This window comes from Micromys minutus, assembly GCF_963924665.1.
Source record: "Micromys minutus genome assembly, chromosome: 10".
In the NCBI taxonomy this organism is placed as follows: domain Eukaryota; kingdom Metazoa; phylum Chordata; class Mammalia; order Rodentia; family Muridae; genus Micromys; species Micromys minutus.
In genome coordinates, this window is record NC_137979.1 from 20988690 (window position 1) to 21120460 (window position 131771).

At 48.0% G+C, this 131771-nt stretch overlaps 6 protein-coding genes across 12 annotated transcripts in view; 3 read left to right on the plus strand and 3 right to left on the minus strand.

Annotated features, from left to right (window-relative positions):
- GUCY2D (guanylate cyclase 2D, retinal) overlaps positions 1-8299 on the minus strand; it is a gene marked incomplete at both ends in the record, with an annotated part of 13181 nt that extends 4882 nt beyond the window's left edge. The window contains 9 exons of the mRNA XM_080924318.1: positions 178-334; positions 457-663; positions 1975-2055; positions 3358-3459; positions 3789-3891; positions 4100-4184; positions 4469-4820; positions 7176-7480; positions 7573-8299. Coding sequence (XP_080780444.1) covers positions 178-334; positions 457-663; positions 1975-2055; positions 3358-3459; positions 3789-3891; positions 4100-4184; positions 4469-4820; positions 7176-7480; positions 7573-8299 — 2119 coding nt within the window. The remainder of the gene's footprint in view (positions 1-177; positions 335-456; positions 664-1974; positions 2056-3357; positions 3460-3788; positions 3892-4099; positions 4185-4468; positions 4821-7175; positions 7481-7572) is intronic.
- Positions 8300-56079: 47780 nt separating this feature from the next.
- Positions 56080-75856, minus strand: CNTROB (centrobin, centriole duplication and spindle assembly protein; the record flags this gene model as incomplete). 4 transcript variants are annotated; one of them, XM_080923666.1, is made up of 19 exons in its annotated part: positions 56080-56382; positions 56621-56693; positions 57444-57570; positions 57678-57848; positions 58652-58715; positions 59851-60005; positions 62110-62368; positions 63699-63861; positions 64304-64429; positions 65936-66069; positions 68848-68994; positions 69290-69526; positions 72287-72385; positions 72692-72808; positions 73101-73217; positions 74059-74215; positions 74520-74583; positions 74805-74889; positions 75584-75856. In XM_080923666.1, the coding sequence occupies 19 exons, from the start codon at positions 75854-75856 to the stop codon at positions 56263-56265; spliced, it is 2688 nt and encodes an 895-aa protein (XP_080779792.1). In that variant the 3' UTR covers positions 56080-56262. The 4 variants fall into 4 exon arrangements, with proteins under 4 accessions (XP_080779792.1, XP_080779791.1, XP_080779789.1 ...); XM_080923665.1 differs by having other exon boundaries at positions 57444-57576; XM_080923663.1 differs by having other exon boundaries at positions 57444-57576; positions 74520-74601.
- A 1017-nt stretch (positions 75857-76873) lies between these two features.
- Positions 76874-78533, plus strand: TRAPPC1 (trafficking protein particle complex subunit 1). Its single transcript, XM_080922830.1, has 5 exons — positions 76874-76959; positions 77051-77149; positions 77274-77344; positions 77696-77834; positions 78197-78533. The coding sequence occupies exons 2-5, from the start codon at positions 77051-77053 to the stop codon at positions 78323-78325; spliced, it is 438 nt and encodes a 145-aa protein (XP_080778956.1). The 5' UTR covers positions 76874-76959; the 3' UTR covers positions 78326-78533.
- An 881-nt stretch (positions 78534-79414) lies between these two features.
- Positions 79415-84725, plus strand: KCNAB3 (potassium voltage-gated channel subfamily A regulatory beta subunit 3; the record flags this gene model as incomplete). Its single annotated transcript, XM_080923668.1, has 14 exons — positions 79415-79656; positions 80868-80911; positions 80998-81035; positions 81253-81332; positions 82522-82566; positions 82657-82701; positions 82854-82897; positions 83068-83154; positions 83413-83498; positions 83653-83773; positions 83854-83948; positions 84052-84172; positions 84320-84408; positions 84648-84725. The coding sequence occupies 14 exons, from the start codon at positions 79415-79417 to the stop codon at positions 84723-84725; spliced, it is 1215 nt and encodes a 404-aa protein (XP_080779794.1).
- Positions 84726-92174: 7449 nt separating this feature from the next.
- Positions 92175-94104, plus strand: RNF227 (ring finger protein 227; the record flags this gene model as incomplete). Its single annotated transcript, XM_080923891.1, has 2 exons — positions 92175-92688; positions 92789-94104. 2 exons carry the CDS (start codon positions 92175-92177, stop codon positions 92842-92844), a joined length of 570 nt encoding a protein of 189 aa, XP_080780017.1. The 3' UTR covers positions 92845-94104.
- Positions 94105-94963: 859 nt separating this feature from the next.
- CHD3 (chromodomain helicase DNA binding protein 3) lies at positions 94964-120659 on the minus strand (the record flags this gene model as incomplete). Of its 4 annotated transcripts, none has more annotated exons than XM_080923945.1 (40): positions 94964-96089; positions 96714-96840; positions 97008-97171; positions 98103-98344; positions 98593-98725; positions 99289-99397; positions 99968-100096; positions 100277-100375; positions 100486-100621; positions 100734-100855; positions 101162-101324; positions 101484-101628; positions 102180-102313; positions 102464-102549; positions 103599-103664; positions 104061-104238; positions 104688-104854; positions 105154-105385; positions 105538-105662; positions 105834-105951; positions 106736-106867; positions 106996-107137; positions 107412-107585; positions 107718-107839; positions 108119-108256; positions 108567-108767; positions 108911-109102; positions 109447-109546; positions 110480-110611; positions 111211-111422; positions 111579-111782; positions 111961-112191; positions 112433-112608; positions 112788-112938; positions 113048-113175; positions 113405-113691; positions 114958-115082; positions 115344-115514; positions 116050-116162; positions 120401-120659. In XM_080923945.1, 40 exons carry the CDS (start codon positions 120657-120659, stop codon positions 95843-95845), a joined length of 6312 nt encoding a protein of 2103 aa, XP_080780071.1. In that variant the 3' UTR covers positions 94964-95842. The 4 variants fall into 4 exon arrangements, with proteins under 4 accessions (XP_080780071.1, XP_080780070.1, XP_080780073.1 ...); XM_080923944.1 differs by having other exon boundaries at positions 112433-112626; XM_080923947.1 differs by having other exon boundaries at positions 95824-96089; positions 98149-98344.
- Between the last annotated feature and the right edge of the window lie 11112 nt (positions 120660-131771).

Below are 131771 nucleotides of genomic sequence, written 5' to 3' on the forward strand. Positions count from 1 at the left end.
ACCCAGAGTTCAGACACTCCCCAGCAGACCCCCGCGACCCAGCCAATCACAGACCTTTTCTGTGGCCATAGATCTGGACTGGGAAGAGTGCGAGGAAGGGGCGGAAGAAAAAGCACTTGCAACTTTGCGGGTGCTAGGGGTTGCTCCAGTGCCTGAGGTGCAGTTGGGGACTCCTACCCTCTGCACTGGGAGGTTCCGCTAACACCTTTTGTGCCTCCAGCAGTCGCCCGTGGCCATGATCTGTCACCTTGAGCACGAACCTCCCGTCCACCACGCAATTCCGTGACTTAAGCCTCCCATGGGCCACACCGCGATGGTGCAAATATCTCATTCCCTAGGAAAGAGTGGAAGGACAGGCAACGTCAGTTCTTCTGACCTCTCCTTCACCAGCATATCTGTATCTCCTACAAACACACACACACACACACACACACACACACACACACACACACACACCTTGATGAGGTCCAGCAGGAGGGAAGACTTGAACATCCAGTCCAGTTTTATGTCTCTCTGGGCCAGGAGGTCATGGAGGGAGCCCCGAGCACAGTGCTCTGAGACCACGGCCAAGATGCCCTCCCCAGGAGTGGCAGGCCTGTCTGCTGTGCCCGCCAGGTAGAGTCCCAGGTAGAGAGCCACATTCTCATGCCGCAGCTCCCGCAGCTGAAAGGCAGAAAGGGACAGGCGGGTTTTTTGCCCTGGGAGCAATGCTGAGAGCACCAATTATCACCCCCGACACTCCCCGCCCCACTTAGTGTCTGTTTGGGGCATCCAAAGTGGGAATGTGGGATTGAATGGGTAGGTGAAGTGGGAGAGGGGCTTTCTTCTTTATGTAGTTCTGTCTTTGACAGTACAGTGTGGTGAGAGGGCCTTGTTCAGTATATGTCGGACTATGAAAGACGAAGCTTACACTGGGGGCTCGGACCCGTTCAGGCTCTGCTTTGTTGAATGACGCTGAAGGTCTGAATTAACTACAAGGCTAAGTGAAGTCATGAGGTGTGATGTAAAGACACCCTGTCGCCACCTGCTTTTTTATTACAGCAATCTTTGATGAAGGGCCAGACAGAACAGTGGTTGCCTTTCTAGCTCTCCCTGGGGCCACACGCTCGGCTAAGGGGCTGCGCTTCCGCTTCCGTTTAAACACCCGGTGCCTAATGGTGGATTTGTCAGTTCCCAAGCCTAGTCACCCGAGTTTGCCCCCAAAGACCCACATTAGCGGAAGGTGAGAACTGACCCCTGCAAGTTGCCCTCTGACCTCCACATGGATACATGCCACGTGCATACACATATGCAGACATGCACACACATATAATTAAATAATCAATAACATTTTTTTTTAATTAAGTGAGTTTCCCCTTCTCTTAGGACGCTTGTGTGGCATGGCCCCGGCTGTGCCGACACTGAATCAGGCAGGAAGTTGGCGGAGACAGTAGACTAGCTTATTCTTCAGCTTTCAACTTGAATGTCCCTCTTCTTCCAGCACCAAGTGTGCTTGGTTTTAGCCTCTTTCCAGGTGGCTAGTGATCACAGCTGTGGGTGACTTAAGTGGGTTCTAGGGAACAAATTCGGGTGACTAGGCTTGTCAGTGGGCACCTTTGTCCACTGGGCCATCTCTGCTAATATTCTTCTTTTTATCATCTCACTGAGCACAAATCTACCAGCCTCCGATACCCCAGACACTGTGCTGGGTGCTGGGAATGTGGCAGTACCTTTCTCTTAACTTTCAGTCCGTGATGGAGGCGGATAAGACACAAGCCAGACAAGTGCGCACACGACTTATACGATAAGTCAACATGTCACTTATCACATAAAAGTGTGATTAAGAACATCAAAGGAAAAAGCTAATATCACGAGAGAGGATGAGGAGGAGTCAGGCCTCTCTAGAGTGGAAGGGAACCTGGGAACTACCTCTGTTACCTGCTGCAAATAGAAGCCAAGAATGGTCAAATGAGTAGCTATGGGTCCAGCTCTCACCTTGGAGAAGGCTGTTTTGGTTGCTGGCCTGATAGTCATATGACGTTCCCCTGGGAATTTCTTCAGCCACACCCAATCCCCCTGCGACAGAAGGTAAAGGAATTCAGTCTTTGAAGCCCCAAGATGCAAGATGCCCCTGGACTCCCACGTTTCTACTACTCTAGTGACCCAGAATCCATCTGTCATGAGACAGAACACAAATGCAAGCAACTCAATGTATGCCCATACATTTCACAGGTATCTGGGTCAGAGCCAGCTGAAGATTCGAACCCTTGATATACCAATCAGCAGTCATGCAAATGAGCTGTCGTCTACACAGCCTTCATCACTGCCCCTTGTCATGAGAGAGCCCTGTAACTAAGGAGTTATCTGGTGTCACTGTGAACTAGCTATGAAAGGAGGCATAATCCTTCTGGGTCCTGGCCTTATTGTCCCCAGAAGCTGCAGGGTCAGTTCATGCTAGATCACGGTGTAGCCACTTGGTTCAGTAATCTGCTGCCATCAAGTAGATGAACAAGGAGCCCTTTGTTCTTACTTTGCCCTGAGCTTTGCAAATCAGGTTAGTAATCCCGCCTGTTACTAAGAGATGCGAACTGGAAGAGAGTCGTGGAGATTTGGTACTGACTCTTAATAAGCATCCGGAAGTAAGTCTGGAGATATTCTTAGTGGTCATTAAAAACCCGAGGGTTGCATTTAGTGCAAGGCCAGAGAGAAGACATAGCGTAGGCAGTGTGTGCGGTCCCATGCAACAAAGAACAACACGCTTAAAATAACAAGCTGTCTCTGAGAACCAGTCGTGATGGTCTCAGGGGACATGGTTAGAACTTTTGCATTTTCTACAAGACCTTGAGTTTGGACACTCCCCCCCCCCCTCTTCACACACACACTGCTCTTGACTAGTTGAGTTCTCTAAACCTCACAATTCTCGGGACCTCTCACTCACTCTGCCACATTCCCACATCCTGGCCCAGTGGTTAGTGCCCTTCTCTGACCTTCCTTTTCTGATGTAGGGCTTGTGTTCCTGGGTCTGGTCAGAACTGAATGACAATGTTGAGGGGGTTGGGTCAGGGACTCATAGTAGAGAAGGGATTGGTCTCACTGGCTATTCCAGACTGCGTGCTGATCTCAGCATACTCCACAACACCTCCAGCCTCCAGCAGAAAGGTTTGCCAGACTGGAGAATCAGGTTAAGATTGCTAAATTCATGATTTTCTCCCCAGATTCTGCCCAGTGTATTCTCTCTGCATGGGGTCTGTGGGATTTGACTTGGCTGTGTGTATCTCTCCCTCACACTCGTGTTTTTTCTCTGGGCTCTGGTCTGAGCATCCTTCCTCTTCTTCCCATCCCGGGATGCATGTCAGCCTAACTGGAGATTAGGCTTACCTCATAGAGGCCAATGTTGGTGCTCTCTTGGGGCTGGCTGGGGACACTTCGAATGTCTGATGTGCTCCTGGTAGCCAGACTGGATCTACTTCCCTGGACCACCTGAAGACAGAGGCCAATGCAAAGAATCAGATTATATTCTGCAGCTGAGGCTGAGTTCTATGGGTGAAAGAAAAGAGGAAAGGGGATCTGCAGGGCACTTAGAAATGGTACCATACTGTACAGTTTATAAAACAAACATTCCGTTTCTAGCTGGACTTTCACACCATCACCCCTATTCCATAGAGGTCCCAGATTCTCAAGGACAAAGCTAGGGAAGATGCTAAATTTCTCACATGGGAACTGCAAGAGGTGAGGCTTTGGGGGGGGCAGTGAGCAGCAGGCTCAGGGAAGGAACCAAACATACAAGGGAAAGTTAGGTGGCTCCTGACCTTTCGAGAGCTGCCTCCGTGGGGGTGGAGGAAAGTAACGTCTTCCACAGTCAGGATGATCTTATTGGGGCCGGAGACCATTTGCATGTGTAGCAGCCTGTCCCTGGTGGGAGGAGGTGGTCATCCCAGAAATTCCACAAGTGGCCAGCAGAGGAGAGAGCAGAGGGATGACATTAGCTCAGGGACATTCACTGGAATATAGCTCCCCCCCCAAACATGCCCGGGGACTGTCAGCCCCTCTCCAAGATGACTTTCCCTTGAGTGAACCTCACCTGCTATCTTTGTGGCCCAGTTTCACTTCCCCTACTCACCTCAAGTAATGAGCCAGGAAGGCTCCAGTCAGTCCTAACCCTATGACCAGGAGGAAGCCAACAAAGACCAGGCCTGGCTCTACCCCTGAAGGAACAAAGAGAGGGACACTCTTGGTCCTGCCATGAAAAGGACCCCTTGAGGTGTTCAAACAGTCATGCCAAATCTAAAGAAATGGGCTCGGTTACAGATTCCTCAAAGGGAAGTCTGGAGATGCTACAAGGGTCCTTAAGGGCCTTGGAAATCTTCAAGAGGGGTCCAGAGCAAGCCATGGACTGAAGGAAGACCTGGAGGAATAACAGGAGTCCCCTCCCTCTCTCGCACAACTTTGTGGATGATGGAGCTGACTGTCCTGCCGGCGCTCCCCTCACCTCCGTTGCAGATCACATCTGGATCGAACCAGCAGGAAGGATCAGGTCCCGGAGCAGGTCCACCTCTAGGGAAGTGCACAGGGGTCCCAGCGGAATGCAGGGAGCCTAAGATAGGATCCAGCAGGTGTGTTTCGAACAGCCTTTCTCCTGCCGCATCTGTGTCCAGCAGCACAAAGGAGGGTTCCTCGGCTCTTCCCAGGACCCCGCAAAAGCCAGAGACTTGTGCTTCCTGGACTTGGCGGGCCACAGATGCACCGGACACCCAGCCGCCACCCACCGCTGCTCTTGCCCTTGTCACGCCCCCAGCCAACAGGAAGACAGCATCATAGATGGTGCCAAAGAGTGGAGAGACCTGTAGAAGAGTAAGGACTCAGAGCCCATAAGCAGGTGAGAATGCACTGGCCTGCCTGTTCCTTCATTGCACCAGGCTAGCTCTAAGGGTTCCTATCTCTAGGTGGGGGCTCCCAGGCTCCCCATCGACTGTTGCTCATAACTCCAGAGTGAATTTCTTCTCGGACTCTCTGTCACCTCGACTCTTTCTCCTTCATCCAGTTTTGTTTTGTTTTTTTTTTTTAATTAGCTTATTTTTTAAATCTTACCAGCTACCACCCATCTAATGGCTTTCCCCATCATCCTTTGGTCCTGTTTCTCTGTTGCTTAATTTACTGAGTCATGGTCTTCCAAAATTGCTAAGGTTGATGAGCTGACCTCAGACTCATTCTGTAGCCTAGGCAGACGTTGGCCTTCCTTCCTTCTTCCTTCTCAGTCTTTTCCACCCTCTCTTTCTGTCTCTTACACACACACACACACACACACACACACACCACTTTCTTTCTCTGGGTCATATAGCCCAGACAGGCTTGGGACTATGACCTTGAACTTCTGATCCTCCTGTTTCTAGTTGGAAACTCTGAAGACAGAGGTCCATCCCCAGCCAGATGCTGTATGTTTGGTTCTTCTGCTTTGTCCATTTAAGTAGCTGGGATTATCAGGTCGAGCTTAATCATCAGTGTTCCCTTTATTCCCATCCCAAACATCCACTAACTACCATTAGCGTCTCTCCTCTCTACCTCAGCTCCCATTCTCTGGGTGACAGACACCAGGGAACACCAGTGACACAGAGGTGTCCGGGACAGCCCGTGTCAGTGAACAAACCTTAGTGCAGAAAGGGCAAGAATGTAAAAGGAGTGTGCTCAGTGAAGGCAGAGGGAATCGAGGGAGCTTTAGATATGAGGAGAGAGAAGAGGTAGAAGGTTCTAGAAGGCGTGATCGTCACCCAGGTCATGAATCAGAATTATCTAAGGGAACGTGGGGTAGGAGAGAGGAAAGAGGGCACGCTTAGGAGTCTGAAGTTCATGGAAGACGTTAAGAGAAAGGGAGACTCAAGTCTTATTAGCCCATGTGGAGAGACCTCCATTTCTACAGAGCAGTGACTGTTCCCACGTCATCCAGAAGACTGAACCAGGCGTATAAACTGTAGAGCATGCCCCATTTCCGAAGCCTGGTGTAGTTTTGATGGAATGGAGCCTGAGTCCGGTGTCAGGGCAGCGTCAGTGAGGAATGAGAGTATGGGTGGATTCTAACCACCAGGAAGTCAAAGTTAATAGGGCTTCATGCCTGGGTTTGTGGGGCACAAGGAGGGGACTCCAGTCTCCAGCATGGTCAGCTGGTTGTGCCCCTCACGACAGCTAATGAAAGCCCCTCTGCTCTGTCCCCTCCTTCTCCCTGACTGACAGGTCCCCCATCCCAACTCACCCTTACTTTATCGATTGTCCCCAAGCTTTCTTCCCCTCTACTCCAAGTATGTTTTTGGAGAAGGCTAGAGGCATTGGTGGGGAACAGTATAGCATGTCTCTATACCCTACCCTACACCCCATCTTAACTACGGCCTTGCCCAACTCTGGCCAAGTACCCTGTCAGTGTGTTATATAAAACCATCTTTTGATTTCTTTTTTTTTTTTTTTTTTTGAGACAAGCCCCTGTTGACCAGAGTTTACTCTGTAGCTCAGGAAGGACCTGAGCTTTCTGTCCTCCTGCCTCAGCCTGTTGTCTGTGGGGGAATTACAAGCCCGCATCACTAGGCCTGGCAAGAGTATGACTTTTGATTGCTAGTTTTCTTCCGGCTGAAATCTAGCTTCCCTTCGACCTCAGTAGCTTCTAGACGCCCTTTGTGGCTGGGATGGGGGATTGGATAGCCTGGATTTGAATCCTGGAAACTCGAGGGATTCTGATTACTACTTGCATGTTGGGAATTATCTTTGGAGCCCCCGTCTCCACCTGGGGATCTTTCTTTCACATCAAGGCCCTCACAAAGATAAGAACACCTCTGGGACCCGTGATCAAAGTCGAGGCCCCAAGGTAATGTCTCTGAGCTAGGAGTGAAGGTCGAAACTGTGCAGTCTGCTTTGAAACGTACTGAAAATGACGTGGCAATTTAGGAGCTAGGTTTAAGAGGTCTAGTTGCTGCCGGGGTCGGGGCGGGGGAGGGGGGCGTAAACGTAATAATGAGAATGTCCTAAACCAAACCAGAGCTTCTACAGCACCCAGGAAACTCTAGATCAGCCGCCTCTATGGTTTACCCCCTATTGGCTCTACCATCTCCTTTCCCATTGGCTTCATCTTCCTCTTCCCGCAGGTTCCATCCTTCTCTGTTCTCCGCTCACTTCCCTGGCTCCCCTCCCTCTTCTCTTTTCTGCAGTCTATCTACCTGCTTCAGGTTGAGGTCAAGAGGCAGCTCTTGGTGTTCTTGGGCCCTGCGCAGGCTGTCCTGCACGCTGCCTCCAGGAGGACAGCGGCGCGTGAGTGTGAGCACCGCGTCGTGAGCCCTGCGGAGCTGGGAGCTGTTGACCAATGCAGCCAGAGCCTCGGGGCCTGGAGACAACGCGTAGTGAAGCGTGTCGAAGGGCAGGAAGACCAGGGAGCCATCAGTCAGACCCAGTTCTTCTGCAGCTTCCAATAGGTAGCGCTGCTCCTGGCCGCCCAGCAGTACCGAGTGCATAACCATGATCACTACTGTGGACACAGAGGCTGGTTCACTGCGCTGCCCGCAGCACCCGCCCACCTCCCCCCTACCCCCCCCCCCCGCACTCTACTGGGGAGCTTACCTCTAACTCTAGGCCCGTCTCGGATCCTCCTAAGGGCCTCCCGGGCTCCAGACAGGTCCGAAGGCACCATGGAGGTCACCAGGGCAACTGGCAAGCCCCGGGCCCTGAGCGCTGTGGACAGGGAGCGTCCTGCCTCCACCCACAGGTCCTGGGGTGCGGTGATTAGGGCCACACGCGCCCAGCGGAATGCTCTAAGGAGGACATAGAGAGCATCTGCAGCGGGGGTCACCGCCGGGGCTGTAGTGCCCGCCGCCCGTGTGCCAGGGCAGCCCCAGGGCACCAGGGCTACTCCGGCTTCTTGGGCCAATAGCTCGGCTGGCCGGCATGCTGCGGGGTTCACCGGACCCACCAGGCCAGAGACTCGAGTTAGCGCGGAGGACACAGCCCCTAGCGAGCCCGGGGTCAGGCAGGGCTCTGGGAGCAGCGCAACCTCGAACCGGGGGCCGCCGTCTAAGGCAAGGTCACGATTCAGGCGGTCGGCGGCCAGACGCGCAGCCAGATCCGGTCGGGCCCGTGCAAAGATGGGGTCGCAAGCCCAGGGGCCCAGCACCCCCACTTTGAACACAGCGGAGAAGGCAGGAGATGGGAGCAGCAGCAGGAGCAGGAGTCCCGGTAGCCCAGGCCCTGGCCAGCACAGGACCCACGAGAGGCTGGGCGGGGACTGCCACGCAGGGACACAGAACCTGGCGCCGGGAAGCCCTCCGGCTGGCAGGAGCCACGCGCTCATTGCCGTCTTCTGTGAACACAGAGCGAACAAGATCAGAGTTAAGACCCTCAGCACTCAAGGGTTAAACTCAAGCCTGAGTCTCAAACTCCACCCAACCCCTAGGGTGTCTTGGCTTCCAGGACCCTAGATGGCGGCCCAGCGCATCGCTCCAAGGTCTCTTTGGCCTAGTCCGCTTGTCCTCAGATTGTTTATTCTCCCTTCCTTATCAGCAGCCTTGGGGGTTCAGTGGGGAATACTCTCACCGTTGCACAGGACAGAAGTTCCTATGTGGCCCATTCATTACTTACCGGAAAGTCCCGGGCTAGGGCTTGGATAAGGGGTCACAGGGTCGATGTCCCTTCGGTCTCCCCTGGCAGCCCAGCCCAGGGCGGGGGTGGGGGTGTGGGAACAGCCCGCTGCAGCCCCTAATCTCTCCAAGCCGATTAGGATCTTTCAATCAAGCAGAAAGGGGAGGGCTGATAGAGGATGGGAACCCGACTGCTCCTCTCTAGAGTGGGTGTGCTCTGCGTTTTAGACAGCCACGGTTGCTTTAAGTAATCATACAGGGAGAGAACTTAATAAAATCTGGTCTGTACCTCACGCTGGGCACGAGTTAAATGTCAGACTTACATGTGAAAATAAAATATGTATCTTTTTCATCTGTCTCTGCCAAAAAAAAAAAAAAATCAGTTAAGAATCATCTGTGAGGGGTTGGGGAGATGGCTAAGTGGTTAGAAGCACTGTCTGCTTTTCCAGAGGTCCTGAGTTCAAATCCCAGTAACCGCATGATGATTCACAACCATCTCTAACTTCAATCCCTGGGGAGCAGACTGGTGGTGCACAGATGTACAGAAATGAGACAGAGTTAATTTTAAAAGACATTCGTGGACGCTAAAGCTAGGGAGGAATTTTGAAGACCATCAGGAGGTTTCCAGTTATAAACTGTTACTACATCTATTGTTTATAGGTTGATAGACAGCAAACATATAGTCGCTGCACTTTCAATTGAAAAAAATATTTATATCAGTGTGTGATGATCTTTATTGCCAGCATAAGGGAAGCAGAGGCAGGTGGATCTCTGTGAATTTGAAGTCAGCTAAGTGTACCTAGAGAACTCCAGAACAACCAGGGACACACACAGGCCCTGCCTCAAAAATAATTTTTTTCCTGCATGTATATGGGTGCCTGAGAATACGTGTATGTATGTGTGCACCACATGTGTGCAGTGGCCAGTGACGGTAAGAAGAGGCCTCAGAACACTGGGGTTATGCACAGTTGCGAGCCACACGTGGATGCTGGGAGCCAGCCAATAAACTGTTGAGTTGTCTCTCCGAGCTTGGAACTGCTGCAGCCCCTCCCCCACACCCTTTGCACCACGGCATTCTGTTTACAGGCACAGGACATTCATTTGCCCCTTCCATGGTTAGTTTTGATTAATTTGTCACATTCTATCTCTTGAGTAATTTCTCTACCCCCTCTCCCCCTCCTTCCTTTCAACTCATATGCAACCCTTGGGGGTGGGGGAACTTTAAACGAATAGAGTTATAAGAATTCTACAAGAATAACAGATGTCAGGCATAGTGGGGGCCTGCTGCCTCAGAACTCAGGAGGTGGAGGTAAGAGGGGTGACTTTGAGGCCAGTCTGGCTACACAGTGAAGTCACATTTTGGAACAAACAAAAGAACACTTTCGAGATGGCTCTTGAAGAATGGCGTGTGGGGTGGGCTTGCTGGCTTCCACGTGCACGTGCGCGCACAGGAACACACACAGAGAGAAAGAGAAAGAGGACAAGATTGCAATGTGAGTAGGCAATGTGATAAGTTATCACTGTAAACTTATGAAATTAATAACTGTACTACGGTTATACCAAGGAACCCCCTCCCCGCCCGTGTGGTGGTGCATGTCTTTAATCCTAGCATTTTAATTCCAGGAAAAGGCAGGTGGATATCTGTGAGTTCAAGGCTAGCCTGGTATTCATGGTGAGTCGCTGGCCAGTCAAGCTACAGAGTGAGAACTGTCTCAAAAAAGGAAAGAAACAAACAAAACAAAAACAAAAGTCCCAAGTGATAAGAAATATACATGAAAAGTTTTAGTGACAAAGCACTATTATGTAACTTTCCTCAATATTACACGATAAATGACGTAATGATATGTAAGTATGCTGCATATATTAGATATTTCAAATAATAAAGAAACTGCGGACGGTGAGTAAATCTGGGGGTTAGGGAGACGGCTCAGTGGATAGAAAGGCAGACAGGCGTGGCATCATGCTTCTATAGTCCAGTGCCGGGCGAGCAGACAGGCAGGCTCTGGGCTCCGGCCGGCCCACCGGAACAGTGAGCTCCAGGTTTCCTGGGAGACTGGCAGTGGGTTAAGGTGTTTTCAACCAAACCTGACTGAATGTGATTCATGATTCCTGGGACCCATATGCTAGAAGGAGAGAATTAACTCCAGAAAGTTACCTTCTGATACATCACACCACACACACACACACACACACAAACACACATATACATACACATGCACACATACACACATATATGCACATATACACACATACATACCCATATTCACACACATACACATATATACACACTCACACACAAACACACATACACACATACATACACACACATATACACATATATACACATATACACACACATGAATACATATATACACAACCACATATACACCCACAAACACACACATTTGTTGTAGTAAATATTAAAAAATAAAGAATCAGTTTATCTCTTTACTGGCCTTGAGGTCTCACTCCTCAGGCCCAACCCTGATATGGAGCCACACGCACCTCTGGAGCCCAGTCTGAGCCGCCACCACGGTCCAACTTGTCCGAGAAACTCCCTTCCCTGGCAGTTTTCTACCGCCTGTTCTCTGCCTCCGTCCCGGGGTGTTTATCTACCCCCAAATCCCACATAAATACAACTCTATAGCCCAATAGCTTTTCATACAAGTTTATATGTTCAGCTTAATTCACAACTCTGCACAACAAGATTACATCAAATAGACAAAGATACAAACTGCCCTTCTATATGAGATACTAGACCTATAAAATCCTTAATGTTCATAGCTATTTAACACCAATTAATATCACCTGGGTCCAGCTGGTCCTTGGGAAACTCCATGTTGCCACAACCTTCATCCTCCGTCCTCTGACCTCTTCAGACCTCTCAGGCCTCACCCCGCCCAGTCACTGGCTTTCCTTTATTTTACTAATTAAAATGGGAAGGTTCAATTGGAGTCATATGACTAGGCACCCCTTCTTGGGGAAGTGGAATTAACATTAAAATACAAACAGCTTCAGGACAATCTACACACACTCACACACATACACACCCATATAGACACACATATACATATATACACTCACACACACACATATACACACATATATACACATATACATATACACACAAATATACACATGTACACACATATACACACATGTACACACACATATATACACATACACACATTCACACACAAACACATACATATATACACACCCATATTCACATATATACACACTCACACATATATTTACACACACAAACACATATACATACACACACATATACACATGCACATGCACATATACACATACTCACACACACATACACGTACTCACATACATTGTGGTATACTTACACTCACAATATTAATACATAAATGTTATAAAATATAAATATCATGGAGTTAGAAAGAGGCTCAGACACCGCCTTCCAGAGGACCCTGGTTTGGTTCCCAGTACCCACATGACAGCTCACAACTTTTTGTAACTTCAGTTCTAGGGTATCCAGTGCCCTCTTCTGGCTTTCTCAGGCAAGTGCACAGACATACATGCAGGCAAAACATCCCTACATATAAAAATATAAAATTTAACAGGCTAGAGAAATGGCTTAGTGCTTAAGAGCACTTGACTGCTCTTTCTAGAGTTCAATTCCCAGCAACCACATGGTGGCTCACAACCATCTGTAATGGGATCTGATGCCCTCTTCTGGTGTGTCAACAGCAGGTTGCTCATATACATTAAATAAATAAATCTTTTCAAAAAATTTAACAATAGCACGGTGGTGCAGCTTATGACTAAAATTGGAATGACACAGAGAGAATCATCATGGCCTCTTTGCAAGGATGACACACATCCATGACACTTCTATTTAACTCTTATACATGTCAGAGAGGCTATATCCATTAGGTCTCAGCAACACGCCTGCCCAGACAAAGTCTGAACAATGAGACTAATGGGCATTCTAACACGGAAGGGGTGAAGCTCAAGGGTCTCATCCCTGCACAAAGAATTATAGGGAATGGGGAATGCTAAGAGCAGGAGAAATGGTCTTCCCCAGAAACCAGCCCACCAACTGACTATCCAATGCAATTTCAAGTGGTCATCCCGGAGGTCACATACATGCAGTTAACATCGTATGGACTGAGAAGGTTGTATTTGTGTATTTAGGAATTTATATGTGTGAACACACACACACACACACACACACACACACACACATATATATATATATATATATATTTTTTTTTTTTTAAAGAAAAAGAGGCCATGAATTTGAGAAAGAAGCAAGTAGAGTTCATGGGAGAGATTGCAGGAAGAAAAGGGGAAATGATGTAATTGTGTTATAATTTCAAAAAATAAAACAATAGATGAAGAGAGATAGAGGAATACACTGATACCAGTGTCAGTCTCTGGGCACATAGACCAGTGTGCCCAAGTACACACTTGTGCACACACATATAAACCAGTGTGTCCAAGTACACACTTGTGTACACACACACATAAACCAGTGTGTCCAAATACACACTTGTGCACACACATATAAACCAGTGTACCCAAGTACACACACGCACACAAACACACATAGACCAGTGTGCCCAAGTATACACTTGCACACACACACATAGACCACTGTACCCAAGTACACACTTGCACACACACACATAGACCAGTGTGCCCAAGTACACACCTACACATACACACATAGACCACAAACACACACACACACACATACACACACACTCTTTGAAAAACGTAAGTGTATCAGGGTAGAAAACATGAATAATTTTTTGTTATATTTTATAATATTTCATAACTTTGAAGTTATTTCAGAATAAAAGGTTGATAGAAGGCACTAAAAAAGAGTGTGTCTTTATCAGCTCAGGATAAAGAGTGTGGGTTTTTTGTTTGTTTGTTTGTTTGTTTGTTTGTTTTTTTAGTGACATAAAATCCAGAAAGATTAATACTTTTTAAAATGCCCAACTCCAAGGAGAAGCATGCAACAAAGAAATATGAGCCACTGACAAGAAAATCTTTTTTAAAAAACACAAGCAAATGTCTAGAGTTGCAGCGCAGGTCACATGGAGCTTGTCCGGTGTGCACATAGCCCTGTGCTCAGTCCCCAGCTATACATAAAGGACATGCCAGCACTTGGGAGAGGCAAGAGTCAGAAGTTTAAGTCATCCTCAATCTCAAAGTGAGTTCAAGGCCAGCCTGGGATTCGATTTGGGAGACACTGAAACAAACAAACAAGAAAGAGTGAAACAACCACAGAAGTTGGTATTTATGTATCTCTTCTTATCAACACTCATTCAAATCTCTATCTGATCTCTGTACCTCTCTTTGTCAGGGTTTCCATCTGGGTGAACAGACACTATGATCAAAACAGCTCTTATAAAGGACAACATTTAACTGGGGCCTGCTTACTGATTCAGAGGTTCAGTCCATTATCAGCATGGCCGGAAGCGCGGCAGCGTCCAGGCAGACATGGGGCTGGAGGAGCCAAAAGTTCTCCATTTTGACCCAGAGGCAGACAGGAGAAGATTGTATCCCATGTGGCTAGAAGAAGGGTCTCTAAGTCCATACCCACGGTGACACACTTCCTCCAACAAGGCCATATCTACTCCAAGTAAACCACACCTCCTAATAGTGCCACTCCTTGGGCCAAGCATATTCAAACCACCCCAATACCCATATAAAAAATAAACATCCAAGCATTAAAATGGACAAAAATATGAGTAGGTTCACCAGTGGAAAAGCTTCAGGGAAAATACTCCACCTCTCTAACAACCAAGATGATGAGAAACAAAAGAAGCAGTGCCGAGCCACGCATACGCATTAGATTGGCAAAAATGGGAATGTGACAATAAGGAACTGTTGACACACAGGCTGGTGACAGTTTTACAAGGGCAGTTTGACTGTGACAGGTGTGGCAGACACTGCAGATTGTGTGTGTGTGTGTGTGTGTGTGTGTGTGTGTGTCCTGTTTTCAAACTTTCCTTGTTAATTGGATGGGATTATGTAGAAACACACCTCGGAGTGGAGCTATGAGGAAGTTTCTGGAACAATTTAAGTGATGCAGGAGGGGCCTGCTCTGCTGTGGGAGGCAGCATCAATCAATCCCTGAGCTAGATTCCTTGTACTGAGTGAAAAGACAGGGGGGCTGGGCACTGGGTCCATATCTCTACCTCCCAACCAGCTGCTTATGCTCCTTCCACACAGCAGACACTGGCCAGAGAAAAGCTTTGCTCCTCCCCTGAGCCTGACTCAGAGAAGGCTTTGCCACCCCCACAGGTCTGAGGCACTCTGGTCCTAAGATTAAACAAACCCTTGTCAACAATCCATGTTCATGTAGGACTTCATACTCCTTACACTTCAGCCAGGGCTTCCTCGGCTCCCACGCTTAGTTAGAGATTATCCTGGAGGTCTGAAGTGTTACTAAAACTCCCTCTTCATTGTTGTTGGTTTTTATTGTCATTATTCTCTATGTTCATGACGTGTGTTGTAGGGGGCAGGGCGCACATGTGACATGGAGCATTCGTAGAGGTAAGAGAACAATCTTGGGGCATCCGATCTGTCTCTCTCATGGTGACTGAACTTGGGTTTTGTAGTAGTGCTGATCAGTATTACTCATTTTTTTTTATTCCTACTTTAAAGCCTTTGCATTACTTTGTTAATTTGCGTGTATGTTTGTGGGTGCAGAGGCAGAGACAGTATACTTGTGGAGAACAAAGGAAACCATGTACATGTTGGTTCTTTCTTTCTATCATGTAGGGCCAGGAACTCAGGTTGTCAGGTTTAGTGGAGAAAGTGTGTCACTCTGGGGGTGGGCTTGGAGATACTCCTTCTAGCTGCCTGAAGATGCTCAGTCTGTTCCTGGCTTCATTTGGATGAGGATGTAGAACTCTCAGTTCCTCCTGCACCATGCCTGCCTGGATGCTGCCATGCTCTTGTCTTGATGATAATGGACTGAACCTCTGAACCTGTAAGCCAGCCCCAGTTAAATGTTGTTATTTATAAGACTTGCCTTGGTCATGGTGTCTCTTTACAACAGTAAAACCCTAATTAAGATACCTATTCATCCATCTCAACAATATTTTTTAAATTTAATTTAGAATTGACTTACTTAGAAAGCCCAGTACTTCTTGCCTTCTGCAAAGGTAGTCAGTTTAAGTCTGTCTTGTTGGACACAGCCCCTCTCAGAGTCATGGAAATCCCACCCAGTTCTTCCATACCTCAGATGATTATAGGGTATGATTTGGAATAATTATATGAGACTGATTTGGAATCACTGATAACTTCCCAATTATCCTTTATTAAACAAGTTTGTGCATGGTGTAGTAAAGATTTTTTAAAAATTCTTTTGTAGCAAAGTGTATTGAACAAAAAAATGTCTATCTTAGCCATTCTAAGTGTGCAGTGAGTGGCATTAAGAACATTCAGTAGTGCAGTTGCTGCCACAATCCATCTCCAGAGCTTCTCTCCCTCAGCGGAAATGTGGACCCGTTAAACAGGAGCTTCCCAATTCCCCGGCTTCTTGTCATGGTCAATGCCATTCTCTTTTTCATCCCTGTGAACTGGGTCATATGAGTAAAGTCATACAATGTTTGTCCTTTTAAAACATGTGGTGTGTGTGTGTGTGTGTGTGTGTGTGTGTGTGTGTCACACAAGAGTGTGACAGGTTATATGACAGGTAGTGGTCTGAGGACAACTCATTAGAACCAGTTCCCACCTTCTACTTTGTGGGATCCACGGATCCAACTCAGATCTCTCTGCTTGGGAGGAAGAGTCTTTACCTGCTGAGCCATCTCACTGAACCTGTCCTTTTCTCTCTTGGTGTCACAAGGCTGTCCTACAGTGTAGTAAGGATCACAGTTTCATTTTTTTAAAAATTGTTATTGTTGTTGTTTTGTTTTTCAAGACAGGGTCTCTCTATGGAATAGCCCTGGCTGTCCTGGATCTTGCCTTGTAGACCAGGCTGGCCTTGAACTCACAGAGATCCCCCTGCCCTCTGCCTCCAGATTGAGATTTAAAGAATGTGACACCCAGGCCCAGCCCTTAAAATATTTTTGAGAAATTTGTACATACATTCAAATTATTTTGATTATATTCCATTTTCATTCCTCCCCTACCTGATCCATTCCCACCCCATCTTCCCTCCCAGATTTTACACTTTTCTTTCCCCTCCCCCCAGCCTAATGTGTGCTGCTCTGTTCCTCTTGGGTGTGGCTCCCTCCTCTGGAGTGTAGTGGGACCTAGCAGAGCCATATCCTTTGGAGAAAACCCTGTCCACCCAGAAGCCAACAACTGTCAGTAGCTCCTCAGCTACTCCTCAGACAGGGGCTTCATTTCACTTTAAAGCTGACTAACATTCCGCTGTACAAACACCACACTTCAATCTGTTCATTTCTCCATCCACCCTTGAGTTACTTTCACTTTGTTGCTGTAGAGAGTAAAGCCACTATAAACATAACAAAGAATTTATTCTTTGGAGCTTATAGCTAAGAGTGAAATGTATGGATCAAACAGTGAATTGAGAAGCTGACATGCTGGGTTTTTATTTATTTTGTTTTATTTACAGTTGCTGCATTATTTTACACTCAAGGGACAGAATGTTTTAAATCCTGGTTTTCATTCCAAGATGACATAGCCCACTGTACAGCCACCACACGGACCCCCTTTTGTTTATGTTCCTGATCTGCTAATGTGCACTCAATCTGTAATACACAGAAACAGAGCTGGTCCTCTTATAGGAAGGGTGGGGCCAAGGCTTAAAGCTAAGTTACCAGAGGGCAGAATTATAATTAAATCCAAAGACTATAAATAGCCTCCACCACCCAGGGAAGCACATAAGAAGGTCTGGGTTTCTCTTTCTATGGAAGGAAAGGGAAACGGCCTTTCTTCCTGCTCTCAGCCCCTCTCCTGGGTCCCTCAAAGTCACGGAAGAATTCAGAGAAGGAATTTGTTTCTATTTTCGGAATCACTGTTGCATCAGATAAGAAAAAAAAGCAGTCTTTAAAAGAGTCAAAACAATGGTGTGTGTGTGTGTGTGTGTGTGTGTGTGTGTGTGTGTGTGTGTGTGTGTGTGTGTGAGATTAAGCCCAGGGCTTTACATGCAAGCACTCTGGGACTGAGCTATAACCCCCCAAGCCCCAAACAACTTTTGAAACAAAGAAACTTGGCTTGAGACTGATCTGAAAATCTAAGTGAATGATTCAGTTGGAGTAAGAAAACAAAAACCAAGCAAACAAACAGACACAACACTGAAGCTAAAGCAGAGGAGGGTAGAAACCAGGAGCTTCCACTACACTACCGTTTATGGTGGTTACAGCCCTGTGAGGAAGTGGCATAGAAATATTCATGTGTCCATTTCAATGAACACACAGAGGCGTGGAACAGATCCTAATAGTAGAAAACAAACCCGAGGCCCTGGCTTCTACCATCTCCTCCACTGCCCAGTTCTAGAAACCTAACCTGGACAATGACAGACACTCTTACAGAGAAGCTGGGATGGAGGACACCGTCTACAAAACATCCTGAGTGAGTTTATTGTATACAACACAGGGAAGAGTTAGCTGGTCTCCATTGGGGGTCCCTGTGGAGGGACAGTGACAGACTTCAAACATCCAGGAGGAGGAAACTGCAGTGACTGCTTCCTGTCCACTCTGCTAACTTTCCAACATGGACCAGCGGAAGCATCTGCCAGTTCCCTGAGCCTGAGCTGGGAAATGGCTTTGTCAGTTCCCATGAGCCTGGCACTGGGACCTGGTCAATCGGACAGTCAGGGCTTCCTCTGTTTCCTGCAAGGTTAAAACCTCAGTGTCAATCAACCAACCAATCAGTAAGTAACTTAAAACTATCTCCATGTTTTCTGACTACAAAAGCAATGTATATTCCTCATATAAATCAAAGCATACAAAAACATGACTAAAGCCAAAAGGGCTTCCCAGATGACTACAGTTCACAGCTCACATATGTGCTGATGTGTGTGTATGTGCGGGAAGCCGGAAGCCAGTCTCATGCGTTATCCCTCAGGTAGGGTCCATCTCTTTTAAAAACCTTTGCTTTACTGAGGTTTGCATGAGTTGTATTTCTGTGATGGTCAGCCTTCTCCTCCACCTCTTCCTGGATTCACCACCCAACTTTGTGTCCTCCTTCATCCTCTATTAGTTTGGAGTCCAAACTGATGCTGCCTATATGGTCAAGTGTGTGGTCATCCATTGGAAGGTGCTAGACCAAGCAAGGGTCAGACTCTTAAGGAAAACCTATCTCTTCCTTGCTCGGCATCTACTTTTCCCAAAAGCTCCTCAGCATGGGATGGGACACTGTGGTCACTTCCTCCATTCATGCTGGCATCTTGTACAGCCTGAACTTGTGCAGATCTCCCACATGGCTGCCACCGTTTCGATGGGTTCGTACATGCAACTGCCCTGCAGTGCCTGGAAAACAGTCTTCTTGTTATCCATAGTCTCTGGCTTTTACATTTTTTCTACCCTTCCTTCCACAAGAATCCTTGAACCTTCAGAGAAGGGAATGTGTGTTGGCTAGTCTTGGTTGTCAACTTGATTATATCTGAAATGACCTAAACTCCAAGCAACCGGACAGACCTGTGAGGGATTTTTCTTGACTAGATCATTTGCGGTGGGAAGACTCATCCTTGGGATCCCAGTGTATGCTGAAGACCAGCTGAGATATCCTGCCTTGTGGATGGAACAATGAACTATTGGATTCTTGGGCTCTTAGGCTTGTTGTACTAGCTGGACCATAGTATAGTGATAAGTATTTTTAAAAAAAGATCCACCAACCCTCACCATCGCTGGCACTGTAGAGCCTTATGACATCTTCGGGGTATTTTCATCTCAGCAGCGGCTGCCCTCTGCGAACTCTGCTCACATTCCCAGCATCTGTCCCCTGTGGTTACTGTCACAATTCCCACTAGCCTGACAAAATCAAAACTCTAGAAACTTGTAATTTAACAATCAGATTTATATCAGTAAATTCTCACTCCACAAAACGTCCACACAATAAACTCAGAGCCAATTGGCATGATACAATCTGCCCACCTAGACAAGACAGATTACCCCATAATAATCCATCCCTATTAAGACATTTATAGCTACCTGTGGCTATCCAAAGCCACACAGAGATGGTTCATCCTTCTCCTCCTCCATCTTGGCTTCTGCCCCTCTCTTGGCTTCTCTCCCCTTTCCAAAACTCTATCCCTGCCTTACTTTTTCACTGCCCAATCACAGGCCTTGTCTTATCTTGTGCCTGCCCTCACCTGCATATCAACCACACCACAGCCTGTAAGCCACTGTAATATCTCCTTCATGTTATCAGTTCTGACGCTCTGGGGGACCCCGACCAACACAGGGTATGATATAGATGTCCCGTTTAGGAGTAGACGCTCAGCAGTCACTCAGCTAAGTCCCCAGCACTCCGAATAGTTATTCAAATTGATACACAAGGAAACAGATAACTTTTATGTTCTGCCTCTGTATGGGATGCAGATGCTGGGAATTAAAACCAGGCCTAGAATATGGCTCAGCTTCATAACTCTTGTGCATATATAAAGCTTAGAGTTCGATGACACCATATGTAAGGAAAAGCTTAAACATTTTATCTGCTCGTTTGTTTGTGCCCATGTCTCTGTGAACATATGGGCACATGTGAGCAGGCACACACGTCTCTATGCACAGAGGACAGAAGAGATGTGAGATCACCATTTTCTACCCGGCTATCTACCTTGTCACATGGTGCTGTGATCTAAACTGTGCTCCTCAGAGCTCCCCTCTGGAACTGCTGGAAGCCACTCTCACTTTGTAGCCCAGACTGAATGAACTAAGTCTCCCTCTGGTTTCCACCCTTGCTTCTCTCTCTAGTCAGCCTACAGGAGATGGTGACTTCGCCTGGCTTGTTGGGACTCCACAGCCAGTATTTTGACCCTAAGAACTGGGATAACAATGTGATTTAGGAAAAACAATCAGTTTATATGCTTTCTGTTTGCTTTACATGTGTGCTTGTCTTTGTTAACCACAGTGCAGTCTGTTTGGGGGAGGGTGCATTTTCAAAACAGGGTCTCACTATGTAGTCCTGGCTCTGTAGACCAAGCTGACTTCAGGATCACCTGCCTTTGTCTCCCAAGTACTGGAATTAAAGGTATGCACCTCTATGCCTAACATTAGATGCAGTCTTTTAGCTTTCTTATTTAAGAATGTTAAATAAGATCTTCTGAATTCTAAAGCATTATCAGAGAAGCTGATGTTACAAGCAAATTCTCCAGTGTTTCCTTAATGAACTTACACTTTCACCTTTACATTCAAATAATTTTTTTTTGGTCCTTCATTTATTTTTATTTACTTAAATAATAATATTTATAAATAAAATAATAATAAATTAATAATATAGCAAACAATACAGTGCACAATAGTTATATGATATACAATATAATATTAATAATTGAAATTATAATTAATAATTGTGCGACATCATTATTATATGGTTAATATTATAATTAATAATGCATAAATAATAATGATAATAATTGTTATTATTGGTTTGGTTTGGTTTTTTGAGACAGGGTCTCTCTATAGCTCTGGCTGTCCTGGAACTCTCTTTGTAGACTAGGCTGGCCTTGAACTCCTGGAGATTCACGGCCTCCTGAGAGCACCACCACCGCACTTTATCTGGAGTGAGGCATCGGGTGAATTGCCAGCTTTGTTTTCTTCTGTCTGACGTCTGATCATCCTGTTGAATAATTCACTTCCCCCTCATTTTCATCATAAAAATATCCCTGAATGCAGCTGCATGTATTTCTGGAGGTTTTTTTTTTTTTTTTTGTTTTTGTTTTTTTCTGTTTCATTAGTTATTCCGTCTGATAAAAGCCAGTAACACTGTTTCATTGCTAAAGTATAAAGAATGCTTTTAGTAAGTGTTTTAGAGTTTCTATTCCTGCACAAACATCATGACCAAAAAGCAGGTTGGGGAGGAGGAAAGGGTTCATTCAGCTTACACTTCCACATTGCTGTTCATCACCAAAGGAAGTCAGGACTGGAACTCAAGCAGGTCAGGAAGCAGGAGCTGATGCAGAGGCCATGGAGGGATGTCACTTACTGGCTTGCTTCCCCTGGCTTGCTCAGCCTGCTTTCTTATAGAACCCAGGTCTACCAGCCCAGGGATGGCACCACCCACAATGGGCTGGGCCCTCCCCCCTTGATCACTAGTTGAGAAAATGCCTTCCAGCTGGATCTCATGGAGGCATTTCCTCAACTGAGGCTCCTTTCTCTGTGATAACTCCAGCTTGTGTCAAGTTGACACAAAACCAGCCAGTACAGTAAGCTAATACAATTACCCTCTCCCTCTGTCTCATATGTCTTTCCTTAAAGGGTCCTTTTTGAAAATATTAAATTAATACTTAAAAATTAAATATTAAAATATTCAGTTTTAATTAATCATTTTATTTATTGACAGCTCTATACTTGTTCACCGTGTATCTTAATCATTTCCCTTCCCCCACCCTGAACATATTCCCCTCCCACCTCATGTCTGTTTGTTTTTTTTTTTAAATAACTCACTGAGTCCATTTAGGACATGGATGTGGACCCTCCGATAGGAGCCACACCCCCACAGAAAATTAAATCTCCCTTCTTCAGCTGCTACCAACTGCCAATAGCTCCTCAGCTAGGGACAGGACCTTGAGAGCCCCCCCCACACACACACACATTCCTCCCTCCCACCCACCTCCATGCTGGAGTTTCAGCATTTCAGCTGACTTGATTTTGTTCAGGAAACCACACAATGGCTGTCATGTCTAGAAAGGGAACATTACAAAGCACTCCCCCACATCCTCTGGCCCTCGAATTCTTTCTGTTTCTTCACTTAAGGTGTTCCCTGACCCTTGGGGGTGGGAGTTGACACAGATGTCCCCTTTAGGGTGAGCACCACAGTTGTCAGTTCTCAGCCCTCTGCCTTGCCTGCTCTCCTTTGCAAAAGAAGATTCTGTGGCCAAGGTTAAGATCCTCACAGATCTATGGTTTAAACACAAACATTTGTAGGACAGATTGACAACATGACCAGTAAAATCCCCTTCTCCCCTCCCCCCCCCTTGACATTCTCGGTCTTGGGCTTTTGAGCACTCGAGTTCAGTGCCAAATCTGAATTCCTGCCCTTGGGGCAGGCCTCAAATCCAACCGCACGCATATGGAGCGCCTGAAAAAGGAAACTCAATTGAATAATTATCTTCATTTGGTTTATTTTCATTTTTCTTATTAAAGATTTGTTTGCTTTGTGCAAGCATACTGTACACACCAGAAGAGGGCATCAGATCCCATTACAGATGGTTGTGAGCCACCATGTGGTTGCTGGGATTTGAACTCAGGACCTTTAGGAAGAGCAATCAGTGCTCTTAACCACTGAGCCATCTCTCCAGCCCCTATTTTCATTTTTTTGACACAGGGTTTTTCTGTGTAGTTTTGTCTGTTGTGAAACTCACTCTGTAGACTCTAGGCTGGCCTGGAACCCAGAGACCTGGCTGCCTCTGTCTCCAGAGTGCTGGGATTAAAGGTGTGTGCCAACACTTCTGCCGCTGCCACAACCTGGTAAGTAACTGTCTCTATCAGATTCGTCTGTGGGTGTGTTTGTGAGAGATTATCTTGATTTCTTGGTTGTCTTAATTAATGTAGGGGCGTCCAGCCCACTATGGAAACCACTTTCTGGGTAGGTGGTCCTGGGTTGTATAAGATGACTAACCATGGTTCAGAGAGCGAGCCAGAGGTCCTGTCAACCAGCACAACCATCTATAATGAGATCTGGCGCCCTCTTCTGGCCTCCAGGCATATGTGTGAGCAAACACTGTGTACATAAATAATAAAAATGGAAGTTGAATGAAGCCTGAAGCGGGAGGCTCCACCTTCGGGTATATCCAAGTCCTGGAAACAGCCAGACGTTAAAATTTTATGCCAACAGGTGCTGCATCTCAGTTTCCCATCCCCATGTTGTCTCAGGAATGCAGAAGTTACTCCAGGAATGTTGGCAGGCTGTAAGGATGTTACTGGAATTTTAGAGTGAGCTCTTGAACACCCCACAGGTTGGGCAGATCTCACTTTAAAAAAATGATTTTATTGCATTCCTTTATTTATCTGAGAGGAGGTAACAAGGCATTCACGGAAGTCAGAGGTTGTCTCTTTGGTGATCAGAGTTGCTGTCTACTAGCTTTTTACCTACTGATTCATCTTGCAGCCCTAGATCTCATTTTTCATTGAGAACAGGCACTCATGTGTGAAACCTCACCCTCATCTGGGCCTGATTTGGACTCCCAAGTGATGGTGGGATAAGACTTGTACTTTTATGTGGGAAGAATGTGAGCTGTTGTGGCCAGAGGGTGAGCTGTAGACAGCTGGGTTTTCTAATGATGGTCACAGCACCATTCCCTGTGTCCCACAATGTGGTTTTGGCACTTCCCCTTGAGTATCTGTGTCCCCTACTTTGGAGTCTAGGTAGGCTTGTGGTAATGGCAGGAATGGTGTTACATGGCTTCACCAGGCTACAGCATAAATCTCAACATAAAGTGGATAACACGGGCTACCGTGCTGAGAGGGAGCCTCAGGCAGCAGCTCGTGCACAGAGTTGACCGACTGATGGAGAAAAGGGGTCAGGGGAGAGAGCACACACTACAAGATTTTCCTTTTCAAAAATTATTAAGGTATCATTTATAAGCCATAAATACTCCCGGGTTAGTGAAAGTCTCGGTGGTAGTCTTTCCAGCCAGAATATCTTGTTTTATTCTTTTAAATAGTTGTTTTAGCCTCTAAATTTTGAGACCAAGTCTCACACTGCAGCCCCGGATGGACTAAATTCATCATATATCTCAGGCTATTCTCAAACTTGCAATTCTCCTGCCTCAGCTGCCCAAGTGTTGAGGATGGTAGACATAAGATACCACAACCTAGATAGCTCCAGGATTTTAGAAAGATCTATTTTTATGTTCCCTTCTGTGTATGTCTGTGGTTGCATGCAGTGGATGTCAGAGGACAACTTGCAGGAGCCATTTCTCTCCTCCCACCATGTGTGGGTCTTGGGGATTGAACTCACGTCCTCAGATTTGGCAGCAAGTGCTTTAACACTCTGAACCATCATGCTGGCCCCAGAGCTCCAGAGATCAAATAATCTCTCTTATTCGTTGCATTAAGTTTTTAAACGCGCAACAGCAGCAGGTAAGACTCAGCCACATGACTTCTGGCTGCCTTCCCATCATTGTCCCTCACCCCACCATCCACTGTATCCTTCCTTCTGATTTGTGTTTCTGGAGCCGGGTTATAGATGTACATGCACACCAGGTGTCCCTGATGTGTAAACTCTTTTATTCCTGTGACTGATCTCCATTTCCCCTCTTCCCATTGGCAGGGGGAGAAAAGACAGCCTGAGAGTTATTGGGGGCCCCGTCTCCTCCAGAGGAGATGTTGTCTTTGGAGTAAGCATGCCCTCATTTTAAAGTTCATCTTCTCCACAGGACCTCCCTTTATCTTCCCATTGCTTTTCTCTATAGGGATGGAGCCAGTGCCTGTACTAACCTCATTTGGTCCCTGACCCGAGGTGGCAGGCCTGGCCTGTCCCCTGTCCCTGTTCTTGTCCTAATCCCTGTTGGATGCAGCTCCCTGAAACATTCTGGTTGGAAGTCTCCGTTTGCTCTTCTCCACAAGTGCACTGATATTCACATCTGGATCCACACTCATCCAGCCTCAGCTTCCCAAATTATGGAATTATAGTCATGAGACACCATACCCAGCAAGAGCATGACTTGTGTGTGTGTGTGTGTGTGTGTGTGTGCAATAAAGGGGTTTAATAAAGATGTTTAATATACATGTTGCTAAAGTTCCTTCCAAGAAGGAGCCAGAAACAATATCTACAACTCCCCTGAAAGGTCCCCAGACGGCATGACTACCAAAGTTTACCCCGTGCAATCAGTGAATCTTTTGTGCTTCTTTGCAGAGCACAGGTAAGGAGTGACTTAGAGGGGTGGCTGCTCCTCCTCCAATGCTCTGCACCCCAGAAGCCTTTCCTACATGGATGAGGACTTCCCCATAGCTGACAGGTGGAGTCAGGCCCCTTCCTGAGGCCATGGGCACACAGCAGGTGGTAGGGAGCTACTGGCTGATCAGTTGAAGGTCGAATGACCCTCCTGTCCCAGTCCCAAGTCCAGCTGGGAAGGGGGCACAGCTGAAGCACTAAGACCAGTAGTTCCCTGGCTCTGAGCCCAAAGGGATCCGTCCTCTTCTGGCCCCCATGAGCAACCGCACTCACCCCTTTGTCCCCTGCTTGCCTCCACCTCGAGGAGTGATGTAAAAGATGTTTTATTATATTCTTAATGTGTTCTTACAACAGCGTGTGTGTGCTCACACATGTGGAGGTCAGAGGACAACTTTGTGGAGTGAGTTTTCTCCTGCCTTTCTGAGCATTCTTGGGATCAAACTCAGATGGACAGGCTTGTGTGACAAGTGCTGTTACCTACTGAACCATCTCAACAGCCCAAGGACTTTTTCTTTTTAACCTTGTGGAATAAATACTGTACTTTTGAGTTTGTGCCTGATTTTTTTTCCCTTTTCTCCTTCTTCTTCTTCTTCTTCTTCTTCTTCTTCTTCTTCTTCTTCTTCTTCTTCTTCTTCTTCTTCTTCTTCTTCTTCTTCTTCTTCTTCTTCTTCTTCTTCTTCTTCTTCTTCTTCTTCTTCTTCTTTTTAGATTGAGACCACAGAATTGTTTGGAAATATGACTGACTAAACATGGAAATAATTATGAATCTAAATAGAGTCCTCGGGGCTTTTTTGTTTCTAAGCAAGTTCCTTGGCTGCCTTTCTGAGTCGTGCTGATTTTAAAGGAGCCCTTCCCATGATTCCCCGCAAATGGTTGTGTGTGTGTGTGTGTGTGTGTGTGTGTGTGTGTGTGTGTGTGTGTGTGTGTATGAGAGAGAGAGAGAGAGAGAGAGAGAGAGAGAGACTGAGGGAATGCTTTACTGTTTGTAAATGTACAATGGCAGTTAGGCAAGTGACATTTTTGTGTGATCACCGTCACTGTAGATAACCTCTCCAGGAAAAGTCGGGCCTAGTCAACAGAGGCTACTTCCCCCTACTGTTGTAGCCGACTGCTCTCTTTTCTAGGAGTTTGCCTGTTCCGGGTAACTGTGGCTATTCCACCAGCATTCTCTGTGTTGTTACAACGCTGAGTCCTATTTCCGTTCCCACCGATGCTCCACTGTGTGGATGCACATTTCGGACTACAAGCTGTTTCCCCAGTTAGTGGTAGGGGGAGGGGCGAATCACTTCGCACACTTCTTATGGCTGGGACGGTTGGTTCTCCGGGGACTGTTTTGCCTTCTCCACCGTTTGCAGGACGGATGGTTCTGAAGGGCTGAGGCTCTGGAGATGGTGTGGATTCCCTGAACATGTCCACAGATCATCTCTAGCTTCCTGCCGTGGCTGCCTTCTCCCCTCAGTACAGAAGAGCACCCAGACTAAAAGCGCAGGAGCCCATTCGCTCCCAGATCAGGCACCAGGACTGGATAAGCCACTGAGGGCATCCCCGGGGCTTGAGCGGTCTGTAGAGACCATGTGTACCCAGGTCCCTTTGCCCATGGTTCTATGGAAGCCATGGTAAGGCAGTACCGCTCTCCGGGGCTCAGCTCCCCTAGCGGGAGCAGATGTCACAGTGGTGCGTCGCAGCAGGAGCACAGCAGATGCAGCCACTGGGTTGGAGTGGAGTGGCTGGGATTTGCTGAGGGTTGCATCTGCCTCTTCGGGCTTTTCGGCAAGCTTCCTTCTCTGGCTTAGCAAAACAGGGACAGACCATAAATAATAATAAATCTGCCTCCTAGGATCCTAAGCTCGGAAACTCTGCTGCCCGGGACCCTTAGGCTCCCAGGAGCCTTCCTTGAGGCCAGCCTAGGACAGTTTGGCTCTCAACAGAAAAATAAACCTTCCTCCTTTTTTCTCCTGATGCATTTCTCCAGTTTTGGGTTTGCTCATTTGCGTGTGATATGGTTCAGAGAAAAGAGGCAAGCGAGAGCTACGAAACCTGACGTCGGGCAGTTACTGCGCTGTAATATTCGACTGCCTTACATTTTCAGTGTCCTTTCTATTCCGGCGTCTTTTATTCTTTTTGGATAGTTAGGACAATTGAATCCTGACATTCTAGCCCATTCTCAATTAACTGTACAACATGTTTTCTTTGGAATTGTACTTTCGAACCACAAAGTATTGTGGGAATGTGATGTGATCCAGGCTATAAATAGCAGCAATTATATGCTTTTGAATCAAGAAAGATGTTTTGAATTAACCTAGATGTACGGTATGCCTCAGGGTGGAGTGAAATAAAGGCCTGGTATCCAGACTCTGAAAAAAACAGTATTTCCACCAGGGGGAGCTATAGACCATGTTTGAAGTTTTGTTTGTTTATTTATTTATATTTTTGTTTTGTTTTTGGGTTGGGTTAGTTTTTGTCTTGATTTTTTTTTTTTTGAGAGAATCGTTTCTTTATGTCTTTCTTAAGCCACCTTAGAACATGATTCTCCGGACAGCGGGGTTAGTGAAATCCAAAGGACATCCTGGGTAGGTCAGGAAGCCAGAGCTGTAGGTCTGGTTCCAGGTAGACAACTCTGGGGTTATTGGGTATGACTCTTCCCCTATAACTGGTTCTGTTGACCACGAGGCTTACCTTTATTTTCTTTTAAAAAATGTATTTGTTGACAATTTCACACATGTATATAATACCTTCTGGTCACACGTATCCACTCTCTCTTAGCTCCCTCCGACCCCAGGCCTCCCCACAAGTCCCCCTTCCATCACTGTTTTAGCTTTGTTCTGTGACCCAGAATGTTTAACCAGGACCACCTGCGTACTTACACATATCTCACTCATGGTTTCATCGCGCAGCTGCCAATAGGGGGCGCCCCTTCCCCATCCATGGACGAATGCTGGTCCAGTCTTGTGCTCTGGCTATGGGTTCATGGATTCGCTGGGATGCTATGGATGTCCTGTTGACAACCAAGCACTCAAAAAAACAAAAACAAAAACAAAAACAAAAAAACCAGTCACTCTAGGCACTTTGGCCAGGCATGAATCTGCAGTAAGCACCGTTCACTGAGAAAAGAGTGACTTTGACAATTTATCCATTTAGCAGACAGTTGTGTATCAGGACCTAGGACCTCTCCAGCTACGGACTCTGAACCAGGTCCACAGTACCAAGTGTGAATGCCCTCTGTGGGACAGATCTCAGGTCCTCTCAGGACACAGGTGGTTAACCCCATGACAATCGTGGCACTATTGCATCCATGGGTACATCCTGCTTAGCAGGTTGGCATGGAATCCTGCAAAGGAGTCTCCCTTTATAGTGACAGACGTGACTGCAAAGTCACATCCCATCTCAGCCTCCCAGACTTAAATTAAAATAGCCCTACTTGCCTGGAGGCTTCAACAAAAGCCTAAAATTCACCTTTTGATGCAGAACGCAACCCTAGAAATCTCTGTAACCTTTCCTCAACTTCCCACACATGCACAGGAATTGCACACACAAGCCTCTACCATACAAATTGGTCTATCTTGGTCAAGTATCAACCCTGGAATCTGACTCTGTCGCCAGGCAATGCGATGGGTTAGCCTGAGTTACATAAGGCTGACGGTGGAGCCAGTGTGACCCAGGTGACAAGAATGGAGAAGGTGGACAAGACCCAAGACACATAAAGGGATTTATGAGACCAACACAGGTCTCAGGATGAGTTTCACACCCACGGAGACTCCTTCCTCACACGGTGATGAATGGGCTGTCTGCAGTGGTGACTTCAGAGTTGTGGCTCAGAGGAGGTGACACAATTAGGGTTTGGCCTGTGGCCCAGGGGGTGCTGGCATGACTGCTGAAGGTGGAGGAGAAAGTTAGACAAGCAAAAAGGCCAAACAGTGGCTGGGGTGGGGGTGGGGATGCCGTTGTTGTCGTTGTTGTTGCAAGAATGAAAAGCTCAAACAATGGATTTTCTCATTGCTCTGGAATGGTGGCAGACTTCAGGGAGGGGGGCTGATGGGAGAGATAAGCCCCTCCCTCAAAGAGCAAGGAGACTGAGCTCGGACTCCAGCGTCTAGGATGAGAGTGTTCAGCGAAAAGGCTAAGAACACAGTTCACTTAGGTGGAGTAGTGCAAGCCTGTAATCCCAGCACTTGGGAGGCAGAAGCAAGAGGGTCTCCATGAGTTCAAGGCTATCCTGATTAGCTAAAGCTACACGGTGAGACCTTGTTGTGGGTATGGGGAGCAGGGATGTTAGAGAGAGAGAGAGAGAGAGAGAGAGAGAGAGAGAGAGAGAGAGGAAACTTGAAAGTAAACAAGTGGGGTAACCAGATGAAGTTGTCTCTCAGGTTACAACAAAAGGATTTTTAAAGGCGTAAACCAAGAGCCGGATGACTCAGTGGTTAAGAACACCGAATGCTGCTCTCCCGGAGACTCTGGGGTTGACTCATAGGACCCACATGGCAGCTCACAACTGTCTCTGACTCCAGTCCCTGGGAACCTAATACCCTCTTCTGGTCTCTGCAGCACTAGGAACATATGTGGTACACATATATACATGCAGACAAAACACCCATACATATAGAAATAAGTGAATAAGAAAGGAAGGAAGGAAGGAAGGAAGGAAGGAAGGAAGGAAGGAAGGAAGGACAAAGTTTTAGAAGGCATAAACCCTTAGGGTCAAGAACAGAAGTTAGAAACACAAGAGAGATGAGCATTCTGGACGTTGGGGGAGTGAGTGAGGAATGACTGGCCTCGCAGGGCACAGAAACCCAAACACTGGCAGAGTCAGGGGGTGAACAGTGATCCCTGAAGGGTCCCAGGAGCAGCAAGAACTGAAAATGCCAGGAATTTGTCTACTTGCTAAGAAATAGAAAACTCTGCTATTTGGTGGCTTAAAGCGTTAACCGCTTGCTATCTAGTGATTCTGCAAATGAACTGGGCTAACCTGGGCAGCTCCATTCATGCCCTGCTAGTTAGGCATCTAAGGAAGCTCAAAGCCATGGGTGATGGTCAACAACTGTGTGTTCTGATTGCCAGCAGCAAGGACCTCTGTCCTTCTGTGGAGTCACCCCAAATAGAAACGAGCTAATTCTAGTTTGTTCCCCTGGCCTGTCCTTTTCCTAAATTATGTGACCACCAGCATGAGGCCTGCTTCTGTGAGATACTGAACGTTAGAGCCATGGCCGATGCTAGCACTGTGCTGAAGTATGGAAGGAGACAGGATCCAGAAAATCATTCCCAAGCAAGAGTTCTCTGCCCGAAGCACCAAGAAGCAACGGTTTAGCCCCCGATTTTGCAGGATGGAGGACATTCGATGTAGGCTGACTGCCAAGGAGACAGGGGTCACACTTAAGTCACCCTCCCTGTTGGTGGGATAGTCAGTAGAAAGGAGCTGTAGTGACCCCAGAGAGCAGGGCATCTGACTACCAGAGAGTGTAGGTGGGATTGCCTGTGCCCAGCTGCTGTGACAAGTGACACTTGCACAGAGACCTGATCCACTGTGCAGCAGATCTCCTTGCCACCCTGGGCCCATGAGAACTTGTTCTCGTTTCTCGAGTTCTGTTATGGAGACACGTGGTGCCCCTCGCTTCCCGAGGTCTCCGAGGCTGTAACCTGACGAGTAGTTTAGACAGCTTTTAGCAGAGGGAAGTTGCTGGCTTATGGCTTGGTTTCAAAATCATTGTCAACAACAAATGGTATATCGATTGAATCCTACTCAGTCGCTAACAATGAGTCCGTCCATCTGGGCCGATCATAGCTCATGACCAGATGTCTTACAGAGCAGTGCCTCTCAAATTTGAGAACTTCTCTTTGGCTTTTTGTCAGATTCCATACGCAGTAGCGGCCGGGAGTGCTGTTCGGTTGATAGCACACGTGTTGCCTTAGGTTTGATTCTCAGCGCCATATAAACCAGGCATGGTGTGCTCACCTACAACCCAACACTTGGAAGGTGGAGGCAGGAGAATGGTGAACTGGAGGGAGGCTGGGATATATATATGACCCTGAATTAACGGATCTCCCAACCCCCCAAAAGCAGGCGTGATCTCAGTACTATTTAGTTTCATCCTCAGACATGTAGAGATGGCTCAGTGGTTAAAAGCACTTGCTGCTCTTCTGGGACCAGGGTTTGGTTCCTGGCACCAAGATGGTGGGTTGCAATTGTCCAGTTCCAAGGGATCTGACACTTCATCTGGTCTCAAGTACCAGGCACGGATGTGGTGGGCAGACATACATCCAGGCAAAATACCCAAACATTAACTTTTATTTTTAAAATTATTTATAGGACATGCTCTGGTCATTCGAACTCTAGACCAGACTGGCCTTGAACTCACACAGTCTTCACCTGCCTCTCCCTCCTCCCAAGTGCCAGGATTAAAGGATGTACCGTCATGCCTGATCCACTCCCCAACATTTAATAATAATAGCAACCACAAGTTATTGTCCCTTCCTCTGAGTCCTCAGTGGAATAGTTGAGGGCCGTCGTGTGTCCTTCCTTTCTGTGACCCCCATCTCTCCTATTCTTGTTTGCACATCCAGGCTCTTCCATCGTTGTCTCAAAAATGTAGAGTTTCTGTCCCAAAATCCCAGTGGCCATTTCAGAAGGTGCTTTTGCCACGACTGGAGCCTGTCCTCTACACAGAGGCTGTCTAAGCCAGCAGCACCTTTCCAACGCAGCATTAACCGAAGGGCTAGTGCCTGGTAGAGGGAAAGTCCTTCAAAAGCAAACATGTTGAACATGTTTTCTAGGGAGCACCTTGAAGCTGGTAGAGCAACAAGGATTCCCATTGGTCTTCCTGACTCTAAAGCATGCTTCGTTAAGAACATTATGGGGACCGTGGCGATGGCTCAGCATGTAAAGGTACCTGCTGTCAGGCCCGATGGGTTAGAGCCAACTCTCACGAGCTGTCCTCTAACCTATCACACACACACACACACACACACACACACACACACACACACACACACACACACACACCATGCACACATACACCATGCACGCACACACAATGTGGTATACACAGAAAACTAAAATTTAATAATAAAACTTTATGATCCCATCAACACTTGTCATTTGAGGGGGTGGCTGTTGTTGAAACAGTCGTTAGATCTAATCAAGGCTGGCCTGGAACTCATTATGTAGCCTAGGCTAGTCTCAAATTTATGATCCTCCTGCACCAGCCTACAGAGTCCTGGAATTAAAGGCAAGTGTCCTATGTCTGGCCTATTTCCCAATGACCGAGTAATGAGTCTTTGATACACACACCCCACACACTTTCTCTTTTCCCATTCTTTTACAAATCTGTCTAATTTTCTTTGATAACTGGATTCAGACACACTGACTACGCTCTATGGTACTTTCAGATCAGGAGCTGTAACTCAGACTGGCCCAAATACAGCTAGCTGTCTTAGTTAGGGTTTTACTAACTAAGTGAGCAGACACCATGACCAAGGCAACTCCTATAAAGGACAACACTTAATTGGGACTGGCTTACAGGTTCAGAGTACAGTCCAATATCATTAAGGTGGGAACATGGCAGAATCTAGGCAGGAGGAGCTGAGAGTTTTACATCTTCCTCTGAAGGAAGCCAGGAACAGACTAGGCATCCCCGGGCAGCTATGAGGAGGGTCTACAAGCCTACCTCCACAGTGACATACTTCCTCCAATAAGCCACATCTTCTAATTGTGCCACTCCCTGGGCCCAGCATGTGTAAACCATCACAACAGCCTTGGAACAGTAAGGTTCACCACAGCACTCTATTACAGGAAACAACTACCTAGGTTAGTACGTATGGAAATGCAAAGCAAAAGAAACAAGATAATTATAGAATGATAACGTACCCGAAGAACTAGCTACCAGGGAGTCTGAGCCATCATTTCTAAACGGCTTTAGAATCTGTCACCTTTGCCTTGGGTTTCGGGTCACAGTGTAGATGTGTGGATCATTTCTTGGTTCACTCTGTAATGTACTTTGACAATCACTGTACCCAAAGGCAACTTGGGAAGGAAAGGGTTTCTTTCATCTTACAGGTGTAGTCCACCATGCAGGGGAGTCAGGCAAAAACCGGGAGGCAGGAACTAAAGCAGAGGCCAAGAAGGAACTCTGTAAACTGGCTTGCTCAGCCTGCTTTCTTATGGCACACAGGATCACTTGCCCAGGGATGGTACTGCCCAGTGAGCTGAGCCCTCCCACATTCCTACAGACTTGCCTATGAGCCATCTGATGAGGGCATTTTCCAAGCTGAGGTTCTTCTTACCAGATGACTCTAGCTTGTGTCAAATTGGTAAAATTAGCCAGACCAGGAGACTGAGTCATGGCATATCTTCTGTTCCATCTTCCATCTTTCCCAAGCCACACGTTTGCATGAATTAGCGTGACTTGCCTAACTATAGAACTAATTTTAAAAATCTGTATGGTTTGGATATGAAAGTTTTGGAACCTCACTTACCTGTTGGTGGTGATGTTTTGAAGGCTATAGATCAACTTTAAGAGGTAGGACCCAGCTGACAGATGTAGGTCACTGAAGATGTGGTGTTTTTTTTTTTTTTTTTTATGGGGGAGGGTTGGGGGATTAAGATAGGATCTTTCTTCACAGCCCTGGCTGTCCTAGAACTCATTCTATAGACCAGGCTGGCTTCAAATTCCCAGAGATCCACCCACTTGTCTCTGCCTGCCAAGTGCTGGGATTAAAATCCTACACCACCCATGTTTGTTAAGGGTGGGCTTTTGGAACAAACATCAGCAACCCCTCAAAAACTGGTCTAAGTTACATAAAATGCAGAATTTTCTACCATGCAGCCAGTCTGTCCCTCTTGCCTTCTGCCCTATACCTAAGTAGATGAACTGTCCCTCTTGGCTCCATGAACCTTCCGAGTCTGACTAGGAAACAGGAGAATCTCTCCTGTGCTCCGTCACCATGGTGTACAGTCATTTAATAAAGGCCACTCTCTGGCAAAACTGCTACTGAAGATGGTGGAGCTAAATCTAGTGCAGAACAGACCATTTGTAGCTGCAGGATGATTGGCTGTCTAGAGAAGCTGCAGCTCCGGAAAGAGCTCAGTTTTCGCCTCCTGACAAAGCTCAGGCCTGACTCCTGGCGTTACCCTCACACGGGTCCTCGTGTAAGTGAGTTTGTGCATCTTCTACTTGAGTCTTACTCTCTGGGACTGTGTGAAAAATAAACAATCTTAATAACCGCAGAACTGGGCCGGCTCAGTGGTTAAGAGCTGGCCGTTCTTCCAGAGAACCAGGGTTCTATTCCTAGCACCCATGTGGTGGATCACAACCATCTGTAACTCCAGTTCCAGGGAATCTGACATCTTCTTCTGGTCTCCCTAGGCACCAAGCACATGTGTGATACACAGATATACATATAGGAAAAGAACACATACATCGTTTTGGGCTGCGGTTGTCTGTGGTAGAGCATTGCCTAGCACCACCCTAGGCTCCATCCTAGACCCGACAAGACAAACAGAAACAGTTATCTGATTGCTAGGGTCACTTCCCTAATACTGCTAAGTTCTGTGCCTCCAGCGACAGGGGTTTCCAGAAATGTTCTCTGTCTTGTAATTCCTTAATGTTTCCCCACTTCCCAAAGGGCAAGCTCCACTCCACTACCCTGCAGACCATCTCTCTGTCTTGGGAAATTTTAAAAATAAAGAATAGCTGTATGTCTTTAAGAATCGTCTTTAAGAATTGGAGCAACAATTCCTCCTGTCTTCTCTGTCTTCTCCCAGTGAAGGAGGCACTACCCCCAAGTGTGCTCTCCGCCTCCTTCCATCCTCTTCTTCAGCATCTGCATCTCTGAGTGATGGCTGACTAGGAGCTCAAATCAGTACCGAGAATCCTGCCTCCTCCCCCACCCCCACACTTTGTATTATATTAGTTCACCATGTGACTTACACTCAGGCAGTCTCCCAGGCTCAGGCACTTGGGTTACTTTAACAGTGGCTGTGAGCGTCTCAGTAAAGGTTTTCTGTCTTTCTGCATGGGTATGCACGTATTTTACAGTGTGTCCTTGTTCTGTCAAGGGGGAAATGCAAGGTTATCCGGTTCTCTCAAATTACCATCGGGAGTTTGTCGTCCAACCTTGGATCTGGGGACCCTTGCCAGTCTATTACATAGGGAAAAAAACGGCTTTAGTATTTTTTCTTACATTTCTCTGAGTTTGTATTTCATTTCTGTTCATGTGTTTGTACTGGTTGTTTTTGTGTGTCAACTTGACACAAGCTGGAGTTACCACAGAAAAAGGAGCCTCCCTGAGGAAAAGCCTTCGTGAGATCAAGAGCTGTAAGGCATTTTCTCAACTAGTGATCAAGGTGGGGTGTGCCCAGCCCATTGTGGGTGGTGCCATCCCTGGCCCAGCCCATTGTGGGTGGTGCCATCCCTGGCCCAGCCCATTGTGGGTGGTGCCATCCCTGGCCCAGCCCACTGTGGGTGGAGCCATCCCTGGGCTGGTGGCCCTGGGTTCTGTAAGAAAGCAGGCTGAGCAAGCCAGGGGGAGCAAGCCAGTAAGTAACATCCCTCCATGGCCTCTGCATCAGCTCCTGCTTCCTGACCTGCTTGGGTTCCAGTCCTGACTGCCTTTGGTGATAAACAGTGATATGGAAGTGTAAGCTGAATAAACCTCTTCCTCCCCAATTTGCTTCTTGGTCTTGATGTTTGTGCAGGAATAGAGACCCTGACTGAGACACGTATTTAAAAAGCTCTTTAGTATATGCGTGTCTGTATATGTGAATGTGTTTCTGTGTGTCTGTCTGTCTTTGTCTGTGTGTGTGTGCATGCTTCTGTGTGTCTGTCTGTATGAGTGTGTGTGTCTGTGTGTGTCTGTGTGTGTGCATGTGTCTGTGTGTCTGTTTGTCTGTGTGTCTGTCTGTGTCTAGATCAGAGGGAAACTTTAAAGCATTGCTCTCCTTTTCCCTAGTGTGGGTTCTAGGGTTTCAATTCAGGTCATCAGGCATGTTCTTACCCACTGAGTCATCTCCCTGACTATTATTATTATTATTATCATCATCATCATCATCATCATCATCATCATCATCATCATCATCATCAACAAGGTTTCTCTATGTTGCCCAAGCTGGCCTCAAACTCAGAAAGTTCCTCCTGCCTCTGAATGCTGGGTTAAAGGTGTGCACTATCGTGCCCAGACAAAGCCTTTTTAAATGTACTCTATTTGGTCATTTTATTTAGTTTCTGGGGTTTTTGTTCGTTTGTTTGGTTGGTTGGGTTTTCTGCTTTGTTTTGCTTTGTTTTGTTTTGAGCTTAAAAACATGCCTTTGTAAAAATCTGTGTGACCACTAGAGGGGGATGACTCCAAGTTTAACAGAGAAAGCGCCTCCCAACCGCACCCTCTCTCTTACTGTTAAGACTTTTCTTCCAGCCCCACTGTCTGTAACTGTAACTGAGGTTTCTGCTCATACAGACTGCACACACGTGCTGCAGCTCCCTCCTGGGTCCTGATGGTCCCTCCCTCGAGTCCATCATAACCGGTAACTGAGGTCAGTGTGGTCCTCAGATCTGTACTTCGCTTAGACCCTGGGTGGTCAGCTCACGCCTTAGCTCCTGCCTCTCACTGCGACTGGGGGACTCTGAAGTCCAGCTCGTCCCCGGGCAGCTATCGACCGCCTGTCATGTCTGCTGCTTAAGCCACCGTTAGCCTGCTTCCTACACTTGACCTCTAATTGAATTTCCTTGGAAACTCAGTGACAAGATTGATTCCACCTAATTGAGTCAAAGATGGACTCTGGATGCCATTCATACTGTCCTTGTTTGCCTGGGGCTCTCAGGGCTGAGGCCCCCAGACTTTCTTATCTCAAACTTTACTTTAAAAAGGGGGGGGGGGGCAGGGATAGGGAGACAGACCTTAGCGAGCAGAGGGCAGGAAATGCTTGTTTTTAAATTTACTTTGCATTCTTGTTCAGGTGCAATTCTGAGGAAAAAAAAAAAAAAAAAAAAAAACTAGAACAAAACAAAAGTCCAGGCTTGTTCAAAAGCAAGTTTAGAGATGAGTACGGTATTGTCTGGCTTCTAGAAAGTCAGCAACTTAAGCTTTTCTTTTTCTTCAGTGTTCCTAATATGACTCAGTAATGCGAAGACAAGTGAGGAAGACGCGGAGGCTGCTGATCGCTCAGTGCTAAGTTCCAGACAGACAACAGAGAGACGTTCTGGGTGCTGTTGTGTGGCAGGGGGGTCATGGACATTAGCTACATATTCCGAAAAGCTAGAGAAAGGAGCATGGGTAACAACAGAGATAAAGAGCCCCTCCCCCTCCCTGCGGTTATTGGGCTAAAGGTTAAAGACTGTCAGGAAAATAAAATAATGAAAAATAAAAAGTTAAATCCTTAACGGTGGGTCAAATCTTTGTCACAGGCACCCCACATACATTGTTTTTGTTTTGTTTTTTTTTTCCTTTCACAAGATGAAATCTATCTGGTGGGGTAAGAGGGAAGCTTGATTGACAATACCTTGCTGAAGCAACAGTTGCCAAAGACAAAGCCAAGCTCCTATCCCAGGACCCACAGAGAGGAAGGCTGGATCAGGAACCGAGGTTGACATCTCCACAGGTCTTGGGTCCACTGGTACTGTGAGCGGTGTGGCCATTTCCACAGGGGCAGTGGGAGCTGTCAATCAAGCCGCCTTACTTGTCCAGCCATGGTCAAGGCAATCAATTTTAAGAGCCCTGTAGCCACACGAGAGAGATTCAAATCCTGCCGAATTGGCACTAGGAGGAGACTTCAGACATCCCAAAGAAACTTCCTTTTGGTTGAAGGGTGCTAACACAGCTGTCTTTCCTGCTGCCCTAAGACCAGAGACTTTGGGGAGCAGAGGCTTTGAAGAGCTATGAAGAACCTCTGGGATTTCAGCAAAGGGGAGAGACATCAGACTTCAAAAGATGAAAGACTCTAAAGACCAAAGACAGGAGACTCCCAAAGACCAGAGGTAAGTCTGGAAGCACTCATGGGTCCTGACAGCCACTAAGGTGTTATCCAAAGCTGCAACACCAGTGGCTGAGAGCCAGCTGACCTAACAGCTAGAGTTACAGCACGGGCAAGCCCAGCGCTGTGGCTCTACAAGCAAAGGCCTTCTTAAACCCTCAGCTTATAGATGCTGGCAGAGCGTTCCACAGGTGTGGAAGCAATCCTCTCCAAAGACTGACCATCCCACACGGTAAAGGAAAACACTTCAGACGCCGAGAACGCCAGGGGATGTACACCAGGCGTTGGTTTTCTTTACCTAATCAATCAGTCCTTCCACGGGCCAGTGGCCTCTAAATCAGCCCAGTTTTTCCTGCAGGTGGCATCAGATCCTGCAGGCTAAGCATCAGATCCGTGGGATTGAGCCACTGCACAGCATAGTGATTCTTCAGATTCACTGATTGTAAATCCCCAAGGAGAAACACACACACACACACACACACACACACACACACACACCACAGAATCAAAAGCAATGAGGGTATCATGTGGTTTAAGCCATAATATTTTGGGCAGTTTCTGATAAAGCGAAGTCTAACTACAGCATGCTGGTCACCAGAAATCAGAGGTAGAATCAGCTAAAGCTCCTGTGTCCAAATAATAATAACTGATTTAAATATCACAGCTGGTTTAGGACACCATCAAAGAAAACAAAGAAACTGGATATGACAGTACATGCCTGGAGCTCTAACGCTGGAGACGGTCACACGGGCTTTACAAATTCCAGGGCAGCCTGCATTTCCTGAGGAGATCCTGTCAAAGAAAGAAGCAGAGGAGGAGGAGACCAAAAAAAAAAAAAAAAATCCTGCCTTTCTTACACAGGCCTTTAATGCCGCGTCCACGTGACATCTCTATCCCTCCATAGTTACTGACAATAAAGAACACTGCTGCTCATTAATGTTTGAAAACACGTGTAAAGAAGCTCAGACTCTGTGTTAAACATCAGTAAGAAATGTATGGGCAACAGGGGAAGAAGACGATCCCCCAACAACACACCACACGCTAGCAAGGAAATTCCTCATTACCAGGAGGAACGCTCGCCTGTCTTCGACTTGTTGGCTCATGGGATCCCACAGACCCCCAAGAATCACAAACTATTGCCAATTCTCTCATTTGTGTCCCCAAAACATGACAGCAAGACCCTACAGGTCAAACGCATTGGATGAAGTCTTTTTAAAAAGAGAACGTGTGAGTTGGAGAGATGGCTCAGTAGTTAAGAGCACTTGCTGCTCCTTACGTACGACCTGTGTTCAATTCACAGCACGCACATGGTGTCTCACAACTAACCAGCTGTAACTCCAGTTCCGGGGGATCTGACGCCCTCTTCAGGTGTCAGATCTTCCTCCACAGGGGCACACACGGTGCTCATACCTATAAGCACTCATGCACTTAAGAAGGTATGTATAGGACTTAGCAGTAAAATCATGGTGTTGTCCTAGAGGAGAACCGGGAAAGGGATAAAGAAGACAGAGACTGTTCGTGTCTGCTGTACCTTGGTTCTCTCGGAGCATCAGCTTTCACTTGAAAAACCCGATGGTTTGCTTTCTCCCTTTTCTTTTGTTGTACCATTCTTCCTCCAACCCGGAAGCTTTGTTAGAATCTTTAGAGCCAAGTTAAACAGGGGTGATTGTCCTCATTCCTTTTAAAGAGGAATAATTCATGGTTCCCCATTAAGGGTAATTTTGACTTTTGGTTTTAAATAGTCTTTTTGTCATGTTAAAGAGACAACCTTTTATTGCTCCTAGGGAGGATTTCACTGAAGAATCCCCTTTGGGTATTCGTGGAATTAACTGTATGTATTTTTACAATATTTTCCAGGAGTATTATTGGTTATGCTCACATTTGAGCTTTTAGGAGTGAAGAAATAGAGATGTTAAGAAGTGTGTTCCTTTTAAAATTATGTTAAAGGGGGGTGAGATAGAAGACGGTGGTATAAAGGGTTAAAGGGGAATAATGGACCGGGAAGGGTTAAACGGGGCGGAGGCAGAAGGGCAGGGTAGAGAAGGGAACTGGGAAGGGCCAAGTAACACCACAGGCTTTTTGAAAAGTCATATGGAAGCCTGTTACATAGACATATAGAAAAGATTTGAAATGGAGTCACCTATAAAGAAGTGGTAACACCCCTACTAGACACCATAGGCTAACAAAACCCCAGCACCGGGAGTGGGTTTCTGCTTTTGGAGTTGCTGCCGAGGGAGGTCCCAAGAATTACAAGCTGGTGTTGTTCAATTCTTTCAGTTACTTGACAATAAGACCCTCTTACTAAAAACACCATGTATTTGAGTCACAGAATACAGAGAGATCACGCTGGTACTCATCTAGAAACTTCTTCGCTTCTAGTTAGCTTCCATAGTACTAGAAAATCCAAACTGCCAGAGGTGAGCCGTAATCACCAGCTGGGAACCTCGACTATGACAATGGGTGGCCCTGCAGGACAAGCCGGCTGGTGGGATAGTAACACGGGTACCATGGGAGAATTCAATCACTTTCTGATTCGCGCACGAGAATGTAACATCCCTTATTGCAGTGTTATCGAGGATTCTTCCAAACCAGATATAACTCGAGTGCCTGCTAAAGGAGATCCGGTCGTTTTGTAGACACGGAACATGGGTAATTAGCGAGTAGTGTGAAAGACTCTCACAGACTCTGTGTTGTGATAAAGACGCCAGACAGGAGATTACATACTGCCGATGCTATTTATGTGTTTAGTAACCGGCAAACAGATTGGCTGGGTAGGAAGGTGCTTGCATGATGATTCTCACAACCTGAACTCAATCCCCAGGAGACACGGTGGGAAAGCTGACTCCTGAGAGTTGTCCTCTGGACCTGCCCATGCAAGACACAGTGAGCTCGTGAGTGTGCACATGTGTGCGCGCATGAGCACACACATACATCACATTTATGGGTGATGGTCATAGCGATTGTCTGAAGAGTGTGTGAGGGCTGGAGAGGTGGCTCAGTGGTTAGAGCACTGACTGCTCTTCCAGAGGTCCTGAGTTCAAATCCCAACAGTCACATGGTGGCTCACAACTGTCCGTAATGGGATCTGATGCCGTCTTCTGGTGTAGCTGAAGACAGCTACAGTGTACTTACATATAATAAATAAATCTTTTAAAAAAGAGTGTTAACCAATAGGGGGCGCTAGTGAGTTTTCTAGCTGCTAGAAATGGAAGTAACCTTTGGACAGCAGCTACTTGCAAATAGAAACTTTCATCAAGATTAAGGCTTGTGCACTTGAGCTGGGTGCATGACTCAGTGGCCCGGCGCTCGTTTAGCATGCACAAGGTTTAATCACCAGCATTTGAAAAAACAACGGAAACAAAACTAAAAATAAGGACTGAAGCCAGATGTGGCCCCAGCCCTGAGAGGGGAAGTTGACACCGGGTCCCACCCTAACCAAGAAGCTTTCAGCAACTGATACCTGCCGATAAAGGGGAAATCCATGTTCTCAAATGGAATGTCACTGGGCACATCAACCGTTCTCCGAGGCCAGCCCATGCCCAGGAGTGTGGCCCACACAAAAACAAACCCTCTGATTAGTGTGTGGGGGAGGCATTTTGTTTCATTTTGGCCTTTTGTTTTGTTTTATTGATTTTTTTTTGTTTGTGTTGATTTTTGTGCTGTGTTTTAAAAGGAAAAGAACATAAATTTGGGCGAGTGGAGAGGATGGGAAGGAACTAGGAGGAGTCAGAAGAGGGAAAAACATGACCAAAATATGCTTTATTTAAAAAACAAGTAAAAACAAGCAAGTAAGCAAATAAATGAAAACCCACTGGCAAACATGGAAATTGTACTGCAAACTGGAGAGAGGGTCTCGAAGTTTATAATGTGGTCTGTTCCTTCAGAGGACACTTCTGGTTCTCAGGACCTGCAGCGGGCAGCTCACGCTGCCCGTGATCCTAGCTCCTGGGGTTCAGCACCTCATCTGGTCCCTTTGGGCATCTGCACCTATGTATTCTTATTCATGTAGACACGAAATTAAAAAGAAAAGCTTTATAGGCTGGAGAGACGGCTCAGTGGTTAAAAGCACTATTGCTCTGGCAGAGGACCTGGGTTCAAATCCCATCACCTACTTGGTGATTGATGGTGGCCCACAACCATCTCCAGTCCGAGGAATTCCAAAGTCCTCTCTGGGCACCGTATGCAAGTGGTGCACAGACACACACACAGACAAAACACCTATGCACATTAAATAAATAATAACATAAAGCCTTTAGTGACTAGGCCAGGAAGACCCGCCCTACTGAGGGCATCAGGTAGCATGAATCTCTTTGGCCCCTCCCCACTCACCAGTCCCTGAATAAAATGGCCTGATCCACCCCCCAAGAAAATTAAAAATAAAATATTAAAAAAACATTTATGGGCTTGAGGAGGTGGCTCGGTCAGTAAAATGCTTGCTATGCATTCATGAGCACCTGGTCCCCAGCGCCATGCAGAAGGGCTGAGCAGAGACACGCAGAATTTCTGGAGCTCATTGCCAGCCAGTCTAGTTCACTGAGCTCCAGGTTCGGTGAGAGACCTTTGTCTCAAAAGAAAAAAGGAGTGGGGGAGGGGGAGAAAAAAAAATAATCTGAGCTGTTGGATCTTTGTAACTTGGAGGCCAGTCTGGTCTACAAGGTGAGTTTCAGAACAGCTAGGGCTACACAGAGAAGCCTTGTCTTAAAAACTAAGTAATAACAATAGTAGTAGTAATAATAAATACGAATATAATAATCATTAGATGTAGTGCAGTGGAGGAAAGCACCCGGTATCAGCCACTCATAGTAGGTAAGTACATGCCTGCACATAAGACACACATTCAAAGATAAACTTTTAAGAAGCTAAATGTAAAAGACTTATGTCCTTCATGGAACTTGTCTGCAATAAAATTAAATTTTTAAATGTTACGTGTGAATATCCTTTTATTGCGTAATTCTGCCTTTAGGAAATCATGCTGAAGAAATAATCCTAGCTGGAAGAATTCTGTCCAGAGATGTTTAATTTAACAGTAGAACATTCTTTTTTAAAAAGATTTATTATATATATATGTGTGTGTGTGTGTGTGTGTGTGTGTGTGTGTGTGTGTGTGTGTATGCTGTTTTCATGCATACCAGAAGAGGGCATCAGATCCCATTTCAGATGGTTGTGAGCCACCATGTGGTTGCTGGGAATTGAACTCAGGACCTCTAAAAGAGCAGTCAGTGCTCTTAACCGCGGAGCCACCTCTCCAGCCCAGAACATTCTTGTAAAGTATTAAAGGACACACAAAACTTGCCTGGATAAAAAATGTGTCAACATCAGCTGTTCCCATGATAAACGCGCACAACATATCTCTTATCTATTGCAGCCTACGATGTAGGCTAAGGATATATATATATATATATATATATATATATATATATATATATATATATATATATATATATATATATATATATATATATATATATATATATATAAAGCCCAGTGATAGTGCATTTGCCTGGCACAGGCAAAGCTCTGGGTGTGGACCCCAGTACCTTTAAAACAAACAATATTTAATATACAGGGTAAGTTAAGGTTTAAGTTGCAAACCATGTGGGCATTTGTCAGTCCAATTGTGTAGAAAACAAAAAGGTATGAGGCTAGGAAGAATAAATTCGGAAAGGGAGATGGAAGGAATACTGCTGTGTTGTTGGCCTGGAAGACACAAAGCGTTCACACAAAGGTTCTGCACGTCTGTCCTTCCCAGGCATTAGAGGTGAGAGCGTCCTGGAGCTGTGCCAGTAGTCTCTGAGACCCCAGGCTTCTTTGTGTCTCCTCTTTCTTACTCAGACCAGCAAGCTTATGAATGAGGAGGGTAGTAGAAATTGCCTGACTTCCATGGGTTAGAATTAGGATCTCCCGGATGAAACGGGATCCTTAAACATCAAGAAGACTCAAACTAGTGTCTGCAAGGAACTAATTCTCTTCACAACCCTTGCTCGATTTTGCAGGGGGAGGAGCTGTGAATGAAGCTGACAAAAAATAAATAAATAAATAAATAAAATAAAAGATTATTGAGAGAGAGAGAGAGAAAGAGAGAGAGAGAGAGAGAGAGAGAGAGAGAGAGAGAGAAAGCTATTCACTTACATGTGTGGGAACTCACACGGAAAGTGGCTCAGCTCATTCAGTGCAGGTGGGGCCTCGGAGTCCTGACTTCCGCAGATAGAGAAGAGGCTCAGCTGGTATGAACAATGGCTGCTGGAGCAGAGGTCCTGTGTTTGGTTCCCAGCACCCACAAGGCAGCTCACAACTTCTTTAACCCCAGTTCCAGGCAATTTTGTCAGCACTCTTTTGCTTACATAGATAATATTCTGAAGTATTATCAACTCATATTCCTCCTACCCCCTGTTTCCTGTTAGATGTCTCTTCACTCATGCTGGTTTGGGGTGGGGGGTTGTTTAATTTTTTTTTTTTTAAGACAGTATCTCATGTAACCCAGGCTGCCTCAAAGTCACTGTGTAGTTGAAGGTGATCTTGGACTTCTGATCCTCCTGCCTCCACTTCCCAAGTACTGCGATGGCAGGTATGAGTCACACTTCTCTCCGGGGAGAAGGGGACAGATCCGCCTGCCCAGAAAAGAATGGAAAGAGATGGTTCAACAGCTTTTCAGCTTCCAAAACTTAGGCCCTGTTGGAAGTAACCTAGCTAATAAGATATGACAATATGGCTCTTTGGTCCCTAGACAGAAGCCAGGAGCTGATGAAGAGAGGAAACTGTACCATGGGCTGAGTACACTTAGAGTCAACACTCAAGGTCAGGGACAGAGTCAGAAATCCCAGAAAAGTTTTCAGATGGTTAGGGGGAAGTTCAAGATGGAAAAAAAAAAAAAAAAAAAGATCGCAGCCCAGGAATAGCTAGGTGATATGCTCAGATCTGGGACTCCGAGGCTGACCCCACAGATGTGCTGTCGTCCAGCTGCAACAGAGTGCCAAAGGTCTAGGGAACCCCACAGCATCACCTGCGGCAGTCTGGAATCCCAGAGGACATGGTGGTTTCCAGGGGCATCAGTGGCTCTGAGACCCCTAGGGGAGGAGAAAGTCAGGGCTCCAGCAAAGAGACGCTCAGGTGCTTGGAACTTGATGCGGTGGGAGGGGGTTCTGTGAAAGTAGGGCCACTATAGGTTTAGCAAGTCCTATTGTGCAGAATGATGAGAGAGCAAGGTCAGAAGGCCCAGGCAGCCCAGACAACCCAAAGAGGCCTCTAAAGGTGACTGTTATGTGTCCCACAGGGTTTAGGGTGCTGGAATGCAGCTTGAGAGAGGGGATGGAGGACACCAGGAGAACAAGGCCCTCTAAAGGAACATGAGCAGAGAACTCATGGGAAACGGAACTCACAGAAATGGAAGCAGCATACTCTGTGTAAGCATCATGGCTTCCAGTTTGACGTTTTTATAGATTCCCGAGTGTGCTAATGAGGGGCCTCTGATTCTTGTGCCTTCTCTTGGGCTGTTTTCCATCTGGTGGTTTGTTTTGTCTGACTTCAATGCAATAGTTCTTGTTTTATCTTAATCTTATTTTGTTATATGTTTTAAGTGGATGAATGAAAACCTAGCTAGCCACCAGGATAAAGACTAACATCTGAACTGTCACAGCTGCTGGGAGACAAAATCAGCTCTCTCCAAGTGACACGGGGTAAGTCAACCACTCTAGGACAGACCTCATGTAGTCAGCCAGCATATAATGAACTCCACCGGTTTTGTGTGTGTGTGTGTGTGTGTGTGTGTGTGTGTGTGTGCATGAACGCACATGCTTTTATTTGGTTACTGTGTAAAGTTTTGTTTTGCTTTTTCTTTTTTGATATGTTTTAATTATGCTTTCTTGGTTTGGAGAAGTTCTGTTGTTGTGATGGGCTTTTGTTTGTTTTTTGAGGAAATATCAACCTTGGGTGGATAGAGAGGGAAAGGGGATCTGGAAGGACTTGAGAAAGGAGATCAGTATGATCAAAATACATTTAAATTAGAGTTTGTTTTAAATAACAGTAGACATTTAAAAAAGTAATGACTTTATCCAGGTCCTGTGGCATAGGTGTGAAATCCTAGCACTTAGGAGGTAGACTCAGGAAGATCAGGAGTTCAAGGCCACCTCAGCTACACAGCAAGTTTGAAGGCAGTCTGGGAAACAAGACCCTGTCTCAAAATGAAACAAAACTATATTTTCCCTTTTTTGCAGTGCTGGGGACCCACTACTTGCTGAACTCCGAACTCTTTTATGCAGCAAGTAACATCACAATTGTTCCTAGTGACGAAATCTGAGACTCAACCGATATGAAGATGAGAAGTTTCTAGGAGTGAAAATGTGGTGCTTTATGAGTTATATTGTATGTATTATATATCTTTATTGTATAATACTTTATTGTGTGCACTCAGCACTGTCCATAGAAGACACAGGAATGAGGAGAAATTAATTCTGTCTGTCTGTTTGACATTTTGCTCCTAGGATATTATAATGTTTTTGCTTTATTGTGACAGTAAATTGTTGAAGAGAAAGGATTTGGCTTTTGAGATGGTTTCATGGAGCCCAGGGTGGCCTTAAACTCACTACAAAACTGAAGATGAACTTGAACCTCTGATCCTCAAAAAAAAAAAAAAAAAAAAAAAAAACCCTACCTGTCTGACTTAGACTGGTTTTTGTGTGGCTTGTGGAGTAGCTCCTGGACCCCAGCACTCCATGTGACTGAATTTTAGTTAATTTCTTTTTACATATTTATAATTTTGTTCTTTTTTTTCCTAAAACTCTGATGGCAGGCAAGCTTTATAGGGGAAGTAAAATTTAAACCTCCTGTCAATACATATCAGTTGAGTCAGGCAGAAAGCTTCAAGCCTGGTCTCAAAGCCAAAGACGTTAATGTCTAGTTAGAACAACTACAGAGCTCAGTGGGGTAGGTCTCTAGAGGCTCCTAACCTGCACTAACCAGCAGACCACAAGGGAAGCAAAAGCAGAAAGATCTCAAGGACAAGGTCAGCCTGGGCTGTAAGGCTATAGAAGATGATCCTGTGGTTAAAGTAGACATTAAGAAATTAAACAGAGGAGATGGCTCAGGGCTTAAGAGCACTGGCTGTTCTTCCAGAGAGGTCCTGAGTTCAGTTCCCAGGAGCCATGATGGCTCACAACCATCTGTGATGGGATCTGACGCCCTCTTCTGGCGTGCAAGTGTACATGCAGATAGAGCACTCATGCATGTTAAATAATTGAATCTTTTTTAAAAATGTTTTTCTAAAAAGACATTAAATGAGGACTAGAGATGGTCCAGTGCAGGTGGCCGAGGAGGTCAGAAGAGGGCATCAGATCTCTCGGTGTGAAGTTACAGGCGGAGAGCCGTGATTTCAGAAACCCATTTCCAATTTTGTGGAAGACCAGCAGGCATCCTTACCTGCTGAGCTGTCTCTCCACCCTTACTTCTTGCCTTCCCTTATCAACAACTTAATAAACTTTAGCTCCCAAATGTGTCTGACCAACAGACGTTGTTAGCCTTTCTAAGTTTTATAAATATGTATGTATACACATAGTTACATGTTCAACATAGTTTGATTTTCTAATATAAATCCAATAATAATACATGTATTTTTTTCATCTTTACTGTGAATACTTGACACATGAGAATAAGTAGGTATATGATACATACATAAATTATAAGGCACAATAACAAGGGTACAATATTGCTGCACACTACACCCTGAGGCAAGGCCACCCTCATCAGAGACCCTCTTCCCCAGCCAGGCGCTCTCATGGTCCTGGTCTTGGGTATATATTATTGGGTCCTGGTCTTGGGTATATATTGGTCCCTGGTCTTGGGTATATGTTGGTCCCTGGTCTTGGGTATATGTTGGTCCCTGGTCTTGAGTATATGTTGGTCCCTGGTCTTGGGTATATATTATTGGTTCCTGGTCTTAGGTATATATTGGTTTCTGGTATTGGGTATATATTGGTCCCTGGTCTTAGGTATATGTTGGTCCCTGGTCTTAGGTATATGTTGGTCCCTGGTCTTGAGTATATATGTTGGTCCCTGGTCTTGAGTATATGTTGGTCCCTGGTCTTGGGTATATATTATTGGTTCCTGGTCTTAGGTATATATTGGTTTCTGGTATTGGGTATATGTTGGTTTCTGACTTTTGTTTTTATCGTTCCATGAAGTTTAGGTATTCCTAAACAGAATTAAGTTTGTTCTTACCTCTGTTAGTTCTCTCTTCCAGAGAAGTCTTATGTTTTGCTTTGGTATTTGGGGGATAGAATCTCACTGGGCTGTTCAGACTGCCCTCAGAATTGTACAACCACAGCACATCCATTGGAGAGTTTTGGGCAAACATTTTACACATGAGCTAAAGCAGTGCTCTCAGGAGATGGGGAACTTTTAGTGCCTTCAGTGAGGAATCGCATGAAAAGGGCAGGGCATGAACAGAAAACAGTGTCTTGTTAGTAAAACCTCCCCACATTCACTGTAGAGTTTACTAAATGGAGTTTAAAGGCAGGCCCAGGTTCCCAAGTGCTGGGCTGAAGGCTTAGAGTGCTTTTTGTCGACTTTGTTTTCTTCTGACAGTGGGGACTGAGCTCAGGGGTCAAGAGCACCAGCTTCTCCTGCAGAGGACTCAAGTTCAGTTCCCAGCATCCACACCAGGTGTATCACCACAAAATCTTAAATGGCAGATCCAGGGGAGACCAGGGTCTTCTGACCTGTTCAGGCTGTTACTATACAGAAGTGGACATACCTGCCCTCCCCAACACACATGCATACACAGAATTGAAATAAAAAAGATCAGTCTCAGGATTTGGGGATATGACTCAGTGAAAGCACGTATGAATCCCTGGGTTCAATCTCCAGCACCAACAAAATAAAAAATAAAAAGATTAGGCAGGTGGTGGTAGCACTCACCTTTAATCTCAGTGCTTTGGAGGCAGAGGCAGGCAGATCTCTGAGTTCAAGGCCAGCCTGCTCTACAGAGTGAGTTCCAGCCATGGCGACATAGAGAAACCCTGTTTTGACACCCTCCCCAATTAAAAGAGGATTAGTTCAGTGCACCATGAATCTACCACTTGGGAGGTGAAGTCAAGATCAGGAGTCAAGGCCAGTTTAAGGTACACAGAGAATTTGGGGACACTGTTTCAAAACATCTGTACATGCGTGCAGAGAGATAAACACATGTAGCTGTGGAGAGAGACATTTTGAGCTGTCAAAGCACAACTGTAGTGATACACCCATCAAAAAAGCAGGAAGCTGACACCAGTCCCGCTGTAGTCTAACCCTCAGAGCTGACTCAGCCTTCTCTCATCCTGCTGGGTCTCATCTCATGATTTCTCCATGAGAAAATATCCTAGTCATGGTCACGTTACAGCTAGTCTCTTCAAAAAGGTTGAAATTATATTTACTTTATTTGTGTGTGTGTGGTGGGTGTTCATATACCACACTGCAGGGTGGGAGCAGGACAACTTATGGGATCAGTTCTTTTCTTCCAACAGGTAGTCCCTGGAATCGAACTCATGTCATTCAGTACGTCTACCCACTGAACCATCTCCCCAGACCCCGCTACAACAACGTTTATGTTGCTCAGAAACAAGTTGAATAAGAACATCTAAAGACGAACTGGAGATATAACTCACTAGTAGATCCCCCCCACACCCTGCAATTTCAATGTATTTACCCTGCTTGTGGTGACAAGAGGTGACACAGTACGTTTGTGAGGTGACAAGAGTGACGTTTGTGAAGTTGGCAGTACATCATGCATAACTACATGACAAATTCTTGCACTGCACGCCTGCATGACACACTCTCATATTCCGAGCCTGCATGAACTGCTTGAAGCTGAGCACATCAGTGTGGGCTCGTGGTCCCAGCCTGGGACCACACCGAGGCACATTCGTAAATGACAAAGACTACAGAGTGCTCACACTGCTTATTGCTGGAGTCTTTGTATCTCCAGACTGCAGCGGACTGTGGACAGCCCATTACAGAAAGCCAACCCGCTTATAATGGGGCTACTGTATTTAGAATTGTTTTAAAGCTCTCAAGTTAAATTGAAGCCATAATGGATTAGGTTGGATCCTAAATCCAATAAATATGATGTCCTTATTAAAAAGGCCACGGAGGGCACAGGGATTCTGGGAGAATGTTGTGCTGCGTGCCAAGGGACTTCAGGGGCTGTTGGCAGCCACTGATGGAAGCCAAGAAAACGAAGGTCCTCCCCACTGTCCTCAGGGAGCACGGTCCTGCCCCAACCTTGATTTCAGACCTTCAGACTCCAGAATAGTAAGAGAGTAGATGTCTGTCACTTGTGACTGTCCAGTCTGGGGGAAGTAGTGGTCTTGCTCGGAAACGCACCACAGACACGCACAGGGCTTGCACTCACGTGCGCCTCCATCTTTATCTCTCTGTTTCCTCTGTGATACAGCCAACCTGATGCAGTAGCAGAGTTGGCTCATTTTCCCTTCTCCATGTCCGTCCGTCCGTCCACTCCCTCTAACACCCCACCCCCACCGGCAGTCGATTCCACCATATGCTCCCTCACACAGCCGCTCTGCCTCACTCTGCCCTGTCTCTCACTCCCTTGGCATTTCAGACAGACACACGCTTCACCTCCAGCACCCGGAGCCGGGTGAGCCCCTGAACTGTGGGGCTCCTTCTCACCCGGATCTGCCTCTAGTCACACACTGGACTGGGCTAGCCTGCACTGGTTTTAGCGTTATGTAAGCAGCACGCGTTGCCCATTTCCTCCTGCCCTTCTCACTCAGCACCGTGTTTAGGATGTTCACCCAGACAGACAGACAGATGCCTGTAAGTACAGTCCGTCTGTCTGACCCGCTGCGGGTACTTCCTGATGTGAGACTGCTGCGGTAAAAGGACATTTGACTGCCTGCATTTTTTTTTTTTTTCCGGTGACATCTATGGACTTCTCTCCTGGTGCAGAGCAGTTTTTCTAGGGCATGTCCCCAGGGATGGCTTTGCTGCATCATGGGATGTGCATTGTCACATCAGGCACTGCCAAAATGTTTCCCAAAATGATCCGCCTGTCCCCTCCTGCTTCTCTTACCCGCAGCTGCTGTTGTCACATATCCTCAGTGACTATACATTCAGACCTGTAAACCGTTGCCCATCTGGTGGGGTGAAAGAATAGCTGACTCTGACTTTATTTGTAGTACCCACCCAGTGCTCAGTGAGGCTGAGCGTCCCTCTCGGTGTGACTGGCTTGTTGGGTTTGCTTTTTTTTTTTTTCAAGAAATGCCTGGTGATGTCTCTCTTTTAATTTTTTAAAAATTATTTTGTGTATGGGTTTTGTCTGCATGTATGTCTATGTGCTATCCTCTCGTCTGGTGCCTGTGGATGTCAGAAGAGGGTGTGGGACCCCAGGAACTGGAGTCATGCAGAGTTGTGAGCCACCATGTGGGTGCTGGAAATTGAACCCCAGCCCTCTGGAAAAGCAGCCATTGCTCTTGACTGTTAAGCCATCTCTCCAGCCCCTACTTAAAAAAAAAAAAAAAAATCTATTCAGCTAAGCCCTTTACATTGAAAATTTTAAAATGAAACAATTTACTATAAATCTTACTGTGCTGTTTAACACAGCATTAACACCTGAAATCTATGTGTCAATCTGGTGTCAGTGGGAGTGTATCATGTATTTTAAGTATATCACCTGATACTCATTTAAACTAATATGTCGTAGAGATGATTGCCTAATCTGTAAATACTGGTTTTCTCTTGTCCCATCCTGGCACACAAGGATAGCCTTCCAGTGCTAACAGAGGCAGAAAGGAAGAGTAAGTAGCCTTACTCCGGGAGGATGCTTTATTACCCCTTAAAAGATTGATGTGTCTTTTTGCTCGCTGAGTGTGTATGTACACTACATGCATGCTTGATTCCCCAGGAGGCCAGAGAAGGGCGTCAGTCTCCTTGGAACAGGACTTAGAGTTGTGGACCATCACACAGGTGCTGGGAACTGAACCCAGGTCCTCAAATGCTCTTACTGCTGATTGCCTGTCCGGCCTGTAAAGATGATGTTTTAAAGAGAATGTTTCTAACATTCCCTACTAAGAATAGTGTTTGTAGAGCTGGGGAGAGGCCACAGTGCTGATAAAGCACTTGTCCTACTTATAAGAACAGGAGCTCAGATTCCCAGACACCATGTTTTTGTCTTCATGGTCATAAGTGGTCACGTGAATGCATGATGCTTGCAGCTCTGAATTTCTAATACTAAACTTCTCTCCTACTCCTGAGATAAATACAATACATATACGGGCATGTGTTTTCCCTCTCCCCCTCTCCATTTCTCCCCAGCTCTGTGGGATCCAAATCTATAGTTAACAGAACCTAATTCCCACTCTGTGCTCCTGCCTTAATTTGAAGCTTTTTTTTTTTTTTTTTTGGCAATTCATTAACATTTATGGTATTGTTGGAGACATGGTGTCAGGGTCTCCCTCTGTAGCCTAGACAGGCCTTGAACTCACAGCAACTTTCCTGTCTCTACTTCTTAATTCTAGGCAGTAGCCACCATTTCTGGCACTTTTTTCTCTCTTTTGAACATGAGAGATTTCCAAAAAATTTTATTCTAAAGGACATATGATTTTCAATAAAGTCCATTCTTGTGTGTGTGTGTGTCATTTATTTTTAACAGAGGGTCTCTCTATGTATCATTGGGTGTCCTAGAACTCACTATGTAGCCCAGGCTGGCTTTGAACTCTGATCTGCCTGGCTCTGCCTCCCAAATGCTAGAATTAAAGAGACAGGCTACTACACCCAGCTGTAAGTATATTTGGTGTGTGTGTGTGTGTGTGTGTGTGTGTGTGTGTGCATGGTCTTCTGCAAGAACAGTAAGTGTTCTTAAGCATGGAGCCAGCTCTCCAGCCCCGAGTTCATCCCTTCACCACTTGCTTGTATGACTGCTTCTCTGTAACACCACCCTTCTCTCCTCAAAGAGATCACTGCTTAAATAAGTCCTTTCCAACATTGGTACTTGAAAGAGACTAGCTCAGCCCTGCTCTGGTCTGTGTGACTGATGTGTTTTTCCCAGCGTCTCACAGTTGGTCCCCACTAAATATGGGCATGGGTCATCTTCCCAGTGGATAGTTTCAATTTCCTTTAAAATCTTTATTTTTTGGTTTTTCAAGACAGGGTCTCACCATGTCTCCCTGGGTGTCCTTACAATGTAAGCCAGGCTGGCCTCTCAAACTCCTAAGAGATCTTGCCTGCCTCTACCTCCCAGCTATAGGAAGCATAGGCATGTGCTACCACCAGTGGTTAGTTTTTAGTTTCTTTAAGGGAGGGCCTAATGCTCTATTAGGCAGATTGCTAGACTATCTGTCAAGGTCTACTCTATCCTTCCCATGTTGTTACACACAGTACCAGCTGCACATCTGGCAGCCCAGTCAGACACATTTCTGAGATGTTTGTAGCTGATGTAACCAAATGCTGACCACTTTGCCAATGTTAGAGTAGCAAAGCCAGTGCATTCCAGCAATGTGGAGTAAGACACTGGACCCTTAAAGCCTTTCCTCTCTTTCCAGCCTGAAGTCCTGATGATCTCACTTCACCGGTGAGAATGACAGCTCAGGAAGAACAGCAAGATGGTGGGCACCGGGCCCCAAGTGAGCAGTGACGTCAGACTTCCCTGCTGTTCTAGGCCATCGCAGAAGAAACAAACTGTCTGGAAGGCTGGGGTTTGTTAAAGCAGTTTAGCTTCCCCCCAGTGGACCCCACCTCCAGAGCCCCCTAAGCTCTTCTCACACATGCCCCTGAATCTTCTCAGGAGATGAAAATCCTATTATCTGCACCAGGCAGCTGAGAATGTAGGCTTTCTGGAAATTCTCTAGTTTTTTTGTTTTTTTTTTTTTGGTCTGTTCCCCTTCTCAGCATTTTCCCAAGATAACCAGAAGGTGTTGGGTGGGAGATGGCCCTGATTTCTGCATCCCTAACTTCCCTCAGTGACTAAGTAGACTTAAAAATCAAAGCTGTCCTGCTAGAATCACTTCCCAAAGTGGTTAAGTCAGCACTGTGCCCTTTTCTCACCGAGAGCTGTTTTAGGGACACATACTTCCTGCCTGTGTCTCAATAAAAATGTAGGGCATGTTGGCTGATGGTGGCAGGCTGGAATCTGGAGATGAGCCATGAGCTGAAGGTTCATTTACCCAGTACCTTTTAAAGGTGTAAAACTGACTCTTAGCAATGCTGACAGTGCAGCACAGATCAGTTTGGTCACCGATGGTGTTTAAAACAAAAATGCAGACATTCCTGAAGGCAGGGCTCACGAAAGCCCTCCCACAAGCCTGCTGCCATCTCTGTAGCTACTCGCCTTTTGTTTCTTTGTGTACACGTCAGAGAAAGTCCCAAGCCGAGCTGAAGACCTCCTGTCCTGGATGGTGATGAGGACCACAGGACTGGCTTGTCATCTACTTCCATCCCTGCCCCCAGAGGAAGGCCAGGTTGCAGGGAAGTGTGCTGCTGTTTGCTGTGTATGAGGGCCTGGTCTCCTCAGGAGCCAGCACTGTTCAAGCACCTGGTGTGCCCTCCCCATCACCCTGTCTGCAGCCCTGGCTTCCTTTCAGTGTGCCCGAAACAATGTTCTTCATCCTCTCAGGTTAACTGGGGCCTAAACTAAGAAGCTTCATCCCGACTGTTTTTGAGATGAGTCTCATTCTATAGTCCAGGCTGGCCTAGAACTTGTGGCAATCGTCCTGCCTAAACCTCCTGAGTATAGTTGTGATTAGAGGCATGAGACACTGTGAGCAGCTATCATTTCTGCCCCTAATAACACTTCTGTGTTTATTCTGATAAACATCAAGATAGAAAGTTCTAGACACAGCTGTTACTTTCCCTCCCTTCCTTCCTTCCCTCCTCCCTTCCTTTTTTTCTTTAACACAGGGTTTTACTGTGTAGCCCTGGCTATCCTGGAACTTGCTTTGAGGACCAGGCTGGCCTCCTCAGAGATCCACCTGCCTCTGCCTCCCTCATGCTGGGACTAAAGAGTGTGCTGTCAGGCCTGGCTTATTTACATGTTTTAAAGCTTTAAGTTTATAGTTCAAATACACCTATTGGCTAGACAGAACCTGCCAACCTGACTCCCCAGGGCCACCCAAAAGAGTCATCTGTTCTTAGAAAGCAGAAATACCAGGCGTGTTGGCACAGGCATGCAACCCAACACATATGCAGCTGGAAGGGAAGGCCTATGTTTGCAGGTAGCCGGAGCTGCAGAGAGGGGCCTGGTCTCAAAGGGGGGAGGGGGATTGAATAATCTAATATGTTTTAAAAGACAAAATTTTAAAATTTTAAAAAAGAAAAGCATAAAAAGCTTTTCTCAAATATTTTATACAATAATTTACTCTTTTATTAAAAGTTTAGGAGCTTGTGATCACTAAAGTAATACTTATTTCAGAAAATATACAAAATACAAAATATACAAAAAGAAGTCACTCATAATTCTACTACCGAGCAGCTAACACTGCGAGCATACACTGAGCGTGAGGCCACTCAGACATCTAGTCACATGCCCGCCTTAAAGACTCCGTATGCTTTCTCATAGCAAACAAATATACTTTAAAATACTGAAGCAGTATTTATAAAGCGTTCTTTACAAAGTAGCTTCCTAGAAAACCTCTACTTTCCAGATTCCTCTGACACAGATAAACTACAGGCCACTAATTAAAATGAATGGCGAAAGAGGACAAAGGGTGGGCCTCATCTCCAGATGCCTCCCCGATTCCGCATGCTAGGGCCAGGATGCCCACTTTTCTTCCGAGCAGGCTTTTCAGTTTTAGGGGCTGAAGCAAGGCGTCGAGGGACAGCCTGGGATGGGACCTGAGAATTGGGAGAAAAGAAGAAAAGGCCATCACCACATACATACGCTCTCATTTTCTCTGCCCCATGGAGAAAGGACACGGTGTACTGAGAGGCCCCAAGCAGTGAGCATGGTGTGTGTGTGTGTGTGTGTGTGTGTGTGTGTGTGTGTGTAAACGCTACCAAGTTCAGACCTTGAGTGGTGGGGCTAGCCTGGGCGTGTGGGATTGGAAAGACTGCTTTCCCCTGCTCCCCTTACCTCTTTCCGGGTGATCTCACCCAGACGGGAGTCTGTGTTTCTTCTGGGGACAAGCTCCCCTTGGCCATCAGTCCTACCACACAAATCAAGGGACAAGGTGGGGGTGGGGGAGTAATTCCCCAATTCCCTCTTAGGAAAATGAGATAGATGCCTTGAATCCCAGTTTGAGCCCAGCCTGGTCTACACAGCAAGCTCTAGGACAGCCATAGAGACACAGAGAAATCATGTCTCAAAAAAACAAAAACAGAGAGAGAGAGAGAGAGAGAGAGAGAGAGAGAGAGAGCGAGAGACAGACAGACAGACAGAGACAGACTGAGAGTCTGGGGATATGCTCAGGGAGGAGAGCATTTCTAGTTACCCCCAAAACAAACAAACAAAACTGGGAGCACCGTGGAGCTGGAGCCCATGTGGAGGAGACTTTGTGGGATCCAATGAGTTGCTCTGGATTGGATCCAAGTGTCTTAAACTGTGGTATGGCACCACAAAATAGAGATTTTAAAAAAGAACACAGAAAAGGTTTCTGAATATGGCACAATCAGAACTTAATTCAAAATCAAGCCCAAATGAGTCCAAATGCTGCAGTTCTAGATGGTGCTGCTGTGAGGCTTTACTGCAGCCCTGGGCACACAGGTCGGGGTTTAAGAAGAAAAGTCAGTAATAATGGAAACAAAGAGATGGAGAAATTGTGACTACATTTCATCCTTCACTCCACCCTGGCCCCCTAAAAAGGACAAAAGACTGCATTTGGGATATGCTGGGCCTGATCCTCTCCTAATCCCAATCCCAGGCGTGGAGCCCTTCCTCTTCTCCCCTAGGCTCATACCCGCCATGTTCCAGTCTCTTCAGGTGCAGCAGCAGGTCCTCAGCAGGCAGAGCACCCCAACCCCGAGCCTGGTACAGGCGTAACAGCTCAGACACTTCCATCAGCTGCCGTGGGAGGCTGAGCCCGTCTGTACCTGAGACACAAGTTGGCGCCGTTACCCGAGGCCCCTCTCCCAAGAACCCAGATGGCCTCCAGCATTTCCTTTTCTTCCCTGGTACACCCTAGACTCCTTACTTCTCTCTGGGGAGCCGGTGCTGAGACCACTGCCTTGCAAATTGGATGAGGGAAGCTCATGGACCCTAAAAAGACTAGACGCCATGGCTAAGGGAACTTTAGTTTTGTGGACAGGAGGTGGAAGTCGAGGCACTTGAGGGGCTTCCTCCCAAGATGAGACAGTCCGGGAACCTGGCATTGGAAGAGAGCAACAATAAACACCAGATAAGCAAAACCCAAACAGGCTGCTCAGGTTCTGCTCAGAGGCCCTGGGTTCAACCCCCAGCACAAATAAAACTGGGCATCAGGACACACGCCTGTACACAAAACACTTGGTGAACAAAGGCAGGATGATCAGAGTCCAAGGTCACCTTTGACTATGTGAGATATGTCTCAGCAACAAAAATGACAACTCTCTCTCCCAATAAAATTTTCTATGTATGATGTAGTCAAAGAATAGTTAGTTATGATATTTCAATGATCACAATGTACTTCAGCAAAATTGACTGGTCATTTAAATGAGAACTTTTAAATTTTAGGTGTTAACAATACATTGAAAAGTATCAGAAGTAATTGTTTCTAACACTACAAGATTTACTGATAAATTAATTTAGAAATGGAACCCAAATTCAAGCCAGGCACTGTGAGTCACTCCAATAAACCCAGTATTTGGGGGACTAGAGCAGACTAGATCTGAGTTCAAGACCAACCCCCATTTACATAGCAAGTTTGAGGCCAGTCTAGCCTACAGAATGACATCCTGTCACAAAAGACAGAAAACAACAGAAGAAGTGGAATCCAAATTCAAATAAATACATAGAATCCCTCTACAGAAAGCTACCGTGACCTTGGTTTTAATTCAGGTTTGTTTTACATGTTAAGATAGGCAGTTAATGGAACAGAGCCAAATCCTACCTCCAAGCTCCTACTTCTTCCTAGATCACCAATTCCCACCCCTTCTAGGCCCATCCTGACCTTCATGAGTCGGGACTCACCAGACTTAGGGGGCAACAGGTCAACAGATGGGTTTTCATTGTTCTGAGGTGTTGTCTCCAGCAGCTGGGGAAAGAAGACAGATGTTCCTCTAGAAAACTGGTAGAAAGAAACCTAGGCTCTGAGGGGACCAGAGATGTGTGAGGCTAGGGTCAGTGGCCTTGTTCCAGAGGAGAATTATGGACTAAGAAGGAGGCAGAGTAATCAATAAGACAAACAACTGGTCCTCAAACGGCAAGGGAGGGGCTGGGAGATGTTCAGTGACACTGAGCAAGCATGGGGATCTGAGTTTAATCCCCAACATCTAATAAGCTAGGCACAGCTGTGACGGGATGTGTAGCCTTTAGCCCCAGCACTGGGAGGACAGCAGATCCCTGTGAGTTTGGGGCCAGCCTAGTTTACACAGGCCAGCCAGGGTTACAGAGTGAGGCCTTCTCGTTTAAAAACAAAACAAAACAAAAAACCTGCCATGCATGGTGGAGGGTGGAGCCATTTCTAACTTCAGCACTTTGGAGGAGGGAAGAGACAGGGTACTTGCTGCTGCCACTCTAGCCAATTAGTAAACTCTAGGTTCAGACAGAGACATTGTCTCATTAAAAATATAAACAAACAAACAAACAAATGGCTACCAGTTGTGGTGGTGCATGCTAGTAGGATTTGCTGAAAGAGGCAGAGGTGTGAGGATCACTAGTGTGAGGCCTGGGCTACACATTTGGGATTAAACCATTAGCCAAAGAGCACACATGGAGGGACCCATGGCTCCAGCTGCTTATGTAGCAGAGGCATCATATGTGGGGCATCAATGGGAAGGGAAGCTTGAAGCCCCAGTGTAGGGAATGCTAGGGCAGGAAGGTGGGAGGGGGTGGGGTAGGGGGTGAGGGAGGGAATAGGAGGTTTAACTGGGAAGGGGCATAACATTTAACATGTCAATAACTAAAATAACCAATAAAAAGATTTAAAAACAGCATTGAAAAAAATAACTTAGCTGTAGAAGAAAATGGCCGACACCAGCTTTGAGTTCATGCACTTCATGAGCATGTGCACACACACAAAGACAAGGAAGTCTCTCAGGTACAGTACAAGCCTGTAATCCCAGCACTTGGGAGTCTGAGGCAGTAGGAACAAGAGTTTGGATTGAATTCTAACCCAGAGAAAGTGCGTCCGTAAAGACTAATGGAGGTCTTGGTGCACTCTTTCTTACCTGCTGCAAAAAGTTCTTGAGGCCTTCAAGCTGAGAAGCAGGTGGCAGCCTTGCTTTTAGGGGCCCATCACCATCAGATCCAGGGTCTTCCTCAGGAAATGGGTGTTCTGCTCTATGATCAGCAGTGAAAGCCTCCAATGCAGAGAAGGGCCCAGCTGTAAGATGAGACGGGTACTTTGGTATCCATGTGTGTGTGCATGGAAGAATAATGACCTTCCAAATGCTCCCAAAGAAAAGGCACTGCTGAATGGAAGAGTGGGCCCTGGAGAGGTGGCTCAGTGGCTAAGAGCATTAACTGCTCTTCCAGAGGCCCTGTGAGTTCAAATCCCAGCACATGGCAGCTCACCACTGACAGGGAACTCAGTGCCCTCTTCTAACTTCCACAGGCACATAGACATAAATGCAGTCAAAACACCCATAAATTAAAAATACAAACCTGTAAAACAAATAAATACATGTAAGAGGGACACCACACCCACACCAGAGTAGGAAAAAACTATGGGGGGGGGGTAAAGGTGCCAGTCTGGGGACTGGGATGCAGCTCACCCGAGAGCGCTTGCCTAGCAAACAGAAAGCCCCAGGGTTGACCCAGCACCATAGCACACTGGGTGTGGCGTGTGCTCTTGTAATCCCAGCATTAAAAATCAGAGTTCAAGACCATGCTTGGCAATCATAGTGAATCTGAGGCAAACCCCACCTTCTTTTTTTGATGGGCCTGTAAGATGGCTCAGCCAATAAAGGCAGTTGGCGACCAAGACTGAGTTTGACCACATTAATAAATATCATGGTATGCATGTACCTATACATACACAAATACAAAGTAAATAATGTAAAAAAATAGTGTTTACACATTCAAGTGCACAAAGTAGCCAGAAAAGGATGCTGGTCTGCTTTACTCCCTTGGGACAGAATCTTTCACTGAACCTGGAGCTAGGCCTACACGCCCCAATGATCCCAATCTCTTCAACTCTGGTGGTTTGAATCAAAATGGCCCCCACAGGTCCATAGGGAAGGGCACTATTAGGAGGTGTGGCCATGTTGGATTGGTCTGGCTTTTGTTGAAGGAGGTGTGTCACTAAAGGGTGGTTTTGAGATCTCAGATGCTCAAGCCAGGGCATTCTCTTCCTACCTCAAAGGTCAGGACTAGAAGCGGATTCACCCACTTCAACCAAGTAGAAGGTCTCTCACAGGTGGGCCCTCCATTTCTGGATTGTAGTTCACTCCAGATGTAGTCAGGCTAATAACTAAGAACAGCTCTGAGGTTATCAGTGAAGGTCACCCACTGGCTTCTACATGGATGCTAAGGTCTGAGCTCAGCCCCGCTGCTTGTGTTCCTACTCCCCAAGCCTTCTCTCCAGCCAGGCCAACACTTCCCTCTTTCGGTGTACGGGGGATTGTACCCAGCACCTCGAGTGGGAATGGCAAGCATTCTGCCACTGAGTTATAGATCCAGGCACAGCCTTGAACTCTCCTCCTGCCGCCACCTTCCAAGTGCTGGGTGACAGGCTCTACTCTTTCTTCTGTTTTCGGAGGGGTTTATGACTCCATCCCAGGCTGGTCTCAAACTCACTACGGAGGTGCTAGAGAGGGGCACATATCTAAATGCAGGCAAAACACTAACATATAAAACAATAATTTAAAAACCACCTCACGATGTAGTGGAGGATGACCTTTAACTTCTGACCTTTCTGTTTCAACTCACCTATTCTGGTGTAAGCCACCAGATTGTTTCTGCAATGCTGGGTGTTCACACATCCTAGGCAAGAGTTGTATAACTAAGCTACAACCCTCAGCACACTCTTTATTCTTAAGTCACACTATATCAACGTGTTTGAACTACAAAAAACCCACTCATCCAAGTCAAAGTCGGCTCACCCAGTGATAAGTACCATCAAAGAGCCTGGGCTAGATTCAGTGTCAGGGTGGGTCAAGTCCACACATAAGCCAAGGTTATAAGGAGAACCACGGGTGGAGAGTGGGAGAGTCGTAGACTTGTGCAGAAAGAAGCAGGGGTGTAGAGTAAGGAGGATTCCACCCAGAGAGAAGTGCCACCACCGTTCTGACAGCACCCCTGCCTCCAGCTCCCAGCACATCCATGTTCTTCCGAGTACTCCTCCCTTTACTCAATGAGTTTCTGTTCCTTGCAATTCATGATTGGTAAGACATCTAGAACCAATGCTCACGTTCCTATCAGAGGGAACTTGGTAAGGAAGCCATTCATGCATAAGGAGAATGCCAGTGACCTCTGCCCTTATTCACCTGTGGGTGGAGCCACATCAGGCTTGGGTTCCAAGGGCTGAAAGGAGCTCTGGTTCTGGAAAGAGGGCCCCAGCAGGAGGCTCAGATCTGGTGAGGTGCTACAGAGAACAGATGAACCTCCAGGAAGATCACCCCTCACTTCTCGGCTTTGCTGCAACACAGGTTTCAGGGCCACAGCCATGGGAGGCATGGCCCAGATCCTCCTTTCCCCCTTCTCTGGCTCCAGAGGACCAGGGCTGGAGGGCTCAGCAAGAGGAGCCTGGCCAGGAGAGAAAGAGAAAGAAAGTTCACAGCCTGGTGGATTCCGAGAGACAAGTCTTAGTACAGACATTTGAATACAGCTATAAACTCCCTGGACTCCTTTCAAAGGAAAATGGGTAGTGTCCAATTTCCACCAAATTTTAAACTGATTAATTTTTACATCACAATTCTATTTCCACAAATTGTATAGATAACTTATACAATAATGTGTGCTTTAATATTTATTGTAACATTATAGATACAAGACCCAGAAAATCATTCCTGTATCAAGAAATATGTACTTGGTCACATTCAATGTTATGTAGTAGTAGGTAGAGGGTGGCATCTGTGTGTGGAGCTGAGGGGAGGAGGGGAGATGTTCAAGTCAGAGCCCTTGGCGACCTCTGGGGAAGGGCTGGAGATAAGAGGGCAGGGTCCTGGGACAGGGCAGAGGCTACTTTTTACTGTAAACCTTTTAACAGTTTAGATGTTTGTGCCACATGTACATAACTAACTCTAAAGCATTTTAGCCAATAATCATATAAATTAAAAATATGAAATACCAACACAAAAAAAGACTAGAAGTAAGGGTCCCTATTTTAGTCTATGGCAGGATCAGCAACAACTTGACTCTGTGTGTGTGTGTGTGTGTGTGTGTGTGTGTGTGTGTATGTCTTGTTTTTTTGTTACTGTTTGTTTTCCTTTCCTTCCTTTGGGACCTTATGTAGCCCAGGTTTATCTTGAACTCACTATAAAGCTGAGGATAACTTTGAGCCTTTGACCTTCGGTCTCCTCCTCTCCACAGCAGTTGTGCCCAGCAGTTTTTCTCCTGGGTTTTAGGGGATGAAGTCAGGTCTTCATGTAAGTAAAGCAGCACTTCACTGACAGTCATCTCCCAAGCCTTAGCAACAACTTACTGTCTGCTGCTGTAAATACTAAAAAGAATGGCTCATCTCGTTACTGGGCCTTAGAGTCATGTTTGTGCGGGGCAGTGGGGTAAAGAAACACGCTGGGCAGAAACAGCAGGGCCCGCAGAGTGAGCTGCCTGGAAAGGGAATCTCGTGGAGAGTATAGTGTCCGTGTGCTCGGCTCCATACTAGAGCGGTGTCCATGGAGTGAGACCTCAGGGGCCAATGAAGAGACAAGCCTTCCCATTTTTAATAATTACTGTAACAACTGTCCTAATTGATTTAGCCAATATTCCACCAAACTGGTACCACATTAATTTAGGTGTACTAGAACCACAGAACTATAACTATGCCCAGTGGAACAGGACACATTTGGTGGAGCTATGGCCATGGAAAAAGGGTTGTTTGGGCAGGACAGCTGTTCTCTGGGGCAATGGCTACCTGAGGGTTGGGAGGCAGAAGCGTGGTACTGAGCAGCTGGTTGGCCTCATCCCAGTGGGCCTGCAGCATGGCTTGGAGCCGCTCTATCAGCTCCACCCGCTGCTCCTCCAGCTGCTGGTTGCTACTCTTCAGGTCACGCACTCGAGCTTGCTCCCTTGCCAGTCTGAGGAAAAGAAGAGGGGCCAGCGAGATCGCCCAGTTGGTAACCTGTCTGCTGCAAAAGCCTGAGGGCCTGAGTTAGGATTCCTGGTAAGGGCACGGTGTGGCCGAGCACATATGGTTATCCAGTCTAGCTAAACTGGTGAGCTCTAAGTTCAGTGTCTTAAAAAATAAGGTGGAGGAGACACAAGATATAGCCTTCTGCTCTACACGTCCCCCACAGGAACATATACATACTTCCCCAATGCATACAAATAGAGAGGTGACTTGGAGATTTTAAGAAAACTGGTTTAGGACAGGAGGCCAAGAAGTGGAGTATAGTGTCAGACCTCTGAAACAATTATGGATTTGGATACATCAGAGGAGGCGGACCTTCTGAAAGGTTTCTCTTTGCTTTGTTTAAAACCTCTGGGCTTTACCCATGGAAAGAACTCCAAGGCCAGTACCTGAGTTCATAGTCCTGAGCCACCTGCTGCTGGCGCTCCTCTCGCTCAGCCGTCTCTACCTTGAACTGAGCCAGCTGAGCGGCCAGTTCCTGTTGGTGCTGTCCGCTGAGTTCCTGTAGCTGCCTCCTAGAAAGGCCCAGGTGAGGAAGAGACTTAGAGTAGAGGTGGAAGCTACCATGGGGGGCAGGAGAGGTAGCTCAGGGGTTAAGTGTGTGCTGTGTACTGCTCCTGCAGAGGACCTTAGTCCCCAGCACCCACACTGAGTAGCTAATGACCATTTGAAGCTCCAGGAGTCCAGCTCCTTATCTGGCCCCCACAGACAGACACAGATACATGTGCATACACGTAATTACAAACAAAGACATTCTTAGGCCAAAAGACGGTATCGGTGAGAAAAGGACAGAGTGTGTGTAGGTAAGGGGAGATGTAAGGAGCCAGTCCAACCCCAGACTTTCTCAGAGGCCTAATAGAAGGGCAAAGGGACCGTTAGTTCAGTGTCCTTGTTCAGGAGTGAGCTTGACAAAGCTGGTCTAGGGCAGGAATGAGTGTCTCCTAAAAGAGTCATGTTGCAGTGTCTGGGGACCCTACTCTTCTCCTGCACTGTGGTTGTCAGCTGTGTCTGCGGTACCCTGTGTTCTCTTTGCAAACATTGTTGGACTTAGCTCTCAGTTGTCTTTGGCTGTTGAGCCCTCCTGCTCCTTGCAGTATATATGATACTGCTCTTCTGAATAAACTTGCTTGGCATAAGTCAGCAGCTTATACAAGACCTGCTGGTCCCATTTCTTATCCCTGGTCCTTCCACTCAGCACCTCACCATTAGGGACCCTTATTCCTGTGGGTTCGGGTCAGGGGGACAGATAGCTGCAATCACTGGGCCCAGCCACAGCACAGCCATAGTAAGAACAAAGCTGAGGCCACAGGAAGAACTCCCCAGAAGCAAAGACTGGTGTGAGGGTTTATGGGAAAGCAACAGACTAGCTAATAGGTTTGGTTTGGTTGAGACAGAATCTTACTACATATCCCAGGCTCATCTCAAACTTGCAATCCTCCTGCCTTAGCCACTCAGCTGGTGTTACAGGACTATAATCCATGTCCACTTAAAAATGACATAATAGAAAGTATTTCCACCAGGCATGGTGTCACACGCCTTTAGTCCCAGCACTCAGGAGAAAGCAAAGACAAGACAGACTTCTGTGAATCCAAGGCCAGTCTGGCCTCATAGTGAGACCCTATCTTCAAAGAACAACAAACCTTCCCATCCCCCAAAACAAACAAACAAACAAACTAGAAGCATTTCCAGGAACCATGGTGAAGGAGGGTGAGAGAAGGCTGGGGTAGAAAGGAGAGCCACCCCTGGAGCAGCTGTGAACAACACACTTCAGCGTTGTTCCAAAAAGGAGCTGGAAACATCATTTATTGCTTCAGGCCAGCTATACCCACAGGAGGAAAATCTCTAGGCTGTGTGCCTGTCCATAAAGCACTTCATGGCAACTCTCCTGAGAAAGCCCAAGACCATAACAGATGGGCCTGAGAGTGCGCTGGGAGTCACGCAGGAGAAGCTGAGAGGCTCTGAGCACATGGGCAGGAAGCTAAGAACACTAGCTGCTGCCAGAGAAACACTATCCCGAGTACCTGTGATGGTCCCTGAGGGAGGCGGCCTGCCGCAGGCTGTTCTCTTGAGCCTCTGCCAGCCGCTCGGTCACCCGCTGCTCCAGCTGTATAGCCAGCTCTGACTCCATCTGGATCCGCTGGCTCTCATATCTGGCCTGGAGTAAAGGAAGGTGGAATGACTGTCAGCTCAATTATGTCTGAGATCAGTCTTCTAAGTGTGGGGAATGTAACAAGAGCAGTACCAACAACCCTCATCTGCCTTAGGGATGAACAACAGGGAATTTGCCTTGGAGAGTGACTCCTTTTTTTAATTGAACCATGAGACATATCATATATGCACACAAAAGTGAAAATGTTTTTAGACAAAAGAAATAGATGTATTAACCCAGGGAAATGTCTGAGCTGATGCACTTATGACCTCTATCTGAAACCAGGATGCACCCCCACCCCCACCCATACTCCTTTCCCAGCTCTCTGGAATCTGATTCCTATTTCACATGCAAAGAGCTCAGTTCTAATCCCACAATGGCTGTTTCTCCATTTCAGTCTCTTATGGGGTCACTGCAGCTCCTGAGCCCTGGCCACACCTCTTGTCTAGGTGATTTTCCTCTGTAGGACCTCTCTCTAGTCTCATTCTGAGTCTTGGCTGACTGCTCCGCCTGCAACTGCTCTTTAGCCCTGCCCTTCCTCCTACTCCTGTCCTTCCTAGCTGCTGACATTTGGGCCAGATAATTCTAGAGTGTGCATAATATGCCTCTAGGCATAACTTTTACTACATTCCTTAGTTCCCAAATCTTTCATTTTACCCTGATCTTTTTTCCATCCCAGCTGGGGACGGTGGCACGAGCCTGATGCAGTAGGATAAGGCCAGTCAACTTCCACATATCGAGACCTTGTCTAAAACATAAACAAATAAGGGCTGGAGAGGAGGCTCAGCAGTTAAGACCACTTGACGCCAGGGCCAGAGGACCTGAGTTCAATTCCCAGTACCCACTTGGCAGCTCACAACTGGTTGCAACTCCAGTTCCAGGGGATCTAACACTTTCATACCAATACACATGCAGATAAAACACCAACGCATATAAAATAAAAATTATTATTTTAAAACCAAATAGCAACAAACAAATAAACAAAACAAAACCCCATATACCCCAAAACGTCATAGCTGTTTTCTGTGTAGACCGGGGACAGAGACGTACCCTCTAGATCCCCTGCTGAAACCCAGAGGTGTCACTGACTCGTCCTATTTGCTCACTCCCTTCACGGGTCATCTAATTCTACTTCTTCGCCTGCTCCTGGTAACTCATGCACGCACTGGCCCTTAGCAATTCTACACATAAAACAGAGGCCCACGATGTCAGAACTAAGTCCTGGCAGGTCAGGGCTACCCATGTCATGTTTCTCCAGGACTGAAACATGGCTCTCTTCGAGCAGTTCCGCCATTCCAGGGAGCAGCAACTACACCTCAATTACTTCCCCAAATGCCTGCTTTTCGTGATGAAGTCTGACCAGGATAGAGATACCCACTTCCTTACAGACTCCACAGCTGCCGTGTGTTGTGGCAGTACATTAGCTACAACTGAGAGCACACCACCCAGTGTCAGAACATTTCCTCTCTGCTCCTCTGCAGAAAGTCTGTCAACCCCTCTTCAGTAGACAACCAGGAGCTAACTAATGTAAGTTTAAGAGTCAATGTACTAGTTACACTGAAACTGTTGTTTTTTAATGTGGATTTTATCTGCAGGTCAAATGTGAATTTAGTTCTGACTATTAGATTAATTCTGACCACTGTGGGCCTCTGTTTTTATGTGTAAAATGTTTACTTAGGGCCAATCGATGAGTTTCTGAGAGCAAGTTAAGAAGTGCAATGCCTGGTCCACGCAGAGACCAAAAATGGGGTGTCAGGTCTCCTAGAACTGGAACTACAGATGGCTGCCACTGCTATGTGGGTGCTGGGAATTGAACCTGGGTCCCTTGGAAAAGCAGCCAGTGCTCTTAACTACCAAGCCATCTCTCCAGCACTAGAAAGGGTGTTGTTGTTGTTTCATAACGAGTACTGAGATTGAACTTGGCAGCTCACACACGCTGAGTGTGTCCTCCACCAATGAGCCATATCCTAGTCTACACTTTTGGACACAGGCTTTCACTAAGTTAGGCTATCCTTGAATTCACATTCACACTGTAACCTAGGCTAGGCTATATCTTGAGATCCTCCTGCCTCAGCCTTCCAGAGTAGCTAAAATTATAGACTTGTGCTACCAGGCCTAGCTAAAATGAGTTTTTTAATCTAATTGTATCTGACAATTTTTGGTACTATTTTAAGCCAGGTTATGAACCATTACAGGAATTTCCCAAGTAAATAAAGTAAAAACATTGTCCTCCTCGATGGTATTAGTAGCAGTTACTAAAGTAATAACAGATGGCTTAGCAGATAAGAATGTTTAGCATACACTTCTAATAACCTGAGTTCAATTCCTCATGTGAAAGGAAAAAGTTGTTCTCTGACCTCTACACACGTGTCATGGTACAATTCACCCACACACAGACATACAATCATACCACATATACAATGATAAATAAAATAATAACAAATACAGAGCAGAACATTACCAATTGGAGTCAGGTCAGGCAAAAACTTTCAACTGCTCAATGAGTGCATCCAGTAAGTGTGGCACTGTCTCTTTAAGAACAGTATATGGTATCTCAGATTTGAACCAGCACAGTCTAAATGTAACAGTGAGTTACATTATGGGAAACTGTCCTTCAGGGAGGAAATAGTGGAGCTTAAAACAGAATATTACCAAATTAACCAAACCAATAATAAGTCTCAAATATCTGAGACGGGCAAGTCTTTCATGACTTCCAAATCTCCGTATGTACTCAAACCTGCTTTCTCAACTACAGAGCACCCCTAAGAACCTTCTGGGGCTCACCTGGACCAAGCTCATCTCCAGCTGCAGTGCGTCTCTCTCTCTCCGGACTGTGTCCAGGTCCCCTTCCAGCCGCCGCACCTCAGACTGCAGGAGCGCAAACTGCTGCTGGGCCTCCCGGGCTGCCTGGGCCTCCCTCTGGCTGTTCCCCTAAAAAGGAAAATGCAGTATCAATGCATGCCTCCTTTCCTCATTCCTGGTTACTGATTCCAAGTCGCTCTCCATCCTTCCCTCCTCCCATTCATCCCGCTTCTCCATCTCTGGCCTCTCATGTACCTGTTACCCCCAGACCTTCACACTAGTCCTCAACCCCAACCTTCCCTTCCACGTAGAACTCTTTATCCTCCATCCTGTTCCCTGTTAACCTCCATATTCTGGCACCTCATCTTAGTCTGTAATTTTTCCCAACACGCTCCATCCCCAGCTCTTCCTTTGCCACTTCCACCTTCTCTCTCTCCAGCTGAGCCTGGCCTTCTTCCTGCAGTGCCTGAAGGCGTTCCTTCAGCTGGTGTTCCTGCTTGATCCAGGCCTGCCTTTCCTCCTGCAGAGCAACTTGAAGGGCCTCCAGCTTCCGGTGCTCACTGAGCTGCCCAGCCCTCGCCTCATCCCGCTCTTCCTGGAGGGCCTGGCACTGTTGCTGTTCCACCTCCAACCTCAGAGTCAGGGCTTGCCTTTCTTCCTCCTAAAGTCCCAGGAGAAAGCCAACTTCTGGTACCATTCAAGAGACTAGCAACCTTGCAACTCCATACAGTGTGGAGTGGAGGAGCATGATCACTAACATGACGGCTGACTAGCTCACTGGGTTACATACAGTGGGTAACATCGCCATCCCATAGGAGGGCGTACACCTGCTACAGTGATCTTGAGGGATATAGGACTGGGGGACCTACTACTTTGTCTTGCTAAATAAACATGATGTCAAAATGCTTCCTAAATATTCATGTGTAAGGGCTGCAGATATGGCTTAGGGGTTAGGGTCAACTGTTCTTCCAGAATGTCCAAGTTTGATTACCAGGACCTACATGGTGGCTCACACATATCTTTAACTCCAATTCCAGGGGATCTGAAGTCTTCTCCTGGTCTCTGTATCAAGCATGCACATGGTGCACAGACATATATGCAGGCAAAACAACCATACACATAAAGTAAAACAAAATTTTAAATTCATATTTAAACACAGATTTGTGTTGTCTTCAACTTTGGCAATAAAAGGTTCATTCTGCTGTGGGCAACAGCTAATTTGGAAACTCAGAACTGGGTGGCAGTATTGCAAATAAGTAACTAAATGAGGGTTCTCCTTCTATACCAACACTCCCTCCCAAGGCTCAGGAATGTCATGAGCAGTGTAGGAAGGAATGCTGGGAAATGTCCTCACCAGCAGGGCGGCGGCTGTGCTTATGACAGAAGAGCAGCATGCGATCAACTCCATTTAAAAAGCAGACCCACTGTGCCTTCTCAGCAGTGAAGGTGCAGCAAGAAGTCAGCTGTGTGCAAGCCAGAAACCCACCCACCCAGCACCTTGGTCCTAGACTTGGAGCTGGCAGAGCTCCAGAGAAAAATTAGCCCTTCAGCCGCTGGCTTTTTTCCTACTGAGAGGCTGAGTATACTAACGCAGGCCGCGTGTGGAGAAGAGCAGGAAAACCTCATGACACTTTTAAAAGAAATACTAGGCCAAGAGAAGACTTACTATACTGTGGGCTGTGAGTGTGTGATACAAACTCCGCCTCTTATGAAATTTTCAGTAAAATAATTGTTGTTGTTTTTTTTTTTTTTTTTTTTGAGACAGATCTTACTGTGTAGCTCTGGCTATCTTAGAACTCACTCTGTAAACCAGGCTGGCCTTGAACTCAGGCACCTACCTCTGCTTCCCAAGTGCTGGGATTAAAAGTGTGTACCATTATGCCTGATTAATAACTAACTTTAAAAAAATACTTATTTATTATGTATACAGCATACTATTTACATGTACACTTGCAGGCCAGAAGAGGACACCAGATCCCATGACAGATGGTTGTGAGCCACCCACCATGTGGTCGCTGGGAACTGAACTCAGGACCTCTGGAAGAGCAGACAATGTTCTTAACCTCTGAGCCAACTCTCCAGCCCAACTGATAACTTTTTAAAATAAAAGCAATAAATACATAAAAGAACTCTGTGCAGAGTTTTAAATCTCAACATAAATCCTCCTCCTCACATCTGTTATCACATGTTCTGTTTTTTAGTCAGTCTAGCTATGTAGCCCAGGCTGAATTTGAATTTGATCCTCTTGCCTTGACCTCCCAAATGGTGTGATTACAGGTGTATGCCACCATGCCCAGTGTACTGTGTGTTCTTAGGCATATATCATTATCTGTAAAAAGAAGATAATATACTGTTTGCTTTGTGAGTAAAAAGTATGAATAAATCATTTAGCAGTACCGGGCACCTAGCAAGTTCTTAACACACAACAGCTGCCACCATCATCAAATACAAAACTCAACCTACAGTCAGGAGTTGGTCAAGGGGCCCCAGTATCAGTAATATCAGATGTAGTTGTTAAGACCACAAGCATCAGTTTGCATACAGCAAGGGTGTGTCATGAAAACAGTAACTTCCAAGCCTGGCTGCTAACTTCAAAGGTGTTCACATGCCCACTTCAGCTCTAAACATCCTGAGAAAGTCTCACCCACTAGTTTTAGGCTGTATAACCTAGACCAGAGCTCCCACACCACACTGAACAAGGTCACCTAGGAAATTTCTGAAACCCACTATATATCTATTAACACAAAATCTCTGGGGGGTGAGAGACTGAGGGTGTAGCTCAGAAACAGAGCTCTTGTCTAGCATGTGTGAGGATCTTCTGGCTTTTAGAAGTGGGGTTCTAGAAAAAGGTGAGTGTGTGTGTGTATGTGTGTATGTACACACACGCGCATGTGAGCACGTGCATTTGGATGTAAGGTCTCACTATGTAGTTAGTGCAGGCTGGCCTCAGACTCACAGAGATCTACCTGCCTCTGCCTACCTCAAGAGTGCTGAGAGTAAAGGCCTAAGACACCACACCTAGTTCCTCAGATGGGCTTAATCTTTTATTTTTTAGATTTATTTATTTAATTTATGTATGTGAGCACACCAGAAGAGGAAAGGGGATCTCATTAGAGATGATTGTGAGCCACTGTCAGGTTGCTGGGGAACTGAACTCGGGATCAGTGGTTAAGAGTGGTCAGTGCTCTTAACCACTGAGCCATTTCCAGCTCGGTTTAATGTTTTAATAAGAATAAAATTTGCAGTGTCTCAAATTTGCCTGGCAGCAGGGCTGTTTTCAGATTAGCAGAACTAATGTTCTGAGGATGCACCTGAGCAGCAGGGCCCTAGTGTCACTCCAATCATAAACCATGTGATCTAGACCATCACAGCCCATAGTCTCTAGAGGAGACTGACTACCCTGCCCAGCCCACCTTCTCACCAGTGCCTCTCTTTCCCTCTGCTGTAGCCTCGTACCCTCCTGCTCACGATTCAGGGCTTCCATGGCCTCAGAAAGGCTCTGTTCCAGGCGGGCTACTGTCTTTCAGGAGAGAAAAACACACAACAGTGAAAATGAGGAAAACACCTTTACTTCAGAAATAATTAGCAATGTACACTTGAAACCAGCGTTTACTAAATGATCTGGGGCACCAAAGACAAGACTGTGGGGGGAGGGGAACCTGGGACGCCATGAGTAATAAAAGTCTACCAGAAGTCTCAACACTGGCAGAGGAAAGAGGGTGTAAGGACTGCAACCACAAGCCAGAGGCCAGGCTGTTGGGAACCCTAACACCAAAACGATTTCTTCCTACCCAGACTCTAATGCCACATGGTCCAGGTCACCCACCTCCTGCTGCTTGCTTCTGGTGAGTTCCGCTGCCTGGCGTTCCTCTTGAAGTCCCCGCAGCACCTCTGTCCGCTCAGCCTCATGCCGATTCCAACCTTCCACCACTCGAGCCAGAGTCTCAAGAAAGGCAAATAAAATGGAATTTTAAAAGCCATTTTTTTGCCCCCTTTTACAAGTCATTAGCCACCTCCCTCTCCCAAGTCAGAAAACCTGACCTTTCGCCCTGCTGTTAGCGCGCACATACACTGGTTAAACAGGGTATGATGGTTCATTCCTGCAATCCCAGCACTCCAGAGGCTGAGGCAGGATGGTCATTAAAAGCTCAAAGGAAGGAAGACCATATGAGACCCTGCCACCCCTTCAGTGACACTGCAACACTGGAGAGACCCCCGACACTTGCTCCTGTCACCTTGTCTAGCTGTTCAATCATGAGATCTTTCTTGTGGTCAGCAGCCACAGCCACGGCTAGCTGCTGCTGCAACTCCAGCACTCGAGTCTGTAGGCTCTGAATGTGGCGTTCACAATGCTGGAAAGAAACATGAGGCATGTGGGTGCTGCTCATTCTTAGTCTGACCATGGCACTGACATTTCAGCATCCTAAGGGAGAAATGGGCTGGACACAGAAAGCTTAGGTCCTCAAAGCAGAATTGGTTTCAAGGAAGAATCAAGAATTCTGGAGCAGGAGCCCTGAGACCCAAAACCTCCAAGACTTTCTTCTTCTAGCTCAGAACGTCGTTGTTAGCTTCCAAGCTTTTCTTTTTCCAGGATTTTCCATAAACTGTTTGGCAGAGGTGTAGCAGCAGCCCACACTGTAAAGTGTGGGAAGTTACTCCTGCTCTAAGAAGCTCGTTGAACACAAAGGGGACCTTTCATTTATGGCCCTTAAAATAATGGGGAAAGTTCCAGTTGACAACCAATGACTGCCTTTTCCACATCTCTTTCCTCCCTGTCCCTTCAGACATAAGCGGTCTTATGGAGGAAAAGGTCACCATATCACCAATAGCTCTGAAGCTCTGTGCACACCAACAAAGTTCTTATCCATTCAAAAAACACAAAGGAAGGGTGTTTGTGTGTTGCATGAGAGCCAGTACTGAAAAGGACATAGCACGGAGCTTGGGGGAAGCTCAGATTTTAGAGGGAGAACAAACAAGACGTTATCAGTGACGAGCTGTACGAAGGGACTCAGGAATCTCATAACGCTATGTGGGGGTGGCACACTTTACACAGTCGGTCACTGAGGGCCTCTCTGAAGATACCTAGAGCACAGCCCCATTCCTGGCTTAAGGCTTATCAATCAGACCTGCTTTTCCACCCAAGGCCCCTGATTTCTAACCTTGCCGTTTCAGAAGAAAACCTGTGCCTCTCACCTTTCGGCGTGTGAGCTCCGAGTCCAGCGCATCCCTCAGCCCCTGAAAATCTGGGGGGTTGGTGGGGGGCCCTGGCCGAAGGCTGGTATAGCGGGGAAACAGCTCCTCCAGTGCCTGGGCTGAGCTCGATGGAGACAGGTCTTGCAGAGGCCGGGTGCTGAGCAAGCCAGATCGAGAAGGTCAAGACTGGGCAAGCCTCTGAGACCCACTGATCCTCCTGTGGTACTCTACATATCACAGAACCAGAGCAGAGCCACCAACAGCACAAAGCATCCTCTGTGAGGTCCCGTCCTCCAATCACCCCCTCACTGAGGCCTAATAATAGCACATAGAAGCTTATTCTCTTAGAAGATGGGCTGAGGATACAGACAGCCAGCTACTGGCCAGGTTTCCGAAGGAAGAGAAAAAGAAGATGGAGGCGCTGGGAAGTGGGGGTGAAAGGAAAGCGAGTGGGCACTCACTTGAGCAAGGTAGCTGTGCTGTCACTGTCGAAGGAGTCCTCTTCCCGTCTCTCTGAGCCAGTTCCTGGAATGAGGGGATCCACTGCTTGTAGCCAAGAGACCCCAAAGTAAGGATGAAGTAGGAACAGTGGCCATTTGAGGGGGAAAAAAAGGCCTTTCCCCGCTCTCCACTACCCAAACCTTTTCCCAGAGAATGGGCGCCTTTTCCTCTCATCTCTTCTTAGAGTTCCTGTCTCCTGCCCCTACACCTCAGCCTTCCGTGAGAGCTCTACTGGGCTGACTTACGATAGGCAGCGTCACGTGAGGTTTGGAGCATGGTCTGGAGCTGACCCCGAACACTTTCCATCTCAAAGATATGCTTAGACCCATCCTAGGGGGAGGAAAAAGGAAGCCCACAGAAGTCACATTTTAACCTGGATAATCTACATTCTACAAACTGCCAGGGCAGAATTTTCAAATGTGCCTTAGAAAGCCGAGGAAAGCAGTCCAACCCAACAAGGGAGGGGGTGAGGGTTCATCTTATTCTTGAACCCAAACCCCAAATGCTTACAGAAGCCAGAGGGGAGTAAGTGAACCAAGCAGCAGGTTTAAAATAGGGCTACAGGGAGACTGCTGTCACCTGAGGAGCAAACATCCTGTCTGTAACTGCTGGATTCCACACTCTGGAAGACCTAACCAGTCTGCACATCAGTGGTATCTTTTCCATTGGTACAACTATCTTCCCTGCACACCCATGTGTAATGACTTGTATGCCACAGTCTTGACAGGACCTGTATGTGTGTTGCTGCTGTTCTTAAGTCTCCAGTTCTCACTTGGGTCCAAGAAACTTAATCCCCACTTCTAGGACACGGAGCTACTCTACAGGGACAGGTGTCTTTCCAAACAAAGACATGCAAAAACAAAGTAAAAATCTAGGGACCGTCACAACTTCCCAAGTTATAGTTTCATGCCATTCCCTCAACTACTTGGAGGAGATAATAATGTAAATCTAATACTAGATTCAAGCCACAGCAAAGCTAACTTTCTAATACCCGAGAGATCTCTAAAACAGGCCTCTCCCTCACCTTTTTCTTCAAGTCGTTTTCCAATCCAACTGACAAGCTGCGACTCAGTTCTTGAGCCAAGCTGTCTAAGCCCTCATTAGGAGATGAGGAGGTGGAAGCTAAAAACAGCTGAGCTCGGGCGGTGGCCTCTGCTTGCCGGCTGAGATGCAAAGAAGTATACAGCTTCGAGGTCACCTCCGAGGACACCTGGTTCAACCCAGGGGGCTCTGATGAATCGCTAAGGAGGTCCTCTGGCCGGAGAGGGGAACTGGGGCCGGGGGCTGCTGTAGCCATGTGCAGTTTAGAGACAACTGGACTTAGCGGGAAACTTGGGAACTCCTGGCTCGGTTTGGAGAGGGTCCAAACTTGTGGATAAGTTCACCGAGAAGGACGATTTGGAAGGGAGGAAGACACTCTGGGTCCTCAACAAATGAGGGTATTAGGGCTTTCTGGTTAGAGGCATATCCACTGACTCCAGAGGCCATGGAGAGAGCAAATACATTCCTTCTCCCAAGTCCTGGGAACGGCGAAAAGCGGATGTGCAAGGCAGAAAGTCAAGGTAATGGACAAAAGACCTGCAGAGCCGCTGCAGCTTCTTCCTCCTAACTAGGGTCCTGGAAATTGCACATCAGTTTCGGCACGGATTAACCATGGTTACCTTTCTTTTCCCCCCCACACTCAAAACGTGCATACTGGAACAGACCTCAAACCAAAGCTGGCCCAATGTCTGTCCCTCAATTGGTTTTAAGTGAAGAGGCAAGACCCCCCCCCCTTCCGCCCCTACATCACCTGTCCCACCCAGAGTCGACGACTTCCATGTATTTCCCCTCTAATCCTTACTGATAGGAAAGCCACAGCAAAGGTCTGTAGAATTCCTACCTACCCCACCCTAAGAAATCTCTATAAAAGGGGCGCGCGCTCACACAGACGCGTGTACACACACACACACCCGGCAACCGGCCGCCTGGGACTCTCTACCGCGACCACTTGGTTCCGACTATTCTCAGCATGTCGGCCCTGGGTTGCCAAGATGAGGAGAACTGTCTCCCTACCCCATAACCTCCACAGAGAAAGACCAAAGGCCACCCCTTCCTAGCGCGACACTAGCTCTCAAAACCGTTGGCAGCCTCCCGCCCACCGCCTGCAATCCCGCCTCCAACCGAATTACGTCACCCGCCCGCGAGACCAAGCTCTCAGCTCCTCACTGGGCTTCAGAGGACCGGGGGGCATGGGCGCGCATGCGCGCGGCACCGGCGACCACGGATTGGCTCCAGGAGAGAGGCGGAGTCTAGTAAGACTATCGGGGCGGAGTTAAGGGTCTTGAGGGTGCAGCTTGCGACCCAGCTGAGGCTTTAGAAACCGGAAGTAGCTTGTCACCCTCCTTCAGAGCAATTCCGGTGAGTCCGGGGGTGGGGTTACCACCTGGCTGTAGAACCAGGTTCTAGAGAGTTGGGTGCAAGCCACTGAGCGAGACTCTTTATTTTGCAGATGACTGTCCACAATCTGTACCTTTTTGACCGGAATGGAGTATGTCTACATTACAGCGAGTGGCACCGCAAGAAGCAAGCAGGGATCCCTAAGGAAGAGGTGATCGGAGGGTCCCAGAGTATTCATCCCCAAACGCACATAGTCCCAGTCCAGTTCCCCCTTCTCTAAATCCCAGGACCTTCCTATTATAACCGAGATCTAATTCTACCGCCTCTCCCTCCAGGAGTACAAGCTGATGTATGGGATGCTTTTCTCCATTCGTTCGTTTGTCAGCAAGATGTCCCCGCTAGACATGTACGGTCGTTTTTAGAGGGGTGTTGAAGGGAGGGCTACCTAGCCTTGGGAATAGAAGCTATTGTTTTGGAATGGAAGTGGCATGTAACCCCAAAGAAGGGAGGGTGTGTTTTAGAGGCTGAATCTGGAACAAGAGTCTTGAAGCTGGCAGGAGGGGCTGCAGGGATGGTCTGAAAGTAGGGAAAGAGTAAAGGCAGCCGCAATTAAGTCGAGGGGTGGGGATGATGGGAGGTGTTTTTACTCAACGAGTCTGCTAAAAACTATCTATATAAATAGGAAGCTGACCTTGAGGACATTACAAATATTTCTTTGGGAGTGACTCCACTCCTGTCTTAATACTCATTTCTGCAGGAAGGATGGCTTTCTGTCTTTCCAAACTAGCCGTTACAAACTTCATTACTACGAGACACCCACTGGAATCAAGGTTGTCATGAACACTGACTTGGGCGTGGGCCCTATCCGAGATGTTCTACACCACATCTACAGTGCGGTCAGTGTCAGCTGGGGCTGGGGGGGCCCTTCTACCCCCAGAGCCCTCAGAGTCCCTAATCCTTCTGTAGTATATCCCTGTTGAACTCAGTTTTCTCCAGAGCCTTTAGCTCCTCAAACAGTAATAGCTTCTCTAAGGGAGTGTGTGTGTGTGTGTTTAACGACTTCTTGTTTTAACTATATGTATTGTGTAGAGGGTATCTGTGGACACAGGTGCAGAAAAGGGTGATAGATCCTCTGGAAAGTTACAGGCAGTTGTTGAGCTGACCAACGTGGGGTGCTGGGTACTGACTATCCTCTGCAAAAAAAAAAAAAAAAAAAAAAAGTGTCACAGATGAGGCTCACACACCCTCCTTTTCACAGCTGTATGTGGAGTTTGTTGTGAAGAATCCTCTGTGCCCGCTGGGACAAACTGTGCTAAGTGAGCTCTTTCGATCCCGGCTAGACTCCTATGTCCGATCTTTGCCCTTCTTCTCTGCCCGAGCTGGCTGAAACACCTACCTCAACCCTCAGAAGACCCTGTGACTGCACGAGCCATCTCACTTGTTGCAGTGTAAGCCCTTCCACCTACCTGTCTCCCAGAGCTGCATCCCGAAGGCCTACCACCCACTGCCTTCAAGTCATAAGAATGAAGCTCACAGGAGTCTCCACTTTTATCCCCTGCTTGACTGTGAGAAACACAATAAACTTTTTGTCATCCTCTGCTGCCTGGGTGTGAGTTCCTGTGGCCCCTCTCAGTATGACTCACACCAAGATGAGATCTAGGGTAGCCAGACATCCCTGAAGCCTATAAAGAGGTTTTCCCTGCAGATTTCTCCTGAGCTGGATAGTTCTTTGTTTCGTGTTAGAATTTCAGCAGCAACCTTTGCTACCACTTGATAGATGTAGTACACACATCCTGTCTTACAATCTCCAAATCTAGTTTTCTAGGGGAACAAAAACGCCCTCTCGAGCGTTTCATTCCACCACTGACCGAAATGAAAGCTGACAGGCTCCAAGTACCGAAAGTGAGAACCGTGTTCCTAAAACTGGATCTTCTGGTCAAGGCACACTTGATTATTTAAGTCCGGGAGCCTGCCGCAGGCGGAGCTTATGTAGATGAGCAGCCTGTTCGGCTCAGAGGCAGGCGGTTCCATGCAGATGAAGGGGCGGGGCCTGCATGTTAATGAGCTGGGCTCTCTGCGGACGCGGCTGGGAGCACAGCGGTCCCGCAGCGGTTCCAGCTGAAGTGGCACCCGTCTTTCGCTACCCCTTGTTCCCGGGTAGCTATCCTTGAAGACCGTCCTCGACTTTTCTTTATCCTTACCTGTTTGTCCTCCTACTCCCTTCATCACAGCCCCCAGAACCTAAATACCCACCACTCCGGGCGACCCCACGGTTTTCCTTTCCCGCCGCAAAACCCGCGACCTCCAGCAGCCCGCCCCCGCGGGCCCGATCCCGTCTGGTGGCTCTAGCTGCAGCCTCCTCAGCCTTCCCGCTCTCCCAAGGATCGCGCTACTACCCCATCGGTGTCTGCCCTCGACTTCCCTGCTCCCTCCTCCCGCTCCCTCGGAACCCCCTCCTCCGCCCTGGCCATCCGGCATGCAGGTGTCTATCGCGTGTACCGAGCAGAACCTTCGCAGCCGGAGCAGTGAGGACCGTCTCTGTGGACCCCGGCCAGGTCCTGGGGGCGGCAATGGGGGGCCAGTGGGTGGAGGGCATGGGAACCCTCCGGGGGGTGGAGGATCGGGCTCCAAGTCACGAGCTGCAGTGGTACCCCGACCCCCAGCACCTGCTGGGGCCCTTCGAGAGAGCACCGGCCGAAGCACTGGCATGAAATACAGGTATGGGGTGGTTGGGCATCCTATCCATTCGCTCCTCTTTTGGGACCCTGAGGCTTTCTGGGTTAGCCACCTAGACCCCTTCAAACTTAGCTTAAAGGTCTAGTTCAGTCCCCCTCTTCACTCTCACGGATACTCGCTTTCTTAGTGCCAGTTAGTCCCCCAACTTTGCAAGCAAGTTTACCAAGGTTGACAGAGTTCTGTCAGACCTAAACGATGCCCCTGAGTTGTCCTCCTTACTCATAAAAAAGCGGGGAACGCCTGGATCTCCAGGCTGCTTTCCCCCACCCCCCTCCAATGGAGTGTCCTTGGGTTGGCGTCCTGGGGAGAGGAGGGAGGGAAACAGCATCACACTCTGGCCGGTTGGGGCGCCTGACCCAGATATGGCCCCCACCAGCCCCGAGGCCAGTCTCCCTCAACCTTTCCAGGGTAAGATCAAGTCAGGAGAGAGGGAAGGGACATTTGGAAGGATGGACCACATCTTTCACCCTCACGCAGTAAGACAAGAGTTGGCGGGAAGGGTTGTGGGAATTTTACTTTAACTCAGAGGGCTGTTGGCCAGCGAGACTCTGAGAAGGAGCACAGGGAGCCCTTTTGCTTGGGAATGAGTCATTAATGTGACCCACCTTTGTCCTCTGAAGTATCCAACCCTCTCCCCATAGCAGCCTTGATTAGGAAGCAGGGCTGTTTAACCTGTGCCTCGGAAGGAGGAGGATTTCTTAGTTCAGTCTCAAAAGTCAGTGAAGAGAGGAAGAGAGAGCTGGACTTTCCTGTCAAAGCCTCCCCATCCCCACATCTGCCTCCACTGAGGCTTCACCCGCGTGCCTGAGTTGGTGTTTATTTCACTATCATAGTGTGGCATTCCTTAACTGTTCTCAAACTCACAAGCAGCCAGTTTACAAATCCCACTGTTCCATACATACCAGAGACGGCTCAGACACAGGCAGGACCTCGCCCAGAAGAAAGACAACCCAGAAGGCCGAGATGATAGGAGGGGATAGAGGCACTAAACAGATTACCTCTTTGTTTACTTGTTCTTTCAACAACATTCCTAGGGCCTCTGCTATGGGATAGCACTGTCCGTCCCATCAGCCCATTGGGTCTGGTTTCTTTGGACTGAGACCCTTGGGGACTTGGAAGGACAGGAGCTGGGGACTGATAATCCAAGTCCCCAGTGGAGGCTTCATCTTTCCTGCTGCTTCTGTATCCTGCAGGAACCTAGGAAAGTCTGGACTCCGAGTGTCCTGTCTTGGCCTTGGTGAGTTAGAAGCTCAGGGAAAAGGGCATTCATTATTTTATGGCCCATCTCCCACAATTCTCAGGGCTCTGAATTCTCTCTTGCAGGTACCTGGGTCACATTTGGCTCTCAGACCTCAGATGAGGTATACATGATGGGACCTAGAAACAGGGTCCAGGTGGTTGTGAGGGAGTAAGAAGTGGGTTTGGAAGAACATGGGGACGGAGGAAAGGGTCTGAAACTAGAGGATGGGTAACGGAGAGAGCGTGTGGGGACCAGGGCTGAAGTGCTGTGGGTTAAGATGCAGGCAGTGAAGTAACTAAGAGCAGCCATTCATCTTCAACTTTTTCTCACCTCCCTAGACAGCAGAAGATCTCCTGACAGTAGCCTATGATCACGGTGTAAACCTGTTTGACACTGCTGAAGTGTACGCAGCAGGAAAGTAAGAACTGGGGTGAACGAGTAAAGTTATATTTGGAAGGCAGGTTGCGAGAACATCAGGGATTCTTGTTTCCCTCTTTAAAAAAAAAAAAAAAAAAAAGACCTGGGAATTCTGGGAACAATAAAGTTCCAACTTTTCAGGCTAGTAGCCACCCTGTGCATTATGGGAGTTGTAGTTCCCACAACTTGTATCCTGAAGATTACAAAGCCGTATTTTCAAACACAATGCATCACATCACATGCCTATGGCTTTACATTGGAAGAAGCCATAGTCTGCATGTCCTTCTCTGCCTCTTTATTTGATATACACTCTTCTTCAAGACTTAGCTCAGTGTCAGCTCCTCCTCCAAGAAGCCTTTACCCAACTGTCCAGAATTGGCCATAACCAGTGAGCACCTATGACACTCTATATGACCTTCTGACATTAAGTAAATGTCTACTTCATACACATATTTGCTGCTCAACCCAGAGCTCTCCCACCTCCGTGGACCCTGTCTTCTCAAGACCCTTCATAGAGGCCAGCAAAACGTATGCACGGTTTCAGGGAAGAGGGCTACATAAGCTTGTAAAATATGGAGTCTAAGTGGTTATACAAACAAGGGACATATGAAAGGTCCAGCAATATACAGTGTTTCAATAATTTCAGGCTTGTCATAGCCCGTAATTGTGTGCTAACAGAACTATATAGGCTGGGCATGCCGGCACACCTATAGTTCTAGTATTGGAAGGATAAGGGAGGAGGGTTGAGGATTTGAGGCCAACCTGGGCTACAAAGTGAGATCTTGTTTCTAAAAGTGGGAGGCAAGAAGAGAGGAGACTTGTGTGAGCAATCTTATGACGAGAGGCCCCCCCACAGACTGGCAGAGCTAGGCTTAGGAGGATGGCTGGAATTTTACAGAGGCAGAGGAAAGAGAGAACAAACCAGTCTGTTTCTCTTGCCTCCTTTTATTCTACCCCTTAAAGCACTTACAATAGGGCTTGGCACATAGTTGATATACAACATAAGTGAATGAATAAAAATTATACACTCCTAGTTCTAGGTGCCCCTCCTCACCTTTGTCCAAAATAAAGCTGAGACTCCAAAGTGGCTCCTGTTCCCCCACTCTTCTCTCTACTAGAGAAGACAGTCTGGGAGGAAGAAATTGATCTATCTTGGGAAGATGAGTGTCCTTACATTGTCTTTATTTCAGGGCTGAAAGAACCCTAGGCAGTATCCTCAAGAGCAAAGGTTGGAGGTGAGACTGTTTGAGAGGGTTTACTGGAAACATAGTCAACCAAATAGCATTTTTTTTTCCTGCTGGAAATAATCGTTTTACTTTTTCCAGGAGATCAAGCTATGTCATCACCACCAAGATTTTTTGGGGAGGACAGTAAGTAACTGGGGTGATAACTTACAAAGGATATGTGGTATATGGGATAAGAGTGGGGTGTTGCTGCTCTACACCTGCAGGTAAGGACTCACAACACCCCAGTTTTTCATAGCTCCAGATAACCCCCTCCTTGACGTCGCCTTTTCCTACAGGGCAGAAACTGAGCGTGGCTTGAGTCGCAAACACATCATTGAAGGTGAGAGTCAGTGCCTGGACACCTGAGGTGGGTAGCCATGGAGACCAGAGGAATTGGGAATGTTCCTGATGTCCTGAGGTGAAGGATTAAGTTGACCATGTCAAGGGGGTATGGTCTGATATTTTTATTGAAGGTGGTATTTACCTTTCTTCCTCCCCATCCCCCCTCAGGTTTGCAAGGATCCCTGGACCGCCTCCAACTGGAATACGTTGACATTGTATTTGCCAATCGTTCAGACCCTAACAGCCCTATGGAGGGTAAGAACCAGCACCCCAAATCTGGCAGCTCTTCAATACCGGGCACTTTCTCAAACTTGCAGCTGGAAGCCAGCCTTCCCCCACTCACATATCCCCCAATCTCAGTGGCAGAGGATCAGATCCTAGGGTGAAGAATAGATACTCTGCAGGGTGTGCCTGGGCTCGTGTGGCGGTGGATAGATAGTCTCGGTGCAGTGGATCTGGAGTCTAGGAATCCATGCATCAAACATCAAGGCCTTTTCTCTCTTGTGCACTTAGAGATTGTAAGAGCCATGACCTATGTCATCAACCAGGGCCTGGCCCTATACTGGGGGACATCCAGATGGAGTGCTACAGAAATCATGGTATGTGACACACACATACAGACACACAAACACACACAAACACACACTCCATATCTGGTTCCCTTTCCTCATGACTAGTCCATACCTCACTGGACTGAGAAAGAAGAAAACAAAGGATTGCTCTGACCCTTGTCTCCTTTGCACACCAACCCAGGAGGCCTACTCCATGGCCAGACAGTTCAATCTGATCCCTCCTGTGTGTGAGCAAGCGGAGAACCACTTCTTTCAGAGGGAGAAGGTGGAGATGCAGCTGCCTGAGCTCTACCACAAAATTGGTGTGCAGACCCTCGTCCCCCCTTTCCCGTTTGACCCATGACATTTGTCCCCGTTCCACACCGAATCCTCTTGCTCTTAGGTGTTGGCTCAGTCACTTGGTCTCCCCTGGCGTGCGGCCTCATTACTAGCAAGTATGATGGGCGAGTTCTGGATACTTGCAAGGCCCCTGTCAAGGTCAGACTTGGTGGCCCTGGGAGGCAAGGCTGGACTACCTAGGCTGATTTATGGTCAAAGAGGGGGTAGGTAGGACATTTTGCTGATTCTTCTTGGCTTCCAGGGCTACCAGTGGCTCAAAGAACAAGCACAGAGTGAGGATGGCAAGAAGCAACAAGCCAGAGTGATGGACCTTCTCCCCATTGCTCACCAGCTAGGCTGCACCGTGGCCCAACTTGCTATAGGTGAGACCCTGCAGGGGCCCTGCCTCTGAGACTTCCTAAACCTCTCTCTAGACTAGTTTGTTCTTGGAGAGGACCCTCTTCAGACACCTCTGGAGTCTTGAGTGCCCACATGTGATCTATCTGGTCTTTCCTCTCCTCTGGTCTCAGCCTGGTGTCTCCGAAGCGAGGGTGTCAGCTCAGTTTTACTGGGTGTGTCCAGTGCAGAGCAGCTGATGGAACATCTGGGCTCCCTACAGGTGAGTTGGAAATTCAGGGACAGAATTCCTTTCTCTCCCCCTTTTCATGCTGTCCAACCCTGAATGGACGGAATGACCGACCTTCTTGTAGAGCTGGCATTTGCAAAGGGAAGTCCAGGGAGACAGTGCCAAGCTGTCAGACAGCTGAGGCTCTTTCTCAGTGGGTCCCACTTAGGCTTTCATCATGTCCTTACTTAGTGACCCAGCAAAACCTGCCCTCTCAATTACCCATTCTCAAGGTGCTGAGTCAGCTGACGCCACAAACAGTGATGGAAATAGATGCGCTCTTGGGAAACAAATCGCATTCCAAGAAATAGTCCGTTGGGGGCGAGGGGACCCAACGCGGAGTGATTGCACCCTTTGGAAAACTACTTTCCTGCATCCTGCATTCAGCTCCGGATCCCCCCCAACCAAACCCGGCTCCCACGCAGCGCTGCCGCGGCAGAATCAGGGTAGCCCCGCCCACCAACGAGTCCCGGCATGAACAAAAAGCCATATCCTTTCACCATGGGGCACCAGGCAGGAGAGAGAAAGTAGATCTCCCGCCCACCCTCTACACCCCTGCAGTTTCCTAGGGCTAGACCTTCTCGCTAATTCAGGGCATGAGCCTTCTTCTCCTCTTTGCCATTTGGTCTCGCACCGCTCCGCTCATTTCTTCCCCCTATTGCTGAAACCCAGAAAACATGGAGCAGCTAAAAGAAACATCGAGAGCATCTCAAAAATGGGCCTTGAAATGTCATCAAGGGGGCATGAACCTACACCGGGAATGGGACTTTGTAATACTTGTTCAATAGAAGCCAGGCTGGCCCTGGCAGAAAGTAAATTATAAACTTTGGAAAGCAGACCCCTGCCTCCTGCCTGGAGTCTAGAACGAGGCTCACACTTTGTGCTTACAAAGAGGGGATAACATTGGGGAAGAGAAATGTTGACAAAGGCAGAAAGAAATGTAATGACTGTATCACAGAAATGGCAAGGTGGCCCTTAGAAAACAGTGCTTTGGAGGATTTAGTGACACCCTTTGGGCCACCGGCAAAGACTGGGTTGTAAAAGGTCTGGGGAAAAACTTGGGCTTGAACTGGAGTTAGTACTGAGCAGCAGAGGACTTCAGTCTTCTTCCTGGCAATAAACCTAAAGCAATAAAGATGGTCCCTCTGCTGTAAGACTTCCCAGGGAACTGTAAATAAAATCTCAGCTTGATCCTCAGGACACCGTCTGAAATTTCGGGGGTGGGGGTGGGGACCTCAGGGGTGCTGGCACACTTAACAGTTCCTCTTACTCCTTTGTTAGAAAGCTCTCAGCCCTAGTTTTCTCTCCATTCATGTGAGTGGTTCAGGCATCCCACCCTGGGTTATGGTTCTCTTGAAAGGTCTTCCAGGCACCCTGGTACAAACCGTAATCCTTTCTTTTCAAACTAGTGATGCACCTTAGTTTCACTGACCCTAATCTTACCTTCCTAATGAAAGAGGCAGCTAACACTCTCCACCTTTTGGGCATTACATTCTAAATTTTCATTTTGTGTGTGTGTGTGGGCGCACATGCTGCAGTGCTCTTTGGAGGTCAGAAAACGTCGTTTGGTTCTCTCCATTCCACTAGGTGGGTTCTAGGGATCAAACTCAGGTTGTCATGGTTGGCAGCAATCACCATTACCCTTTTAGCCACTTGACTTTTTAGGAGGGTGTTTTGCTTGAACGTTTGGTTTATGTACCACTTGTAGCCTAATGGTCACAGGGGCCAGAAGAGGGCATTGGATTCCCCAGGGACTGGAGTTGCAAACAATTGCAAGCTGTTCTGTGGATGCTGGGAATTTCAAGAGCAGCAACTGAGCCACCTCTCTACCACCCACCCCGCCTCCCCCTTTTGTCTTTTAAGGTTTTATGTGTATGAGCTTTTTGTCTGCATGTATGTCTGTGCATCACAGGTGTACCTGTGCCTACAGGAGAGAGGATGTCAGATCCCCTGGAACTTGGGTTAGAGATGATTGTGAGGCACCATGCACATGCTGGGAAACAAACTCGGGTCCTTCACAAAAGCAGCCGGTACTCTTAACTGCTCCCACAAGCATGAACAAACAAACACGCCCATGCATGTGTGCATGCACGAGCTTGCACACACACTTCGTTTTTAAAGTTTTATCTTCTTGTAGGTCTCCTTGAAAGAGTTCTGTTGTGGCTAGATAGGAAAGGTCACTGGGGTTGTGGTTTTGTGATGTGATAGTGTGGTACCGTGAGACCTGTTTGTGTGGAGAGGATACACAGAGGGGGAAACCAGCAAAAGGCCGGGTAGGGAGGCAGCAGGGAAGTCCAATGGCTCTTCAGGTCCCGCCACTATTTACAGGCTCTGTTTCTTGGAGGAAAGGAAGCGGGGTGGGAAGGTACGACCTGCAGTGGTCACGAGGCAAACGAGAAGTCTGCCACCCTGAAATGTATCCTCGGCAGCACCCTCCTACCCTTCTCATCCTTCCTTGATCCTGACATCTGAGTGCAGACTCTGCACAACAGATTTCCAAGAGAGCTGCGGAGCAGCCTGCCGTTCACTGACTGGATTAGCAACCAGCAGCAGCAGCTAATGGGTGTTCACATCTACCCCTCTAACCTCCCACTCACTCTGGAAGACCGTGGAGGATTCAAAGAAGCAAGATGTATGACTAAGCTATGATTAGTTCTTCTGTGACAAACATACAGGGATTTATCAATTCGAAATAGTATTCTCCTTAAATAGTTCTCTTGGAGCGCAAGGCGCCGCTTCTCCTGCCACCTCCCCCAGAGCTCAACACATTTTTGTTTGTTTGTTTTTTTTTTTTTCCTGCTTCTGTTCAACACCCTTTAAAACCTCTTAGGATTACCTCCAGAGGTCGTTTGGGAGTCCCTTGTAAAGAAAACCTTCCTTTGTTGTCACACCTCCTTTGTGTATAGACATTTGCCATTATTTCTCACCCACCTTATTATGAGCATCTGGGCATCGAGTCACCCTATGGTGTGGTATGGGGACACAGAATGGCCTTCGTGTAGTTTGCTGCTGGGAGACAACCACATGGTCGCTGTTCTAGTACAAACTTCTGTTGCCCAGTGTCCAGAGGGAAGCACATGCTGTTAACAGCATCTAGAGTGAGTTCAGGCCATGGCGAGGCTACCCTGAAAACAGGTGGAGTAGGAGTTTAAAAGCAAGAGTGTGAGGAGAGCAATGGGTGCAAGGGCCCGGCAGCAGAAAGGAACGTGCAAGTAGTATCAGACAGCTTTCTGTTGCTGAGACAAAATGTCCGAGGTAAACAAGAGAAAAAGTTTCTTCTGGTTCACGAATTTCTAGGTTTCAGCACCTGGTTGGCCCATTTGCTTTTGAGCCTGTGGCACACCATCAGAGTGGAATAAACTGCTCACTGTGGCTGCTGAGAAGCAGAGAGGAAGGGGCTGAGTTCTCAATACAGCCTTCACACAGCCCTTAACGTAAATCCTAATAGTTCTATTCCCTCTCCAAAGTACCATCACTTGGGAACGAAGCTATCAACGCATGGCTTTAGAGGACATTTAAGATGCAAACCATAATAGAATCCCAAAGTTTCCAAAGCCAGAGTGTCCAAGAGCAAAAAGAACCTGACACAGAGGTCAGAGCCCACAAGACCTTCTGAACATTTCAGAATATTATCCTGATCCTAAAGATAACAGGACAGTGTCTATTTTGGTTAAAAATAAAATTGAGGTGAGGGGAGGAGGGCTGAAGAGGTGACTGATCAGTGAAGGTGCATGTTGTGCTTGCAGGGGACACCATTCCCTTCCAAGGGTCCTCAGGCAGCTCACACCCCCAAAACTCCACCCCTGGGGTAGCATCTGACACCCTCTTTTTGCTTCAGCAGGCACTTCTATGCACATACACACACACACACACACACACACACGACAAAGAGACAGAGATACACACAGAGACATAATTTAAAATAAGATCATTTAAAACCAAATGCATCACTTAAACATTTTTTTTTTTATCCTCCTGTGGGTTGGCTGGAGTCACTGCCCTTTCACTTGGGCTCCATGTGTCCGTATTCACTTAGCAGGTTAGCTGAGCAGGAATATTCCAGATCTCTTCACTGGGATGTCAGGCAATCAGCACTCACCTGCAGTTGTTGGGTCTAACTAGCCCTACTTCCTTCTACAGTGGTCCCAGGGTAGCCTTCCAGCTCCACCCCTCCACGCACCGCTGTGGAGGACCAGGCTCCAGAACACAGTCTCTGCCTCTTGCTGTTATTGGTGAAGGCTGGTCACAAAGCCATCCACTGCTGAGATAGGGAAGTCGATTCTATTTGTGTGACTGGAAACAGAGTTTATGTTAGTCCAGGGTGTCCTCAAACTCAATCATTCTGTCTCAGCCTCCTAAGTGTTGGGATTGCACTCTGTGCCAACAAGCCTAGTGTAGTAGGTTGAAAGATGCTGAGAGACGGAATAAAGGATCTGGGCACCGTTCTGCACTCGCTACATTAAAAGATTTTAAACAGGAGTGTAAGTGGTGACAGAATGTGACTGGTTTGAGGTTTGGAGAGCTCTCTGTGAATAACGTGGAGGGGGAAAGCCTATAGACCAGTGTGTTTGTGAATGGACTGGGAGTTTGTGAATGACTGGGAGGCAAGAGATGATGACAACAGCTTGGACCAGGATCTCAAGAAAGGCAGAGATAAGTAGGTAGATTGGTTATTCAAGGGACAAAATGGCCTAGGCTTGGGGATGGGTCAATAAAGGAAGGGGAGGGGAGGGAAAGAGAGGGAATACAGCCACATGAAGGTGGGGAGAAGGGAGGTACCACCCAGGGGTAAGGAGTTAGCAAAGGAAGGGAAAGAGGGAAAAAATGGAAGGAATTCTGGTTTGGAAAGGGAGATCATCAGTTTGAGTCTGTGGCCATAAAGGCTGTAGAACACATGACAGGAAGGTATAAATGAGCTTAGAGGGCCCATTGGCTGCGGGACACCTTGTGCTCACTTCATTGTTTTAGTCCGCCTTTGATGAATAAGATTTGGGTTGGGGAATGATGCCTCACTGGTCAAGCGCTTGAATGTAAGTGTGAACCCATAGACCTCACATGAGCTGATGTAACAATACATGTGTCTGTAATCACAGATTCCTACAGCAGGTAGAAGGTGGATACAGGGGAATCCTTGGAATCCCAGAAGCCTTTGGGCTAGCTATCATGGCATACAGGTCTTCGGAACCCTGTCCTAAGCAAGGTGGGATGTGAGGCTGGGCGTGATGGTGCATGCTTTTAACCCTATCACTGAGGTAGAGGCAAGCAGATCTCTGAGTTTGAGGCCAGTAAGGGGTACATAATAAGGCTCTGCCTCACAAACAATAAACACCCACTAGCAACAACGGGAAAAGCCAAACAAGGAGAAAGTGAGGACTCCTGAGGTTATCCACTGATTTTCACACATGTGCCATAGCATGAACCACACACAAGAATCCACATGCATGCACATGCATATAGAAACAAACATGAAGACTTACCATCAGTTGAAGATTGTTTTGTGTGTATGTGTGTCTATGCATGTATTATGGCAGGTGTGTACAGGTGCCCATGAAGTCTAGAAAAGATTCAGATCCAAAGCTGGAGGTACAGGCAACCATGAGCTGGCCAATATAAGTGCTGGGAACTGATCTCAGGTCCTCTGGAAGAGCAGCAGGCCTTAAGCACAGAGCCGTATTTCCAGCCCCCTGAAGATATCTTTAAAATGTGAGGCACACTTTTCCAAAGGAAAAATAAATTCCCCAGAAGGTGTGAATTATGAGAGTGTCCCTGGAATAAGTGGCTAAGTTCTCCCAAGTGACCACAAAAGCCACCGAGCTCCTTGCTTAAAAATAATGGTAAACTGAAGCAGGAAGGCACACACACACCTGTAGTCCCAGCACTTGGGAGGCAGAACATGAAAGATCAGAAGTCAAAGATCACTGGGGACATACAGAGTTCCAAGGAAGCCTGCGTGACGTGTGCTCTTATAGAGGATGCAGCTTTGTTGCCAGAAGCCACACTGGGCAGTTCACAATCACATGCAACTCCAGCTTCAGAAGATGGGACAGCTATTTGGACTCTGGGGGTTCCTGTACAAATGTGCACACACCCACACAGACCCACAAACATACATCACTAAAAACAAAATAAACCTTAGGTAAATCTCACCAAAAAATATTACTTTCCAGAAGCCAAAATCCCAGTGTCCTAGAAGCTGAGGCAGGAGGACTGCAGGAGCGGAGATCAGCCTAGGCCACATATCGAGTTCCGAATTAGACTGGGCAAAAGATTACTGTTGTTAGGCATGGCAACAAATGCCTTTAATCCCAGCACTCAGGAGGCAGAGCAGGCAGATTTCCTGTGAGCTTGAAGTCATCCAGAACTACACACAGTTTCAGACCAACCAGGGCTACATAGTGAGACTCTGTCCCCAAAAGAAAACAAAGATTACCCTCTAAGTGTTAAAAACTCTAATGTTAAAACCAGCTCTATCTTACCTGTGATGAGCCGGTAAATGCTCTACATGTAGGGAAATCCATCTTGTCTTAACCAGGAGATGGTCTATGGGGAATACTGGGTACAGGGAAGTTAAAGTGAACACAAAGCCGGCTTGGAGCCAGGGATGATAAGGATAATAATAACCTTTGCTTATCTGATGTTTACTGTGTACCAGGCAGCGTTTAAAGCACCTTCCAAACACAGGCTCTTTCGATCCTTACTATCATCCACACCTTGTAGATGAGGAAATCAAGGCCCAGAGAAATTAAGTAACTTGCCTGTGGTGTCACAACTAGGGTTTGCACCGGAACCAGCTGCGTCAAGCCCGTGTTTATTATCCTCCGGGAATGAACCCGGGTAAGAGAGGATGAGGAGGCAGCCTGGGTGTGGGTGCTACACCATGAGAGAATGTGGGTTGTGAGTTCCACGTCCTGTTTACCTGCGGGAGAAGTCAGACCCCTGAGTCAGAAGTCATGCAGGGCTGCTTCGTTTCAACCATCATATCGTGTGGGTGTCCAAGCCTGGATACTCCGGAAGGAAAAGATTCCCAGCATTCCTGAGGCCATGCTCTCGGAATCTAAGTTCCTCTTTGGGCCGAGATGTTAGCTGGACTCAAACTCTCAGAGTCGCGGTAGGAATTTGGGGAAGCCAGCCTTCCAAAGAACCCAAGAGGTCATGTATTAAAAAAGGAGAGATGAGGGCAGAGTGAATTATGGCTGGGCACGATCCAAACATCCAGGAGCTCAAATAAAATTGGGCAGAACCAACAGTAAACATGTTTGTGTGTGTGTGTGTGTGTGTGTGTGTGTGTGTGTGTGGCGGGGGGGGGGTTGTGAAAGAGCACGAACATGTGACAAATAGGCCTTGGAGGGCCTTGAAGACTTGACTTGGGTCAGTGACTGTGCAAGAGGAGACCTGGGCATCTGCACCAGGTAGGTTTAAGTGACAGCGCTGGTGCTTTTGCTGGGGGTAAGAAGTCTGCCATGGAGGCAGTGGGTGGAGCGTGTCCCCCGTCTTCCCTCAGGCAATTCTGGCATTGTCTTGGGCATTCACTCCGCTGCACCCCCACTCGCATGCCCAGCCTCGCGCCTCCGCCGCCCCAACGCGTGCCTCGGAAGGGAGCGGCAGATCTGTGCATGACGCCTCGAGGGCGGGGCCTCACTATTAAAAGGGGACGGAGGCGGCGGCGCGGGCCCCAGGCCCCAGCCCTGGCCCTAGAAGGGCTCGTTCGTTCTGTGTCCTAGCCGCCGCGGGATCGAAGTCCTCGGGACCCGGCGACCACGATGCAGCTCCTGATGAGAGTGCCCTCTCTTCCCGAGCGGGGTGAGCTGGACTGCAACATCTGCTTCCGACCCTACAACCTCGGGGCCCGCGCGCCCCGCCGCCTGCCTGGCACGGCGCGCGCCCGCTGCGGCCACACGCTGTGCACCGCCTGCCTGCGCGAGCTGGCGGCGCGGGGCGACGGCAGCCGCACGGCCGCGCGCGTGGTGCGCCTGCGCCGCGCTGTCACGTGCCCGTTCTGCCGCGCGCCTTCCCCGCTCCCGCGCGGCGGCGTCACGGAGATCGCGCTCGACCCCGACTTGTGGTCGCGGCTGGAAGAAAAAGCCCGGGCTGAGCGTGAAGGAGACCCGATGGGGAGCCCGGCCAAGGAAAGCGGAGAGGATGGAGAGGACGACGGGGAAGAGGAGAGCGAGAAGGGGGCGGGATCTCCAAGTGCGGGTTGGCGCGCGGTTCGCCGAATATTGGACAGGGTCCTGGCGCCGGCGCGCCGCTTGCGGCGTCCGTTGCCTAGCAATGGTGAGGGGCCGTGTAGGGAGGACACTGGGTACCTCGCGCCGAAGAATGCTGGGTCAGGTTGTATCCTCCTGTTGCCACTAACCCTTCTTCTTTCCTCCAGTGCTCTACTGTCCAGAGGTCAAGGACATTGCCCACATGACCCGTTGTACGCTGTGACGGAAGAACTGTGGACCGGGAGCTATGGCAGAAAGCAGGTGGGAGCAGCATCCTCGGGCGTGCTCTGATACAAAAGGTTGATGTCAAGACTATCTACTGATGCTGGAATTTGTTTGTGCGTGATGGAGATGGAGCTGAACAGGAAGTACCTAGGTGGTGTGAATTCTGAGCGTCGAAGGAACTTAGACTGCGGCCAGCGTTACATTTTCAGGATGGAGTGGTCAAGGGATAACCGAAACAAAGCCTACCATAATGAGGGAAGAAAAAAGCAAAACAAAAGCTGTGGCGTTTGCTCAGAGGCCGTGGTGTAAGCTACAGATGCCATTTTAGCATTCTGTGGTTGAAATGCTTACTTTGAAAAAAAAAAAAAAAAAAACAGGACAGGGATAAGCTAATTTTTATGTCATGTCAATCTCACTTATCTGGTTATGTGTGTTTTGCTGGCATGCCATCTTCCCACTCTTGGTTCCGTGTTCCAGAAATTACTGAGTCCCCTCCCTGCTTATGATTGGAAGTCTTGAATACACAATCTCCCTTCAGCATGAAGGGGCAGGTATGAAAACATCCAAAGGGCATTTATTTACATGAGACCTTAATTAAGGCTTATTAAGGATGGGTGAGCCATTTGATAAAGAGAGCAAAATTTAGCCCTTTGTTATTTTTACTGACTCTGTAGCAATACTGGAAGAAAAAAAAAAAAAAAGGATGCTCACATAGCTTAAATGTGTCCCACAATGGGACATTGTTTATTGTATGTAGTGTAGTTAATTCTGTTTTAAAGTCCTGTAAATATCTTACTGTAGACTTAAAATCAAGACCAGCAGTGTTGGTTGGTCTCACAGCTTGCTAGAAATGCAGAATTTCAGGACCCCAGTCCACATTCCCTGATATTTTTAGAATCCCAGGTGCATGTATGTAAGTTAAGAAACACTGGCTTAGATCTTAGTCACTCAGGGATGTCATCATCATCTGTAGGTGGGACATTTAAAACACTAATGACACATTGCTTTAAAGTTCCAAAGTGACATTTTTTTTTAAGAAGAAAAACCTTTCTGAGATAGAAATGTGAATTTCCAGAAGACCTCAGTTTTCAGAGGTCTTCACGATCTTGTTTTTATTAACAAATAATAATGTATGTAGTTGTAGGGTATAAACCTCCTTTTAAACATGTTTTGTCTTTTCCTGTCCTTAAGTTTCAGCTTGAATGTCCCCTTTTGGAGGCCAGCATGCATCTGTTGTAATGCACCTATTATTACTACTTTCTATATATCTTACCAAAGTAAATGCTATGTTTGTTTTCTGGTATTTTATATTTTGAGTATTTCTAGAGTGTAAACTAAAAATGACTATCTCCAGAGCCAATAGCAGTGTTAATGTATATGTATCTTTAAAAATGTTTGGTTTTAATGTAATAATCTCAAGAATAAAGTATCTGGGCTCATTCAGCCTGTGAAAGTCTGTTATTGAGTAAGACAGAGTTTGCCCAGCAGTTTAGTGACGCCACACTCTTCCCAGTTCTTTAAAACAAAAGAAGCTCTCTGCTCCAGAGTGGAATTGAACCTGTGGTGCTGTAGTGACCTCTGACTCTGGGGAAGGCAGTTTTCAGTGCTGGGCTTCCCTCCTGTCAGGCAGCCTGTCCCCTGCTCTGCCTGCCACTGTGACCTCGGGTCCTCCTGCTCAGCAGCTCTGCACTGAGCTCAGGGGGTTGGTATTGGGAAAAGATCTTATTTTGGTGATGATTCAAGAGATAAAAATGCAGAGAACTTACAAAATAGATTATTAGCTGGGTGGTGATGGCACACTTTAATCCCTGCACTTGGGAGGCAGAGGTGGGACAATCTCTGAGTTTGAGGCCAGCCTGGGCCATAGAGTGATTTCCAGGATAGCCAGGGCTACACAGAGAAACCCTGTCTTTAAAACAAACAAACAAAAAACAAAACAAAACAAAAAAAAACAGGTGGGGGGAGAACCTACGAAGACGAAATAATACAAAGCAATAATCCTTACTTTATCTCCACACAAAGATTCCCCTCCCCAGGTAAAAATTACAGCACACAGAAAGGAAAGTATAATTTATATGTACAACCGATAACCTGATACAGAAGAAGGGATTGGGACAGACCAGGAGTGGGAGCGAAGAGACTGGGAAAGGGGCAGCAAGGAGGATATGGGGGTTCCCCATGCAAACTGCCACTCCCTGGCCCCTCCTTGGAGGGGAAATGTGCCCAAATCCCCTTAGCCTGTTACCCACTGTGTTGCTCTGGTCCCACAGGCAAGGCAGGCTCCTGACTGGGCCCCTGACCTACTCAAATTTAGTCTACATCCAGGCCTTGAGGAGGGAGGATTTAGTCCCCCAGAAACCTGAGCCCCAGAGTGGAGGTCTGCCCCATGTCTGGCCCTCTGTATTCTCTCCCACCCTTTCTAGGTCACCTAGAACAGGTTGGGGAGCTCCTCTTTGGCTTGAGGGAGTATCACCCAACCATTACTCTGTGGGGGTGGTCCTTGGTCCCTGGGGAGGAGACAGTTCAAGATGCTGGCACACAAGCTGACTGAGCCAGTAAGCGTTGGTCAGCTCCCTCGCCTGTAGCTGTTGTACCCTCCATTTGGGAGAGGAAGGAAAGTGCCATGCAGCCCCCCTCCCTTCCCCCTCCTTCCTCCAGCTGCTATTTTCATCTTTGTAATAAGGTCCCCTCCTCTCTGACAATCGCACAAAAGTTCCTAAATGCCCGGCAAGGCTAACCCCCGACTTTGGCAGGAGGTGGTACTGCAGGAAAGGCCTAGGAGGCTCCACCCCCTCCTCCCGGACAACCATTGACTGGAAAGCTGTGTATGTTTGGTGGTAGGGCTTCCGGGTACTCGGAAGACCCCGCTAACCATCTCCCACCCAGACCTTTTCACACCAGCACAGTCTTCAAGGTTTGGTGGGAAAGGTGTGTGGAGGTGGAGAGAGATGGGGTCCTTTCTTGAAGGGAGGCGTTATAGAGGGGCAAAGGGGCTCCTAGCCCAGTGGTGGCCCAAGGGATTGGGAAGGTGGAGGGTTGGCAGCAGGCCCCAAGGCCTGAGATGTGGGTCGGCTCCGGGGTCGGGGCCTAGGTGAAGGGCAGGCCTGGGATCCAGTCAGTCGTCTATACAAATCACCTCCCCTGCTCGAGGCTCCTTCCGATCCAGCCCCAGCCCGTCTGACACCAGTGCCCCCACCATTTCCTTCTCTTTCTTCACCAGCACTGGAGGGCCGTTGGTGGTGGCTGTTCAGGGAAACAGGTAAGAAAGAGTCAGTCCTCACATTCCAAATATCACTCCCTGATAACAACCTATCCTTGTTGCTCAGTCATTTTCTGCCACTGCTAATTTTTCTTATAAATGTAGTAAGATTATAGATTCCTCCAGTACAATAATGTGACAGGTCTGGCTCTCTAGCCTTTCCGAATTCACATTCATTTCCCTTTGAAGAGAGCAGGTAGATGAAGCTCAAGTGAGAGGTATAAAACCACATGAGTAAAACTTTGGTTTCTTTATTTTTTGAGACAGGGTTTTCCTACACAGCCCTGGCTATTGTCCCACAGAGATCCACCTGTTTGTGCCTCCCAATTGCTGGGATTAACTGTGTGCAACCGCACCCAGCTGGCTTCCATTTGGAAATAGCATTTCATGCAAGTCCAGGCTAGCCCAGGACTCTCAGGAACCCTGCCTCAGCCTCCTGATCAAGGTTGACATGGGGAAAGAAAAAGGGGACAGGGAAAAGGAGAGAACAAGCCCAGAACAATTCTCCCTAAAACACTTAGAAGAGAGAGACAACCGGACAAGGGAGTCAAGCAGGGATGTAGTTTGGTGAAAGTGAAAGAAGCGAGAAGTCAGAAACACCATCTAACCTGTGATGAAGGACCCTGCAGGCATCTGGCTGTAATTTGCGCCTGCGGCGGCCAGAGCCCCTACGGGTGTGGCGCTGAAGGCTGCCCCGTACCCGGGAGGTGTGGCGTAAGGACCCGGAGGAAAGGCCTGGAATATGAGAGCAAACTGGGGTTAGGTAGTGCACAGTCTAGAGGGGGAAAACCAAGCTCCAGAATTACTAGGCAGGGAGCAGGCTGTAAATGTGTGGGGTTCTGATGCAGAGTTTGTGTATATGTACAGGGGCACTGACAGAATGAGTTAGGAAAGAGGATTACCGGTGTGGGGTGAGGCTCCGTGCCCTTGCTGGCCAGCCGGCTGAGGATGCTGCGCTCGGACATCTGAAGGCGGGCTGCGATGGGGGGTATTCGGGACAGTGTGGCTGGCAGGCGGGTCACATCTGCCTTCATGTCGCTCAGCAACTCCTCCAGCTGGTTCAGAACTGGGGCCCGGGCCACAGAGAGAGAAGGGCAAGAGAAAGGGAGAGAGAGAGATGGAGCCAGAAAAAGGGACAGTCAGATGGACAAGTACAGTCAGAGAGAGAGGACAGACATTAAAGGACCACAGGCCAAGGACAAAATGGCAGAGAGTAGACAGAAGAGTGATTCAGAGGAGGAGAGCAGCAGGCCAGATACCACACAGAACAGATGGAAGGAAAGAAAAGGAAAGAGTATGGAAAAGAGGGAGAGGGAAGACATTGGAAGACATGGGGTCGGGGTTGTCAGAACATCCCATACTGGAAAAGGGAGGTTTTGGGGTCAGGGATGATGGGGAGGAAATAGGAGTCATGGGGGCAGTATGATTTAAGGACTCAGTTTTAATACATGATGGGAGGGGGTTAAAGAGTCAGCATTATATAGAAGGACCTATGGTGGGCAGGGGTCTAGTGCTACCGGGCTCTGTTAGGTGGTTACGATGGCTCTGGGACCTAACCCTATCAAAGTAAGAAGGCGTGGGAGAAAAAGTTGAGGATCAAAGGCAAGCTTTGTGGGGTTCGCCCAGATGTAGATGGGCAGTCGTTTTCACATCATAGGGTGAAGGAGAGACAAAGAAAGTGACCTGTGGGTCAGAGCTAAGAACATCTGAGGTGTACACACAAACCAAGGCTATTAGGATCATGGCAGGTGCAACCATGTGGTCCCACTCACAGGGATCAGGTCCCCACTTTATGAGGTGACCGATATACCCTACTGGTTACTGATGTGAACTGTATCAGGTATGGGCTTAATCAAGGGGTAAAGGCTAAAACCCAAAGGGGTACCAGTTGGGTCAAAAGTGGGGTTAGAGGTCAGAGGGCAGTGGTTCAGAGGGTAGAGGGGTAAGGGGACGAAGGGTGTGGGAAGGTTTTGAAGGGTGCGGGGGTGAAGACTTACGCAGCGTTGTGGGCCCTCCCCCGCGCGGGGCCACCGCGGCCCTTACCCTTGTGCAGGACAGCGTTGGCTGGCTTGTTCCCTGCCAGCGACTCCTTGGAGAGGTGCTGGTGGCTCTCGGCTAGGCACTCGGCCTCGGCAAAGCGGGCGTGGAGGGCCATGGCGGGGTGCGCCGGCTCCTGTGACAGGTTCAGGTAGGCCGCCCGCCGCAGCTGCTCCTCGATCACCAGCGCCTGCTCCAGGAGCTAAGGGAATAGGATGGGGTAAAGACAGGTGAATGAATGGTGCTGACCCAGCACTAGAGAGCTACTCAGTCCTCTGTAGGCCCTGGAAACTCCAGCTCCACAGAATGTGAGCCAGACCATAGTTCCCCTAGGAAGGTCCTGGGTCTTAGCCACAAGGGTTATCTCAACCCTCGTGATGTAACATTCCTTCCAGCCCATGCCTGAGCCAGGCCCTTCTTCAACCCACATCTCTTCTTTTTCATCCCCACCTTGAACCTCCGGGCCAGGAATTTATTTTTCATCTCCAGGAAGTTCCCTTTATTGGCTTCCGTTTTAAACGGTTCATTAATAATGGCGAACTGAGCGTCGTTCTGGATGTCCTGCCACCGGGCATAGCCATGGCTGACAACAGAGAAAGGGGACTGTCAAGGAATCTAACTGAATGGACTTGACTGAACATTTCTTCTTATTGGCCAGATGTCCCCAGAATGAGGCACAAGCTTCCCCCGCCTGATTGCGGACCCTTCTCTGTAGTTCCCCTCTTAACCTGACAGAAGTTAAGAGTCATCTGGGAAGAGGAGCCTCAGTTGAGAAAATGCCTTCATAAGGTCAGGCTATAGGCAGACCGATAGAGCATCTTCCTAATTAATGATTGATAGGGGAGGGCTCAGCCCAATATAGGCAGTGCCACCCCTTAGGTGGTGGTTCTGGGTTCTATAAGAAAGCAGGCTGAGCAAGCCATGGGGAGCAAGCCAATAGACAGCACCCCTCCATGACCCCTGCATCAGCTCCTGCCTCTAGTTCCTGCCCTGACTTCCCCGCAAGATGTGCTACAAATTTAAGAGGAAAAAACCTTTCCTCCCCAAGTTTCTTTTTGGTCATGGTATTTATCAAGCAACAGAAACCCTAAGACACTTTCTCTCCTAGTTAGAGAACCTCTGTAACCTTGCATATACAAAGGATACAGGACAATGCCAGCCAGAAGCCAGTAGTCATGTCTCCGGTGCCAGATCTCATTGAGTTTCCCCGAGGAGATGGCTGCTCTTTCCTCATTCTGCCACAGTGTGTGCAGCTCTGCGAAGAACAGAACAGATGCATCAGGTCTGTGAACTGCACCCACCACAGGCATGCACATGGAAAGCTGAATAAGGACAGAGTGTTAAAGCTCCTTAAGAACTGTAGGAGGGGCCAAAGGGTGGCTCAAGTGCTTAAAAGCACTTGTTACTCCTGCAAAGGACCAGACTTCACAGCCCCAAAATGGTAGCTCATGACCATCTGTGACTCCACTTATAGGAGATACAGTTCCACCTTCTGACCTCTAGAGGTACTATACATATGCGGTGCATACATATATATATGCAGGTGAACACTTGTAACATGTAAAATAAATCTGAAAAAAGTCAATTAGAAAGGTAAGAAAACACTATGTTAGGAAGTGAGGAGTAAAGTGACCCACATTAGGCTCACATTAGGGTTCAGACGCAGAGCCGTGTTAACCACCAACAGGGGGTTGGTAGTGACTTAGGATTTGCCAGGCTCACGGTCAGCATGCCCATTTCATTCAAAGTACTTGGGATTAAATGGAGCAGGCAGCCTCGGACACAGTGGCACAGCGAGAAGCAAGTAACAGACAACTTCTCACACCTGTGAAACCACCGTCAGCAATGTTGAACATGAATCTTGGCTTCTCCACCTTCTCCTCACGGCGCCCATTGGGCCGTGGCTCATCTCGAGGAGGCCCAAGTCGAAGCTCCCGATCTGTTTTTACATCTTCTGCTAGGCCAAAGAGTGCAAAGTTCAGGACTGCCTCCTTCTAAATCCCAAGACTACTTAATGTATCAACCATACTGGCTCTTCCAACAGCTACCCACCCAAGACCCAGGCATTTGTTCCCCAGATTCCACCTCCCAGATACCCTCAGGGACTCAGGCATCCAGTCCTTCTGCCCATTACCTCTCTTGCCCAAATCCCCTGTTTCCCCCTCTGTCCTCTCCCTGTGTTCCTGATCCAATGGCTTCTCCTCCCCCCTTTCTCCTGGCGTTGGCTCTGAGGCTGTAGGAAGAGTCAGAAGATATAAAGGAGAGGCTGTTACTCTCACCCCAAGTCCAGAAGAGGAAACTCCAAAACTCAAATCCCCATCACTAGTAGGATAATACACCCACCAGACTTTTCCCTGTCTCCTCGGTACCCAGATTCAGGCTCCATCTCTCCAGGTGCCCCTGGTGCTTCATCCTCTAACAGAATCTTCCTGTGTTCAAGCCGTTCTCCAAGTGATGGGGCTGGGCTGGGAGAATCGACCTGGTGGAGGACAGAAGAGTCAAGATGAGCGAGAGAGTTCCCAGGCACCTTGTTGCCAAAATCCCTCCAGACTCCACTCCATCTCCTCAGAGAGAACCAGGCAAGCACATACCTCTGTCTCCATCTTTTCCCCCACTTTGCTGTTCTTCTCTGGCTTCTCGTCTGGGTTCTCAGTGTCCTCCTTCTCCAGCGGTGTTCTTACACCATCTCCCTTCTCGCTTGGAGCCGGAGTAGCTGTGGGTGAAGGCACAGTGCTATGGTTTGGATATGGTTTAAGTGTTCTTTAAAGGTTCACATGCTGAAATGTAATGCCCAGTGCGAAGTCATAGAACGGTAGAGACTGAATATGACTATAGTGTGTACAGATGAGGCTTGAAGGAGATGAGCCCAAATAAACCCATTTCTTTAATGAAGTTGTCCAACTTCATGAATCTCATTCTAATCATACAAACAGCCCAATAAGAAGGGAAAAGCAGAGGTTTTTCTGATAGCTGGCCACCCTTGCTCACTCTCCCCACCCCAATCCAGACTGCCAATTACCAGGTTTAGAGGTGCAAGGACTGTTGGTTGTAGAAGCCTCAGGAGTGGTGGGAGATGTTTTGGTTGGAGAGGAGGCTCTGGAAGAGCGTTTGGAGTCTGCACTAGGGTCAGGCATCAGCTCTGGCATTGACCAGCGCCCATTGATATGCTCGAACTCTTGCACCTGGGGAAGGAGGTTTTCGGGGACAAGGGTCAGTTTCTGGCACTGGACACACGGGAAGCTCCAGTTTCCTCTGTACCTCACCAGCTTGAGCTGGAAGTAAGAGATGAAGGATGGACACTAAACAGTTGGTCTGATACTTGAATGAGGAAAGACCAATACCTTCTTCTTGACGAGAGACATGACTCCAATGCGGGTCAACACCTGCTGGCGACTCAGCCCCTCCCGAGGGACCCCATCCGCAAAGGTTTCAGAGCCGTCGGCCCCAGGCTCACACAGATGGCGCATGAACAAAGACACATAGGCCCTGAAAAGCATGGGGGCAAGAGGGGGGTTGCAAGGACTTAGGAGGAGTTCGGATATGCATGATACAGTGCTCACTGACTCCTGAACTTCAACTCCCAAGTGCTCCCAGGACTCCGGCCCTGGGCCTCTCCCTCGCACCAGCCCTTCACATCCTGACTCATTCACTGGCCCCCATCAGCTCCCTCATTCCACCTCCTGAGACTTGGCACTTTGTTCCTGGGCCCCATCAGTCAGCGTTTCATCCCTTCACCAGCACCTCCTGCCAGGCTATCCTGGCAAAGTAAGTGTGAAGCCAGGCCAGCCTGGGTGAGGCTCCTTCTTCAAACACCTCTCCCATAGGGGAGGAGGCCTGGCCCCTTTATTCTAGGCTCTGCTGAGGGGAGGTGGGGTAGGCTGAGCCCACCTCCCAGGAAATAGAGCCTGGACAAGCGATACGGTAGGGAGGTGGTGATCAGCTGAGTAAGGTCACATCATATGGTAGCCGAGAGGAAGAAAGTAATGTCCAAAGCTCTTAGCCCCTGTTCAATTCATCTCCAAGTCACCCACACTCACTTAAACTCCTTCTCCGTTTTGCCCCTCAGGTCTCTCACTAGCCACTGTGTGGTGAAAGCATCCTGTGGTGGCATCCCCCAGCGCATCACAGCATTAAGAAAAGCCTTCCGTTGTCGGGTATTGAATCCCAGCACCTGAAGATGAGGCAAAGAGGCAGGACCATGAATGATTAGGAACCCGAAGTCCTTTCTATTGGTGGCCCAGTCCGCTGTTCCCAACACCCCCCACCTCCACCACCCTTTTCTCCTTAGAGTTCATGCAAAGTGCCTGGGCATAAGTCTCACTTCAATGTTGCCCCCAACTCGAGCCAGCAATGGAGGCAGCGGCTTGTCCTTCTCATTTCGAAGCTGCCTCTTTGACTGTCGGCGCCCTAAGGGTGAGAGTGACACCAATGAGTGGAGTCACCACCTCCTCTAAGCCCTTCGTCTTCGTTATATCCATCCCATAATAAACAAAACACACAGCTAGCCTGTGCCATGTTCACCCCTAATTTCCTTTCAAGCAGGTTGTCAGTACCACCTACCAAGGCTGGAAGAAGCCATATTTAATAACTAATAACACACAGCTGACAAGACAATGTTATCACCTTCCTGTGTGGTTTCTGGGTCTGTGTGTCTGTGCCCTCAGATGAGGTCATGTTGGCCAGGCGGACAACCCCTGGACTTGAGCGATCCTGTCTAACCTTCCTAATGGCTGGGCCTGCAGGTATGCAGCATCGAACCTCAACACCTTTCCTGACCCGAGGGCATCTGCAACCACATGGCTATATGCTCCAAATTCAACAACAGAGACCGCGGACAGCACTTCCTTCCTGTGTGCAGTCTTCCGTTTTCCTGCCAAAGCAGCTCTATTTCCTTTTAGGTGCAGGCTGGCTGTGTAGTCAGAATGCCTCAAACTCACAATCCTCCTGCCTTGTAAGTGTTGACATTAAAGTGTGTGCTACCATGTTCCCATCCAAAAACAAAGCCTTTTTACTGCATGAAAATAGGGGGCTGGGGGCAGGAGAGATGGCTCAGCAGTTACGAGCCCGGGGTTTGAGGGCTCGGGGGCAGGAGAGATGGCTCAGCAGTTACGAGCTCGGGGTTTGAGGGCTCGGGGCAGGAGAGATGGCTCAGCAGTTACGAGCCCGGGGTTTGAGGGCTCGGGGGCAGGAGAGATGGCTCAGCAGTTACGAGCCCAGGGTTTGATTTCCAGCACCCACATAGTGGCTCACAATCATCTGTAACTCCAGTGCTGGTGGATCTGACCCCCTCTTCTAGCCACTGCAGGTACCAGGCATGCAGGTAGTGCGCAGATATACATGCAGACAAAACAATGCATATAAAAATTAAAAATAAATAAGTCTTTAAAAACAGTGGGCCTAAAGAAAGCTAGAAAGTGAAGTGAGAGAGGGAACAGAAAGTCGGGAAAAGACACCACCTTCAGGACGCTCATCAAAGTCTTCATCCTCCTCTTCAGATCCCACTGAGTATTCTGACTGGTTATCTGTGAGGGACAAAGAGGGTTCGATAGTAAGCAGCAACCATACTAGGGCCCTCTCCACTTGGATTCTTCCTCTTGGACATGTCTCCATCTCCACCATGTCCTTGGTCCTACTGAAGAGCCTGGGTTATATGTTCTGAGCCATCTTTAGCCTCTGTGTAGTACACACTTTACCACTGTGACTGTTGTCGAAGCTACTCTGAACAGGGAGACCCTGTGTGCTCACAGGATCCCTCTGTAGTCTCTAGATAGTTAAATCCCCACAAACCCATCTGGCCTTAGAAAAATTCCTCCTGATCCATCCCAATCACGCAGCCTTTCCCTTTCTACAGCCCCAGCCTCAGCAGCTCTACCCAAAACACCTTCCCTCCCCACCTCTTTGTCAGAAGCAGCCCTTACCTTGATCCTCCTGGGCAGCATCATTGTAGTTAACCTGCTTTCGAACCCGCTTGCCCTTGCCTAGGTTTCGGGCAAGGTCTTCTTGCTGCTGCTCATAGTGATGCCTTAGTAGCTTCTCCCAGTAGTCAGGATCCACGTTCTCCTCCTGCTTGATGATCTCTCGCTCAATCTCCTCGATCTGAAGGGCAGAGGAGTGCAGGCTGGCAGTCTCCTTCCTCACTCGTCCCCGGGCAGCATCCCAATCCCTGCCACCTGCACTGGCCAAATCCTGCCTGATGCTTTTGGGCCCAGCGTCCAGTTTTCTTGCAGCACATCCTTCCTACCATCTCTTCCCTGCAGTGTTCTGGCTTCTCTAACCCTCTCCTTGCTCCCCATATTCGCCCCACAGATTCAGAAGCACAGTTCTGTGGCTACAAGGACTTTCTGTGCCTAGGTGACTTTCCACATCCAGTCTCATCTATCACAGTGAGAAATTGAGGTACACTGTTGCTTTTTGGTGGGGAACAAGAGAAGAGATTGACAATACGAGTGCAGGAGAATATTCCTAATTCAAAATTTAGTGAAAGGCATTCATTGCTCTTCAGAGATGGCCTTGAAGAGACATGGTGTGGCCCCCAGGCCTCTCACCTTATCTTCTTCACGCACAACATACTGCGCCACCTTGAAGGAGCTGAGGTATTCGTTCATGTTCTGCACATCTGTGTCCTCAGTCGCATCCTGGTTTCGGTCCAGCAGTCGAGCAATGGCTTCATTGTCATAGTGGATCACACTGCTATCCTCCTCCTTATTCTCCCCTGGCAGAGACAGGGCCAGAAACTTAGCAGAGTTTAGGTGGGATGGGTGAGATGCTTCTCCTTCTCACTGGGCCCTAGAAGAAATGACCACTCCCTGGGGGCTAACGTCTAGTGTCTCTTGCTTTGTTTCATTAGGTGGTTGACCCTTCTCTCAGGACTACTAAAAAGAAAAGGTTTGTACTTTACAGGCTGGGAGGAGAAGTTTGTTGTTTGTTTGTTTGTTTTTTGAGGTTTTTTTTAGGGGGGACAAGGTGGGAAGTTCCCAGGGACTACATTTAGGGAGCTGTAGAAGTCCTTACCTTCATTTTCATCTTTGAATAGCTCCTCGGTGCCAAATTTGAGGATGTCATCCAGCTCCTGCTTGGACATGGAGCCAGCCTTGGAGCCCAGGCCTGGCCGCACCACCAGGTGTGTCAGCATCATCTTTCTCTTAGCCACCTGTGTGATCCGTTCTTCAACAGAGGCTCGGGTCACAAACCGGTAAATCATCACTTTGTTGGCCTGGCCAATCCGATGGGCTCTGCTGAAGGCCTACAGGGGCAGGAGAAAATGGAGGTGAGCCAGGAGAATGACAGAGAGAAACTGGCACAGCGTTGGGAAAGGCAAGGCCTTCATGAAAAGTCCTTCATGAACTCATGCCAAGTTGCTGAATGTTGCAGGGGATGTAGGAGGCTGGTTCCCACCTGAATGTCATTATGGGGGTTCCAATCAGAATCGAAGATGATGACAGTGTCAGCAGTGGCCAAGTTGATGCCCAGGCCACCAGCTCGGGTAGATAGGAGGAAGCAGAATTGTTGGGCACCAGGGGCTAGAATATGAGAAGTAAGAGGCCAAGTTTACCCTTGCTGGTAATGCTCTGACTATAAACCGCTACTCCCAGTCTAAATTTCCAGCTTCCCCTCGCCATCCCCATCCTAAGAACATGGCAGAAGCTCTCTGGCCTTCCGTGTCCACAGGTAGCACAGCGTCTCCTCCTCACCATTGAAGCGATCAATGGCCTCCTGCCTGAGGGCGCCCGTAATGCCGCCATCGATGCGCTCATACTTGTAACCTTCATAGTCTAGGAAGTCCTCCAGAAGGTCTAACATCTTGGTCATCTAAAAAGGGGACAGCAGGAGTCCAGAAGACCAGCACAGTAACTCAGGCCTAGTTCCCCGAAGCAACCCTTCATTTACTACAACAAATCCCTAAGCCTCCCACCTAAACACAGGCACCCTGCTGCATGCTGCACATTTCCACGTCAGACTCCGCCTATCCCTGCCCTCATGGCCTATCTCAAAGTCTTTTGATTGACAACTTCTTTTAAGCCACAGATTCTCTGAGACCCATGAGAAGGTTTCCGAGAAACCTATAGAAATACTTTGATAATCACATAAAACTGGTGTGTCATTTTCTTCAAAGTGGAGGTATACCTGTCATCAGAATCCAAAAGGCCTGTGGTCCCTACTGTGGTACCAATCCATAGGGCTGGTAACTGGTACTAGTCTCTTCTTTGAGACAAGGATGAGATCTAGGGATGAGCCAGCCATGCCAGGCCTTTTATTTTTAAAGACAAAGTCTCGTTGCGTAGGCCAAAGGTGGCCTGGATGAATGAAAAGGATGCAAGCAAGGGAACTGCTCTAAACCTGTTAAGCCTAGCCATCAGCTCTCTGTTCACTTGAATACATGGTCCCTCTACCTTTACACTGGCTTTGGCCTCAGCACCCTAACTTTAGGGATTATAAGCGTACGCCACCTTGACTGCCTGAGTCAAGACAAGCCATGGGCAGGATCTCAGCCTTTCACGGTAGAGCAGCCACAGGAACGAGGACAGGAATTGAAGTCTGGGTGGTGGATGGCAACAGAATGCAGACATGAAGGGAGAGCAGAGGGGAGGGTCACCTGGGAGAAGATGAGCACTCTGTGTCCTTGCTCCTTCAGCTTGCGCAGCATCTTCTGCAGCAGCAGCAGCTTCCCCGACGACTTAATGAGTGCCCCGCCCTCGTAAGCCCCACTGGGGAGTTTTGGAGACTCCTGAAAACAGGTCAGCAAGAACACTCCTTACTCCACAGTGCCTGGAGAAGCCAAAGGCTCCACCCCTGTGTCCAAGGCAGATCCTCCCAGAGAAGCAGCCACAAAACCTGCCCCATCTCGGTTCCTACCATAGCAGCTACGGGGAAGAGGTACGGGTGGTTGCAGCACTTCTTGAGGTCCATCATGATGTTCAGCAGGGACACTTGGTTCCCACCTCCCCGAGAGTTCAAGGCCTCAAAATTTCGAGTTAGGATGTACTTGTAGTATTTCCTAAAGACCAGGGTAGGGATATACAAGAGATATAAATAATAAAGGAACTCACTTCTATTCTTTTTTAAAAACATGCTTTCTCTGTGTTGTCCTGGCTATCCTAGAACTCACTCTATAGACCAAGCTAACCTCAGACTCAGAGATCCACCTGGTCCTGCCTCCCAAGTGCTGGGATTAAGAGCATGGGCAGGCACCACGTCCAATGTGGCCCAACCCTAGGACAGCTATCACCCAGGTCCCACCCCCAAGCCTGACAGCCTGTCCCAAGGCTCACTTCTGCATGGGGCTTAGCTCCACTCGAACAATGAGCTCTGTCTTGGCTGGCATGTTCTTAAAGACATCTGCCTTGAGTCTCCGAAGCATATGTGGCCCCAGTAAATCATGCAGTTTCTTAATCTGGTCCTCTTTGGATATGTCAGCAAACTCCTCCAGGAAGCCTTCCAGGTTGCTAACGGACATGAAGAAATAAGAATTAGACAAAGGGAGAAGGTCTGGGGTCTATTTCCTATGTCAGATGAACCCTGTAGAAGTCCTTGTGCTGCTTTTCCTCCCTGCGGGCCAGCCTTAGTGAGCCACTTACTTAAACCTCTCTGGAGTGAGGAAGTTGAGAAGATGGAAGAGTTCCTCCAGGTTATTCTGCAGCGGGGTCCCCGTCAACAACAACTTATGATCTATCTTGTAGCCATTGAGGACCCTGAAAAACTAGGAAGTGGGACAAGGACAGGAAAGGGAAAGAAAGGGCTTTTAGTGGCAAGTGGTCGTCCCACCTCACAGTCTTGTCCCAGTTGCCACTTCTTGAATTCCCATTTCCCACAGGATCAGAGACCCCAGTCCTAGCCTAGTCCCTCCTGTAGCACAGTCCTTTCCCACTGACAGGAACCTTACCTACAACAAACCAGACTAGTTTTGTTATAGTTTCTTTAAGGATCAATACAAGTCCTCCACAGCCTCCCACGTCCTCGGAGTGGGGATCTCACTCACCTTGGATTGATTGTTCTTGAGTCGATGAGCTTCATCCACCACAAGACAGGCCCAGCGGATGGAGCCCAGAGCTGCCTGATCAATGGTGATCAGCTCATATGATGTCAGGAGAACATGGAACTTCACCTGTGCCTCTCTCTGCCAACATAAGCATTGCCCATTCATCAGCCACTTAACACGCCGCCCCCCACATCTCCAGCCCTTCCTCTATATCAAGACCCTGTGACTCCCTCCCTCAGAAAGCCAGGTATTCTAATTTCAACACTGATCAGGGGCCGAATCACAGCCCCGAATTTCCACCCCAAGGCCCAGTGCTGACAGAGCCTCACATCCTCCCAGGGGAGTTACTGTGGAGGACAGAGGCACAAAGATAAGAAGAGGAATTCCTGGCTGGGACAAAGAAATGACAGACCTGAGGGTCTCAAAGCATGAGACGGGGGGGACTTACCTTCATCTTAAAAGCTTTCTTCCCGCCCTTTATGGCATTATCCTCGAAGGAGAACTCATTTTCTCGAATAATGGCCCTGCTGTCCTTGTCACCCGTGTATGTGACCACATAGAACTTGGGTGCCCACATCTGGAACTCCCGCTCCCAGTTGATGATGGTAGAAAGTGGAGCACTCACCAGGAAGGGACCTTTTGTGTGGCCCTGGGAGTCAAGGGTGGAAGGCCATCAGTCCTGGCTCAAGGGTGTGCACACCAGTCTCCAGGCTGCCTGCTCTAGCCATCTCCCTCCACCCCAGTCCAGGCGAGGCCTCAGCGCCCTCAGGGGGCCTAGAGTCCAACACACACCTCCTTGTAAAGTGAGTAGAGAAAGACTATGGTCTGGATGGTCTTTCCCAGCCCCATCTCATCAGCCAGAATTGTGTCGGTGCCTTGGGCCCATGAGAAGCGCAGCCAGTTCAAGCCTTCCAGCTGGTACATGTGCAGTGTGCCTCCTGTGGCTGTGATAAACCTCGGCTGTGTCTCATATTTCACTGTTGGCTGTGGAGTCAAAGACATCACAAGGTTCAAGGGAACAGCTGAGGAGGCTTCTGCCCCACCCTGGCACTGGTAAAAGGTGGATTACAATTTCCTCAGCTAAGGACTGAGTTGAGTTCTAGTCTTCAGTGTTCTCCCCGGCCCTCAGTCCCTAAATCATCACCACACAGCACTCTAGGAAGGGGCAGCTCGGAAAGGAACTGGGCTTCAACTGCTGGTAGTACTCCAACTCCTCAGGTCAAATCCCTAGCCCTCGGGACTAGGGTGAATGGTGAGAAAAGCCACCATTGAGAGGCTGCTGACAGCTCCAGTCCTGATGCTGTAGTGGCAGGGACAAGAGCACTTACATCATTAGTGGGTGAACTGGGAGGCCCATCGCCCTGTAACTCCTTCTTCTTCTTCTTATACTTCCGAGGCTGTGCAGGATCCTCGCCCATAATTAGCTCACTGAGAAAAGAGTGGGTGTCTGGTGAGACCTGGTCCCGGGGAGCACTCACGCTTTTCTAAACCCATCCCAGACCTGCCTCCCTCTGCCTAAACCCTTCTCTCAGATCCTCCCACTTTCTTTCTCCAATGCATTTTAAACAAAAAACTCTTAACTACATTTAAGGGAACAGAGGTCACAGGACAACAGTAGAAATTGATTCTCTTATTCCTCTGTTCAGATACTAGAGAGTGAACTTGGGTTGCAGTCCTAGAGCAAGTAGCATGCCATCTTGCCTGCTCCATCCTACACTTTCCACCTCCACCATGGGATTCCTTAAGCGTCCATCATTCTCTTCCAGGTGTCCTCCTACCCACTGCTCACATTGTATTTATGTATGTATGTATGTATGCATGCATGTATGTATGTATGCATGTATGTATGTATGCATGTATGTGTGTATGTATGTACGTGTGTATGTATGTATGTATGTATGTGTGTGTGTATGTACGTGTGTATGTATGTATGCATGCATGTATGTATGTATGTATGCACGTATGTATGTATGTACGTGTGTATGTATGTATGTATGTATGTATGTGTGTACGTGTGTATGTATGCATGTATGTATGTATGTATGTGTCTGTGTCTGCCTGTTTATTTATTGTGTGTGGGGTGCCCTCAGAAGCCAGAACAAAGTGTCTGGTCCCCTGGATCTGGAGCCACAGGAGGTTGGAAGTCTCCAGAAATAGGTGCTGGGAACTGAACTCTGATCCTCTACAAGAGCTCTTAGCTGCTGGGCCATGCTTCTGAGCTGGCCAGGACTTACTCTTCCTCCTTATGCTACCCCACCAAACCACTCAAAGCCCCAGCTGAGGCTGCAACTGCCCTAGGCTGGGTCTGTCTGGAACAGCATCCTCCCCGTGGTTTTCATGGCCCTGAGCGGGTATCCTCACCGATGTCTCCAGTAGCTCTGCTTATGGTCATCATACTCAGGGATGTTCATCTCATCCTCCTCCCACGTAGACTGGTCGTAAGGTAGATCCTTCCATTTCACAAGATAGTGGTAATTCCCCTTTTTATCCATACTGTTGGGCAGGAGACCAGGAAGAGGAACAAGAAAAAGGAAAGAAAAATAATATGGATCACACACGGCAGAAAGTTCTGATAAAGTGTCAACAAACACAGCACCTGTTATCTTAGCCTTCTCCGGATGGTCTACAAGATGCCCATCACAGAACATCCCGGAGAGCCCATAGGATCACTCTCTCACCAGACAGGATTGGTGAGTGCCTAAAATGAGCCAGCTATGGATCCAGGCACTAGGCTGAGCAGTGATCAAACCAACAAAGGTCCCATCTGATCACTCACACGCTGGCGAAAAGGAACTAGTGCTAGGGTGTGGTCAACAAGACTCTGGAGACACTCATCTGGACGACCTGTTTCTCAGTTTCTCAGAGCTTGTTTTCATGCCCCATCCCTATCCTCATGCTGCTAGAGACAAGGGATGCTGGACTGGGCTTTCCTCCTGCTTTCTCACGTTTTCTAGAAGGAGCAGGGCCAGAAGGGCTGCTGCTGTGGAGACAGCCCCCAAACCTCAACTGGCCATTTGGTTTATGTAGGGCCATCGCTGCAGTTAGAGCAGTGTCACAGTCCAGGTGGGCCTCTGCACAGAGCCAGGACTCACCTATGGTTAATGATGCGGTGGACAGTCATCCACTCTGGCTTGATGCCGAAGCGGTAGTACTTCTCCTCCATCTCTGCATAGTGCGGGTCCTTCACCTTGCGCTTATCACTCTTCCCATCGTCCTCACCAGAGCCATAGTCCAGCGGCGGGGGCTCGTCCATGTCATTTTTCCGTTGATAGTTTCGGTACATTACCAAGTGAAAGATTTCCAGCTGGTGGGGCACAGAGGGAAAGGGAAGAAATAGCCTCTAAATCCAAAGATGGCAAAGGAGCTGGGTGCCCAGAGGACAGGGGGCCGGGAGAGGGCCAGGAGGAGAGGGCAGGAGACTGGGAGCAGGGTCCTAGGCATGGAGAAAGAAGCTTCGTACCTGCAGCTCCTTGGCCCAGGAGCAGTGCCAGTAGGACAGTCCCACCCACTTGACAAAGAATTCTCGCTCTGATCTGCCTTGGAGAGGACGAGGGGGTGGGACGTCTGGATTCCCGTCTGCCTGCTGCGGTGCTGGCACTGCCACAGGTGGCTCCCCCCATCGCCAATGTAAGATCTTCTGAACACGGCCCTTTAGCACAGGACACTTCAGGATGGGCACATAAGGGAAAGAGGGAAGAAGGGGGAGAGCAGAGCCCCTTGTTAGGTAGGACAAAGGTACAACAAAGGGTGGCGGCTAAGGAAGGAAGAGCTGGGTGTTTGGGCCTGGGAAATAGGTGAAAGGCCCTGAATGGTGAGCGCTGTGACGATGCGGTTCTACTTACTGTGCATCGTGGGCACAGCCATTCACCATTGGGGATGTCGGGAAGTGGAGGGTTCAGACAATGGATGTGGTAGGAAGAGATGCAGGCATCACAGCACAGGAGCTCCCCGCCGTCCTTGCACACACGGCAGTACTCCATGTGGTCATCCTCTTCCTCTTTCTCTCCTTCCTCCCCTTCCTCTTCATATTCTTCCTCCTCCTCCTTGGCCTCCCATTGCACTCCTTCCTTCTCCTAGGAGGCCAGGTGCAGATAGACACAGACAGAAGAAAAGGAGAAACAGGAAAACTAATACGACTGAGTCCTAGATTCGCGTTAAAGTCTCATGGGACCAACCACACAGGGTACCCCGACTTTCCAAACCTAATGACTCTGGGAATAAGGGGTTGAAGGTAAGAACCCAATTAGGATTCTGGAGAGGCCCAGAAAAACGTAACAGAAAGCAAGAAGAAAAGAGAAGGCACCAGGTACTCACACAGTGGGGGCAGCTCCATTTGCCCTCAGGAGCCCGGTCAAGCTCGGGGTCAAGGCAGACGAGGTGGTAGGCACGGGGGCAGGTGTCACACAGAATAATTTCCCCACCCTGCTGGCACACCTCACAGTAATCCTGGTGATCCGTCTCGTAGCCGTCAACTTCTTCCTCCCCGGTCACTGCAGGACAGCCCAGGACTGTCATACAGTCCAGTCAAGACAGAGGGAGCAGAGAAGAAAAGAAAGGGATTCAGGGAGAGGCAGACAGAAGGTTTGAATAGGGAGGTCAATATCTGAAGAAAGAAAGACAACAAAGGAATAAGGCACACAGAGAGGCTCACACACAGTGACGTCCTCACCCTTCTTCTTCTTCCTTCCTGGCCGACCTCGCTTCAGTTTCTTGGCACGGACAGGGCCATCAGGCCGGCCTGAGGCACTGTGGACACTGCCACTGTCCAGGTCTGACTCCTCGGCCTCCGGTTCAGGGCCCTCATCACCCTGAAAAACACACTGCCCAGAACCCCACTGCCATGAGTGAGGACCTCCAGATCGGGGGTCCCCACCCCAGCTTCCCTCAGCCCTGACACCCAGGTGTTGGGCAGATGGGAGGCTTGCTCACCGAGCCCTTCTTCCTCCTGCCACCCAGAAGCCCGAGCTTGATTTTGAGTGGCGCCATCTTCTTTCCACGAAGCTTCTTGCGTCCGTCAGGCACTCGGGGGCTCTTATTCCGCCTCTTGTGGCCTGGACCTGCATGAGGATATAGAGAAGGGGAGAAAATTCATAGGCCATGACACATCCTGGCAGAGTAAGAGCTGTAGGGAACTCTGGACTGTATGGTGGGCCACAGCTTGCCTATGTCCTGTCCCGGGAAGCATTTCTTCCCTAGCAATCAAGGCTGGGAAAGCACGGTTATGGAGTCATGAAGCCATGCAGTTTGGAAAGCAGGTAACGGAGGTCGGAAGAAGAGGGTTCCTACCTTTGCCCTCTTTGGTTTTGGCTCTTCTGATGGGTGGGGGCTGGATTTCAGGAGCAGGGGGTGGTGGAAGGGCAGGGGGGGGTCCAGATGGTGCTATGGGGGTGGCTGAGGAGACAGCAGCTGACACCTGCTCAGCTACAGCTGCTGCTGCTGCTGCTGCCGCCGCCGCCACAGCAGCTGCTGACCCTTTGAAGGGGTTATTGGCGCTGAACTCTCTCCACTTGGCCCCCAGGATGGTCATCATCTTCGACATTGGGATCTTAGGATTCTTCTTAGCAATTAGGGGCCTGAAAATATAGCAGCAGAAAACTCAAAACTTTTCACAGACGGTCTGGAAATACTGCCATCTCCTGTATCAATTAAGTCTATGCTAACATTCCTGGGTGGGGAAAATATGTCCTATTAATAAAAATATTAATTTAAGTAATGAGCTAAGTAAAAATAAGTTCAAAGGAAAATAGATCCTGTCAAGTCCCACCCTCACAATGGCATTCTTGCTTTGATTTTCTGCGTTTTATTGAATTATAGGGAACCTCAAGAAAGTTTCTCTTGTGATAGTTTGAAAGAGAAAGACATTATGTTTTCCTCTAGGGGATGGTAAACTCCTATTAGGACATCCATGACCCTCAGTGCTGACAAATATACTAGTTATAGCAGATGTGTAACTAAGACGTTCCCAAAGACAGCTACCAACAATCCCTGGGGACGAGGTCAACATTACTGGTCTATGCATTCGGCTTCCCACCAAATCATCACAGGCTCCCACAAAGCAGGTACGTCTAGTCTACAGATAAGAAAACCAAGCACCTACAAAACTAAGTAACTTGCCTGAGATGAAACCAGGGCACCAAACTGCTGTGTCCAGATGACACTCCTACCCACAGGCATTCTACTTGGTCTCTGCTTTGAGAGTTCCATAGCTCAAGCCCATTGCTCTCAATGCATGATCTGTGTTTACTAGGGCTTAAGAAAGGGTTCTGAGGCTGCAGAGATGGCTCAGTGGTTAAGGGAACTGGCTGCTCTTCCAGAGGTCCTGAGTTCATTCCCAGCAACCGCATGTTGGCTCACAACCATCTATAATGAGATCTGATGCCCTTTTCTGGCATGCAGGTGTACATGCAGATAGAGCACCTCATATACATAAATAAATAAATAAATTCTTAAAAAGAAATGGTTGTGAAGAGTTGAAATGAAAACTCTCAGTGATGGCACCTGGGTCTAGTCTGGAGCAGTTACAAAGAGGAAAAAACAGAACCATCAGAGCAGACGATTCAATCCTTCCTGTCCTCACTACCTTCTAGTTCTAGAAAGTTCTCTAACATAGTACCAGACTCATGATCTCTGTCCCCACAACCTAAGAGAAAGATGGACTCTTAGCTGGGATTGGTAGATCCCAAACCAAGAGTATACTGAAATATGTATAAAATTATTTCTGCATACGCTGCGAATTTCTCTAGGAAGCATTTTCTTAGATTTTCAACAGATTCTAAAGAGGCCCAGCCCATACCCTAATAATTAAGTATTTGTCTGAAAGATTCCCAATTCTGTTGTACCTCATGAACTGACTGAAAGCTTTGTAATTGGTAAGTGTGTGATAATCCTCCTCAGAGAACACGTGTTCCACGTCCTCCAAGCCCCAGGTCAGAAGTAAGGTTGCGGATGACTTCTGTTCCACCTGCTGAGTGGAGGACAGGATGGTAAGGTGGGGGACCCTGGCTCCTCTCCCAGCATCCTTTACTGCCTCTCAGTTTCCACCGGTTTCCTGTTCCCCTGTGCAGTCCAGTCCCCATCCTTTATCAAGGCAGCTCTGATGGTGCCCCTCCATCCCTTACAAAGCCCAGCTCTGATGGTGCCCCTCCATCCCTTACAAAGCCCAGCTCTGGTGGTACCCCTCCATCCCTCTGCTGCTCTCTGATGCTCACTCCCTAACTCTACTCACCTTGTGTCCCCCATCCCCTTCTCCCCTTTTCCTCCTTTTTGTTTTTTTCTCTTTTTTTTCTCGGTGCTTCCTTCTTCGTTTCCGACCTGGTCCAGTTCCATACTCGCTGCCTCCACTCTCTGACTTCTCCCGGTACTCATCTCGCTCTGAGCCAAACTCCTCTTCACTGTCCTAAGGAAGAGAAATAAAAATAACATTTATTCATTCTCACTACGTGCCAAGAACTGTTCTTAGCACAGAACATATTTTATCTCTTTCCATCTTTACAACTATCCTATGAAACAGCAATTGGTCTATATTTGTTCACTTTTTTCAGAGGAAACTGAGGCAGGCACAGGGAGTTAAATAATGTGCCCAGTAAGACAGGATTTCCAGGTTCTGAATTCACACACTCTTCCTCTAAGACTGTGGTTTTCTTTTGCCCTCTGCATTGGGAATTAAACTCAGGGCTCAAACATGCAAGGCACTGAGCTACTCCCTCAGTGAGACAGTATGCTCTAACCGCTCTCAGATGGTAGGGTGAGTTATCCTGACCACTGGACTCTACCAGATTGGAGAAAGTGAGGCTTGGGTTCCAGGTCCAAGAGAGGCAGAGGAGAGGGTAAAGTCTCTTGACCCTAGAAGCTCCTCTACCCAGGTAATGAGGAATAGAGAAAATGTCGTCTCTGGGAAGGGGGACCTTTGCGCCTTGCTGTAGGATACTCACAAGCTTCTTTCGTTTCCGGGGTTTGCCTGGCTTGTTTTCCTTCTGCTTCTTGGGACCTCGTTTTCGCTTCTTCACACCCAATGCTGAAGGCAGCAGCCGGATATCATCTTTATCTTTGGAGGAAAAAGCACCAGAAAACCTAAACCCAGAGGGTCCCAATCTCTGAGGTCCTTCCTCGTCCCTCCTACTGCCTCAGTAGCACTCTCTAGGAACCCAGGCATTAACCCCTCTCGGTTTCCCGGTCCTTCAATGCAAACAGTGTTTCTAGTACTCAGGGATCCTCTGGTTCTGAATGGAGGTCAAAGGTGAGAAAGGAAGAGCAGCCAAGCCACTCCTTTCTCTCCCCTCCTACTAACAAGGGACCAGACTCTAGGCCACCGGCTCAGACTGTGGCAGGTCTTTCAGTGTTCGCCAGGGCTCCTCCTGCCTTCCCCTTCCCTTTGCCAGCTGGCAGCTTGCCCAGGACCCGGGAAAGCCATGCCCAGCTGCTGGCCTGGCCTGACCCCAGCACTTGGAGTAGGGAGACACAAGCTGGCAGCTCCCTAAGCCAGATGCTGAGGAGCGAGAGCCAGAGGTGGACACCTGGGTTCTCACACTAGCACCCTGGGGCCCTGACATCCTTTTTTGCCAAGAGGGAGGCCTCTATTTACGTTTTCTTGGATAATCACACCAACACAGCACTGGAGCAAAAGAAATTCTCAGCTAGTCATCCGCTCTTCCCCACAGGACCAGTATCTGCCTCCATCACAGCCTAACTCAGCAAAAGGAAATCAGTGTAATTCCCTAAATAGCCCTCCTCCCGGAGGACTGGAGTCTGCCTGCCTCTACATCTACTTCTAGAGACGGTACCTTTCACCTCTAAATCTGTCCCAGACATAAAGACGAATCTCTATCTACACATGGCAGGGACACAAACAAGGATATAAACACAGACACACCTAACATGGGCAGTCTCAAATTCATTCACACACACACACACACCTGTACCTGCTTCAGCACAGCTCTGCCCCTGGTTCTCTCCCCAGAGAGCTCCATCAGAGGACCCATCTATCAGAGGGCAAGTTCTTCCCTGATATCCCACCACCCCATTCTCCCTGACCCCTGCCAGTCTGCTCAAGTTTGGGGACCAGAGCTGTTTCTCAAAGATTCAGCCCTAATGCCAAACAGAAATGGCCGTGGCTTACCTAGCACCCCCACCAGTCACTAGACTAACCAGCCAGACCTGTCCTGTCCAAGAAGAGGCAGCTGCAGCCAGAGGGGAAAGCCAGGGCTTGGCCCAGCCTCTTGCTCTAGGACACACAATATTCATTCCCTCAACAGCCAAGGGAAAATTAGTCACAATTAACACCCCAGGCCTGGGATTCCGATGCGGCTACCTTTCCTTCTACCTCCACAATCCCAGGTCCCAGTGAGCAAAGACACTCTAGGATGGGGTGTGGGCATGCAAAGGGGCTGCCCGCCCAGAGGCAGTGTGTGGAAAAAAAAAACGATCCTGGGCTGTAATAGGAAGTCAGACGTCAGGCCCAGCAGCTGGCTCCCCTTAACTCTAGGGACTTGGGTTAACACGAACATGGAAACCAAGACCGCGGGGCAAGTGGCAAGGGCAGGCCAGGCTACGCCAACTGGCTAAGGATCAGGGAAGTGAGCCGCCTGGGTCAGCCTGGGTGTGTGGGGCGAGGAAGCCTGTGAACTCTACTTCCCACCCAGCCCCGCAGGAGGTTCTCAGCTTTAGGCCGACGTCGGTGGCCAGCAGAGGGTAAGAATGGCGAGGAGAGGCAAGGAAGGGTAATAAAGCAAATCGAAGCCCCAACCTCTGTCTCAGCAGCCTCTCAAAGCTGGCCGCGAGCCCAGACTCTCCCACAGCCCGGCTCAGATCTCGGGAAGGTGGGGAGGGCGAGGGCGGAGTCTGGCAGTAGGGCTGTGGGAGGAGCCTGGGCAAGAGCCTTCCTCCCGCCCCTCTCCTAATCTCGCCATCAATCTCTCACACTTATATTTATTTTTTTCTCAAATTCCCCTCCCTCCCCCACAACGAACCTCCATAATAGGTCTACCGCACATGCGTACTGAATGCAGGAGGTGGGTTTGTATTTTCAGACCTTTTGCAAAGAAACTACCAGAATTTTCCGCACCACCCACAATCATTTCCCCACCCCCATCCCCACCCCCCAAGGAATCACATCTATATATTATGTTATATTATTTCTCTAGACTTGCCAGAAGGGGGAGGGAGAAGAAATGAGGTTTTTTTCTTTAGCTTCCTGCTCCCTTCCCCCACCAACACGAATGCTATTATTTTAAACGTTCAACAATGTAAGGGGACTGGCGCGATGGGGGAAGGGATAAAAATTGGTCTTGGGTAAGAATGTAAAACAAAATGGTGAGAATCAAAGCAGTCGCACTGAAAAACAATGGAAGGCTCTCACGAGTGCAAATTCATATTCCAGAAAGAGACGAGGGCGGGCAGCCTGAACAGAGCTCCTTAAGAGGGGACTTATTTTTCCCCACACTTTAGGTAGACGGATAATGAGTACGCTAAAAATATTTTCCGAAAGTTTTACCTCAGAAAGTCATCTGAGGGGGTGTATCTGGGTCATTTTGACTTGGAGGGCTGGAAGGGAGACGAAATTGCCCAGGGAGACAGAAGAGGTGAGATTTCATTTCAAACATAAAGACTCAAAAAGCATTTGACGCTTCTCAAGGATTCAGAAAGCAAAGGGGGAGGAAGGACGCCACACAAAGACCCATCTCGACCTTAGGCTGGCTCATTCTCCTCTCTGACGGGCACCGGGGATCAAAATCAGATCCCGAGTTCAGAACGGTCCGAGGCAGCGATCCCCTAACTCACCTGACAGGTCTTTTTTCACACCTAGCCGCAGGCTGCCCTGCGGGAAGCCCTCTCCTCGGGATCTTTTATTATTTCCCCCACTCCAAGTGAATTCTGGAGGCTCTCTGGAATAACTTTTCTCTAAACTTTTGCTCTTTTACAGGTAAACCTGGCAAGGGGCAGGGGTGAGCAATGGGCTCTACCCAGTATGCATTAAACGTTATTTTACCCCCTCCCCCAAAGGCTGTCTCTACACGTGCGACAAAAAGTCACAGTGGTCAATAAGATAGTTCTACAAATAAATAAAGTTTGGTGCATGTGGGCTGCTCTGCCGCCAGAGACTTGGGGGGTGTGGATGTCCCCAATCAAAGGTTGGCGACACCTATCCTAGAGAAGCTAGAAATCGCTGCACTTGGAGGGTGGTCTGAGAGGGGGCCACAGATCCAGATACGGGTCTGTCCCCAGCACAGCTGGGCGTGCTACTCCAGGTGACCTGTCATCAGAGAAGAGTGCTGAGTGACGGTCAAGCCAGAGCAGCTGGGTGGGCAGTTCACGCCCCCCAACGTGGTCAGGGTGTGTGGGTGGTTTCAGGAGAGTGACAGTGAATGGCAGCCACGTGAGAGTCACAGCTGGGCAGTTCGGCCACCCCAGACTGACGGGGTCACGAGGGAGGAGGGGGCTGCACTTGACACAAAAGAGCCCGGGGCAGCGATGACGAGGGTGGGGCTGGGGGCATCTGGCTCCCCAGACAGTCTCGGGTCTCTCCTAATCTGTAGTGACCCGAGATCTCGACGGCCGGCTAGGGGGAGTGGAGGGTAGGTCCAAGTCTTACTCCAGGAAGTGGTCTGCGTGGAGCGTGGCCACCACCTGCCCCCAGTCACCAGCCGCTCCAAACATTCGCACGACCCCTCCCCCGCGTGCCACCGCACACCCCTAAGTTGGCGGGCACCGAAGTCCCTGCAGGTGGAGGGGCTGGTCCGCGGGCCACCGTCCCACCTCTGCACGCCCAAGTCCCCAGCGGAGGGCGTCCACACACCGAACCCACTTAGCTTCAGTTCGACCCCACCGGGGCCCGAGGGGCGCTCACGCGGCCGCCCCTCCCCCACGCGCCCCTCCCCCCACGCCGCCGTCCGGTCGCCGGGGTCTCCGCGGTCCCTCGCTCGGCCCGGGAAGGGGGGGCCCGGCTTCGCCACGGCCGTTTCCTGCCTACCCCCTCCCCGCCGAGGGTTAAAAAAAAAAAAAAAAAAAAAAAATCTCCTCCCCCGAAAGCCGCGACCAAGTGGCCGGGTCCGCGCGCGCAGCTCGCTCCCAGCGCTCTCCAGCCCGGGCGGCCGCGGCGGTCGCGGTAGCGGCGGGGGAGGGGTGCGGCGGGGGAGGGAAGGAGGCCTGGCCCTGAGGCCGCCGCCGCCCGGACCGCGGGGCCCGTCCGGACCGGCCAGGCGCCGGGGACTCGCCTCGGCTCCGCCGAACCGTAGGTGCCGGGCCCGGGGGCTCCGCTCGGGCCCCGGGACTCGGACGGACGCTTACCTGGCGGCGGGGGCGGCGGCAGCGGCGGCGGCGGCGGCGGCGGGAAGAGGTGGCAGCTGGGGGGGCTGTGGCGGTCGCGGCCCCGGTCGTGGCCCGGCCCGCGCCCGAGTACTCCCTCTTCTTCGTCCTCCTCATCGTCCTCGTCGGCCGCCTCCACCTCCTCCTCCTCCTCGTCGCCCTCTTCTTCCTCTTCTTCTTCCTCCTCCGACACCACCATCTCCTCCTCCTCCTCCTCCTCGTCCCTCAGAGGGGAAGCCATCCTGTGGCTCTGGCCCCCCCACCACCCCCCCACCCACCGCCCGCCCGCCTCCCCCACCGCTACCACCACCACCTCCTCCTCCTCCTCCTCCTCCTCCTCGGCGGCGGCGTCCTCCTCCTCCTCCTCACCGCCTCCCCCAGCCCCCCAAACCCCCGGGCCACCCCCCTCCAGAACACCCACCCCCGGGGCCGGCGTCTGAGGAGGGGGGCCGCACCACCCCCAAAAATGTTCTTGGAAAAATTTAAGGACTTTTTCCCCCTTCTCTCTTTTCTCCCAAGAGAACAAGAAAAGGAGATCGTTTAAAAAAAAAATTATATATATATGTATATAAAAGTTTTCGACTTCTCTCTACCCCCCTCGGTTGCTTTAAATATATTTAAATTCTGAGGGGGGCGCTCAGAAATATTTCTCAGAGCTGAGGCACTAAGATGGCCGCCTTGAAATTATTTTTAAAACAACCCCCCCTCCAGCACCGCCACCCCCTTTATAAAGAAAGAGAGAGGGGGGTAAAATCCCCTTTTAAAACAAAATGGCTGGCTTAATATTTCATTTTTCATACACCCCCCTTCTCCCTGTTCCATCCCATCTCCAAGCTTCTACTCAGAAACCCACAAATTTCTCCCTTTTTTCATAACTGATTAGTGCACAGATTAATACATTTTCCTTGTGTATTGAGAGAGAGAGAGAGTGAGTGTGTGTGTGTGTGTGTGTGTGTGTATGTTGGGGGCATGAAGGATTTCTGCATAAAACAAAAATGGCTGCTGTGACTTAACTCCCCCCCCTTATAAGAATATTTTGGGGGGGGCATTAATCAGTACTCATGCTCAGTCTGACATCAGCATAAATTGTTAAAGGTTAACTAGTTAGATACTAGTCCAACTAGATTGAATTTTTCTTTTCTTTACTAGTCTTCCTCCCCCCACCTTCCTTCTCTAAAGAAAAGCTTTTTTTTTTTTTCCTGAATACTTCAGAAGGGAGTGGTTTGATGTGAAGGGTTTTTTTTTTTTTTTTCCTTCAGGCATTGAAAAGGAAAAAGATGAAATATATGTTTATATATAACTCTCTACATACCTCGCTGAAGTCAAAATGCATTTAATTGTGTACGTATCTTTTAAATGAGGACTGGTACTGGGTTTTTTTCTTCTTTCTTAAAAAAAATTGACAGAAATCCTAGTGACTTTTGGGGGAGAGATATGAATAGATTCGATGATTGAGGTTTTTTTTCAAAGGAGTCCATGTTTGATCCTCTCCTTCACCCAGCATTCCAAGTGTTTTGTAATGGTCAGTTTTATCTCTCCTCTTTCCCTTCCTCTCCTGCAGCTGCTCACTTGTAAAATCATCTGACTTGAGAAATTAATTTGGTGGTGAATAGGACAGGTCTTTAGAAGAAAGAGGAGAGGGTCGAATCTGAAGATTGTGAAACCCTTTCCTCCGTTCAGCGGACGCCTCTTCCTCCATGACCTTGGACACTGATAAAGTGGAAGAAACTGAGGCACGGGGAGAGGAAGGCAGCTGAGAAGAGAGCAAGAGGTAGGGTGAACACCTCAGGCCTTTCCACTGAACGGCTGACCCATCCTTCCCAACTGGATCCCCGTGTTTATCTTAAAGTTGTAACAGGGATCAGGAGCAGTTGACAGGGAGTCCAGAAGTATGGTTTTCCTACAGAGATTTGACAGAGCCGGCTCAACTGGAATGAAACTTGCCAAGAAGCCAAGCAAGAAGGGCAGATAGCCCAGCTCCACCTTCTTTTTTTTTTTTTTTTTTTTTTTGTTCTTGACTCTTTTCTTCCCTCCAGTTTCCTATTCTTTTGATCTGTCTTTGTTGCTTCCCATCCAGGGCCTGGGGAAACTATTTCTCTACTGCCCTCTGAGCCTCCCAGCATTCACAGGGACCCTGAGGGGATAGTGGGCAACAGCCAAGGAAGGATTTGTAACAAAGGAATAGTCTACAGAATTTTGTTTGCAATGCTAAACGGTTTCTTATTGATGTTGTATTCCCTTCCCCACCCCCACTCCAGTTCACTGAGCGTTGGTTTCTGTCTTTTTTTTTTTTTAAATGTGGAATTATCTTGCATATGTCCCCTTATTACTTCATTCTGTCCTCTCTCGATCTCATTACTAGTCTGGATGGGTAACCCCTCTTTCTATGTCTGGGCTCCTCTGTAAGTGCACTCCGCTCCTTGATGGCACTGTTTTCCTGACACCTTTGACTCTAAGGGCTTCATCATTTCTAAGTGGCAGTTCCTCTCTGTCCTCTGTTCACTTCTCTCTTCCCGGCTGTGTTTACGGATGGCTCTTCTCGAGTCTGCCTGGCTCCCCCTCTGTGTGCTTCATCCTGACACCAAGAGTGTCTCCACTTGTGTTCACGCCACATTGCACAGCATGTGGCAGCAGTCTCTTGTGTCCTCTCCTGTGCCAGGCACCTCTGCCTGCCTGCCACATGTGTCACAGTCTGCAGGTGTAGGTGTCTAACGGTGGCGGTATGCCTCCCCGTGCAGGCCTACATCCTTGTCTCTTTAGCAGAGCACTTGTTCATCTGCCCAGCTCCTTTTCCATGTTCGTCACACACAGCCCACCGCCCCCAGCCTGTCAGCACCTGCTCCTGCTCTTCCTGCTTCTTAGTGACCTCTCAGTGTGGCTTCTCACCCTGCTTCTGCCTGCCTCTCTACCTGCTTGCTTCTGTTATGATGCCTGTCTGCCTGTCTGTTCCTCCCTCACTGGCTGGCAGCTTCTTTCCCTGGTTGTCTGTCTGCTTCTCTGGCTGTTTGCCCACCGCTCTCTCTCTCTAGCCATCTGTCTCCCCGCCTGCCTGTCTCTGTCACTTTTAAAGCCTGAATCTCTTGGTTTGTCTACCTTCCAGGACTTGCCACAGTTTCCCATCATGGTTTGCCTCTCATCTTGACCTTGCACTTGTCTCTGTTCCAGCGTCTCTGCCGAGTCCCTCAGCTTTCTTTGACTCCTTGTAGCTGTGTCCTCTCCCCTGCCTGCCTATCTTGTCTGCTGCTCTCCCACAGTTCAGTTTGTATCTTTTTACTCCTCTTATCAGCTGTTTCTCCCAGGGCTTCCAAGGGTCATGCTGACAACTGCACCAATGGGCTTAGTTCCTCTCCCCGGGCCTTCGGTGAGTCCCTTGCCTTGCCGGTGTTTGTACTGTATCCCTTACCTGCCTCTGTTCACATTCCTCCGTTTTAATTCTCTTTCTTCCTTGCTGCCTTCACAGGCAGTCTGCCTGCCTCTGTCTTTTTGCTGGTTTCCTAGTCTCTATTTTCCTGGCTTTTTGCTGTCTGCTTAGCGGGTTCTGGCTGTCCACATCTCTGCTTGCTTCTCTTCTTGTTTGTTTTAGGTATTTTTCCCCAGTCAGCTTTCAAACAGACAGAAACATGCTATGAAATTCTAAAAGTATGAGAGAGCTAACTAATGAAGAGCATTATCCGTCCTTCCAGAGGACCCAGGTTTGATTCCCAGTACTGACGTGATAGCTGACAACCATCTGCAATTCTAGTTCCATGGATACAACGCCCTCTTCTGGTGTCTTTGGGTACTGCATGGATGAAATACATACACTGAGGCAAAATACCCATACACATAAAAAATAAAGTAGGGCCTGAAGAGATGGTCAGCAGTCAGTAGCACTTGTTGCTCTTGCAAAACACTGGGGTTTGATTACCAGCACTCACATGGTGGCGCACACCCACCCTTCTGGAACACCAGTTATAGAGAATTTAACACCCTGAACCACATACATATAGTGCACATACATACATGCAGTAAAACACTTAGACACCTAAAAGAAGTGCTTTTAAAAATAAGGCTTAATGAAGGAAAAAAATTAAGTCTCCCATGTAGCCTTCTCTCCCAGGCCAGTCATTAGGTTTTAACATGTCACTTCAGGGAGGTCCACACATCTGAACCCCCACCGCCCTTCTGCAAACAGCCGCTCGGGTCACTTCTCAGTGTGGTTCTTATCCCCTCTGTCCCAGGTTCTCCAGGTACCCTGTCACACATCAGGACCTCCTAACTTCTCCGGGCTTTCCACCGCTTCCCACCTATCGGTCAGATCCTACCTTGTAGGCCTCACAGAGCTGGGTGTCATCCTTTTATCTGACTGGTTGCTCTTTGCTCTTTAGTAACTTACTCTTTGGCCTCTTCACTAAAACCTGCGTCACGGAGAGACGTGGCCACACGGGAGGAGTGAACCGCCATGCTGACGTGGGTCGAGGCCATGAGTGACGTGCAGGCTGTGCTTGGGGCTTACGTGCATGTGAAGCAGGTAGACACCTGCTCTGCTTCTCTTGTGTACACATACGAATTTTGTCTTTTTCTTTTGTAGGAAGACAAAGTCTAGCTGTGTAATCCACATCCGCTTTGCCTTGAAGACCCTCCTCAGCCTCCCAAGGGCTCATCCGTAGGCACGGGCCCACCATGCCTAGGTCTTAAGGGTGAGTGACTCTAGATACGTTTGGATTATTGACTTAAGTTTGTCCAAGAAGTTTGCCTTCTTTCTTGTCTAAAAATTTTGCTCTTTATCCCCCCCCCCAAACCCTTTCTTTTATCTCTTCTCCATGCATTTTACAGACAAAGACTCAGACTGTACACAGACTTTTTGACAAAGATGATCAAACTTCTCCAGGTCATGCACACTGTCCCTCATTTTGCTTCTCAAATGGCCTGTGCTCCTAAACCTCCTCACTCGTTGGTTCTGTCTTTCCTCTTAACTGTCTGTCTTCCTCACTGTCCCTGCCTCTGCTTCTGATTGGCTGCCATTCTGTCTGCCTGGCTCACATTCCTCCATCATCTGTCGGCGTTACAGCACTTGGTAAATTGTGTGGCGCTGCATCTGAGAACATTACTTTGTCTTCCTTCTTACCCAGCACTTCCATTGCTGTCTGCTTCACTGTGGCTGCCTCTTTCTCTGTGTGCTGCTCTTGGAAATACTGCCTGCATCTCACAGCTGTTTCTCTTTCTCCTTGCTAGCCCACGTTCCTTTGCTTCTTCGTCTGTTCCAGATCCCTCTGTGTTTTTTTTTCCCATTTGTTCTCTTGTCCTTGGCCTTTTGTCTGTGCCTGCACCTTCCACTGTCTCTCATGCCTATCCCTGCCATCAGTTTCAGTGTGGGCATCTGCTTGCTCTTTCTAACCTTCCAAAAGTAAGGAAGGTTGGAATCACTTGGTGATTTCTTCTTGTTTTTATCGGGGGAGTGTTCAGGTGAGAGCAAGGAGATGGATTTGCAGTTATCCAACCCAAACTAGAGACCTCCCCAGAGTAAAGTAAGGAACAACAGAAACTTTGAGGAGACTCCTAAGCCAATAATAAGATTATTCAAAAAATGTATCTGAAACAATAGTTAAAACCCTTCCAGATTATAAAAAGTTACAAAGTATTTTGCTGGAGAAAAGGCAGGCACTCTTTGAGGGAACAGGAGATCTGACTCTACACTCAGGCTTAATCACAGACCTTCATGTGTATGGCTGGGGTAGCCCAAGTAGAAAAATGCTTGCCTCACAAGTATGAAGACATGAGCCCTACCTTCAGTGCCCACTTAAAAAAGCCAAGCACCGGGCTAGAGAGAAGGCTCAGCAGTTAAGAGCACTGACTGCTCTTCCAGAGGTCCTGAGTTCAAATCTCAGCAACAACATGGTGGCTCACAACCATCTTAATAAGATCTGATGCCCTCTTCTGGTGTGTCTGAAGACAGCTACAGTGTGTTTATATATAATAAATAAATAAATCTTAAAAAAAAAAAGCTAAGCACTGTAGTGCTCACTGTTGTGATTTCAGCTCTGCAGTAGGGAAACTGGTAGATACCTGGAACATAACAGCTAACTAGTAGCAAGTTCTGGGTCCTAGGGAGATGCCCACCTCAAAACACGAGGTGGACAGAAAACCGCAACCTCCGGCCCTCCATGCACCAACACACATGTAATATAGTAATATTTTTATTTAAACCAGCAAATAATAACAGTAATAAAATGAACATTTATCAGTCGTCCAATTTAGAAAATACAATATTATTGACATCTTAAAAATACTTGTAGGAGCTGAAGAAATAGTTTGACAGTTAAGAGAGCTCACTACTGTAGCAAAGGGCCTGGATTCCATTCACAGTATCCACAGGTCAGCTCATGGCCATCTCTAACTCAGGGTCAGGAGGCCCAAGGCCTCGTCTTGCCTCCCTGTACTCTAGGGAGGTGCTGCCCATACATGCATTCTAACAATTAAAGTGGGAAACCTCATGTGGTCCTTTCTGTTTCTGCATGTTCCTATCCTCTCTACACATTCCCATCCTTTATCTCCATCAACATTTTGATTTTGGGGCTGGAGAGATGGTTCAGTGGTTAAGAACATTGGCTGTGTTTCCAGATGCTCTTGAGTTTAATTCTAAACACCCACATAAAGGGCTCACAACCATCTGTAACACTCGTTCTGTGGACACCAGGCACACATGTAGTGTACAAACATAGATTCGGGCAAAACACCATACATAAATAATTAAAAAAAATAAAAAACAATTTTTTCTTTTCGTTCCCATCTGTAACTTTCTAAAAACATTTATTTTGTGTGTCGTGTGTGTGCACACAGGTATGTACACATACATGTGTATGCATGTATGCATACATGCATCCCTCTTGCCCCAGCATATATGTAGAGGCCAGAAAACAACTTGCAAAACTCAATTCTTTCCTTCCGCCATGAACAGTCCTGGGATTGAACTTAGTTTATCAGGCTTGGCAGCAAGCTCCTCTCTCCATTGACCATCTCAACAGTCCATAGTAACTTTTATTAAAGATGTATTTATTTATTATATATAAATACACTGTATCTATCTTCAGACACACCAGAAGAGGACATCAGTTCCCATTACAGATGGTTGTGAGCCACCATGTGGTTGCTGGGATTTGAACTCAGGACCTCTGGAAGAGCAGTCAGTGCTCTTAACCACTGAGCCATCTCTCCAGCCCCATGGTAACTTATTAATTTTTAAAAATTTCTAATCTATAGAAAAAAATCTGAAAGAACACGGCAATTATATCCTCTTCATCTGAACATAACTGATTGTTAATACTCTGTCCGTTGACAATGGTGTTGCTGTGAACAGACACCATGATTAAGGACGCTCTTATAAGGACATGTAATTGGGGCTGGCTGACAGGTTCAGAGGTTCAATCCATTATCATCAAGATGGAAGCATGGCAGCATCCAGGCAGACATGGTGCAGGAGCTGAAAGTTCTACATCTTCATCTGGAGGCTGCTAGGAGAAGACTGATTTCCAGGCAACCAGGATGGGGGCCTTAAAGCCCATGGCTACACTTCCTCCAATAAGGCCACACCTACTCCAACAAGACCACACCCCCAAATAGTGCCACTCCTTGGGCCAGGCATTTTCAAACCACCTCAGGTGTACAGGCTAGTTTTATGCTAACTTGACTTGACACAGGCTACTGTCATTTGGAAAGAACAACCTCAGCTGAGAAAACACCCCCACCAGGTTGGCCTGCGCGCAAGGCTGTGGTGCTTTTTCTCAATTAAGGATTGGTCTATGGGCCCAGCTCACAATGAGCAGTGCCACCCCTTGGCTGGCAGTCCTGGATGCAATAAGAAAGCAGAACCAGAGAGTGGTAGTGCACACGGTTAGTTCCAGCACTTGGGAGGCAGAGGCAAGCAGATCTCTGAATTCGAGGCCAGCCTGGTCTACAGAGCAAGTTTCAGAACAGCCAGGACTACACAGAAACCCTGTTTTGAAAAGCCCTAAATAAAATAATTTAAAGGGGAGAAAAGTAAAAAAGCAGGCCAAGTAAGGAGCAAGCCAGTAAGCAGCACCCCTCCATGGCCTCTGCATCTGCTTCTGCCTCCAGGTTCCTGCCCTGACTTCCCTCAGTGATGGTCTGGTATGGAGCTGTAAGCTGAAATGATTGTTTCTCAGGCTTTCAAGGTATTCCTTTCACGGTAGTCAAGAGCCTCATTAGGACGGCAGACAGGTGTCTGTGATCCAACCTCGATTGAATGAATATGAAATTCTCCATGTAATATAATTCCAGCCATGTAGTAAGAGAACGTAAATGTTAACAATGGTCTTCATAGAAGTAGCATTTTCTTTGTTTTCTCTGTATTTATACCTGTCTCCCTGGTATTTCTCTGGAGTATGTATTCTATGATGGAAAATTTTAAAAAACTAGAACTTAAGCTGAGAGAGCAAGAATGACTGACCTCAAGTCATGCAGCCCCACATGGAGAGTAGGCCTGGAGGACTGCTGCGGAGCTCAGTGCTAGAACGCTGGGCTCAGTACCCAGGAGAGATCACACGTCTGAGAGTTGGAGATTAAGCCAGTGACTTACACTGAGCTGTGACTTACACTGAGCTATGACCTCACCCTAGGTGAATCCTGCAGTCTTACTCAGATCCCTGGCTTCTCTCCCTTTGAGATTAGTGCTGTGGAGCCAGCAACCTGGCTGAATGGGTACTAACCGTCCCTACCGGCCTAAGTTGAACTCTGAGGATCCCACTGTAGAAGGTGAGAACCACCTTCTGGGTGTCCTCTGGTCCCCATGTGTACACGCTGTGGTGTAAGCATGCAAACACAGATAATACATATAAATAAATTTTTAGATGAAAAAATAAGTCGATTTTCATAATCTCCACTATTAAGTCTTTACCTCTTAGACAAGTGGGGGCGGGGAAGGTGCGTAGCTGTTTTAGCCTAGGGACTCGGTGCAGACGTCCCCAGAGAGAGCTAGGCTACATCAAGATCAACAGTCCGGGGTTGGTGGTGTTGGATGAAACATTCATTTTTACCTTGTGGATGCCAGTGCTGTACACAGTCTGTTTTCTATTCGTTAAGAAAAACTACAGCATCATTGCAAACTTCTTGATGGTAATAAATTTGAAAAATCAAGATATCTTAGAAAAAGGAAGTCTTTACCTCTTGATTGCTCCCCTTACTCACTGAAAACTGAACCTGGCCCCAGGCTGCCATCACCTTGGGTTACCTATGCTACCTAGACCCTGATACATGACTTGCAGAGACCTTCCTCTGTCACCCTTGGGTGGCCCCAGGCTCTGCACCTGCCTCCTCTGTGATATGAAATGGAGGACACTCCTTTGCCACAATTCTCGGCCCCCTTGCTTTCTCGCCTACTCACACATCGTATTCTTGGGCCTATGAAATACTTAAGTCCCAGCTTTCTCCTAACCAGGCCACTTTTGCTTCACCTTTGTCAAGCAGCCTGACCTGCCCTGTCAGCTGCTCTTCCCGTGGCCGGTCTCACATTTGCCTTCCTGCAGTATGTTGGATCGCTGTGGCTGTTTACCACCCCGGGGCAAAGTACTGCAGGTGAACCCTGGCCATCCCACTAGGTCCCAGTCAGACTTAGCCCCTCATCAGCTTCCTTTGTGAGTCAACATTCTATTTATTTTTTAAATATTTTAGTTTTAACTGTGTGTGTGAGAGAGAGAAAGAGGGGTGCGGGGAGAGAATGGTCCCAGAGGCCAGAGGTGGTGTATTCTCTGGAGCTGGAGTTGAGGTAGTTATGAGCCGCCCTGGGTGCTGGGATCTGAGCTCAGTCCTCTGCAACTGCAGTCCATGTTATTAATCAACCAGACACAATGGCTTTTTAAAACCATCCTCAAACTCATCCCTTAAGAAGTCTGGTGTACTTCCAGATAGAATGAAGGATGCAGGGCAAGAAGAAAAAGGGTAGACAGGCCCAGGCAGAGGAGTGCACATTTGACCTCTGTACTTGGGAAGTGGAAGCAAGGATCAAATGAAAGGCCATCCACAGCTACCCAGAAAACCTGAGCCCACCCAGGCTGGGGGAGACAGCTTTAAAAGAGGAGGAGGCAGGAGGGGAGGAACAAACAGTGACATGTTTAAATATGGAAAACTAAAGCCTGCTTTCAGGAGACTGTAGCAAGAGAGTTCTAAGTTCAAGGCCAGCCTACATACAAGACCCTGCTTCAAAAAGTAGGTTTGGCACCAGTATTTCAAAGGAGTCTTCTCTGATTAAACTGCTATTATTAATACATTTAAAATATGTACAGTTTTGATTTAAATATTAATAAAGACAATACTATGTTAATAGCAAATATAACATTTTGATATAATAAATATTAATAAAATAAATTAATACAATAAGAAGCCAGGTATAGGGCTAGAGAGATTGCTCAGTGGTTAAGAGCACTGACTTCTCTTTCAGAGGTCCTGAGTTCAATTCCCAGCAACCACATGGTGGCTCACAACCATCTGTAATGGGATCTGATACCCTCTTCTGCTCTGTCTGAAGACAGCTACAGTGTACTCATACATTAAATAAATAATATTTTAAAAAAGAAGAAGCCAGGTATAGTGGCACACATTTTTAATCACAGTACTCAGGATGCAAAGACAGACATATTTCAGAGAGTTTAGGCCAGCCTGGTTCACATGAGCACTTGCAGGCCAGCCAGGGCTACATAGTGAAATTCTGTATTTTAAAAAAAAGTTTAGGGGTTTCGGGCAGTGGCTCAGTGGTTGACAGCAACCCTTCCACTTGAAATTTGAAAACTAGTTTTAAATGAACAAGAATGAGGTACAGCAAATACTTTCCTGATCTTGTGTATAAGAAGGTTTTAAGCTACAATGAGGAAAGCCATAAAAGAAATTCCTTATACATTTAACAAAACAAAAAGTTACTATGCACAGGCACACATGCACACAAGAGAAAGAGGGATGACTTGCTCCAGGATAACTATGGCACACACCTTTAAGCCCAGCACTCAGGAGGCTGAGGTAGTAGGATCTCTGTGAGTTCAAGGCCAGCCTGGTCTACACAGCAAGTCCCCAACCAGCCAGAACTACAAAGTGAGAACCTGTTGTTTAAAAACAAAAGAGGGAAGAAATAAAAAGAAGGGTTGGAGAGATGGCTCAGTGGTTAAGAGCACTGACTGTTCTTCCAGAGGTCCTGAGTTCAATTCCCAGCAACCACATGGTGGCTTACAACCGTCTGTAATGGGATCTGATGCCCTCTTCTGGTGTGTCTGATGACAGCTACAGTGAACTCATATGCATACAATAAATACTATTTTTAAGAAAGAGAGAAAAGGAAAGGAAGAAGGAAAGAGAAAAGAAAGGACTGGGT

Coding starts and splice junctions, on each gene's coding strand:
- TRAPPC1 (XM_080922830.1), top strand. CDS start 77,051: ATGACTGTCCACAATCTGTACCTTTTTGACCGGAATGGAGTATGTCTA. Junction 77,150..77,273: donor CAGGGATCCCTAAGGAAGAG/GTGATCGGAGGG, acceptor CTCTCCCTCCAG/GAGTACAAGCTGATGTATGG. Junction 77,345..77,695: donor AAGATGTCCCCGCTAGACAT/GTACGGTCGTTT, acceptor TCATTTCTGCAG/GAAGGATGGCTTTCTGTCTT.